Source organism: Cervus elaphus, chromosome 25, assembly GCF_910594005.1.
Source record: "Cervus elaphus chromosome 25, mCerEla1.1, whole genome shotgun sequence".
Taxonomy (NCBI): Eukaryota; Metazoa; Chordata; class Mammalia; order Artiodactyla; family Cervidae; genus Cervus; species Cervus elaphus.
The window spans coordinates 20,245,380-20,389,558 of NC_057839.1; the positions used below are offsets into that span (position 1 = coordinate 20,245,380).

The 144,179-nt window shown below is 40.9% G+C and overlaps 1 long non-coding RNA gene across 1 annotated transcript; it reads left to right on the forward strand.

Annotated features, from left to right (window-relative positions):
* The first annotated feature begins 10,220 nt into the window (after positions 1-10,220).
* On the forward strand, positions 10,221-107,448 carry LOC122683923. The gene is made up of 3 exons (XR_006337872.1): positions 10,221-10,327; positions 47,926-47,991; positions 107,264-107,448. It is a non-coding gene; the product is annotated as an uncharacterized LOC122683923 (long non-coding RNA).
* The last annotated feature ends 36,731 nt before the right edge of the window (positions 107,449-144,179 follow it).

The window sequence follows — 144,179 nt, forward strand, 5'->3', positions numbered from 1 at the left end:
TAATATAGATTATATTCATTTGAAGCATTACCATTCAAGTACAGTTTAATGGTAAGTTAAAGTGAAAGTGAAGTGTCCAACTCTTTGCAACCCCATGGACTGTAGCCTGCCAGGCTCCTCCATCCATGGGATTTTCCAAGCAAGAATACTGGAGGGGGTTGCCATTTCCTTCTCCAGCATGTGTCTTTTTGAATTATGGTTTCCTCAGTGTATATGATCAGTAGTGGGATTACTGGGTCATATTGTAGAGTTGTTCCTAGTTTTTAAAGGAATCTCCATTCTATTTTCCCTAATGGCTATATCAATTTATATCCCCACCAACATTGCAAGGGGTTCCCTTTTCTCCACACCCTCTCCAGGATTTATTGTTTATAGATTTTTTGATGACTGCCATTCTGGCCAGTATGAGGCAATAGCTCATTGTGCTTTTGATTTGCATTTCTCTAATAATGAGCAATGTTGAGCATCTTTTCATGTGTTTATTAGCTATCTGTATGTGTTCTTTGGAGAAATGTCTGTTTAGGTCATCTGCTCACTTTTTGATTGGGTTGTTTGTTTTTCTGGTATTGAGTTGCGTGAGTTGCTTGTATATTATGGAAATTAATTCTTTGTCAGTTGGTTCAGTTGCTTCCCCCCCAAATTACACACACACACATATATTTGTTTCAGAGATTATCTTCTTATACCTTTAAAAAATACCCTTCACACCCACTAGGCTGGCTACTATCGATAAAACAGAAAATAAGAAGTGTTGGCAGTGATATAGAGAAGTTGTACTCATGTAACGGGATTGTAAAATGGTGCAGCTGCTATGGAAAACAGTATGATGTTTCCTCCAAAATTTAAAAATTGGACTGCCATATGATTTAGCAATCCCACTTCTGGGTATATATCCAAAAGAATTGAAAGCAGTGTCTTGAAGAGTATTTGCATATCCACGTTCATAGCGGCACAACACATAACAGCCAATAGGTGGAAGCAACGCAGATGTCCGACAGATGAATGGGTGAATACAGTGAGGTATGTATCATTCACGACAGATACGATGCAGCCTCAAAAAGGAATGAAGTTGTGTCTCATGCTGTACCATGAATGGACCGTGAGGACATTATGCCAAGTAAAATGAACCAGCCACAAAAGAACAAGTATTATAGGATTCTACTTACATGAGGTGTCTAAAGTTCACAGATGTAGAAAATAGACCGGTGTTTCCTAGAGTCTGGGTGTAAAGGGGAATTGTTCAATGGGTACAGAATTTCAGTTTTGCAAAGATGAAAAGGTTCTAAAGCTATGTTTCACAAAAATGTAAGTATACTTACCACTTTGAACTGTATTCTTAAAAATGGTTAAGATGGTCACTTTTATGATATCTGTTTTTACAATAAAAAAAAAGCCCTTAGCTCCCTGTTTCTAATTTAAGCTTCTCTCTCTGGGTTCTTTTTAGTATAAACTCAAATAAATGGTATTCTTTTGTTTCCACCTACTGTATATATAATAGTTAGTGAGTATATGCTTCCCAGGTGGCACTAGTGGTAAAGAATCCACCTGCCAGTGCAGGAGATGCAAGAGATGCAGGTTCAATCCCTGGGTTGGGAAGATCCCCTGGAGGGGGCATGGCCACTCACTTCAGTATTCTTGCCTGAAGGATCGAATGGACAGAGGAGCCTGGTGGGCTACAGTCCATAGTCACAAAGAGTCAGACATAACTGAAGGGACTTAGTACTCATGCATGTGCATTAGTAGGGCTTCCCTGGTGGCTGAGTGGTAAAGAATCTGCCTACCAATGCAGGAGACACAGGAGACATGGCTTCCATCCCTGGATCGAGAAGATCCCCTGGAGAAGGAAAGCAACCCACTCCAGTATTCTTGCCTGCAAAAGCCCATGAACAGAAGAGCCTGGAAGGCTACAGTCCATGTGGTCACAAAGAGTCAGCCAGGACCGAGCGACTGAGCACACATTCATGCATGTGCATTAGCAGTTCTAAGAACATCTCCAGATGATTCTAAATATTATGTAACTAGAGCTGATAATCACTGGGCAACTCTCCCATCACTCCTTTCTTTTTCAATCTTACATCATCATTCTAACCCAGCTTTCATTATTCCTCACATGTTGTAAACTCCCTTCTCTGGCTTTTCTTGGATTGTCTGTTCAATCCTCTCTAAATACTATATCCCGGGCAATCTTGCAAAATTTCCACTTTGTGTCATGTTTGCTACTCAAAGTTACCAAGGAGTCTTTTCCATTGCCTCAAGGTTGGAAGAGGTGAATTGATTTGAGTTCCAGCAGGGACACTTATCAGTTATGTGACCTTTGTTAAATAATTAAAAAATAATTTATTTATTTTAATTGGAGGATAATTGCTTCACAATATTGTGATGGTTTTGTGAAATAATTTAAGGGGCCAATGCAGCTGCTGGATCATAAGAGATTTCAATTAACATCCTTCCATTCTTCCTTTGCTAAGCTCCAGTATCCCATTGTTCCTTCTATCCACCCACTCCCCCCACCCACTCTCCTAACCTCCCTTGCTAATTCTCACAGCCATCTTGAGGTTTTAAAACCAGACTCACCTCTGAAAACCAAATTCAAGTACCCTCTCTTGCCTAAAACACCTCAGTCAGAAATAACTGTGCACCCCTCTCAGCATCCTCGGCACTTTCTCTAACATGTGGAACCTTTTAGTGACTTGTGTTCTGTCTTTTTACAAAAGTGTAAATAAAGTTAATTAAAAGGAAACAGGAATCCAAGGGCAGGTGAAGGAGGGAGCAAAGTGAGCACTCCCTATCAGAGGATTGAGGAATTACATCATTTGCTTCGAAATATGTAGCCTTGCTTGAACACTTATGGTCCAGTGTCACCCACGCTCCCTGTGTCTTTTGGCAAGTTACACATTGTACAAAACTCTTCTATTGTAAGCTCTTTGTGGGTAAAGTCTGTGTCTTAAAGATCTCTGTCCTTGATCCAACATTATAGGAAAGCAATAGGACCTAGGCGTCTAATGATAGCTGACACTGAATGCTTATTATCCACTTGACCTTGTTCTAAGTGTCATGGTCTGGGCACGGGTTGAGAAAGAATTTTCAGACATGAGACAGAATGAGGGGGAAATAAAGTTTATTAGAGTGGGAGACGCTGTTTGAACAGTGAGCCAGCTCAAGGGAGAACAGACATTGAACAGGGGTCCTTAGTCCATTTTTATACCCAGGGTACAAGGAGTGGGATAGGGGTCTTGCGGGTCCTTTGCTGATTGGCTGAGGCGTGTATACTGAGTGGTGGGGGCAGGGGGAGAGTAAGGCAGATATCTTCTCTCTATGGGGTAGGAGGGGAGACAGGTTATACTGCTCAGGAGGACCTGAAATCCATTAATAGTTACAATATGGGAGAGAGAAGGATGATAACGGTTTGGTTTTTCTGTTCCTGCATTCCAAGACCCTCCTTGGTTTTATCTGCTCTTTCATCTTTGGGTCACCACATTACTCCCTCTCTTTATTTTTAGGGCCAATTCTTTGGCCCCTTTTGATCCCCTGCTCATGTCTAACTATCTACCTATTTTCCTTCTCAGGTATTTGGGAACCCAATCTCAGAGGAAAAGGGGCGATGATCACTCTGGCTTCTTCAGGCTGTACGGGGGCGTCGTGGGCTCTGGGTTCCCTTTGCCTGCTGTCAGGGTGCATTTACAGTGGGAGATGAGTGTCCATGGAATAAGGCGACTTGTTTCAGCATTGTCTAGGTGTTTGTTGGTCAGGGAATACTCTTGTCATACTACCACTTGGAGATTTGTTGTATTTTAGAAGAAACAACGGAGAAGGCAATGGCACCCCACTCCAGTACTCTTGCCTGGAAAATCCCAGGGATGGGAGAGCCTGGTGGGCTGCAGTCCATGGGGTCACACAGAGTTGGACACGACTGAAGTGACTTAGCAGCAGCAGAAGAAGAAGAAGAAACAAATTTAACAAGAAAGTTAAAGGTACGTGGCCCGAAGATTAATAGAAGTACAAAAAGCTGCTCAGGGGCTAGCCAGGAGAACCAGGACCAGACATTGGTTCGTGACAATAGTGTTTCTCTAGGTACGAGAAGAGGTGGGAAGTTGGGCTCATAAAATCTTTACCTGAAAGCATCTGACTATCTGAGGGCTGGTTCTTGTGGGTTTTCCCCAGAGCACAGAGTGCCTTATTTCTGATCTCCATCCTGAACTCCTTTCAGGGGATGTTGAAGGTCAGCAGCTTGCAGTGGTCATGAAGAAATCCTTGTAGAGGCAGCTGGCAAGTGCCAACTTCCAGTCAGCAGGGTCACTTCATAACCACATATGTGACCATGCGTCAGGGGCATTTCATGGCCATTGTGTCCCATGATGCTGGGAAGGCTCATTCCCAGGTTTAACAAAGACTCCACTGACAGGCCCCTCAGTGTGCTGTTACTGGACCAGGCCTTGTGAGTAGCAAAAGTCTCTGGACCATACCTGTCTTACTAGCCTCTTGGTCCAGGAAAATATTCCTTCTTGTTGCTTCTTTCCATATCTAGAGTTACATTATTACAACCATTGATCTCATATGGAACTGCATAATCAGCATTTTATCCCAGGCTCAGTCACATATTTGGTAATGCAAGAAGCTATCTTCTGAAGCAAGTGACATAGAAAATAATACAGCTAGCAGTTATTAGTAAGGTCACAAGTAAGGATTATAAGTTAAGAACTTTCATTAGGTAGAGTCCAGTATACCCCAGGCCATCTGACTTCGTTTGTTAAATAACTATAGCCTGGTGTTAATCTCCTGGTTGTACATCATGGAGCATCTGATCTCTATCTAAAGACTGGTTACTGAGATAAGCTTTAGAAACAAACTTAGAGTGTCCTTTTTAATAACTTAATTAAATCTTTTAGCAATATAACATAACAACAAGGAAATATCTCAGAAGTGAGTCTTAGTAGACATTAGACCTTAATTGACAAATCCTAGAATCTTAGTTTAACAATTAACAAAACTTAATATTCAGTGAAACATGATTTTTTCATTATGAGGGCATTAACCCTGTAGCCAGGGAAGGCTTTAACCCATCAAATAAAAATGAGGCTTGTCAGGGAGCCAGGAAAAGCTATGCGAACATCTTGGATTTCCCATAGCCCTGACTCTTTGATTTACAGCTATGGTTCACCCATTTTTAACTCCCCGATTTAGGAATAGACTGTTGCCATGTTTTAAGGACATCAGGATAGCAAAAGTCTAACCATGAGGGCTTATTTTTTGTAGAAGCAAAATGAACTTTGTCTACGTGTACCATAATCTTAAATAATGCTTCTTTACCAAAGTAACAAAAGATTTTAAAAACAAATATAAATCACTTAAAGACAAAGAAATTCATAATCTGTTGTCAAAAGCTTCACTCTAAGAAAGCTTTGTTCTCTTAACATAGTGAGTAGACTAAATTCCAATCTCTTACCAGTTTAGAAGATAACAAACAAAATTTGTTTATCACTTAATCTTAGAAAAGTCTTTTCCATAAATCTTGAAGTAGCAGTATTCTTGCAGAGGCATCAGAGTGAAACCATAGGAGGCATGTTTAAAATCTGATTAAGCTGCAACTGACAAAGTAACCTGGTCATTGCTGTGACTTGTAACACTTTAACATGGTAACTAGAATTATAACTGACAACATTTTATCAGGGCATATCAGATCTATATGAATTCCACATAATTTTAGGATATCTATATTAGTAACATTAACCATACAGTATAACCTGAGAAGATTTTATCACCCCTTCCACAGTACTTCCCATGTAATTTAATGTCCAATGAACCCAGGTAGTTTAATAGCTCTTTGGGATGTCTCAGGGGCCCCCTGAAGCATCCCAAAGTTAGCTAGAAGTCAAGTTATTTAGGAAGTTTTGTTGATAAATATCAAAAGGGTTTATAAAAGTCAGATAGAATCATACAGATCACTGTGAAACTATATATTCACTTAGCCGGAGTAACAAAGAAAATTTCAAAGGTAAACATAGAACTGATTACTTCAGAGGTAAAGAAACTCAAAATCCATTATCAAAGGCAGTTCAACATCTCAAGAAGTCTTGTATTTATGCACAGAACTCTTTCCTTGGGGTGCACTTTCCATCAAACCCTCTTATCACTTTCTGTACCCATTACTTTGTTCTCCCATCCTGAAACAGCCACCTGTAAGTCAGACCTACTTCCTTTTCCCTTCATAAAATATAATTTCATTCCTCATACCTTCTTTACTGAAAACACACATTGTACTTTTCTTAAGTAACCAAGAACTGACCTTTATATTAGGATTCTATACATTGGTGAACATAAATACCAGTGAAAATTTCTAAAAAAAATTCTAGAGAACATCTCAAGATGTCATCAAATATTATTCATTGGTAGTCCAAAATCTCTTTAGTTTCTGTGTAAGAGGAAGTTAGTGTTAAGTAGCGAATGGTTCAGAATCTTATTTTATTTGGAAATGACCTAACTATTCAATAAACTTCCGTCACTTATTTAAGCACTACCCTAGAAATTCAGGTTACCAAAATCTAGAGAATGTTTAGACAGACATTTCTAAAGTATAATTATTCTTAATAGAGTCTATCCAAAAGCTCACATCTCATTTACATTTTTTTTTGAAGTTTCTTCACTTGAGATACTTTCCTTGCTGACAAACTTGTAACAGATATAATAATATCTAACTTATAATAAACCGAGGCACAATGGAAATATTATGCTTAATGTTAATGACTCTTAGACATGTCTATATTAGATTAGGAAACAAACATTAATACTAGATATTTAATATTGACCATTTCGCAGTTCACGTGAATTTGATATTCATTTAGGTTAATTTCTCTTGTATTTAGAATTGTCTGATTTGTAAGAGCTTACTTTTTTAAGCCAATTAAATTAGAACTCATTTACAACTTCAGCAATATTAAAAAAAAAAACCCAAAAGACACACACTGAGACGTACATAAATCCAAACAGCCTTTTTGTTTTGACGTTCTAATTTGCCCAAAGCTGAGGTCTCAGGCAAAGTGGGCTGTGTATTTCAGGGACATGGAAAGGGTTAACTTCAAGCTTTCCCTTAGGCAGTCTTTTTAACAAGCTAGTTGTTTTTAATTGCTTATGCAAAAAGAACTGGTTTTGAAGCCTAGAGAGTTTTTAATCCTTCAGGCTTTTGAATATAGGAGAAAGACCGAGACCAAAGGGAACCTCAGAATCCTTTCCTAGCGATTCTGTGGATATGAAAGATTAAGTAGGGGTCGTCCAGGAAATCTGATGGAGAGAGACAGAGGGTGACAGGAGCTAGGGAGGCAACAGAGAGACACATGCAGCTTGAGCCCCTTGAGTCGGATTCTGACTGAGGGCCACGAAGAACTGAACATAAGGAAATTTTGAGCCCTATCCCTGCCTTTGGCAAGAGCTAGTGTGCCATTCAGAGGTCATTTTTCGGAGCCCCCAGTTTGTATCGTGGCCAGGCCTTTTGCAGGGTCAAAATGTTTCCGTTTCTGAGAATGTAGCCAAGGCGTGAGTCTGAGAGAGGCTCCTGAGATGTACCAGAACCGATCCTTAACCTATATGCCATAGAATGGGGGTGCTGAGAGTCACCGACTGGCCAAAAGGCGTCTCTTTTTGTCTGAGTCACGTCGTCTCCATGCAACTAAAGGCACAAAGATGGCCAACTGTCCCAACAGTTGCGTCCAACAGTGAGAGGTGACCTCTGGGAACCGTTTGGCTCACCACCCTAAGTGCTGTACTTTAAATCCTCACAGTACTCATATAAAGTAAAATCCATTATTAACTTCATCTTTTTCTAATCTTAGGCTTTGAAACTGAGGTTCAGAGAAATGAAGAAGCTTGTCCAAATTTGGGCAGCCAGTCTCTGGCCAAGGCTGAGCAGGGGTATGAGACTGAACGGTCTGTCTTCAGAATTCCCACTACCCTGCCTGCTACTGCCTATCACTGATGGACCAACAAAATATGGTCATTTAATTACATGCCTGCAAATTATAATTGTTTATATTTTGCTCCCAGATGTAGACCATATTGATATTTTCTGTTTCACTGAATTCCTAAGCAAATGAAAGTCAATAATTCCCTTAGTGTTGATCAGGTAGACTGGAGTGCCTTTTGGGGTCAGGACCTATGCATTTTAAAGCTGACCCTGCCACATACTTGATACGTGGCCTTGAGCAAGTCACTTAACTTTTCTTGTTTCTCATCTCCAACTTTTATCAGTGGGCATTTACATAGGATTTTGTTTCCATAGTAATACAAAATAATACTGACCTATTTCTCAGGAGTGAGTGTCATGGGGATTAACTAATTTACAGCTGTGAAGAGCTTTCAACATATGAACTGCTAGACAACAGCTAGATCGTAAAGAGAATTTAAAACACCATGAGCTTGTGGAGCGTGCCCATTTGATGCCCATCATTATATGTTTAACTATTAGCATTACTACTCATAATAAACTTTTATGAGGTACTTTAGGTGGTTGAAGTGTTTTTATGAGAGCTAATTAGTTGTTCCAACCAGTTCTAAGTGGTAGGTCAGTATTTTTATCATCCCTGTTTTGGAAATTACATTAAATTAGTGCATGCATCATTAAAAGAATCTTAAACTTCCAGATATTTAAAGGCATTCTGTGATCGGAGACAATTCTCACACAGCCATCACTCCCAACACAAAGCTCCAGTGTAGGACAATGGGCGTGGATTCTGCACGTGGTGCCAATATGTAATGTTGGCAAGTCTTCCTAATTTTAATTGTTTTGATGCTTGCATATTAAATGGGTGGTGATTCTTGTGCTGGGTTCTTTTGTGTATCACTCAGGGTGCATTTCAGAAAGTTGAACTCATTCTAGATAGTTTAAACAAATTTACTACAAGAAATTGGTTACATGTGTTTTAGATGAGTTATAAGAAGAAATAGAATTAGGTGCTGGGAGAACAATTAAAAAGAAGAGGTCATATCCAGAAACTAGTAACTTCAGGAATCAGTCCCATTTCCAAGGGCTGGGGGAAACAAAAGGGAGGAGGTCAGGTTTGTGGAGTCCTGGAGCATCAGTTGCTGCTGGGCTAGAATCAGAGAGAGAAGCCCCACTGTAGGAGCCAGACTTACAAAGGGAGATAGCCACCTCCAAAGATGCTGCCAGAGCACTAAAGAACAGCTTCTCCTCTGCGCCTACCTTCTGACCTTGCACCAGTGTTTCCTATCAGTAGCAATTAATAGGGGGAGGGGAGGGAGGCGCAGGAGGGCAGGGATATATATGTAATTATGACTGATTCACGTTGCTCTACAGCAGAAACCAACACAAAATTGTGAAGCAATTTTTCACCAATTAAAAAATAAAAGCTAAAAAAATAGGAAGTCTTGGGCAAGGGAGCCTGGGAAAAATAGTTGTAGATTTGTAACTTTAGCTTCACAGATTTAGATGGAGAAGGATGGATGCAGGGTTGAGAGAGAGGAGGTAACTAGCCTGTCTCATTAAATTCACTAAATTTTTTCTGGTGATCAAGGAGAATCAGAAGCTTACCTCAAGACCTTTATACCAGCAAGTTGTAGACCTGACTATTCAAGCTCAGGCTTGCCAACTCAAAGTGTAATGTATACTCCCAGGGCCACACCCCATCTCTCTTTTGGTGTGCTCACCTTCCCAATGGGGCTCAGTGTCAGGTGGTAAGAATGTTCATCTCTACCTGTCTTTAAGGGCAGAATGAGGATTAAATTAGATTACATACTTAAAAGCACTTGTTAGTCACCAATACAACCCACAAATGAAAGCCAGTATTGTTATTTGTAAATATTTTTTGCAGAAATATCTATAAACAGAAGTCCAAGATTAAAGTGAGATTTTATTACCAACCTTTTCAAGTCGAGCCTCAATAAAGTCCTCTTGCTACCCCACCCGCCCAACCCCACCCCCTGTTGTTTGAGCCAATAGAGCAAGGCCAGGTCTGGTTCAGAAACAGAAGGTTTTTTCCTTTGTGCAGAGGATGGAGAGGTGGGAGTTGCCACTCTGGAGCAAATGCTCTTCCCACAGGCCTGCGGTGAGGTGGGGCACAGCTGCTGTATGAGGATATCTTCAGTGTGTGGGAGAGGCGGCAGGGCTCGCCCCAGAGCTGGCGCAGCTGTGGCTACTCAGGCTCCAGATTGCAGGGCGGGAGAAGCGTCTGCACACGGCCCGCTGCCGCTTCCGCCATCTTGGATCTGGGCGTCCTGGTGGCTCACCAAGCTGAGGAGTTCTGAGGTGCTGGGTGTGAGGCCTCTGCATGTGACCCCGCTATGAGCAAGTGGAAGTAGTTGAAGCGCAAAGGATAAAGAGGTTAGACTTTACTACCAGATTCTACTTTTATTTTCTTTGAATTGCTAATGGGCTTTGCTCTTGACTGTTTCTCTTCACTTTAAAACATTAAGTTGGATCACCTTGTATCTGAACTGTGGCTGATAATTGAGTGTGTGTAGGGACTGTCTTTCAGTTGGTAGTTGCTTTTTTTGTTGGGTTCAAGTGGAGCTGAGGAATTACTTTTATTGGAGGTTTGAAATTTGCTTGTGGCTTTTAATTTATCCTGACAGGATTTAAAAAATGTTACCAGGTTTCAGTCATACAATAGTTATTTTCAAATGAGTATTGCTATTTTATTATTAATAATACCATTGCATAGAAAAGTTACTGATATATAACACATGTTCATTAAATAGTTGCTTAGAAACAATTAACAGATATCTAGACTTCTGATTTTCACCCTGTGAGTGGGCATGGTGGTGTATCTAAAGAAATATTCTTGACTGGGTAAACTGAGGCCAGTCATTTACCTCTCTGAACACAGTGTGAATTTGAGGATAATTGTGATAATGTCTGTTAAAGTGTTTGGTAAAATTTAAAGTGCTCTCCCAATATTAAGGATTACAGCCGAGTAATTTTACTGCCTCCTGGACTGTATAAAAATATGGCTTTGCAAACATTGAGAAATCCTTATGAGGAAACAAGACTGCTGCATCCTCTCATCTGTCATTCCCCAATGTCATGAACTGTACTTAGTGTTTATGCCCACCCTTCCCCATCGGAGACAATGAAATCACTCTTATGGCTGTTGTTTTCCCAAGTAACAGCCTTATCATTTGTATTGCTCTGAGGAAGGCTGTGTTGGAATCATTCATCCCAAACCCCTGTTTTTCATCAATCACTTTTTGGCTGCAGAACCCCATGGAGGAGACAATATCCAAATTGCTTTCAATCCAGTAACTCACCCCAGACAACAATAAAAAACAATGACAGCAAATTTAAACCCAAGCACTTGATGTTAAGTGACCCATGCACTGGAAGGTGAGCAGCCATTTGCTGGGATCCTTGTACCACCTTAGATCTGTTTCAGATGCTAGGCAATGGACTATGGTTGTCATATTTGAGAGTTTTTTTCTTTTCTTGGAAGTGATCCAACTACTTTCTCTGTGTAGTCTTGAGTCTGTGATCCTCTTTTTGTTTGAGCTGGGTTGGCAGGGACTCAAACTTTGTTATCTCTTTCTTCTCCTGTGACCTGAGTGTTGAGGCCACTCAGGGTCTGAGACATATTTTAAAATGAGGTCTAGGGCTAGTCTGCCTCCTTTTGGTCAGAGCCCAGATTAGTCTGGGTAGGAGAGTCCATTCTCCTGCCCAGACTCATATCCTGGTCAGCAGCTGATCTTGATACATTTTCTTCTGACTAGTGGTCCTAATATGGACTGGAAGAGGGTCCCACAGAACCACAAGATACCTGATTTTTTGGGCATCCCCTTTCATGTCAATGAGCAGTGCACAGGAATGCTGTATTATGCAACAGTGATTGAGTGTGCGTTTGTATTGATTAGAGGAAGGCGAAAAACAAGAATGGCCCCATTAAATTCCACCCTCAATAGTTGATGGATTGAGAGAGAGCTGTGGGAGAGATGGATTTGACTTCAACTTCTCAATACCAAAGTTACTTCAGAAACGATTTGTGGGTAAATAATACAAGTCTCCAAAATTAGTGTGCTTACTAAAAGGCAACTACACCCAAAGGAAGCATTTCTGTTTGAATTTAATTGATTTAAAATTAGCGTTCTCTTTCTCTTGATGGCTCCATTCTTGTTTACTGGGAAAACATTTGTAGCAAAACACATACTGTGTGTGTACCTGAGAATTGACATTCTCACTGGCAAATACTCTCCACCATGGAGCCTGGATACATATTTGCCTCAGAGACCTGAACCACTCTGAAGGAACTGTTCAAGTCTCCCAAGGAAACACTATCTTTGCTTGACAAGAATGATGCTGATGTTTAAAATCACCTTTCAGATCATTCCTAAGGATGTTCCTTGCCCTCTCAAGCTACTGAACTTGTGGACAATGGCAGAAAATATTCTGTTAGGAAAATGTTACTGTTAAGCTGTATTGTTGGTTCTCCCCCTTCTTTTCCAGATTGTTGGGGGGATGGAAACTAAGGGAAGACAGGATAATTGGTTGTCTAGTAAGGACTGTTTACTAGAAACAAATTTTTGTTTTCATAAACCCTCTGTTGCTTCTTCATATGAAAGAAGGAGAATATTCTTTAGGGAATTCATAGCATGCAAAGAATTCTAAGAAATGGGTGATGGATGTACATGAACATTTTAGATAAAGGTTGTAATTTACGTTTAGTTCTTTTTCTTCTAACAGTTTAAATACAAACGTGTGTATGTGTGTGTTTCCTTTTTACAAATGTGATGCTTGTTAATTGTGGAAAATAAGAGTACATAGAAGAAAATAAATGTCAGTCTTAATCTTACTACCCAGAGGTAATTTTTTAATGTTTCCTATACCTATAACCTGCAGTGTAATATGTTAATAAAAAAGGATATGAATTCTTATTCATAAGTTTATATTCTTTTATCATTTACATATCCTTATATCCTTTACATAATTTTAATTCACTTTCATTCTATTATATTAAATGTATTTCCACATTCCATGCTTTACATTATTATATTAATAGCTTTGTAAAATTTTATCATGTGATATGTTGTTCACTAGAGGAAGAAGTGGCAACCCCTCCAGTGTTCTTGCCTGGAGGATTCCCTGGATAGAGGAACCTGGTGGGCTACAGTCCATAGGGTCACAAAGAGTCAGACACAACTAACCATGCATGCATGTTGTTGTTGTTCAGTTGCTAAGTTGTGTCCAACTCTTTGTGACCCCATGGACTGTAGTCCGCCAGGCTCCTCTGTCCATGGGTTTCTCCAGGCAAGAATATTGGAGTGGATTGCCGTTTCCTCTTACAGGAGATCTTTCTGACCCAAGAACGAGCCTGAGTCTCCTGTATTGGCAGATGGAATCTTTACCACTGAACAACCAGGGAAGCCTCATCATATGCTATACCATTCACCTATTGTTAAATATTTAGAGTACTTTCCAATTTTTCTAAACTCTAATGTTTTGGTAAATATCCTGGAAGCTGAGCTTTGGTGTTTCTTTAAGATAAATGGCTAGAAATGGAATGTCTGAATTGATATGCAGAATTTTTAGACTTTTGATATGTATTGTTAAATTTCCATCCACAAGTGTTGGGCCAGTTTTATCACCAGAAGTCTAGGAGAGTGACTATTTCTTCAAATCTTTGCCAACATTAGGCATTTAAAAATATCTTTTCAATCCTATGGGAAATATATAGACCACTCAAAACTGATGCAACAGTAAGAGGAACACTAACAGAAATATAATTGATGTCTGTTATGGACTGAATTGTGGCCACTGCCTGCCTCAGTTTCATACTTTGAAGCTCTAAACCATGTGACCATGTTTGGAGATAGACTTTTAAGAAGGTAATTAAGGTTAAATGAGGTCATAAGGGTGGGGCCCTAGTCAGATAGGATGAGTGTTCTTTTATTCTGGGTAAGAGACACCAGCGAGTGCGCTATATACACAGAGAAAGGTCATGTGAGGACATAGTGAGAAGGTGGCCCTCTGTAAGCCAGGAAGAGAGGCCTCACCAGACACTAATTTTATGATGTTGTAGGAAAGAAAGTGGGGTGTGAGAGGGTGGACATATCCCAGGTCACATCTGAGCCCCTGAGATGGTCACCAAGTGTGGGTTCTTGGCTTTAACCAGAAAAGAATTCAAGAGCGAGCCACAGTAGAGTGAAAGAGGTTTATTCAGGGAGGAAACATACTCCATAGACAGAGTTTGGGCCGTCTCAGAAGGCAAGAGAGGAAGGAAAGGTCCCAGGGTTATGGGGCTGTCAGTTTTTATTCAGTTCAGTTCAGTTCAGTTGCTCAGTCGTGTCTGACTCTTTGTGACCCCATGAATCCAGCATGCCAGGCCTCCCTGTCCATCACCAACTCCCGGAATTTACTCAAACTCACGCCCATCGAGTCGGTGATGCCATCCAGCCATCTCATCCTCTGTTGTCCCCTTCTCCTCCTGCCCCCAATCCCTCCCAGCATCAGGGTCTTTTTGAAAGAGTCAACTCTTTGCATGAGGTGGCCAAAGTACTGGAGTTTCAGCTTCAGCATCAGTCCTTCCAATGAACACCCAGGACTGATCTCCTTTAGGATGGACTGGTTGAATCTCCTTGCAGTCCAAGGGACTCTCAAGAGTCTTCTCCAACACCACAGTTCAAAAGCATCAATTTTTCGGCGCTCAGCTTTCTTCACAGTCCAACTCTCACATCCATACACGACCACTGGAAAAACCATAGCCTTGACCAGACGGACCTTTGTTGGCAAAGTAATGTCTCTGCTTTTTAATATGCTATCTAGGTTGGTCATAACTTTCCTTCCAAGGAGTAAGCGTCTTTTAATTTCATGGCTGCAGTCACCATCCACAATGATTTGGAGCCCCCAAAAACAAAGTCTGACACTGTTTCCACTGTCTCCCCATCTATTTCCCATGAGATGCTGGGACCAGATGCCATGATCTTAGTTTTCTGAATGTTAAGCTTTAAGCCAACTTTTTCACTCTCCTCTTTCACTTTCATCAAGAGGCTTTTCAGTTCCTCTTCACTATCTGCCATAAGGGTGGTGTCATCTGCATATCTGAGGTTATTGATATTTCTCCCAACAATCTTGATTCCAGCTTGTGCTTCTTCCAGCCCAGCGTTTCTTATGATGTACTCTGCATAGAAGTTAAATAAGCAGGGTGACAATATACAGCCTTGGCGTACTCCTTTTCCTATTTGGAACCAGTCTGTTGTTCCATGTCCAGTTCTAACTGTTGCTTCCTGACCTGCATATAAGTTTCTCAAGAGGCAGGTCAGGTGGTCTGGTATTCCCATCTCTTTCAGAATTTTCCACAGTTTATTGTGATCCACACAGTCAAAGGCTTTGGTGTAGTCAATAAAGCAGAAATAGATGTTTTTCTGGAACTCTCTTGCTTTTTCGATGATCCAGCAGATGTTGGCAATTTGATCTCTGGTTCCTCTGCCTTTTCTAAATCCAGCTTGAACATTTGGAAGTTCACGGTTCACGTATTGCTGAAGCCTGGCTTGGAGAATTTTGAGCATTACTTTACTAGTGTGTGAGATGAGTACAATTGTGTTGTAGTTTGAGCATTCTTTGGGATTGCCTTTCTTAGGGATTGGAATGAAAACGGACCTTTTCCAGTCCTGTGGCCACTGCTGAGTTTTCCAAATTTGCTGGCATATTGAGTGCAGCACTTTCACAGCATCATCTTTCAGGATTTGAAATAGCTCAACTGGAATTCTATCACCTCCACTAGCTTTGTTCGTAGTGATGCTTCCTAAGGCCCACTTGACTTCACATTCCAGGATGTCTGGCTCTAGGTGAGTGATCACACCAATGTGATTATCTGGGTCGTGAAGATCTTTTTTGTACAGTTCTTCTGTGTTTTCTTGCCACCTCTTCTTAATATCTTCTGCTTCTGTTAGGTCCATACCATTTTTGTCCTTTATCAAACCCATCTTTGCCTGAAATGTTCCCTTGATATCTCTAAGTTTCTTGAAGAGATCTCTAGTCTTTCCCATTCTGTTGTTTTCTTCTATTTCTTTGCATTGATCAGTGAGGAAGGCTTTCTTATCTCTCCTTGCTATTCTTTGGAACTTTGCATTCAAATGGGTATATCTTTCCTTTTCTCCTTTGCTTTTCACTTCTCTTCTTTTCACAGCTATTTGTAAGGCCTCCTCAGACAACCATTTTGCCTTTTTGCATTTCTTTTCCATGGGGATGGTCTTGATCCCTGTCTCCTGTACAATGTCACGAACCTCCATCCATAGTTCATCAGGTTTTCTGTCTATCAGATCTAGTCCCTTAAATCTATTTCTCACTTCCACTGTATAGTCATAAGGGATTTGATTTAGGTCATACCTGAATGGTCTAGTGGTTTTCCCTACTTTCTTCAGTTTAAGTCTGAATTTGGCAATAAGGAGTTCATGATCTGAGCCACAGTCAGCTGCTGGTCTTGTTTTTGCTGACTGTATAGAGCTTCTCTGTCTTTGGCTGCAAAGAATATAATCAATCTGATTTCGGTGTTGACCATCTGGTGATGTCCATGTGTAGAGTCTTCTCTTCTGTTGTTGGAAGAGGGTGTTTACTATGACCAGTGCTTCTCTTGGCAAAACTCTATTAGCCTTTGCCTTGCTTCATTCCATACTCCAAGGCCAAATTTGCCTGTTACTCTAGGTGTTTCTTTTTTTTTTTTTTAAATAAAAAGTTTTATTGGAGAAAAATAGAACCACCACGTACACAGGGAGAAGAGCACAAAAATTCAACTGATACAGAACTGAAAGTCACAACTACTCGATGTTGTTTGTGATTACTTTTCAATTTCTTAAATGGCTTCCCTCAGTTTTTTAAATAGCCTTGCCAATTTTCAGCTGAAATAGAATCAAGTTTTCAAAAAATTAAGAGCCTCAGCAAAGGGACAGCTTTTAAGATAACAAAGGTGACACCAAGAGTCTCCTAATAGGACCAATTCTACCGAAAAATCCCTGAAGCACATAACTACTCAGTCTGGTAGAACAGTAGCTCAGAGACCATCAGGGATTAGTTAGAACACTGACTCAGACGGTCCAGTATGCAGAGAGGGCAAACAAAAAAGCTGCATTTCCCTGTCAGATGAGTTCACGTAAGAAAACCAAGGAGGTGCTAAGAAAATATAGGCAATGGCTGCTCAAAATAATTAAGAAGGCATTCTAAATACCACATATTATTAGACAACAGTGTGTAAAGTGATGCAATTAGAAAACAGGCAACTTAAAAAAAATATGGTCACAGGTCTTGGAGAACTCAAGAAAACAATCAATAGCAAACACAAGAGCTGAAAGTCTCAGCTGAGGGTTGAAAGTGAAAGTGAAAGTGAAGTCGCTCAGTCATATCCGACTCTTTGTGACCCCGTGGACTGTAGCCCACCAGGCTCCTCCGTCCATGGGATTCTCCAGGCAAAAATACTGGAGTGGGTTGCCATTTCCTTCTCCAGGACTCCAGGTGTTTCTTGACTTCCTACTTTTGCATTCCAGTCCCCTATAATGAAAAGGACATCTTTTTTGGGTGTTAGTTCTAAAAGGGGTGGGTAATTTCATAGGCTAATGAGTGGGAGGAGTAGTCCCGTACTTTGGGGAAGGGGTGGGGATTTCCAGGAATTGGGCCACCATCCACCTCTTGACCTTTTGTGGTCATCCTTGGAACCATCATGGTACCTGGGGAATATCATTTAGCCTGCTGATGTGTTACAGTGTGCGTATTTTGAGGCTTAAGGTCAAGTGGAAGGTGAGCCCATCACCTTGCATCTAGTTGGGTCTAATCAGTTTATGTGTGTCCTTGGGCTATGTCATTCTTGTAAAGGTTGTGCCTTGCCCCCTTCCTATCTCATTGAGCACCTTGATCTTTGACTTCCAGTCTCCAGAACTGTGAAAGAATAAGTTTTTGTTTTTTAAACCACCCGGCCTGAAAATCTTGTTGTGGCAGCCTGAGTTATACACTACCCTTGTAGATTCTTGGCAAAGCTCAGGCATTTGGCATGGCCAGAGGCCACTAAAAGATGTTTAAAAAGCACAGAAACAACACAGTGGAAACACTGACTTGAGAACATTGAGATAATGTAAATGGAAGTGGAACTCTGAGCTAGTGATACTACTGTTAATGTGGTTACAGAAAGGAGTGCCTCCTGCCCCAATCTGAAAACCATGCAGGTACCTCGTTTTGCAGGCATATCTTAGAGATATTGTGGGTTTGGACCACAGCAACCTAGGGAATATTGCAATAAAGTGAGTCACACAGCTTTTTTGATTTCCCAGTGCATGTAAAAATTATGTTTACACTATACCATAGTCTATTGTCTATGCAATAGCATTACCTAAAAAAAATGTACATACCTTAATTAAAAATACTTTTATTGCTAAAAAAAATGTTGAATCAGTAGTAACATTAAACATTATTGATCATGGATCACAATAACAAATATAAAAAAATGAAAAAATTTGAATTACTGCAAAATCACCAAAATGTGACACAAAGACACAAAGTAAGCAAATACTATTGGAAAAATAGCACTGACCGACTTGTTCAACACAAGCTTGCTACAAACCTTCAATTTGTAAAAAGCTTAGTATCTGCAAAGCAAAGTAAAGCAAAATTCAATAAAACAAGGTATACCCATATTTATTTATTTTTTAAATAGAATTGAAAGGTCTCCTGCCTGTAGAGCAGCAGAGTTGAGAGCTTTTCCTTTTATTTTTTCCTGTTATTCTGGCTATCCTTGCCTAAGAAAAATCTGTATATAACCTAATATAATATCCATGTTTTACTGATATATATGTCAAACATATATAAACTAGTTGGTGTTTTAGACACATATTTCATAGAAGAACTGATTGTAACCCACTCCGTGACCTTGTTTTCCTCAACTGTAATTTAAGAAGATTGGGAAATATCAGTGAGTTTTAAATTTGTGCTTTGAATAATACCTAAATGCGTGATTCTCCCTGGGACAGTATCAGTTGGACTGTGGGGCTGGAGTTGGTTGGGGTATAAATGTAGCTGAGATCTGGTACCCTGTTCTTCCTTGCTTTAAAAGAACAGCTCTGCTGTTTATTTGTTACGTATGATTTTATTTGGAGAAAAGGTCTGTTATGGACAGGCGTCCCTGGTGGCTCAGATGGTAAAGAATGCAATGCTGGAGACCGAGGTTTGCTCCCTGGGTTGGGAAGATCCTCTGGAGAAGGGAATGGCTACCCACTCCAGTATTCTTGCCTAGAGAATTTCATGCACAGGGAAGCCTGGTGGGCTACAGTCCATAGGGTCGCAAAAAGTCAGACACAACTGAACGACTAACACTTTTTTCAATTCTATGTTATGGACTGAAATTTGTTTCTCCCTAAAATTCATATGTCGAAATCCTCACTTTCAAAGTGATGGTTTTTGGAGGTGGGGCCTTTGGGAGGCACATAGGTAATGAAGATAAAGCACTCGTGAATGAGATTATTTGTGCCTTTAAAAAGGGGACCCCAGAGAGCTCTCCTGCTCTTTTCTACCATGTGAGGATACAATGAAAAGATTGGCATCTGCAACCCAGAACTTGACCATGTTGATGCCCTGATCTTGGACTTCCAGTCTCTAGAACTGTGAGAAATCAATGTCTGTTGTTTATGAGTCACTCAGTCTGTGGTACTTTGTTATAACAGCTTGCAATAATTAAGTTCTTTTATCTTAAAGGACTTAAAAATCTTAGAACAGGCTGATATTAAGTTTCCTTCCAATTGTGATTCTGTGATCTCTAAAATTTATTACTTGTGTAAGACTTTACATAGTTTATAACACTCTTAAACATACATATTCTTATCTAGTCTATTCACTATTTATTCACTCCTTGAAGTAGTGTGGAGGTATACCATCACTCTGATATCATATACTTGGTAACATTAAGTGACTTCTCAAGGTCTTACAACTAGATAGAACTAGAATTTAAACTCAGATCTTCTGACTCTGAACTTCATCATTTCCCCACTACTCCTGTGAGAAGGAGCTATGAGTTACGTTCTTAGAAGCTATAAGGAAAATAAGGAATAGAATAATCCTAATATTTAAAAGTCCAATTAAAAAGTATAGTACGATACATGTGTTTTTATTTTTCAAAAGATGGTTCTTTAAGATTGTTTTTCCACGTATTCATCATGGTTTGTAATCTTAGTAAGAGTTATGTCTTTTTGGACGTAGGGTCTACAGTGGTCATGACTGTGAATCTAGTGAGTTTGGATAGAAGGCCATCATTCTGAGAACTGCAGATGTGGACCTGGGCAGACGTGAACTGGGAGTTTGGTACTGATGTATGTGCACTGATAGAGGTAAAGCAGATAGTTAGTGGGAACTGCTGTGTAGCACAGGGAGCTTAGCTTGGTGCTCTGTGGTGACCTAGATGGATGGGATGGGGGGCAGTGGGAGGGAGGGGATATGTGTATACTTACAGCTCATTCACTTTGTTGTGCAGCAGAAACTAACAACATTGTAAAGCAACTCTATCTCCAATAAAAATGAAAAAATAAAGAATTCTATTAATCAGCATACTCTAATTACAAATAAGGATTCCAAGGGAAAAGTTTTCCTGAGTTTTGAATTTGCAAACTTACATTTAGGAACTGGCAAACATGATCTCTTCCCCAAATGCTTAAGACCTCTCTTTGTCAGTCTTTCTATCTTCTTCATATCCAATAACAAATTATGCTTTCCTCCCTTCAGTTCCATCAACTTTTATTTCATGAAGTATAAATTTTGCATAGTGTCAAAGGATCTACTTTATTATACTCACTTAAGCAGACTGTTTTCCAATTTCCACCTACACCCACATGAATTGTCTAGAAGAGCCTTCATTGTCCTTCACCAGAGTCCTTCAATTTGGATATCAGTCTGTTTACTGCTCAAAAATAGCTATCTTTGAACTAAATCCTCAGGTTGTACTGCTTGCTAGCTGACAGTGACTCTTATGTGCTGCTTACCTATTTTTGGAATAAGATCCTTGTACTTCAGGGCCCCTCATAACACTTTGCTGCAGGAGAGACTGCTATTCTTTCATTTACTTTCTGTTGAGCCATATGAAGGCCCATTGAACACAGAGAAGTCCCTGTCTCTGACTGTGCCCCTTTCTGTCCTCATCTCTGCCTTTCTGTCTCTTTTGCTCTCTCTCTCACCTCTTCAACACTTGCATTCCCAATCCTGGCTGCAGGGAGCTTGAAGAAGAAACCAGAATTCAGCTCTGATTTGTCATTTCTCTGGAACACTTGGTAGGCAGCATGGTATGTGTCCCAGAGATGGATGTACATTTTCCCTCTCCTGAATTTGGAATAATCAAAGGAGGCATTCCTCCATTCAGCTGAGAGAGCAAAAGCCTGGAGCCAAATATATCTTCTGATTTTATGGATGCACAAACCCGCAAAAGCTTAATGGAAAGGAACTTGGAAGGAGAGGAAGATGGTCAAATTGCTTTAGGTTCCCTGCTTGATTACTTTTAGGTACTAGGTACATGTGTCAATTTGTGTGAGTGATTTAATGGTTTCCCTTTATGACACTGTTAATCATTATAATTATAGTAACTTACATCTGTGTAGTGCTTTACGGTTTTCAAAGCATTTTTATATCCATTATCTAATCAGGTCTCACAACAAACTGGGGAAGATAACATTTGTCAAAGGAATGGTGTTTTTGCTGGGAAAGTCATTGTCCTTGAGCATGCATCTTCAAGAAGGGATGCAGGAAGAATGTTGGGGGAGATAGGAAATACTGAGCCCGGGAAAGTCAGCTTAATCCAGAGGGGCTGGGCAGATTATCACCCTGAGCCTGGGAGTAACAAGCCTTAAATCAATTTGATAAAGCATCACTTTAGTCCCCTTGAATCACTTTGCTGAACAAAAGGTTACATCCTACACACCAACCTTGGATTTGCACATTTCTGACTCAGTGAGTATCAGTGGGAGCTTCATTGTCTTACCCACTGACATCAATCTTCACCTAGTTCTTGTTATTAAGTACATGATTTCCTTAGCAACTGCTGCAGCTCTAGAAGACTTTAACTCTCCAAAAACTTACAGCTTTGTTCCTCCAGATAAGGCTAATGGTGACTGGAACAACTCCCATGTTTTTCTTTCTTGTAGGCAGCTGTAATGTAGTTCCAAGACTCTACGTAACCTATAGTTATAAGCAATGGAACACCAAAACTCTCCTAATTCCTCTCTCTCCTATGTGAACATCTCCTGCTTATCCAACTCTGTAACACAGACAGGTAACTACTAGCAGTTCTTATAGATGAGAAAACTGTGTTAGGAAGTTCCATCATTAGTTCACATATAATTTGGTGGAGCCAGGAGTGGTACTAAGATCATGTAGCTCCCAAGTCAGTTTTTCTTCCACTGTATAGTAGAATAATATACTATTACTATACAGTATAGTAGAATACTATACAGTGCCCCTTCCTCCCTTTATCCTTTTCAAAAGCTTTCAGAAACAGGCAAAAATGCCAAATTTTTTTTCTCAAAAAAATTGCTTATTAGCCATTTTATAAAACCACTTCCGCTTGAAGGCCCTAAAGAGTCAAAGTGAAAACATGTTTATCATTAGATTTTCTTTCCAGTCCATCATCCTCTTCTCTAGGAACTGTCTTCCCAGCGTGAATCCTAATAGCCATGATTATAGTGCATGACCTTTCCCTTTTTTCATGGCTGCTTAGGAAACAGGTGAACCTAAGCAGGATAGAGCAAATTGTCTTTCCTTGAAATTTAGAATTGGAACGAATGATGCTAGTTATTCATTTTATAGGTCATCTGAATTGAGAAGAGTTAAACTCTGAGACTGTGGCCCCCAGCTGTATATACAGGAAGCAGAAGTTAGAAAAGAAAGAAATAGGGAGTGAGAAGCCCCATGACCCTGGAGAAATAGAGGTAGGCAGGCAGCAGAGACTCTTTTCTTAACTGCTTTTTAGTTCCTGGCTCCAGGCATACAAGCAGCCAGCCCCCATTGTAATTCCTGACTTTGGAGAGTATGAGGCACCGCAGGAGTCTTTTAATTCTTGTTTTTGCCTGAGTTATGTTGAAGAGGATTTGTAATACTTGTCATCCAAAGAGCTTTAACTTGGGTGTTCTGAAAACTACTTTCTGGAATTTTTCACTCAAGGAATTTTTGTCACTGGTCAGGTACAGAAGATATTCTGACCCCTGCCATTGCCGTGGCTTGCATACCCCAAGCGGCACCCATCCCCAAGTGTGCATGTGCCCGTGTATACACATCCCGTGGCCTCTGCCGAGTGGCCAGGAGCCGGCATTCCTCAGCTCTGCTGGCCTCACCTTTTTCTTCATCCTGAAGCTCCTGGTGAAGAGGGCAGCCTCCAGCTGATACTTCATTTCTCCTCTCTGACCCCCTCCCATCATTCCCCTTTGCCGCTGCATGCCCATATCCTCCTTCGTTTCAGACGCCCTGTCACTCATTGTTTGCTAATGACTAGTTGGCAGGCAAAGAGAAGAGAAGTGGCAGCCAGCCTGGCCTTCAGACTGGAAAGAAGCATGTTTTTCTAGAGAATGAAAACATTATTTGGTAAGAGGCACGTTCCAGCATTGAATATTTCTCTTTCAAAGTCCTGCTGGGCGCCTTCTGTCTCCTACAGTCTGTGCTTTCCTTGTCACTTCCTCCCATCTTCTTCCCACATGGAGACTGGCAGGGCCCCTTCTTTGGGGTTGGGGCTCCTCAAAGGCCAGTGTGGGCTCTGGCAGAGACTCTAATATGATTTTGGGGAAGCAAACTATTAGAGTAATTATAATCATAGAAAAATAATAGACTGCTATTTGGAAACCTTTGAAGCCTTTTCAGATTTTTCTAGAGAAAACCAGTAATTAGCAAGAAATACCAACTTCTCTCTGATATCTATTCAAAGAGAAGTCTCCTGAACTTATAAAGTGAACTTATCCTTGTCTTGAATTCAGTATTTGTTCCAGAGAAGGATGGGTCTCTTGACACCAATTTCTCTCATTAATTTCAAATCTCCCCTGGGGAATGGTCCACCTATCTTCCTCCCTCCAGAGCTCCTAAAAGCTGGGCATCTGGGACCAGCCCTCTGAGCTGGACCTTACCTTGTCCTTAGAGGGAATCATGTTGCAAACTTCAACAACAGTGCTGATTATTTATTATTCACCATATACCAAGTAGTCTTTGAAAACCCAGTAAAATGCTATTCAGGTTGTTTTCACAGTCGTCTTGCTTCTCAGCCAGAAGAGGGCATTGTGTCCCTGATTTTTTTTTTTCCCTTTGAAACTAAGTGGAAAGCCTTAGTAGAGCAAATGATTTTTAGAGCCACACTGTTCTTTACACGTAAATAACAACACAACAACAAAAGGTTCATCTGTTGAAGACAAATTGTCAAAAGAAATATTAGTAATTGTAGACCGGGAAGATAGCATGGAATGCTGCTCTGGGTACTGGGTTCACAGTGGCTTCCAGTGAACATATTTCTTAGGCTGCTAGCTCAGGTTAGAAATGAAGTGACAAAAAATGCAGCAAGGGCTTCTTGCTAGTGAGGAGCAGTGGGTAATATATTTGTTTGTATTATGGGATTGCAGTTCTACTAGAAGGAACACTTGACATTTTGATGAGTGCCTCCAGGGAGAAAAGGTACTAACTTCAGAACTTAGTTTTAATTATACTAAGGAGATTACATTATTCAAAAGCATCCCACTGGTAAGGTGCAACATTTCCTGAAACAGTTTAGTGGAAAATGCCACATTAATCAGTTCAATATTTCACTCAGAAGGCTTAATGATGGGAGAAGTTTAAAGTACCGTAGCAATGATAATGCAAAAGGGAAGGGAATAAAAGAATGTTCACTTAGAGGATAAGATTGAAATAGTTGCTAGTCCCTTTTGTGTCTTTCCCTATTAAAGTCTGGCTGGCTGTGCTGGAAACCCAGTGGGAATTAACATGTGGGACCCTGGAAACAGGAGGACCCTGAAAGGCAACGATGTGAAAGAGGAAGGATGTTGTGTTCAAGCCATGTCTTCTGCTCAGGAAGTTCACTGCTGCTCCTCCATTAACAGTCCAGGTTGGTGATGAGTAGCTGCTTTCTCCCCACCCAGAAGGACAGAGCATCTTTGTAAATCAATGGTATTTGATGTTAAAGGGAGACGGGCAGAATGAGATTCTGGAGTGTTTTGTCTTCTATTCCTATTCTTTACCCAAATCATATTCTAATTAACTTTGGGCATGTTTGCTAAGTTTCTTCAGTCATGTCCAACTCTGTGCGACCCTGTGGACTGTAGTCCTCCAGGCTCCTCTGTCCATGGAGATTCTCCAGACATGAGTACTGGAGAGGGTTGCCATGCCCTCCTCCAGGGAATCTTCCCAACCCAGGGATCGAACCCATATCTTGTATATCTCCTGCATTGGTTTCTCCACCCTACAAAAGTCGAATGAGAATCTAGCCTGAGAGTCAGAAAGGTATTTATCAGGTAGGCTCTCACCTGAAAGGGGACCAGCACTCACCATTGGGATGCTGAAAGTCTGGGCAACTGTAAAAATTGGAAATTCAATCCAGATCTTGATGTTTGTAAACATACAAACGAGCCTTATGGTTAGTCAAATTAGAGGAACAGCTAAAAAAAAAATCCAGATTCATTTTTCTCCTGGGGTATTAGTCCAGCAAACAAGTATGGGGCCTTCGCTGAAACCAGTGTGGGCATGGGTTAAGGAGCAAAAACAATCACTATTTGTGTGCTTTTGTTAAAATTTTTTTGGTCCAATTCTTAGTTTAATTTCTGTTTCTCTCTCACCACAAAGAAGCTGAAGTGTCTTAGAGTAAAAACTAGAAATCAATACTGGGTAGCTTAGCTGAATTGTCCAGAATGTACACCAGATGAATGTCACTGCCTGTTTTCTTCTTTCTATTTCTTAGTAAATGTTATAACAGGTTTTTACTGTGTGCACTTGTGGGATCCCTCCTGCTTTGTAGATCAGTCACCTTTGTTTTTACCTTCAAAGTTCTCTGCTTCTGTTGTGATACTTTTCTTCTTCCTGCAAACCACTTTGTTTCTTTCCCAGAAGCAGGTGTCTATGCAACTTTACTGTGTATAGTTCCTTCCACATATATCCTCCACTGAGACGGTTTAACTTTGGTGCTCTTTGAAATACTAACTAGCTTTTTCTAATTCAGGAATTCCTAGGCATTTTATGACAGTATTATTCTGTTCTTGTTTTGCTTCCAAGACTTTGTCAAGGTGATGTATATTTATTGAAAAAAATTGTAGTGAATCTAGAATTTTGTTTCAAGATGTGCACAATCGCCCTGGAGATTTTGAAAACCTTTCAGGAAAACAAGAAGTGTGATTTTACCATTAGAATTATTATTTTGATGTCATGGTAGCAAGGCTGTTACAGAACACATATCCATGAAGGAGCTATAGGCAGGAATATTTTGTCTTCTAGTGAAGAGGTCGCTATCACTATCTTGATGGTGTTGGAAAATTATACTGGATGTTTCTATTTCTGTGTTGCTCTGTTTAATATTACACAAAGTCCTTTGGTTTTGGGTGAATTCTTCAAATTAGGTTGAATGCAGAGTCTTTGACCAGCTTGTTTTGAGTTCCTCAGTTATTCCATCTTGGAATCCCTGAAGCTTGGTCTTGACCAGGATCAGGGATGTTGAAATCCATGAGGTTACCATCTATTTTCTTGTCCTGATCATGATTTTCTAGTTTTAGGATCCCAGATGTTGCTCCATTCTTCAAAATGTGGTTGACTGCATCTGTGGATATTTACCAAATGAATTTTCTAAGCCTTATAACCACACCCTAATCTTTTTTAAAAAAAAGTTTATTTACAGAATTTTCTTGTATTTAGTCAAACGTCAGCATGGATCAGCCATAGGTGTACATATGTCCCCTCCCTCTTGAACCTCTCTCCCGTCTCCCTCCCCATCCCCCACCTCTAGGTTGATACAGAGCCCCTGCTTGAGTTCCCTGAGACACATAGCAAATTCCCACTGGCTATATGTTTTACATATGGTAATGTAAGTTTCTCTAAGCTAGGCTTCAACAGTACTGAACCATGAACTTCCAGATGTTCAAGCTGGATTTAGAAAAGGCAGAGGAACCAGAGATTAAATTGCCCACATCCGTTGAATCATCGAAAAAGCAAGAGAGTTCGAGAAAAACATCTGCTTCTGCTTTATTGACTATACCAAAGCCTTTGACTGTGTGGATCACAATAAACTGTGGGAAATTCTTAAAGAGATGGGAATACCAGACCACCTAACCTGCTTCCTGAGAGATCTGTATGCAGGTCAAGAAGCAACAGTTAGAACTGGACATGGAACAACAGACTGGTTCCAAATTGGGAAAGGAGTATGTCCAGGCTGTATATTGTCACCCTGCTTATTTAACTTATATTCAGAGTACATGCTGAGAAATGCTGGGCTGGATGAAGCACAAGCTGGAATCAAGATTGCTGGAAGAAATATCAATAACCTCAGATATGCATATGATACCACCCTTATGGCGAAAGCAAAGAAGAACTAAAGAGCCTCCTGATGAAAGTGAAAGAGGAGAGTGAAAAAGTTGGCTTAAAACTCAACGTTCAGAAACTAAGATCATGGCATCTGGTCCCATCACATGACAAATAGATGGGGAAGCAATGGAAACAGTGACAGACTTTATTTCTTTGGGCTCCAAAATCACTGCAGCCATAAAATTAAAAGACGATTGCTCCTTGGAAGAAAAGTTATGACCAACCCAGACAGCATATTAAAAGCAGAGACATTACTTTACCAACAAAGGTCTGCCTATTCAAAGCTATGATTTTTCCAGTAGTCATGTATGGATGTGAGAGTTGGACTATGAAGAAAACTGAGTGCCAAAGAATTGATGCTTTTGAACTGTGGTGTTGGAGAAGACTCTTGAGAGTCCCTTGGACTGCAAGGAGGTCAAACCAGTCCATCCTAAAGGAAATCAGTCCTGAATATTCATTGGAAGGACTGATGCTGAAGCTGAAACTCCAATACTTTGGCCACCTGATGCGAAGAACTGACTTATTGGAAAAGACCTTGATGATGGGAAAGATTGAAGGCAGGAGGAGAAGGGGGTGACAGAGGATGAGATGGTTGGATGGCATCACTGACTTGATGGGCGTGAGTTCGAGTAAACTCCGGGAGTTGGTGATGGACAGGGAAGCCTGGCGTGCTGCAGTCCATGGGGTTACAAAGAGTCAGACCCAACGGAGCAACTAAACTGAACTGAATGTAAGGTTCTGAACCACACCCTAATCTTGACAAAAGGTTGGAAAAGCGTGGAATGCTGTTTTTATAACAAAATTGGAAAATACAATTCTAAATATCTAACCACCTAGGAATTGTTGGATTTTCTGTATCAGGATATAAACTGACTTGAAATGTGGAGCGCTAATGAACTATTAGGAAAAGAAGCAATTACACTGCACCCTCTGGCATGAAATCTCCCTTGTCAGTTTAAAATAGCTGACTTTTCATTTAACACAAAGATTCTAGTGGAAGAAAAAGATAGATGTCACCTCACTCATACTGTGTGCAGAAGAGGGCTTGGGTTTTAATTCTGTACCTGTCCCTTCCAAGTCCCTGTCCCACAATCAATTTTTATGACTTTATGAATTGTTGCTGGCTCTTGACAAAAGCTGGAGCTGGCTGCTGGCCTGACCTCCTCCTGTGCTGATAATCTCTTATTATATCGTCTTTTCTTAGGAATCAATTGCACTACCACCCTAATAATAAACATTTACCAAGTCTTGTTATCTGCCTCTCCCTTGGGTAGTACCAATCTATCCCTAAAAATTGAAGCTCAGAGAGAACCTGACCTTGCAAAGAATTTTTCCATGGCTTCTGTCTTCAAAAACTTCTATTTGCTCACACTGTATTGTGTTAACCCTGCCTGGCTCTGTTGCCCTTCTTATTTCTCTTCAACATTCCAATTTATCCTATTGTTTGATTTCTCTAGAATCATACTTCTGCCTGTCACAGATACTCTGCTCTGGGTATAGTCACAACAACTGTATATGTGTGTGTATATGTATGTATGTACATATGTTATTGGATGAAGCACAAGCTGGAATCAAGATTTCCGGGAGAAATATCAATTACCTCATATATGCAGGTGACACCACCCTTATGGCAGAAAACAAAGAGGAACTAAAGAGCCTCTTGAAGGTGAAAGAGGGAAGTGAAAAAGCTGGCTTAAAACTCAGCATTCAAAAAACTGAGATCATGGCATCTGGTCCCATCACTTCATGCCAAATAGATGGGGAAACAATGGAAACAATGACAGACTTTATTTTCTTGGGCTCCAAAATCATTGCAGATGGTGACTGCAGCCACAAAATTAAAAGATACTTGCTCCTTGGAAAAACTATAACAAACCTTGACAGTGTATTAAAAAGCAGAGACATTACTTTGCCAACAAAGGTCCATCTAGTCACAGCTATATTTTTTCCAGTGGTCATGTATGGATGTGAGAATTGGACTGTGAAGAAAGCTGAGTGCCGAAGAATTGATGCTTTTGAACTATGGTGTTGGAGAAGACTCTTGAGAGTCCCTTGGACTGCAAGAAGATCAAACATCAATCCTAAAGAAAATCAATCATGAATATACATTAGAAGGACTGATGCTGAAGCTCCGACACTTTGGCCAGCTGATTCGAAGAACCGGCTCATTAAAAAAGACTCTGGGAAAGATTGAAGATAGGAGGAGAAGGAGATGACAGAGGTCTGGTTGGTTGGATGGCATCACCGACTCAATGGACTTGAATTTGAGCAAGCTCCGGGAAATGCCGAAGGACAGGGAAGCCTGGCGTGCTGCAGTCCATGGGGTTGCAAAGAGTCAGACACAACTAAGTGACTGAATAACAACATATGTTATTTATTTGGTTTATTACCAATAGATATTGGACTTCTGACTTCCCTGGTGGCTCAATGATAAAGAATATGCCTGCCAATGCAAGAGACATAGGTTCCATTCCTGGGTCAGGAAGATCACCTAGAGAAGGAAATGGCAACCCACTCCAGAATTCTTGCCTGGGAAATCCCATGGACGGAGGAGTCAGGAGGGCTACAGTCCTGGGGTTACAAAGAGTTGGACATGACTTAGTGACTAAACAACAACATTGGTTTACTACCTTAAATAAGTTCATATGTACAACACTACGTTTCTCCTTCTATGTACCTTCCCGCATACTCGCCACCAAAAATCTCCACCCATCCGCATACCGTTGCTCCCCTTACCCTTTTTTGGGATTTTGCCCTCTCCCCTCCTCTGTCTCCCTGGTGACCACTACTCTGTTCTCTTTAATTTATGTGATGCAAATAACTATTTATTGCATGATGATTAGTTAAAGAAAATGAAAAATAATTGAAGTTACATTTCTTTTTATAAATTCAATCCATTTAAAATTTAGAGAATTTGCTATTCTTTTATTATTTAACTTTTAAAAACCATTTCAGTGCCACTGAAAGATTGTTATTTTTTGCTAAACTTTCAGAAATTACCAAATTAGTGAGGACTGTAGCTATGTTCTCAGTCTCACCTTATTTCAGAATCACCTGGAAACGTTTGAAAATTCAGTTGCTTAAACTACACGTCTAAAGATGCTGATTCAAGGTGATCTGGGACTTAACCACTTAGAATGATGGTGAGATGGACTGCAGGAAATATCAGGCAGCGCAGAGGTTTGAGCATGTATCGTTGAGCAGAATACTTTAGAACTGGTTTATTTGTCTTCCTTTGATTTATCTCCTAAGTTTTAACTACAAACTGATTTGCTTCATGGTATATCTTCGTATTGTATTCTTCAAACCAGGATGTTTTAAGAAAATTATTTAAATAAGAAGAACATCATGTTAAAACAAAGAAATATTCGTCAGTGCTCTTCCTTTGAAGTGTAAAATTCTTATCAGTCACCTTTTTTTTGATAGCAATCAATGCAGGTGTTTGCATTATATTTAGGAAGTGGTTCTTCTCAATTTTGAGCACCTATTAAAATAAAAAAAACCCGCACATATTAGGAACCAGCAGTTGCATTTCTAGGACTCTTTATTGCAGAAATACTTGTATACTTGTTTGAAGGTTTTCTCAGGAACACTCAATATGATGGCAAAAAAAATCATACTGTACAACAACAACACAAACCAAAATGACTGTCATTGGGGCAAAGAGTAAATAAAATTTGAAGCTCCACACAATGGATGAATATGCAGTTGGTAAAAATGAGTTACGTGTTCTGTCTTGGAAAGGTGTATGTGATATTTTTTAAGTGAAAGAAACAAGGTGAAGAAAACTGCAGACAACAATCTAGTCCTCCCACTCCTTTTTTTTTTTTTTTGGTAAAAAGAGAGTACTGTATGGGTGTGTGCTTGCTTGCTAAGTCGCTTCAGCTGTGTCTGAGTCTTTGTGACCCCATGGACTGTAGCCTACAGGCTCCTCTGTGCATGGCCTTCTGCAGGCAAGAATACTGGAGTGCATGACATTCCCTTCTCCAGGGAATCTTCCTGACCCAGGGATCAAACGTGTGTCTCTTAGGTCTCCTGCATTTGCAGGCAGGTACTTTACCACTAGCGCCACCTGGGAAGTCTGAAATGTGATAAGGCAGTGGGAGTAAGGAAGAGCTTTTACCCTATTACTGTGTCATTTCACAGTCCTTCTTCAGCAGGCATGCATGACCTATGTAACTAAAAGCAGAAGGAAAAGAGAAGCAACCAAAAGTAGAAGCAGTCATCCTTGGGGCTCAGTCTGGAGGCCTCCGGCTGCCGTCCCCTTCCCAGAAGAGCAGAATTCACCACAGAGTGTATTGCTCTGGCAGAACTACATGCGGCTCCTCCCAGATACCTGGTCCCAGGAGAGACCCCTGCCGCAGCTCTAGACCAAGCCCGTCGGCCCCCACAGTTGACCACCGGGCGGCCTGAGCAGCGGCTCCACTCTGGGGGCCAGTGAGGGTTGCGGCCCCGAGCGGGGTCCGAATGAAGTACAGGGCGGGGATCGGGGGCCGGCTGGGCTGAGCTGGGCCTTCAGAGGTGAGGGGTGGGGATTTCAGAAGTTAAGCTGCAGATCACATGGCAGGGTGGGCAGGCCCTCCTGTTGCTCTTGGTGATGTAGGCACCTTACACAAGTTCCCCCAGAGGACTCATAGCAGAGATGACTCTGTTTCAGGTCTTTTATTTAATTCTCGTTATATTCCACTGTCCAGTTTCTCAATGTAACGGCCAGTTTTCACGAGCCAGGCACTGGAAGCACTTTGCATGTATTATTTTAATTAATTCTCACAATACCTTATGAGATGGGCAATATTATTATCCTCACTTTATAGATCAGGAAACGGGGGCATAGAAAGATTAAGTTCTTTGGTCAAATTCATATGAATAGTAGGTGGCCAAGCCAGGATTTGAACTCAGGTGCTCATCACTCTGATCCCTCCTCCTGTGTATGTCAAACCCTTTATACCTTTAACCCCTCTCTTCTTTAAAGTTCTAAGAAAGAATTGAACCACCACCATGATAAATGCATGGCTCCTTCCTTTAGGAAAAAAATGTCTTAGAATTTAAGGTTAAGATAATGGTTTTAAAAATAAGATTTTGATGTAAGCAACCTAAAAATTAAAGCCATTTTCTTAAATTATAATTTTTCATTGTCCTTTGCTTTGATAATATTTTCCTGGTATTCCACTGAAAATTGCCTCTGAAAATTTGTGTGTATAATTTAGCACATATAAGGAAAGCAGAATAGCAGAGTGGTAAAAACATGAACTTGTTTAGACTCCTTGAGTTTAAATCTTTGCTTCACCATTTATTAGCTGTGTAACAGTAGGCAAGTTACTTACCCTCTCTGTACCTCAGTTTCCTTATCTGTAAATTTCTTCTCTTACAAAACAGTAGCACCTGTGTCATAGGGCCGTTATGACATTTGAATGAGTGATAATGTTAAGCACTTAGAACAGTGTCTGGCACATGGCAAATGCTATAAATGTATTTGTTACATAATTAAAAATAAAGTACAATACAACCAAACTGTGTGGAATCTAACCCACGGTTTTTTTTTTTTAAGGGGGAGAAAAGAATAAAGAAGCCCATATTTCTTGAACTTCTCTGGTAGCTGGCAACAGCTAGTATTGTACCAAATACAGCTTTAAAAATTTCCAGCTAAGTTAAAATCTCCTTCTGATTCAAGCAGATCGTGATTCTCAAGAAACGGATTCTGGGTCCACCGAGAAGTGCACTTAATAACAAACGGGAAACAGGCCCCTAAGACAGCGTGCTCTCAGCCAGGTGCTTGGGCTTCTGGGGCTTGGGGCCCTGGGACTTTGGGTTACGCTGCTCGCTCAGAGTTGTTAATGTGGCTGTCAGCCTTGAGACTTCCCTGGTTTACATCACACATGTCCCGGTTTTTCTATTTTAAGCTTCTACTCATTTCCTCTAAATATCCTTCTTTAGGACCTTACCCTGTGTTTCTTTTGTGTTTCATATGCTCAGAGTTGGCATTACAGTGTTAGTGTCTTTAAGGCAATAAAGTCTGTATTTCACTGTAACAAATAGGAGCAAATCTTAAGATTTCTAGCCGGGATTCTTTGCAGCCTTTCCCCTATTGATGTCAGCAATTTCATTTTGCTCTAATTGTCCCCAGTGGTCCAAACAGGCAGGAATTCAGCGCTCACCAATGGTTGCTCAGCTGCTAAAACCTTTTCCTGCCTAGAAAATGAATCATGGGGGCAAAGATTAACCCCCTTTTAACACTGGACAGAGTTGGGGGAGGTGGCAATGTCTGCATTTTGGTTTTATCTATTGATTATTGCTACCATCACCGCCTTTGCTGTTAGTAAGAGGAAAGAAAGAGCAATGGCTCCATGAGAACAGTGAAGCCACATGCAAAGTTTACAAAGCCCTTTGGAGTCTCTCAGGTGAATAGGATCATACAATGTAAAATAACCTTAGTAATAATAATACTTTTATGGTCATAAACAGAAACAAGTAAAATCAAGCTTCTGGTTCTTGGAGCTCTTCACTGACTTCCCTAAACAGTAGACTGTGATGCCTTTTCTCTCCTTTCTCTTTATTGCTCATCTTGTATTCTCTAACACGCACCTCTGCAATTGCCATAAGCAAATCATTTAACCCATAGGAGGAATAATTCTGGGCAAGTGATGTCAGTGCAGAGCTGTGGCTGTAAAGACCAGCCATGCACAGACACCCGAAGAAAAGGACTTACAAATATCAAGTGATATATCAATAGCAAATACTGCCACTAATTGATACTAACCATATACATGCAGAACCCCAAAAATGTAGGAGCTGTCTTTCAGAGCTCTAATGAACCAAGCCAGGAGAAATGGAGAGCTGATGTTCTGAGCTTTGTCTCTGCAGCAGGACCACACTCCTAATGCATTTAATCACACTCCTAATATGATTTAATCCACTGTAGGGCTTCCCAGGTGGTTCTAGTGGTAAAGAACCCACCTGTCTATGCAGGAGACTTAAGAGATGAGGGTTTGATTCCTGGGTCGGGAAGATGCCCTGGAGGAAGGCATGGCAGTCTCTCCGGTATTCTTGCCTGGAAAATTTCATGGACAGAGGAGCTTGGTGGGCTACAGTTCATAGAGTCACAAAGAGTCGGACATGACTGAAGTGACTTAACACACACACATACACACACACACGGGATACTGTGACAAGCTCCAGTGAGGATGTTGACAACTGATTTCTGGTCCTAGGTTTAGTTTGGTGCTAGAAACAGGTTTTATCTTCACTGGATAATATTATTGAGTATATTAATTATAGTGAAAGATACAGAGAAAGTAGGTCTCTGACATAGCTGCTGCAGAGCAGTAAATACAGTTTGTTCTCCCTCACCTTCAAGTTCATTGAAGGCTTCCTTTGTGCTATGCCCCCTAACATTTCAGCAGAGCAAGGCATCAAGCTTGGGGTGTGAGGAAGACAGTGCATGTGGTTTAGTTCAGAGCACACTGGATCGGAATTCTGGCCTCACTATTTATTGGCTGTGTATGTGAAAGTTAAATGACTTCCTTGTGCCTCATTCCCTCTGTAAGATACCGACCTCATAATTATATATGAGAATTCAGTGAACAATGTATGTAAGAATCTAAAACAGTACCTGGCCACACAGAAGCATTCACTAGAGATTACTTACTACTTATACGTGTCATAGATAATCTGAGAGATGTTTTAAAATGCCCTACATGGATGCAACCTATTTTACCAGCCTAGAGGTATGGTGTAAAACCATATCTCTTTTTTGGATTCTAGTTAAATTGCTTGAGCCATCTCACTCAACTGAATGTCCAGCTTTTTTGGTTCTACCCTCCTGGGATAAACCTTAGGAGCCTTGGTGTCCTAAGGACCTATCTTGCTGCTAGAGCCAGAGCTGAGACATGCTCCTCTAAGAGTGAAAACATGTAATGATCACTGGGAACTTATTTCTCTTTGGGTTAATGCATTGCCAAGCTGCAGATCCTGGTAAGACAACAAAAGCAGGGAAATCAAAAAATCTCTTGAGTCATCATTTCTGGGACGACACTATGGCCCTGTCTGAGGAAAGTGACTGAAGCCTCAAGTACCATGCAGTCCCACCCCCATGTTGGTTTTTCAGGGTTTGAGGAAAGATCATCCTTCACCCCTTATTAATGACTAGTCAGAGGAATTTCACGCCAAAGTTGAGCAGGTATTTCAATTTGACAGACATTTTTTTATTCACTCACACAGCTGCTTCCCAGAGCACAATACAGATTCAGAACTGTTATTCCTTTTACTCCCTGACTTCATAGGGGGCAGGCCCCCTGACTCAGTCCCTTTCTACTCCCCATGCTGACTTTATTTCAGCAGACTCCTTGTCTTTGTCACTGATCCTTGATCTGGGACACCGCTGATAGATTTCAATCATTTTTGAAAAGTTGTGGGTCTCATCCCTTTACTTCAGGAAAACCTACATTTTCATCTGAATTTGCCAATTTCTCTCCAGCTCTGAATGCCAACAGCTTGTTTTTTTAATCAGGAAAAAGTATATTCTGCCTTACCAGACATGATCAGTTCAGTCACTCAGTCGTGTCTGACTCTTTGCGACCCCATGAAACGCAGCACACCAGGCCTCCCTGTCCATCACCAACTCCCGGAGTCCACCCAAACCCACGTCCATCAAGTTGGTGATGTCATCCAGCCGTCTCATCCCCTGTCATCCCCTTCTCCTCCTGCCCTCAATCTTTCCCAGCATCAGGGTCTTTTCAAATAAGTCAGCTCTTCGCATGAGGTGGCCAAAGTATTGGAGTTTCAGCTTCAACATCAGTCCTTCCAATGAACGCCCAGGACTGATCTCCTTCAGGATGGACTGGTTGGATCTCCTTGCAGTCCAAGGGACTCTCAAGAGTCTTCTCCAACACCACAGTTCAAAAGCATCAATTCTTTGGCACTCAGCTTTCTTTATAGTCCAACTCTCACATCCATACATGACCACTGGAAAAACCATAGCCTTGATTAGACAGACCTTTGTTGGCAAAGTAATGTCTCTGCTTTTTAATATGCTGTCTAGGTTGGTCATAACTTTCCTTCCAAGGAGTAAGCGTCTTTTAATTTCATGGCTGCAGTCACCATCTGCAGTGATTTTGGAGCCCAGAAAAATAAAGTCAGCCACTGTTTCCACTGTTTCCCCATCTGTTTACCATGAAGTGATGGGACCGGATGCCATGAACTTAGTTTCCTGAATGTTGACCAGACATGATGATGCAGTACTATTTTAAAGTTTTTGCTTTGCTTGATAATCATTTTATTGATTATCCCAGTGTTCTGAGAGCTGTCAACAGTGTCAAGTAGAATGACTGAATAGCACATATCATTTCCTTGTGACCTTTATTTGATTGTGCATTTGAACAACTCTACTTTCTCAAGAGAAAGTGAAGAGGAAAAATATTTTTCAGGAAGAGGAAACATATTAATCTGCTGCAAATATTTATTGAGCACCACTGCAGTATTTTTGAGTCTATTTTAATATAATTGGAATATTTTGAATATTTCTCAATATAGGAAAGTTCATATAGAGAAAAATATACATTTTCCAGTCTACCTTGGACAGTTTGTTTTTTTACAAAAGCTCAAAGCCATGTAAATTGTTTCCTATAATTTCAGTTAACTATTGCTGTATAATATCACCCCAAATTTTATTGTTTTAAAACATTTGTTTTTTACCATCTGTCACGACTCTGTGGGTTGACTGGGCTCAGTTGGGAAGTTCTTCTGCTCTACCTGGTGTTAGCGGGGGCTGCTGTCATCTGGGGGCTCAACTGGGGTGTAGTGTCCAAGATGCTTACTCTCATGACTAGTAGTTGGTACTGGTAGTTGACTGGAAGCTCTGCTAGGGAAGTCTACCAGATTTCTTGGTTCTCCTCTATATGATTTCTTTGTGAGTCTTGGACTCCTCACAGCATGGTACCTGGGTTCCAAGAGGGAGAGTCTCAAGAGAACAAGTCCTATTTTGCAAGCATTTATTAAGCCTTTGCTTGTATTTTGCTTGACAAAGTCCCATTGGCCAGTCATTCACATGGCCAAGCCCAGAATGTGGCTCGGGACCACAGAAGGGGATGAATACTAGAGGATCAAATTAAGTTTCACCAAGATGACAGTTGACCACAGCCAGAAATGCTTCTGAATTCTAAGAGAGCAAAATGGCTGTCCTAGAATTCTGGAGCTGATAGGTACCTTAGAGATTTTACAGTTCAGCTTCTTGTTTGGATGAAGAGACAAAAACCTGGAGAAAATGATTTACTATTTCAAAGTGACAACCCAAACCTGGACAATTCATTGTAAAAATGACTTTGATTCAGGCTCTGTGCAGCTCCTACCTACCCACGTGGGCTGGTCCAGCCCCTGACTTTACAAAGCTCTTACCCCCTAGACAGGGGTAAGTCTGCAAGTTAGATCTCCTAACATCCAATGCAACATTTAACCACAGTACTTCACTGCTTTCCCATTGTTAATTAAGTGTGTAATGACTATATTAAAGTTAGTTTCAGGTTCTAATTTATGACACAGTAGTTATGTTTTAATGTACACTTTATGGTACATTGGAGTCCCTGAATAATCAATGTGTACTCCCTCTAATCCTGCCTGGTTTATATACTTGGAGAAAATTTTATTATTTTAAACAATTATAAGGATTTATAGTTCTTGAATCTTTGCTTTTGTGAAATATTTTTGTTCCTGTCTACTATTTACAGGAAGCCAAGTTCTTTGTCAGGAATACAGCCTCTAATTATAACATTGTTCCTGTGGGAAAATGTAATTTGCTTTTCAATGATCCACTTTATGACATGGTCTCTAGGAATGTGCTGTCTGCAATAAAAAGCAAGTAGAGACTGCAGACTCCTGTAACTTCTTGCCAACTGCCTGGCATGGTAAGACCAGTGTTTATAAAGTAGCTCTAATTTTTTTGTTGGCGTGTGAAATTCAAGCTAGGAAATAATGACACATTTCACTGGGATGGAGCGTGTGTGGGGAGGGATGGGCTAGGAAGCAGACAAGCAAATGAGCAAGTCCCTTGGTTTGGTTTTCTCCACTGTCATCCCATCAGTAACCAAGTCCTATCTGTTGTCCATAATGTCTCTCACTTTGGTCCTCTCTTCCCAGAAATAGAATGGCAGTTACAACAAAGGGCGGCGAGTGGAGCGAGAGGGGCTCACAGTGCTGTGGGATGACAAGGCAGGCTCTGGGTGCTCCCGAAGGACTGCCTGTTGGAAAGGGAACACCTTCTCTCAGGGCCCAGTCCTGCCTCCCCTGAGAGGAGTTTCCTCATTGCTTTGCTCAGGGAAAATGTACAGTGATTTCCATTTAAAACATGCTTGTGGAGGACAGGTATTCACCGAAGTAGAATATTTTAAATGAAAAGCGTCCTTCCTGATCATGGGCAACAGTCCTAGCATCAGACCCCATTAGCTCCTCACAGGCCTTCTAATCTTCTCGACTCTGGCTTCCCTAGGCTTTTGTTCCAGCTTCCTTTCTGGGATCCTTTACCACTTGGTCCAAAATATAGTCTAGATCATGCTTCATGATTAAAAACAAATCAGTTTAGTTTAATTCAGTTCAATTCAGTTGCTCAGTTGTGTCCAACTCTTTGCGACCCCATGAATTGCAGCACGCCAGGCCTCCCTGTCCATCACCAACTCCCGGAGTTTACTCAAACTCAAGTTCATTGAGTTGGTGATGCCATCCAGCCATCTCATCCTCTGTCGTCCCCTTCTCCTCCTGCCCCCAATCCCTCCCAGCATTAGGGTCTTTTCCAATGAGTCAACTCTTTGCATCAGGTGGCCAAAGTATTGGAGTTTCAGCTTCAACATCAGTCCTTCCAATGAACACCCAGGACTCCACTAAAATGTGAGCAATCACAGAAGAAATTATAATATAGACTCCTCTACCCCGATCTTTGAATACTAGATCTGAATCCTTCCGGAGTCAGAGGTCAAGGCCATCCAGGATCCCCACTGGCTCTCCCACTTCAGTTCCTGGTCTGCAGCCTTTCTAAAGGGGCCTGATTACCTCGCTTCACTAAGACAGATGTTAGCTCTCTTCCCTAGCTGAAGTTTGGGCACATGAGCCCTCAAAAGACAGGTTTGAAGAAGGCCCATATTCCTCCTCATACCTGCTCTCCACTAGCCCCTCTCCTCCATGGTCATAATCTGTTGGGATAACTACCCAGTGGAAAACAATCTTTTGTACAGTGGAGCTGGATCTTTCCTGAGGTTTAGGTTCTAAAGTCAGTGTGTAAGGAAAAATCTGTGTAAGGACTTAACTTTGGAAACCGTTTGGAGGAGAGCCACATTGCAGATGGACACACCTTTCTCAGGAATCCTAGTAGAGCCTGGCTGGCCCTTCGAGTTTGAAATAGGTCAGCATTTCCTCAGCAGAACACCAGATGAGGTAGCTATTCTGTGTTAAGATTTCTTTTAACTTCAGAATTCCATTTACTGCGGTGAGATATTCATCTGCTTAAGGCACAGGGTCTGAAAACCATGGAGAGCATAGCAGAATCTAAGTTCCTTCCCACTCCTGTGGCAGTAATGTCCATAATTTTTAACTAGTTTCTCACTCTCTTCCTTTGTCCTTTTTTCCTTCCTTCCCTTTCTTGGTGTCTATAGGTATAATTCTGTGGATTCTATGCAAGCCTGATGGGATGGCCTCAACATTATTATGCAAAACAGTTTAACATCTGTGTGAAGATCTTTATAATACCAGATAGAGTATATTTAGATTTATCTTTGTAGGACCAAAAAAGCCTGTTAAAGTGCCTGTTTTTCTCTCTAAAATTCAAAAGTAATATGCTTCCAAAGGTAAATGCAAACTATAGTCTGTATGTAGAGAAACAAGGTGTGCCGGAAGCTTTGAAATATGGCCAGCTTCTGGCTGTGGTCACGTAAGCAAAGATGAGCTATCATCTCACTGAGAATATCTGGTTTCAGTGCTCCTGCTTCCTAGTGTCTCCACTTGGAAACCCTGACCCTTCTCTTCATACTAGCGCAAAGGCACCTCATACAGACCAGGCTCGGGACCTTCATGCAGGCCATTTGCCCTGTCCAGAGTGCTCCTGCTGTCTCGTCCCTCATCCCTTTCACTTTGCCTCCACTGAGCCTTCCCAACCTTTAATCCCTAGGTCAGAACTCCTGAGCCACTCTTGACCATAATCTTTAATGCTCTTTCACCCTCTCAATAATTGCACCTTAAGATGTCTTGATGTTCACCTAACATTAAGTGTATCCTATGTATGTGCCAGGTACTGTTCTGAGAATTTTTGATGTATTAACACATTTATTCCCCACAAGTAGATCATAAGGTAGGTATTACGCTTTCCATTTTACAGATGAGGAAACTGAGATAGAGAGAGGTTATATAAGCTGCCCGAGGTCACATGGTAAGTTAATGATAGAGCCAGGATTCAGACCCAGAAGTTATGATGCCAAAGCCCGTTCTTTCCATCACTGTTATACTGTCTCCCGTTGGTGTGTGTGTGTGTGCTCCGTGGTGTCGGACTCCTTGTGACCCCATGGACTGTAGCCCACCAGGCTCCTCTGTCCATGGGATTTTTCAGGCAAGAATACTGGAGATGGTTGCCATTTTCTACTCCAGAGGATCTTCTCAACCCACAGATCAAACCCACATCTCTTGTGTCTCCTGTCTTGGCAGGCAGATTCTTTACTACTGCACCACCTGGGAAGCTCCATTGGTACTTATGTACAAACTCTGTTTCTTATTGTCTTTTTATGCAGTGTTTCTTTTCTCTCACTTTGTTTGGCTTCCTTCAGAGCAGACCATCATGGTATATACATATGTTTTCATAGCACTAGGGATTGTGCCTTACATCAACGAATTACAGAATAATAATAATGTTAGAGAAGTTCAATAAATATTTATTGGATGATAAAAGGACAAAAGCCAAAATATAGATTCTTATAAATTACATGAGTCTCTGGATGTGGTTTGGGCTTACTAAAAGATCTCTGCTGTTTCTCACCAACATAGTCTTAACAGTTTACAAAGCGTTTGAATATGATTTGACTCTCGGGGTACTCCTGTGAATGTGAGTGGAGCAGATATCATGCCTCTTCTACAGCTGGGAAAACTGAGACAGACACAGGGAAGTTGGTTTGCCTCCGTCACTTTTAGGGGTGAGCTGACCCAGAACCCAAGGCTCCGGATTTCTAGTCCTGTAGCATTCCAACTCAGATTTTTCCCAGGGCTGGTTCAATCTAATGCAGACCATGGTTTGGCCCTGGGTTTGGCCCTTAATGAAACCAGGATGTTCTGTTGTAAATGGATATAAATGGTAGCATTGAAAGAGTTGGAGTGTGGCGAGATAGGGAAGGACACACTGCATTCACACACCAGCCTCTAAGAGGACAGTACCCTCAGGATGATCATGGAAACAGGTTTAAATTAATGTCATGCTATACAATACCTTCATTCACGTTGAAAATCAAGTGGTGGGAAACATGTGAATATCAGGAAAATATAGAAAATAATCATAGAGAAAAAGTGGAGTCAGTCATGGGGAGGTTTCCATAATGCAAATCAGAGAAATTTTTATTTTGGGGGGAGAAGGTAAAAAGAGGAAATTCTGTACTAACAAGTAAAAATTCAAATCAAAGCCAGAATTTGAGCTGGCAGGCCTTGTTTGGAAACTCCTTTTGTTTATAATGTAGGTTTTCCCCCTTTATGAAGCAGATGCTTATACAAGCATTACCAGTGTTGTCAATAATACTGTAACATTTGCCTTCCATCCCTTTGTTGCTCAGGGAACATGTTGGGTTTCGGCACATTTAGCTTTGCCATTTACTCCACAAATCACAGCTGTGTAGTGCTACAACTAAGTCGATTTTACTGAGGATAAAAATTGAAAAATATTCTCCTAACAACCTTTCTAGTAATCATAGGCCTGAAATACTTTGGAGAGTCTTTTTTTTTTTTTCTCAAACAACTTGGTTTCAGTACAGTGATGCTTCAATAAGAATCTTCCTGCAAATTTAATTCAAAAGGGAAGGCTTTGTTGTTATTAAACACAATGGCAGTTTGTACATCTCCACATCATTATGTTGCTTCTCATTATGGTAATTCATTTGCTTCTGCTTTGTATGGATATCAAATAAAAATCACTCTCGCTCCTGGCAAGTGATTGCCATTATGGCGACACTCGGGGAGCCCAGCTAAGCGGTGCTTGGTGTCATAGCAAACACAATTAGCAAAATGGCATCCACAGCGGCTTTATGGAGTTGCCCTGTGGTGAGGCTCTGCGTTTTCTATTTAGCAGGGCTGTAGGTTACTGGGCTTTGCCGTGTGCCTCCTCTGTTTTCATCTTTGTACCATTTTCTGTTCAAATGGAACAACATGAGGCCTTTGTATGCATTTTACTTTCTCTCTTTTTTTTCTGATGGGCTCTTCCTCAGCACTTGCCGGGCACAGAGAGCTCTGAGTTATCCTGCCTTGCTGTGAGCCCTTGTTTCTCTAAAGAATGGTCAATGACAGCATCACCAAATGCCCACTCTGTTATCGTTGTATATTTATTCATTTTGTTATTGTTGCTCTCTGTAGCCACTAGTTAGCCATTTGAGAGGTAATGAGTTTTTTTGTATGAAGTTAAACTTTAAAGGTCATTATTAATTCCCTCTGTATTTAAAGAGAAACATCTTTCACTCTTGTGAAGCAGACAGATTTGGGTGGGGTTTCAACCCTGGCTTAAGAACCTCAGTCAGTGAGTAGCTCAATGAGGTTGGCAGCCCCTGCTCCCTCTTGGAGATAAAAGACAAACATGATTCCTGGCTGAGCCTTGATGAAGAAGAGTGTCTGAATTCAGATGGAGTGTGTGGAGCCCCAGGTTGGGCCTGTGTTAGCGATTGACCCCTCCTCAGCCTTTAATATTTGTTTTAATTTTTCTTGGAAGATTTTCCTGATGCCTCCAGGCAGGAATGATGCTCTGCCATTTAAGCTTCTTGTGCTATCTTTCTCCTCAACAACCAAGTCCTTTTTTTCCCTTCTCCTTATACTTCTTATTCCTCTTCCTCCCCACTCCCCTTACTTCCCCCTCCTGCTTTTCTGCTTCCTGATCAGAGAATCTGTAGCCTGTGCCCTGGGGATAATTCTATTTGGCTCTAAGAGGTGATTTATGGTTTGTTGAAGTTAATCAGAGACTCATATTTCTCCTCCAAGTGATTAGTTTATGCCAATGGATGTACAATTTTGGTCAATGAAATCGGTCCTGAATATTCATTGGAAGGACTGATGCTGAAGCTGAAACCCAATACATTGGCTACCTGATGCTAAGAACTGACTCATTGGAAAAGACCCTGATGCTGGGAAAGATTGAAGGCAGGAGGAGAAGGGGACGATAGAGGATGAGATGGTTGTATGGCAACACTGATGCAATGGACATGTATTTGAGTAGGCCCTGGGAGTTGATGATGGACAGGGAAGCCTGGCGTGCTGGAAGACATGGGGTCACAAAGAGTCAGACACGACTGAGCAACTGAACTGACTAACTGCTAGGAGACTTCTGTAACAGTTTTCCTTTCTTATTAAAGGAAATACATGTAAGAGAAACTTCTTTGTCTGCTTGCGTGTGAGGACGTGATACCTGGAACTGTGGCAGCAATCTTGTGATTTGAATCAATTATGAGGATAAGAGTCAACATGCCAAAAAAGACCAAGTAAAAAACCAGAAATAATTTGGATTTTTGATGAGTTTTTGAGTCATCGAATTAGTCTACCATGAACTTCTTTCGGATGAAAAGATACATTTCTTGTCATTTAAGACATTTTAGTCCCATTTTCTCCTTCTCATTAGTCAGTGTCTAATTTATCAGGATTCCTAAGATAAGAATATGTATACAGAGGAAGCTCATCTTTTTATACAGAACTCAAATAGTTAAAGTCATTGCCCTTTTGGGGGGCTGTATTTTCCTTTTATGAAATGAGAAACATGACAAATAGACAAGCTACCATGAAATTGATTTTGTTTCCAAACTTTCTAGGTTATATCATAGGATATAATAATGCTTATTCAGTCCCATTTCCTAAGTTTTTATCACTACAAAGTCAGCTTTTAGGTTAGTGATGCATCTTTTTTAAATTGAAAGAATGTTTAGAAGGATGGTTCCCAGGCTGATCCTTAAAGGCCTGTCCACGCGTAACCTGCCGACAGTAAAGAAAGTGTGATGGTGGTGGCTTTACCAAGCAGTGCCCAGTGTCACTGCTGTCCGCTGGGTCTGGAGGCCACGTGGGGGCGCTTTCCCATTCTGCTTTCACCTCTGGGGATGTTCTTTAAAATTAATTTTTTTTGTTATTTAAAAATTTCTTATTATGCATTTTGATCTACCCCTGGGGATTAACTTTCCCTTGGCACAGCGGCCTGGGCTAACCCCTTGCTTTCTGTCTCATTCCTGTGTGGAGATGAGACCAGGTTTTGGGTGGGAGCACAAATAGGGTGAAATGAAGGTGAGCCCTGACACTCCTGCCCCTGTGTTCCCCATGGCCAAGTTCCAGCTGCCTCCCTCCTGCCCTCCCTCCCCCAACTCCCCCTCCCCCAATCTTCCCTCCCCTACTCACTCCTTCCCTCACTCCCGCGCTCCCACACTCCCACGATTCTTCTTGCTTCACCCTGTCAGGTCCACTCTGTATTAAAGAAAGATAAGGGGTTGAAGTTGAGAGCTGTGGTTGGTTGATTGGAAGAGCTAAAGAGTTTGTTTAATAAGAAGAGGCGAGAAGAAGATACTTTTTTCCCTTTTCAATGCAATTCAGTTTAGTCACTCAGTCGTGTCCGACTCTTTGCGGCCCCATTAATCGCAGCATGCCAGGCCTCCCTGTCCATCACCAACTCCCGGAGTTTACTCAAACTCAAGTTCATTGAGTTGGTGATGCCATCCAGCCATCTCATCCTCTGTCATCCCCTTCTCCTCCTGCCCCCAATCCCTCCCAGCATTAGGGTCTTTTCCAATGAGTCAACTCTTCACGTGAGGTGGCCAAAGTATTGGAGTTTCAGTTTCAGCATCAGTCCTTCCAATGAACACCCAGGACTGATCTCCTTTAGGATGGACTGGTTGGATCTCCCTGCAGTCCAAGGGACTCTTAAGAGTCTTCTCCAACACCACAGTTCAAAAGCATCAATTTTTTGGCAAGAGAAATGCAATTCTTGATAGCCCCACATGTAGTTCTTCCCACCATTCTGAGTTTGCAGGTCCTCCTGTATCAGAGGCAGGGAGCTCTCTAAGCTGTGAAGATGAAAGTGTCTAGTGAAGGATTCTGAATGCTAGAGAGCAGTCCTCATCAGAGGCCTTGTGGTGCTGAGAGGGTGGAAGTGCCAATTCAGAGCTAAGGCTTTTCTGGTTATTTTGAAACATTATTAGTAAATTGTAAAAATGTGTACAGATTCTTATAAAACAGTCTCCTGAAACAAAAAACTAAGAGGAATTTAAATTTTCATGTACCTGTAGATTGTACTTGTCATACCCATCTTTTTCTCTCTGCACCCACTGCATCTTCAAACTCCACTTATTTTGGCTGCTACCTTATTCGTTCAGGCCATCACCAACTCTCCCCTGAATTACTGTCACTACTATTTTTTTCCTAAGTATTTTTCTCATATATCTTTCATAGAGATCTAAGACAAGTACTGGACCGTGTCAATCCTTGCTTAAAATCCTTCAAGCTCTCATGGTTGCTCTTAAGATAGGTTCCAAACTCCTTAGCTTGAAATAATTCTTAAGATCATGAAGTCAGGAAACATGTCTATCTTCTCATCATATGTCTTTGAACCCAGCACACTGTGAAATAATTAGGACTTTGTAAATTTTTATTTTAACATATCCAAGGTAACTTTAATTCTCTAGGGTGGCTCCTTTATCGGAAGTCACTGAAGCATCCCAGCCATTGATATCTGGATAACCTAGTTTCTATGACCACTGTGGCAGAAGAAAAGGGAGATAGAGGGTTGTACAAGGATTTTTTTCACTGTCTCAGTGAAAAAGATTATACTTGTAGCCCATCGGCCAGATTAGATATGTTGTTCCAGCCTTACTGCAAAGGACTCTGGGAAACACTGTCTTCTTGTATCCTCACAAAGAGGAAAAGGAAATGAAACTTGGGGACTATGTAGCATTGTACCTGCCACAGTTAATTAAGAATGAACAACACAGACTTTTTGGAAATGTGCTATCTGTATTGTGATAGCGCTGTCTGAGCCATGGTGATAGTGCTGTCTGAGCCATGGAGGTTTAATTTCAACCTATAAGTTGGTATGAATGATTTCCCTGAAAGTCTCTGAGGTTTCCACCCTGACATGCTTGTGGAAAAGGAGTGGGCCTTGAATTTTATGGAGGAAAGGACCATCTTTGCTATGTGGGCCAGAGGATTAGGAGCCCACGACTCTTGGAGAAAGTGGTCTAGAGATTTCCATTAAAGCTGGTGGGAAGAGGTGTTCAAGATGAACTGACCCCACCGTTACACTGGAGACACCTGAGAGCAAGGCAGGGACTCTGAAATTGGCCTTGGAGTTTGTGAGCTCCAGGAGTGGCAACAGCAATATAGGCTGTGCTTAGCACTCACGACTAGACACGCCAAACTTTCACTGTACCTTTGGCCAACCTACTGACTGGTCTTGGTTGTGCCTTTAAAGCTAGCAAGAAGGGAAAAGTGTCTGTGCTTGGATAAAGTCTGCACAGAGTGAGCAGCCTGGGTGAGCACATTCTGTGATGACAGAATGAGACACGAGAGCTTGGGTATCACAGAGCTCGGCGGGCAGAGTGGGAAAAGGGACAAGTAAGCACTAGGACTAATTTGTGAAACACGAACGAACGGTGCAAAGAGTGCCAGAAATTACTTAGGGCGTGAAAAACCTATAGAAAGTTTTGTCTTCCTCTCATGGTGGGCATTTAAGAGTCTAGCATCACTATGGTTAGGACATGAAAAGAAATGTGACCTTATTTTGTAACTTACTTGGTGACAAATTTAAGTTACAAATACAGAGAATATTGGAAGAGTACTTCACAGCCTGCACTGACATACATTAGCCCTGACTTTGGTAATAGAAATTACACTAACAAAAAAGATAAAAAAGCAGTTTGCACAAAAAGTTAACTAGTAGTATTCATCAGTGGTAATGATAAATAGCAACCACAACAATGACAGCAGACTTACCATAACAAAACAAACACTGCAAACTTATTTGTTCTTGATATTTCCTGGGTGCCCACTTCTCTTATTCTAATCTTTGTTTTGCTTTTAAAATTATCCAACTCATTTTAGTGTCAACTTTAGTTGCTGCAGTCATCAACTTGGAAAGCCTGTAGCCTTGGACAAAAGTGTCATTCGCTGTGTTTGATATATTCAGCTCTGCATCAGTAATCTATTTGCAAAATTGTCCAATTTGAAAGTGACACATTTGATTCACTTGACTTTCCTTTTTCTAGCACAGAAAATTTGAAGAAATTCAAGAGGTGCTGGGCACTAGTCACCAAGGAGAAAGGACAACAAAGGTATGTGTAAAGTACTCAAGAGAAAATAGTTATGTGTCATCAGTAGTTGAACAGAATGAAGAGTCCTAAGAAGTTGAACTTGCCCAAACAGAAAGCAATGACATTTGGAGGGGAATGAAAACTTCTAAAGTTTTTAATATTTACTTGTTGATTTAGATCTAATATTTTAACATAATTTATTCCAATTATTTAAGTACTATGCATTGATGGTAGAAAAATACAGAAAAATCAACAATAAAAGAAAAATAATTATCCATAATTCTCTTACCAAAGAGAACTACTATTCTTTTTTTTTTTTTGGTATAATTCCTTCCATTCTTTTTGCAGTGTGTATATAGATTCTTCTTTTTATTATTATCTTTACAAAAAAGAGATAATTTTTACAGAAGTGGAAATCCTAATGTTAAGCATAACAGCAGTTTGAAATCCCATTGTAAATTCATGACCTAATTTTTGGTGGACTCTCACTGAATCTGTTTGAGATACCACCAGACATAAAGGATACCCAGTCCTGGCCTCAAAGAGCTTATTATAATTTGAGGAAGGAGTCAAGGCAGACAAACATTTAAATTAAATCAAGGAGTACTTACTGACTAGACTGCAATAGTACAATATTTTTTCCTTTTTATATAAGTTAATTACAGTAAGAAGAACACTTAATAATACTTAATGTTCAGAAACTTTTAAAAATGATCCATGAAAGAGACTCAAACCAATGTAAACTTAAGATTAGAATATGTTACTGGAAGGCTTACAACACATGCAATGATAAATAGCATAAATGTCACATTCTCCCTCTGTCTAGCTGTCTGACCTTCGGTAAGTTACTTAATACCTTTGAGCTACAGTTTCCTCATCTGCACCATAGGAGAAATGATTCCCACTGTTTGGGGTTATTATGAAGATTATATGAGATATATGTAGCAACATTTTTGGCATTAAAAAATGTGCTTTAAGCAATGGTAGGGACTACTATTATAGATTGAATGAGGTGACTTCCTCTTATCATGCTAATGCATGACTTAAAGATTAGAACTGGCTGGAAAGTATAGCAATTTGAATGTGCTGCAAACTGACAGAGCAGTGTTTTAAAATCCTTGGTTGGGCCCATATAAACATAAGAATGGTATAAGCTGTTAATGAGTAAACATCAGGCTCTTGAACATAAGCACCCTGAATTTGTAAACTGCTGGTCGAGGAAACAACTAGCCTCACAGCATTTTAAAAACTTTTAGCAAGAGAAATCCAAAATCACTGCAGATGGTGACTTGAGCCATAAAATTAAAAGACATTTGCTCCTTGGAAGGAAAGCTATGACAAACCTAGACAGCACATTAAAAAGCAGAGACATTACTTTACCGACAAAGGTCTATCTAGTCAGAGCTATGGTTTCTCCAGTAGTCATGTATGGATGTGAGAGTTGGACCATAAGGAAGGCTGAGCACCGAAGAATTGATGCTTTTGAATTGTGGTGTTGGAGAAGACTCCTGAGAGTCCCTTGGACTGCAAGGAGATCAGTCCTGGGTGTTCATTGGAAGGACTGATGCTGAAGCTGAAACTCCAATACTTTGGCCACCTGATGTGAAGAGCTGACTCATTGGAAAAGACCCTGATGCTGAGAAAGATTGAAGGCAGGAGGTGAAGGAGACGACAGAGGATGAGATGGTTGGATGGCATCACCAACTTGATGGACATGAGTTTGAGTAAACTCTGGGAGTTGGTGATGGACAGGGAGGCCTGGCGTGCTGCAGTCCATGGAGTTGTAAAGAGTCGGACACGACTGAGGGACTGAACAACAACAGCAAGAGAAGGGCCTGTTTCTCACCTTCAGTATTGTAGTACAAAGATATTTGAGGTTATACTCTGAAGAGAATGTAAAGCATTTGTTTCTGCTGCAGATTAAGGGAAACTAACACAGTGGTAAAGAAGCCGCCTACTAATGCAAGAGAGAGCTGTGGTTCTCTCAGTGCAGGAGACGCAGCTTCTATCCCTTGGTCGGTAAGGCCCCCTGGGGTAGGAAACGGCCATTCACTCTAGTATTCTTGCCTGGAAAATTCCATGGACAGAGAGCCTGTTGGGCTGCAGTCCATGAGGTCACAAAGAGTTGGACACAGCTGAGTGACTGAGCACAAAGGATATACCTGTTAGAGATTAGCTCAACTGATTTGGAAACTTAGAAGCTCAACCAGTGTTATTGCCCAGATTAAAGACAGTCCACAGATGCAGAGGTGGACTGCAGAATTTTGAATATTTTTTTTTTGACTCGGTGCCTTTGCATATGCTCTTCTATTTGTCTGGACACAATCTATATTATTATCACTTACTGCTCAAAAAACTGGCTAACTCCCGATTACTCTTCAGGTGGGCTACTCTGCTCCTTCAAAGCTGGGTTTAAAGGCCTCTTCTATGTGTCTTCACAGCATTTTATTCTTCAGTTAATGTTACCCTTTTCACATTTATGGAGGCTAGAGAGTGGGAATGTAGCTGGATAGTACAAACTGTTTCTACATTTACACTATGTTTAGTATAAAGTGCTTTTAACTAAAGGAAGGATTCTCCTCTCCCCAAAGCCCCAGGAGCCCCTAGCTTCTAGTCAAGTATAACTTCTGCAGCTCAGAAGTAGGTAAGATCAAAATGTTCCAAGGCAGTTTCATCAAGGCTTATTCCCATTCACTCAAAAGTCATCTGTTGAGTCCGCAGCACTATATGTTCCAGATGGTCTGTAAAATTAAGTGAATCATGCATGTCGTATAGGAGAACCTAGAAAGTGTATTTGAAAATGTGTTTTATGGACTTTTCTCAGAAACTCTTTGGCCAGACCGAGTCTGAAGACTTGGATTTCTCTTACTCTGCTGCTGATTAAATGATACTTACCGTCTACTGCAACAGGAATAGAAAGTGGGTTTCCACGGTGCTCTAGAGTAAAATTATCCCTTTGTATATCTGCCTTCCCTGTGGGTCTGTGGCTTCTATCAAGGCAAGGGCCACACCTTGCTCTCCAGTACCCTCTGAGTCTACAGCGCATACAGGCACATAGTAGGTGCCCACAAATATTTGTCGAATGAAGGGGTGAAAGATTCATCAGTAAGGGCCTGGGTGGTCCTTGAAATCTGAGCTCTATTTATTAGAAACCAAGAGTTGGCTTCCTCTTTAAGATTAGAAAAGGCGTAGACTTTAGGACATTATCATTGCTCAATTGCTTGTCCAGGGAGGGGAGAACACCTGCATACATTGCCAAGAAGCCCAGAAACTCCTTTTAATGCTCCAGAGGGAAAAAAACCCCAAAACTCTTCTCTCCATGTCAAAACTACACGTTGGGTTTAAGAGTTTCTGAAATTATATGTAAAGAGTCCTTTTTTTCCCCCTAGAATAAAATTTCTTATTTTTAATAGATTCTCAAAATTGTTTATCACCCTCCAAAAGGGTAAGAATCATTGCTCTAAACCCTTTCTTGAAATGCGTTCAGGGGATCTTTTGATGTTGTCACCAGGTAAAAAGCACTGAATGTGCCACTATTGGAATATTTTCTTTTTCCTCACGGATTGTTGCAGGGAGGGAGACCCCTTCCAGGGCCTAAGAGTGGGCTCTTGTCTAACACTTGGAAATGAAGTGTCCGAGGAGACACATGTGCTGACAAAGCAAGAGATTTTATTGGGAAGGGGTGCCCAGGCAGAGAGCAGCAGGTTAAGGGAACCCAGGAGAACTGCTCTGCCATGTGACTTGCAGTCTTGGGGGTTTATGGTATTGGGGTTAGCTTCCGAGTTTTCTTTGGCCAATCATCCTGACTTAGGGCCCTTCCTGGTAGAATGTACATTGCCCAACCAATATGGATTCCAGTGAGAAGGATTCTGGGAGGTTGGTAGGACACATGGACTGGTATCTCCGCTCTCCTTTGACCTTTCCTGAATTCTTCCTGTTGGTGGTAGCTTGTTAGTTTCACAATCCTTACTGAATGATGTGCTCTAAAATGCTATATAAAAGATAACTCCAGCTGCTATATGTAGAATGAATTATAAAGAGCTAAGAAAGGAAACTCATTAGGAGGCTGCTGTAGAATTTCAAGCTATAGACAGTCGTGGCTTGGATCAAGGTGGAGGTTTAGAGATGTGCAGAAGTGGTGGATTGTAGGTATGCATGCAAGGCACTCGGGCCATGCCTGATGCAGAGTGAGCACTTCATAAACTCCAGCTATTACTATTATCATCATTACAGTTATTGGCGTGGTGAAATGAAATTGGATGGATTATAATGGGTCAGCAGAATGGTGGTTTTAAGAAGATTACTTGGGGAGTTCCCTGCTGGCCTAGTGGTTGGGAGTCTGGGCTTTCACTGTCATGGCCTGGTTTCAATCCCTGGTTGGGGAACTGAGATTCTGTTCTGTAAGCTGTGAGGCATGGCTGAAAAAAAAAAAGAAAAAAGAGGAAAAAAAGGATATTACTGAACTTAGAGAAAATTAAGATGAACCAAATATTATTTGTATGTGGAGATGTAATTAATGTTACTTTTCAGACACTGTCTTGGATGCAGTGTTTTCAATACTTTTTTCTTTGTGTTTTGAGAAGAAATCCATCATTTACTTCTTTCAGAACACACCATTGAGTCATTTGCAGTGAAAGAATCTTGATTATCTTCAAATGACAGATGTGAAATAGTGAATTTGAAGTTGTGTGGAAGATGTAATATATTGCTTTGCTCTGAAATTTATTATGAGCAAGGAGTTGGAAAAAAATAGGGAGTTAATATTCAGGAAGAAAGCAAAACTAAAAAAGATGACACAGACAGATTAATATATTTATGGATACGTGCCATCCAGTTTGATGCCAGAAAAGCCAAATGAAGAAGTAATGTTCTGAAAACAACTCACAATTACCAAAATCACTAAGCTCTGAGTCAGAGAAGTATGAAGACTTGCAACATTCATACGTATATAGTTGTTTTGGAATTATTTAAAGTTGAGAGAGAGAGACAGGGAGATGGGGGGTGAGGGGTAGAGGGGGAAGGGAGACATAGGGTGGGGTGGGGTGGGGTGGAGGGTGAAGACAGAGAAAGGGACGGGGGTGGGGAGGAAGAGAGAGAGATGGGAAAAGAGAGAGAGAGGTGGGGAGAGATGTTCTTTTTCTTTTCCCCTTTTTCAGAAATGTGTTTTTGGCTCTACACTTTAACAAATGCAATATCTTTTCAGTCTACCCTTATCAAGCAAGCTCATATTTACAAGCCAAATTTTACTGAGACACAGAAGTCTTAAATGAAAGACAGACATCACTGCAATCCTTTAAGGTCACGCTGATCTCTTCAAATGTTAGAATTCACTAGGGTAAGGTTGACTTTTCAGCTAAGTGACCCCATCACTTTAGGGTAATCCCTGTAATGAGTATAAATGTAGTAACACATCCTAAGAAAACACTAGGTTCTAAATGATAATATTCTATGAGGCCAGAGTCTGCTTTCTAAATGTGGACATCGGTATTCTCCAACCAGAGTGATTTCTAGATATACTGAAGTAGTTGAGAGTACCCAGGGTGGAACAACAGTTTTGGTTCCTGTCAAAATTCTTTCTTCCTTTTTTTTTGGTGGGGGGGGGGGGGCGTGGAGTAGGGGTGGAGATTAAAATGGGAATAAGTGTCTATCACTTAAGGAGACAGTTGGATCATTAGAAATACACTTTTTAAATCAGCAGAACAAAATCATCTAAATAGAAGCAAAAAACTGTGTTCCCAAAAGTATGTTCTGTGGATCAGTAACTCTTCAAGGCATTGCTTGAAAGAAATCTCAGACATATTGACTGCGGTATTCCACTCTCAGATCTGCTTGGCCCCACAACAAGCCCATTCTGCCACTATGTGGCATGCATGACCTCTTCAAGGTCATGGTCAGCCACAGTCTCATTAAAATGATATAAAAAATTAGTAAAGCATATACAGTACCTGGAGCTGCAACTGGTTCTGAGATTGTAATCGACACTTGTCATATTTTTCTCCTCCACCACCATCCGTTCTAGATCTCCCCTATCCCTGGCTATCACTTCTGCTGCTTTAGATTGCTTTCCTGATAGAATAATCCAGACCTTTATCTCTGAGAATCTGTCCCCCTGGTTACCACACCCTTGTTAGGCTGTGATCACTACATTTCCCATTCACCATTACCATCAAGAGGAAGGCACCAAGAGATACCTCAGTGAATCTTCTGAGTTCCTGGCATATTCCTCTCTGCCTCCATTATGTAAGAGCAAGCTCAGCACCTCATGATCATTAAGAAAGATTTTTCCCATCAGTTTAATACCTCCTTCCTTTGCTTGCTGGTCCATAGACATGAAGAGCCCAGAGTGACCAGATGGCAGTTGTGGCTGCTGACTCAGTGAAACCTTTTTCATATTCCCTGGTGGAAGGATAGCCCTACTGGGAACGAGGACCTCTAATCCAGCAAAACCTAAGTTGTAGGAATGGGAAGCACAGCTACAAAGTGAGTTACCAGAAGTGGTGGTGAACGGGGCCAATTTTACCTTCATCCCTACATCCCTAGACCAATATATTTTAGCTATTAGGGTGCAGGATTGTATATCAGCTCACTGCATCTGAGGGAGCTCCCCGACCTGGAGGGTTTCATTTCTGAACTGCTGTTTTAGCTGACTCTTTAATAAGCCATTCCAATATTCTATCAGAGCTGCTGCTTCTGGATGAATATACTCATGGTAGGACAAATGGACTCTGAGGTCAGGTACCCTTCCTATTGACACACATCCTTTGCTGCAGATTGTGCCCTTTCCTCAAAAGCAATGCTATGTGGGCTTCCATGGAGGTAAATCAGATTCTAAATGTCCTCAGATGGTGAGTAGGGAAAGCAGACACATAGAAAGCAGGCTTCATTTTTGCTCTCTCCAGAAAGAAACGTCTCAAGATGTGGAGAGTGGCACTAACAGCTATAATTCTACCTAAGGTGGGAGACTACATTTCATTTAAGCTTTGTGCTTAATTGATTAACTTGGTTATTGTTTCATCACTTTTGAATGCACACATTTTAAGCTTCTAAATTTTATGGGAAATCATTTACATCATATAATGTGTTTCTATCCCTAACATTGAAGCTCCAATGATGATCAAATCCACTAATGAAATTTTTATGTAAAAGCAGAATGCTGCTTTTACATAAAGTCATCCTAGGACATTGAAGATTTGATAAGCATACAAGAAAGAATTTGTTTTGTTGTCTGCTGGAACTAATTAAATGCATGGACGGACAAACAAGTCCAATCAGTATGCTCTTCTAATTCATCCAAGAAGTCCCAAGAGAATGAGATCTGTTTTTATTGATGTCTTAATTGCTGTAAGTCATCCTGGCTCTCTGAGATCTAGGTAAATAATAACCGTAATACACACTTTCTTGGCACATGTTGTACTTAGACTGGTGACCCTCTATTCATTTTTTTTTATTCAGGAAGGAATTCATATTCCTATATCTAAAAATATTGAAAAACTTAGTATTAAGAGGACCCATTCTATGCCAGCTGTATTGCCTCCCAGAGATCCCCATATGGGCAGGCACGTGTACCTTCCTTTCACATGGGAAGGTAAATGGGGGCTGACATAAAGGTGTACAAGGCCAGCTAGATAGTTCCTTCATGCATTTATTTTCGAGGAACTGGTGGGTGGAAAGTGTCTAAGTCTGGAAGCTCTACTCTTCAATGTGATCGAACTGAGGCCTTTAGAGTAGAAGGTGAGGCTAACTGACAGACATGCTGGAATGGCATTTCTGCTGGCTGCTCTGCTTCAGACTAATAAATTAACCTCTTTGTGCCCTAGTTTCCTCATCTGTAAAATGCTGATGGTAATAGGAACCTTTTTCATGAAGTGGTCAAAAGGACTGAATAAATTAGTACACATGAAGTCAGTCTGAAAGGTAATCAACCCTGAATATTCATTAGAAGGACTGATGCTGAAGCTGAAGCTCCAGTACTTTGGCCACCTGATGCGAAGAGCTGACTCATTTGAAAAGACCCTGATGCTGGGAAAGATTGAGGGCAGGAGGAGAAGGGGGTGAGGATGAAATGGTTGGATAGCATCACCAACTCAATGGATATGAGTTTGAACAAACTCTGGGAGGTAGTGAAGGACAGGTAAGCCTGGCATGTGAGAGTCGGACACAACTGAGAGACTGGACAGTGACGACGACACGTGAAGTAGTTAGAAAACTACCTGGTTCATCATAATCATTCAGTGCTAGGCTGCCAGCGTTATCACCGTCATCATATTTATCTCATGTATACCCTCCTGGGTAAAAAAGCAAATTGAACACCAATAAGCATGACTCCCATTTGTACTCCAAGAAGCTGAAGGGGTTCAGATGGCCTAAACTGATGAAGATTTCCAATAACTGACTTTTATAATTATTCACTAATTTTGCTGTATGTCTTTCTTGATACTATTTCTTTTTTTTTTTTTTTTGATACTATTTCTTTTTTAAGATATTTATTTGGCTGCACCAAGTCTTAGTTTCAGCGTGGGGAATCCTCTATCTGCATTGTGGCATTTGGGATTTTTCTTTTTTTAGTTGAATCATGTGGGATCTAGTTCCCTGACCAGGGATTGAACCCAGGCCCCTGCTTTGGGAGCACAGCCACTGGGCTATCAGGGAAGTACCTCTTGATACTATTTCTGAGAGAAGGTATTATGGGTCAAATTGTGTCCTCAGAGAGATATGTCCAAGTCCTAACAACTTGTACCTCAGGATGTGATCTTATTTGGGAACAGGGTGACATCACTGCAGATGTAATCAATTAAGATGATGTGCTAGATAGAGTAGGGTGGACCCTTAGTCCAGAGTGACCATGTCCTTGTAAGTAGAGGGAATTTTGGAATAAGTATGCACAAAAGGAGGATAATATGAAAATGACCATGTGATGATGGAGGCAGAGAATGGAATGATGATCTCCAATCAAAGGAATGCCAGGGTTTGCTGGCAAATAGTAGAAGCGAGAAGGGGCATGGGATGGTTTTCTTCTACACATTTTAGAGAGAGCATGACCCTCCTTATATCCTGATTTTGGACTTAGAGCCTCCAGAACTGTGAAACAATAAATTTCTGTTTTAAGTCACCTGTTCGTTTGTTATGATAACCCTAGGAAATAATACAAAAGAGGATGAAAAAAATTACCATTGAGGAGCTGACAGCACTTAGACTTAACCAATCAGGTCATTGGAAGCTTAGGGTGACATTCAAATGCTGAAGTTGTTACTTGGTTTCCTCTGATAGTTTTGACAAAAGTACTGCCAATCTGATATTTTTTTCTTATTCTAATCTGTTGCCAAGATCTGCTTTTTAGGGCAAGTAGCCTATAAACTTACATTCTTTCCTATCAGCCACTTGAACAAACTTCCTCAAATTTTGTGCCACGTTCATTTGTTCATTCACTAGAATAGAGTGCTCAAGTAACAGGCAACCTTGTTTAGACTGACCTGAGTCATAACCACTTCTGTGCCCGTGGGTCTTTACAAAAGATGTGTCTAGTCTTTTGTGATTTCCCCACCATAATTCTTCCCTCTCTTCCTTTACCCAGCTTCAATATGATTTGATTATTTTCAGTGCAAAAGCAGACTCTCTTTGTGTGGCAGGCATTCAGCTAGATCCCCAGGTATGTTTATACAACTTAATTTCTGTTGTTTAGTTGCTAAGTTGCATCCAACTCTTTTGTGACCTTATGGAGCCCGTCAGGCTTCCCTATCCATGGGATTTTCCAGGCAAGGATACTGGAGTAGATTGTCATTTCCTTCTCCAAGGGATCTTCCTGACCCAGGGATTGAACCTGCATGTCCTATGTTGGCAGGCAGATTTTTTTTTTTTTTTTTTTTTTTTTAACCACTGAGCCATCATGGAAGCCCAACACAATTTTACCTAGTTCTAAAAACAGGTTTTGGGCACATACTATTTGCTAGGGCCACAGTTATCTTTCCACAGTGATCATCTCAGATCAGGGTGGCCAAGATTTGTTGTCAAATATTTTCTTCACGTGGAAAATCCTCCCACAATTGCAAGTCCTATTTTCACTTTGAACAAATGACCATATAGTTAAATTCAAGATTTCATAGATGCTTAATCTGAAAGTAATAGAGGTGAAGTTTATGAAAGTATCTTTAACTTATCAGCATTAGCTAATTCTCTTATGTTTACTACCCTCAAGTTCTATAAGATGATAAGGTTTTTGTCCAAATCAGCATGCGCATTTTTCTTGTGGTAGTTTTCATGACTATTCCCCAAGACACATTGTTTGAAACATTTGGGGCAAAGCATCACATTCTCTTCTCTGTAAGAATAAGTGATCACTTGTCCTCCTGATTCTACTGTACTATTTTGTAATGCATATTAAATACAAAAGTAGCTCTAAAGGTACACAGTATGGGGAGAGGAACATGGAAACTTACATTACTATATGTACAATAGATAGCCAATGGGAATCTGCTGTATGGCTCAGGGAACTCAAACCAGGGCTCTGTGACAATCTAGAGAGGTGGGGTGGGAGGGGGATGGGAGGAAGTTTCAAGAGGGAGGGGATATGTGTATACCTATGGGCTGATGGGTATTGATGTTTGGCCGAAACCAACACAATTCTGTAAAGCAATTATTCTTCAGTGAAAAAATAAATACATGTTAAAAATAAAAAATAAAAAGCGTATTTACATCTGTAACTACAAAAAAAAGATACATTGTATGCTTTTTCAGAAGTCTCAAGCTAGGGCATGGACAAGGGCATGTGCCTATGCATCAAGAAAGATCCAGCTTTGTATATTTTTAAAGAGCTGTTGGAGTAGCTTTAGTTCCTTCTGCTCCTCGATTAAATCTTGATTAAAACCAGCATTGCAGTTGAAGGATGGGAAGCAGTCTTCTTCTTCCTTTCCCTTCTGTAGGTAACGTCACTTGATTGCTTGAGACAGTTAAAGGTGCTTTGGTAGTAAAAGGACAGCAAGTTAATAAGCAGGCATTTCCATAGTAACAGCAAAGCACTCTGGGAGACAGAACCACTTGGGGGTGGAGCTGCCCACGCCAGGATTTTAGCTCCCATGACAACAGCAGAGTGTGGGGTGGGGATGAACACACTACAAAACTTAGCAAAGGTCCATTTAGTGAAGACAATGTATAATCAGGGTTGTCAATCTATTTTAAAATTCAAAGTTAAATAAATCAAATTTGAGACCACAAGCTGATGCAAAACATTTAAAATACACCGTACATCCACTGAAAATTTCTGAAGCATAAGCACAAATAGTTTAAGAACTATCCAATTGTGACAACTTGTTAGTTTAAAAAAATCCAATTACCAAGATTTTTGTCCCAGAGTAGTTGCAGAAAATTACACAATTAGAGCAATTTTTCTCAGCTGCTCCACTATAGAAAATGAAAGTAATTATACAAAAATAGTGTAAGATAGTTTTCACAACTGCAAGTTAGATTTTTGCTTTCTTTAGAAGAAATTCTGTTTCTCTGTAGATAACCATCTCAACCAAAAGAGAGATTCAGAAGTGAAAAAGAGAAAGCAGTAGCTAAAAGAAGCAGACCAGGGCAAAAGGTGAGTGAAATGCTGAAAGACTTGGGAGTAGCTGGAAAGAATTCTGAAAGACCTAAGAACCGAGCATTCCAATCAAAACAAGTTTAACACAAATTGTATTCCTCCCTGTTTCATTAACATCAAAGTTTTTGGAGTTCTTTGTCCTCCACAAAATTATAATGTATCAGGTGGCTTACCATCCATGTAGGAATAGGTTAGGTATTATTTTTTAACTAGGCTTCTTGAGTCAAATTTACACGGCCAGTGAAACAGAATACTGGAAATTATCTGATGAATTGGGAATAAGTTAGTTACTCATCAAGTCCATTAAGGTAAATCTGTATGTTTGTATCTGTTCTTCACTAAGAATACTTATTATCTTGAAGTATTTACTGAGAGTTTTACTCGGTGTTCACTATGAACTTGGAAAATAGGTATTAGTGAATCAACCAGTTTTCTGCCCTGGGTTGTCTATGATCTAACTGTGCCTTGTGCCTGGTAGGATCTGGTTGCCAGAATATCATTTAAGTAGATGAAGGATCTGGCCCCAGTGTCTCAGAAGCGTGATGCTTATTTGGTAAGCATCCAACACTCATTGTTCTTGCCTGGAGAATCCCAGGGATGGGGGAGCCTGGTGGGCTGCTGTCCAAGGGGTCGCACAGAGTTGGACATGACTGAAGCGATTTTGCAGCAGCAGCAGCAACACCCATAATCATTTGGAAAAGAAGGTTTACTGTCAAGATGATCTAATAAGATTGCTTACCAGGTATCAGCACCCATAATCTGGGAGTTGTCCTCCCCCCTACAAAGACTGTGCTGTGACCCTGATTCTCTGTCTGTAGTTGACTGATCTAAGAATGGGCACCTAAGTAGAAGTTGACTAGTCACAGTCATTACCCAGGATTTGGGGATCTGGTACTTGGAGCTGAGTCTGTCTCTCACCAGTGACTAAAGCTCTAAGATGTAAAATTCTGGAGCTGTTAGTGACCATGCTTTTTGTTATATGGATAAAACCTTAAGAGGAAAGAATAAAGGCACCAGAGAAAGGCAGACACAAGAGGTAGAGACCTCATTTAGATGGTGTTCCACAGTCCCTCAAGTCCAGTTGTTTCTGAAGTCCAGCACACTCTGTGTTTCCTATGAACCTGGTGGTATCTGCCCAACAAGTCTTCCCCTCCCCCCCCAACCTTTTGACTCAGCCTATCTAAAGCTGGATTTTTACCTCTTCCAACTCAGAGTCCTGCCTAATTTACAATCTGTCCTCAAGTTGTCTACAAAACCTGATAAAAAGAAAGTGACACAACCACTTAGATAGAAAACGTATTGTGGGAAATAAAATAGGGGCACACAAAAAGTAATTGTAGTTATACTTTACTTGCAATTTAGTGGTTTGTGAGGAAGTCAGAGGGGCTCAGAAGCCACTACAGGTAGGGAATCATCAGATGAAACAAGACCAGCTGGGAGTAAAAATGCAATAAAAATCAGAAGGTGGCATCTTTTCTGATTACCTGTAGAGGATAACAGGAATCTGAGTTGAAATCCTTATTTAGGCTTTCTGGTTTATGTTGCTTATTATAGGATGTGGTAGGAAGGTTCTTTAAAATTTAAAGTAACACACACTCAGGAGACTAGTCCAAAATCCAGATAATGGGAATTCTTAAAATAGAGAAAAGAGAAAATGAAGGAAGCTAATGACTCAAGACAGTTTTCTGGACTGAAGGAGTTTCCAGCTTGAACAGGGTACTGAGAGCCCAGCACAATAATTGGGCATAGATCTTCACCAAGACATATTACTAGGAAATTCAGAAAACTGGGGACAAAGAGAACCTTAAATATCCCCAGAGAAGAGGAGATATTTCTTCCAGAATCTCAAAAACAAACCTGTTGGAGCAATGTCTTCATAATTATTTCCAATCTAGAATTCTATATTCAGTCCAACTACCAATTAAATAGAAGTGTAGAACAAATATATCTTAGAAATATAAGGTCTCAAAAATATATTTCCTACACATAGTAAGAAAACCATTGATGAAAGTGTGCCACTAAAAGGGGACAGTAAACCACGAGAAAAGAGAAAAGGGAAAAAGAAGGCAAAGGAATCTGCAGGAGAATGGGAGAATCACAGGATGACAGCCCTGCACTGGGTTTAGAGGGTCACTAAGTCTACATCAAAGCAGGTTCAGAAACTGGTTACTCTGATTCAGTGCCCATAGCTACCCTTCCCTCTCAAGTGAAAGAGTAGGCATAGAGACAATCAGTTGAATTCTATTAGTTAGCTATTGCTGTGAACAATAACCACAAATGTAGTGCTTTGAAACAACTACATTTATCATCGTATAGTTCTTATAAGTCAGGAGTCCAGCTACAGTTCTGCTGGTTACTTTGCTCAGAGTCTCACAACGTTGTAACCATGGTATTGGCTAGTGTTGAATTCTTGTCTAGAACTCGGGATCTTTAATGGTTGTTGGCATCTCATATGTTTGCTGGCAGTTTTTGGTTCCTTATGATTGTAGAGCTGAGGTTTGGTTTTCTTGCTTATTGTCCTTTTGGGCCACTCTGTGCTCCCAGAAGCCAGCTGCAGTTTCTTACCATGTGGTCCCCTCACTACATGGCAGTTTACTTCTTCAAGGCCTGCAGAAGAATCTCTCAGAAGGAGATGGAGTCTTTTATAATATAATCTACTCAAGGGAGTGGCTATCCCATCACCTTTGCCATATTCTACTGGTTAGAAGACACAGGTTCTGCCTACAAGTGATTATGTAACAATAACTCATTGAGTGTTGGGGGGAATGACTTTAGGGTGAATTTACCACAGAAGCTATTAATGTAGCTGATAATACATACAGTGATGATGGAACATGACTGAAATTAAGTGTGTGCATGCTGTTGCTTCAGTGTTGTCCAACTCTTTGCAACCCTATGCACTGTAGCCTGCCAGGCTCTTCCGTCCATGGGATTCTCCAGGCAAGAATACTGGAGTGAGTAGCCATCTCCTTCTCTAGGGGATCTTCCTGACTCAGGATTGAATCCCTGTATCTCTTGGACAGGAGGCCTCTTTACCACTAGTGCCACCTGAGAAGCCCATGAGATTAAGAGATTAAGTGATAAGGCAATAAAAAGTATTTGCTAACAAGAATGGTTACATTGATGTCTGATGTTCTTCTAATCAACATATTGACAAAAAACCAGATGGCTGCAATGCAGGGAAAAAAACTTCCCAAATATGAGGAATTATAAATCCATATTTCCTCTCACTGAACACTATGTGAGAATCACTATGTCGTTCAGTATACAGTAAATTATCCTTTTATACTGCTGTATAGTATTCTGTTGCATAGCTATACCAACTTATCTATCCATTCTACTGTCAATAGATGCTTACTTTGTTTCTAGTTTTTGGTGCTTACAAATGCTGCTGCTAGGAATGCCTGTGTATGTTTTGGTTCTCCTAGGAATTTTTTAATCTAATAATAAAATTTATAGTAAATGTAACAGTGAAATATCAAAAGCTTCTCTGAGATCAGGAATGAGAAAAGGATGTAGAGTATCACTTGTTTTAGAAATTTTGCTAGAGGTTCTAGTCAATACAAGTGCCTGGGAAAAAAAGGTTTAGAGGTAAACTGATGAGAGGAAAAAATAAAATTATCATTATTTCAGACTATGTAATTTGTATACATAAAAGTACATATTAATTTACAATTAAAATAAGTATATTTACTAAGGTCAATATGTAAAAGTTACCTATATATAATATAAATACTTATGCTGGCAACAATTAATTTTAGTTAAAAATTATGGGCTTCCCTGCTATGTGGGAGACCTGGGTTTGATCCATGGGGTGGGAGGATCCTCCCTGGAGAAGGAAATGGCTACCCACTCCAGCATTCTTGCCTGGAGAATTTCATGAACAGAGGAGCCTGGCAAGCTATAGTCCGTGGGGTTGCAAAGAGTTGAACACAACTGAGCGACTAACAGTGCTACTTAACTACTATAAGAAAATTACTAAATGCTAGAAATGGGTCAAATTAAGGATGTAAGATTCCTACACACAAAAAATTACTAAATATACTGAGATCAAATAAGATCTTTATAAATTCATACATATACCATCTTTGTGGATTTGAATACTCAGTATTATTAAGATATCAGTTCTCTATATATTGACCTACAGATGCAGTACAAGCCTTGTCAAAATCCTGTGATGTCTGGTTTGAAGAACTTGACAAGCTGATTCTAAAGTTTATATGAAAATCCAAAGAGTCAAGAATAGCAAAGACATAATTGACAAAACACACAGTTGAAGGATACACACTACCGGATTTCAAGACATATTATAAAGCAGTAATTAAATGTAATAATGGCATGAGGATGGATACATACACTGATAAAAGAGAGTATGAACTTAGACCACATACATACAATCACTTGATTTAAAACAAAGATGCCATTGAAATTCAGGGAATGAAAAGAATGTCTTAGCAATAAAGTGTTTTGAGAAACTGGATGTTCATAAGAGGAACACATGAAAATTGACCTTTATCTCATACAGTGTGAAGAAATTTGAGGGGTTCACAGATTTTAAAACAAAATCTCTAACAACCAAGCTTTTATAAGAAAACATAGGATAGCATAGTCTTAAGGGTAGGCAAAGATTTCTTAGGATAAAATGCGTTAATCAAGGGAAAAATAGGTAAATTGGGTTTCATTAAAAGTAGGAACTTATGTTCATCAAAAGGCATACTGAAAACATGAAAAAGCAAGCCAAAGAATATAAGATAATTACAATACATATATCCAAAAAAGGGTTTGTTTCTAGAATATAAAAAGAGCTCCTACAAAAAATGAAGAAAAAACAGGCAATCCAGTAGGAAAATGAGAAAAGACTTGAATAGGCTCATCATAGAAGAGATACTTTAACGGCTACAAAGAAGATCTTAATGACCCAGATAATCATGATGGTGTGATCACTCACCTAGAGCCAGACATCCTGGAGTGCAAAGTCAAGTGGGCCTTAGGAAGCACCACTATGAACAAAGCTAGTGGAGGGGATAGAATTTCAACTGAACTATTTTCAAATCCTAAAAGATGATGCTGTGAAAGTGCTGCATACTGAATGCCAGCAAATTTGGAAAACTCAGCAGTGGCCACAGGACTGGAAAAGGTCAGTTTTCATTCCAATCCCCAAAAAAAAGCAATGCCAAAGAGTGTTCAAACTACTGCACCATTGCACTCAACTCACATGCTAGCAAAGTAATGCTCAAAATTGTCTAAGCGAGGTTTCAACAGTACATGAGCTGAGAACTTCCAGATGTTCAAGCTGGGTTTAGAAATGGCAGAGGAACCAACGGTCAAGTTGTCAACATCCGTTGGCTCATAGAGAAAGCAAGGGGATTCCAGAAGAACGTCTGCTTCATTGACTACACTAAAGCTTTTAACTGTGCGGATCACAACAAATTGTGGAAAATTCTTAAAGAGAGATGGGAATACCAGACCACCTTACCTGTTTCCTGAGAAACCTATATGCAAGTCAAGAAGCAACAGTTAGAACCAAACATGGGACAGTGGACTGGCTCCAAATTGGAAAAGGAGTATGTCAAGACTGTATATTGTCACCTTGCTTATTTAACTTAAATGCAGAGAATATCATGGGAAGTGCTGAGCTGGATGAAGGACAAGCTGGAATCAAGACTTCCGGGAGAAATATCAATAACCTCAGATATGCAGATGATGCCACCCTTAAGGCAGAAAGTGAGGGGAACTAAAGAGCCTCTTGATGAAAGTGAAAGAGAAGAGTGAAAAGCTGGCTTAAAATTCAACATTCAAAAAACTAAGATCATGGCATCTGGTCCCATCACTCCATGGCAAGTAGATGGATAAACAATGGAAACAGTGACAGACTTTATTTTCTTGGACTCCAAAATCGCTGCAGATGGTGACTGCAGCCATGAAATTAAAAGATGCTTGCTCCTTGGAAGAAAAGCTGACAAACCTAGACAGTGTTTGCAGAGACATCACTTTGCCCACAAAGGTCCATCTAGTCAAAGCTATGGTTTTTGCAGTAGTCATGTGTGGATGTGAGAGTTGAATCACAAAGGCTGAATGCCGAAGAATGATGCTTTTGAACTGTGGTGTTGGAGAAAACTCTTTGAGAGTCCCTTGGACTGCAAGGAGATCAAACCAGTCAATCCTAAAAGAAATCAACCCTGAATATTCATTGGAAGAACTGATGCTGAAGCTCCAGTACTTTGGCCACCTGATGTGAAGAACTGACTCAGTAGAAAAGACCCTGATGCTGGGAAAGATTGAAGGCACGAGGAGAAGGGAACGACAGAGGATAGGATGGTTGGATGACATCATCAACTCAATGGACATGAGTTTGAGCAAGCTCTGGGATTTGGTGATGGACAGGGAAGGCTGGCTGTGCTGCAGTCCATGGGGTTGCAAAGAGTTGGACACACCTGAGCGACTGAACTGGATGAGATATGAAAATGTCCTTAATATCACAGATTAAAAAGGTGTTTAACATAATGACAAAAAGCATGAAACCATTACACATTCATCAGAAGTACTAAAATAAAGGAAAGCAAACTAATAAGCAGACAAAAGAACCACTGACAAAGTATTATTGAGATATGGAGCAACTGGAACTTTTATATGCTGCTAATTGACACGTAAACTGGTACACACACTTGGAAACCTATTGAGCAGCATTCAACAACATTGCATGTATGTATACCCAATGACCCAGAAATTTCATGCATAGAAATAACAAAATACTTACATATGCATACTGAAGTATCTTGAATTGAATTAAGTTGATTGAGGGTTTGTTTTTACCCATTAAAATCGATAATTCATAGATATAGTCCACAGAACTGTCTGTTGAAGGTTGTACCACTGGAATGGTTCCCAGGAATACAGGAAGAAGTATAGGAAGTCCTGTCCTTTCCAGTACTTCTGGAACTCCCAGGGGTCTATCCCCAGTGAGGAGCTCTGGCTGTTTCATGACACAGGTTATGAGAGCTGCACTCCATAACTTTAGGTGCTACAGTTCCACAGAGTCGTCTCCTGGGCTAGATACACCTCTGCCCCATCACTTGGATGTTGCTGTTGCTGCCAGCTGGACGCCACTGGAGGTGGAAATCTCCCTGCCTGTGGAAATGGATTTCACTTGCTATATCTCCAGGCTGGTGGTTCTGATTGCTTTAACTGCAAATTGGGAAGAAAAATGCTCCCTAAAATGTGCTATGCTCAGCTGTAGGAAATCTCACATCAAGACTTCTTGAATTCCCCAAGTTATAGGGATTACTATGATACTTCTTTGAACTTATTGCCCCTTCTAATAATGTGCATTTAAGCCTCTAGGGGCTATGTCTAGGTGAGCTCTTGTATCTGCCATGTATTTTCTCGAAAATGCCACTCATGGTTGGCAATCAGGAGTTACTCCTTCCCCCGGTTGTAAATTCAAACGGTTGGTAATCAAGAGTTGTTACTCCTTCCCCCATGGTAAATTCTCTCAGGAGGGTTCCTTTCTCCTGGTCTTCACTAGAAGATCCCAAGCACATTTATATGTGTCTGATCTGCAATGGTAGGCTGAGTCAAGTCTTTTTTCAATGGAGTCTCTTTAGCAACTCTTTGAATCAGGAGATGTGTATTGGTATGCCTATAACATTGAAAAATTTATATCATTCACAGATTAAAAGTAGATAATTGTGCTACAGAGCACATCATGTTTTCTATAAAATGTAACCTCTGCTTAATTGACTTCTGGCCACAAAACATACACCATTAGCAAAACCAGGTGCTGGAAAGAAAGAATCCACCTTTATTTACTCCAAGTGGATGTGTATTGATAGTGGTGGATAAATTTACTTCATTTGATGTCCGTTGCTTGCCAAAGATTATGATAAGTAAAACTGTATACCTTAGATTGGGACTTGAACCAGTTTGTACCTCAGGTTGGGACTTGAACCCACAATCTGTGGGCTAGGAGGGGACCTGAATCCCCGACCTCCTATCTAAAATTGCACACCTGGTCTCAGAACTTAATGAAGCTCAGGTTCTTTATGTCTCAGCATGAAGGAATTCAGCAAGAGGCAAAGTGATAGGTAAGAAGTAGGTGTATTGATGCAGGATGCTTGTGAAGGATATAGGTGGGCAGAAAGAGGGCTCTTCTCCAAGAACTAAGTTGGGAAGCAGATTTATTTAGAGATACATATTCCATAGACAGGATGTGGTCTCAAAAGGTCAGAGCAGACCCCAGGGAATGGGGTTGTCTTGGAAAGTGAGAGCACCCTGAAATATGGGTTTTTTTATGGTCTGGGTAATTCCATAGGCTAGCAAGAGGGAGGATTAGTCCAGCTATTTGGGGGATGGGGCAGGGATTTCCAGGAATTGGACCACTGCCCACTTTTTGGCCTTCATGGTCGTTCTTAGAACTGTCCTGGTGCTTGAGGGCGTGTCATCTAGCTAATGTATTACATTGAACATATAATGAGGCTCAAGTTCTAATGGAAGTCAGATTTTCTGCCATCTTAGGTGTAATTGGTCCTAACCAGTTTCTGTTGTATCCACAATGGATTGTCATTCTTTAAAGGTTGCGCTCTGCTCCCTTCCCCGTCTCATGAGAAATAAATAAGTAGGAGAGGTAGATCAGGAACCAAGATATTACCACTATCACTGTTAGAAATCAGAGGGGAGAGTGACTTTGTTACCAACCAGTTTCATCTTGCTCATGCCCAGCAAGTCAAAATGCTGAGATGCTGAGATTCACAGCCAAGAGAGGGTTTACTCCCCAAATGCTGAGGTTTGCAGCAAAGAGAAGGTTTACTCAGAAGACACTGAGGTCTGTAGCAAAGAGCGGGTTACTCAAGTCAGCTAACTGAAGAGATGGAAAAAAAGAGCTTCAGATTCACTTCCTCAAAAGCAATAGGCTGGGGGTATTTATGGAGTGAGGAGGAACTTGGGGGTACTAAGAGTCTTCCCTGGTGGCTCAGATGGTAAAAAGTCTGCTTGCGATGCAGGAAACCAGGATTCGATCTCTGGGTTGGGAAGATCTCCTGGAGAAGGAAATGGCAACCCACTCCAATATTCTTGCCTGGGAAATCCCATGGACAGAGGAGCCTGACAGACCATAGCCCATGGGTTTGCAAAGAGTCGAACATGATGTCTGAGGGACTTTAACACACATGGGAAAACAAAGCAGCAGGGTGGTTTGACGTGTGGGGAGGGTGGGAATAGCTGATTGGGAAAAGATGTGGTAATTGGGCAATTAGTATTCAGTTACAAGTGTAATTAAGCTTACGTGCTCTGTCACTTTAATTGTGTCCGACTCTTTGAAATCCCATGGACCATAGCCCACCAGTCTCCTCTGTCCATGGAATTCTTCAGGCAAGAATAATGGAGTGGGTTGCCATGCCCTGCTTCAGGGGATCTTCCTGACCCAAGGATCAAACCCATGTCTCCTGCGTTTCCTGCATTGCAGGTGGATTCTTCACCTGCTGAGCCACCTGGGAAACCCAACTAAGCTTATAAGTCTTTGCAAATTCAAACTTGAGGTGTTTAGCACTAAGGGTGGAATTTTTGACCCTCTGAGGTCAAAAGTTCACCTAGCATAGCAGTCACCAATCTTTTTGATACCAGGGACTGATTTCATGGAAGACGATTTTTCCATAGACCAGGTGGGGGTGGGAATGGTTTTGGGTTGATTCAAGTGTGTTATATTTATTGTTCACCTTATTTCTGTTGTTATTAATCAGCTCCCCTTCACAGCATCAGGCACTAGATCCTGGAGGTTGGGGACCCCTGACCTCGCAGACACTTGTGCATACCCAGTTGGAGGATTTTTGGTCCTATCCAGTCTTAACCAGCTCAGCTTGAACTGGACACAGCTAACTCCAAGTTCCTGGAAAACAACTCTGGCAAATGCAGCTTGGAGGACATGCAGGTCTTTTGTAGCAATGATTGAAACAACCATGATTAGTGAAGGCAGATGGGTTGGATTTGACTGATTACCCACGACTCCAACTTTGTGTCTATTAGACAAGGCTGATAGGAAGACTTCCCCACCCAGTTGCTAGAGCACTGGGTTGGCGCAGACCAAGAGGAAGAATGGCATTGCTGAATGAAGCATGCCTGGCTTTCCTTCCAAATGGGTCAGCCCCAAAAGCACTGACCCCTGCCCCCACGACTAAGTTGTGTGAGTAAAGGGCCATAGACAGCCTAGTGTGTGTTTAGGGAAAACCCCTCCTCCTGGATCCTGGGAGGGGCAATGGCCTTTTCTTTTAACACTCAGCTGAGGGTTTGAGCCTGACAGGGTGGTTATTAGCCTGTCCTGCTTCCATGCTTATGTTTGTTTTTCTACCTCATTGGCAGCTTCTTAGATTCAGTTCCCTCTTCAGGGCCTGAACACTTCCTTCTCTTGCTTCCTTCATAATCATGAAGTGCTCAGTTGTTTTAAATGTGTTTTGATGCTGGCAGACACCATTTTTCCTCCCAGATATTTTCTCCCTCAGTGACTCTGAGGAGGAAACTTCCCATTTGGAACCAAGCTCCACAGTGGAGGATATAGTGAAGTGGATTAGCAAGGACCTGCAGGGGACCTAAGTAACTACACTCCACTTCAAAGGCCATTTGCCCACTAAGCCCTCCTTTTGCTCGTGGCCTTGGCATCTAAAGATTATGCTCCCCTAGAATATTCTGAAGTGGCTACTGAAGAATCTTGTGAAGTCAAGACACAAAGAGCCATTCTGCACTCGAAATGCCTACATTTATACTACTGAGAGTCTCGCACTTGTATATAATATCTCCGGCTCGCTCTCCTGCTGATTTCAATCTGGCGGGACCGCCACATGTCTTTGTGCTCTGTACCGCACATGTGCATATGGTGCGTGCTAAATATAAATGCTGTTTGGCAGGATCTTTTTTTTCCTCTTCCTTTGTTTCTGAAAATGTAGTGAAGAAAATGTGTAATGTGTGCCCTCTCCAAAATGAGACTCTCAGGAAGTGGAATTATCTTGACAACAAGCCATGACATTTTATGTATCGTTTCAGTGTGTGGCCGTCATGGCAGCAGTGACTGTCCACTGCTTTGCCCCATCATATTGGGCTGCTGAGTCAAACTGACTCTCTTTGATAGAAGTCAGGTGGCTTCCTGCATTGCTGAACCCTTTGTCCGAGTTTCCAGGGGCCGGTTTTCAGATCCCTCTACTCGCGTACTAGTCAGATTAGGTCAGTTTAGGCTGCGGTAAGAAACAACACAATATATCTTTATTTCCTATTCATGCCAGCTGTCCAGGGTCAGTTGGCAGAGAGCCTCTGCTCTTGATAGTCACCTAGGCTCAGGCTGATGGAGATTTTGCCTCAAAATGTGTCCCCACTGCACCTGCAGTCATGGTAGGAATGTGGCAAGTCACATTCTGGCTCTGAGAACAACTTCTGAAGGTGTCTGGTCTGCTCTTGCTTTATTGAACAGAGTAAGTTCCAGGCTAAGCCTGACTTCAGAGCAGAGCAATGAAGTGTACCCCACAGGCACCGAAAGGCAGACAGCTAGAAGTGTTCTGTTACTGGCAGTGATGACTAACACATCTCCTGCCAGAAATATGGAAGGGATAGTTAGGGAGTTTGGGGTCGACATGTACACACTGTTATATTTAAAATGGATCACCAACAAGGATCTTCTGTACAGCACAGGGAACTCTGCTCAATGTTATGTGGCAGTCTGGATGGAGGAGAGTTTGGGGGAGAATGGATACATGTACATGCATGGCTGAGTCCTTTTGCTGTCCGCCTGAGGCTGTGATAACATTGTTAATTGGCTATACTCTAGTATACAATAAAAAGTTTTTTTTAAATAAAAGAATGGACAATTACAGTTGTTGAGGTACCCAGGAACTTTCTAGATGCACCAGTGGTGCTGTTGAGGGAAGACAGCAGAGCATCATAGGGTTGAAGATCTCCTATAAAGGCATCTCATGGAATAGCACTGTCCTGAAACAGTGCTTAGGCTTCCCAGGTGGCGCAGTGGTAAAGCCTCTGCCTGCCTGGGTTTGATCCCTTGGTTGGGAAGATCCCCTGGAGCAGGAAATGGCAACCCACTCCAGTATTCTGGCCTTGAAAATCCCATGGACAGAGGAGTCTGGCAGATTATAGTCCATGGGGTTGCAGAAGAAAGTTGGCAATGACTTAGGGACTAAACAACAGCAACAAAACAGTGCTTAGATACTTGAAGATGTGTCATGGCTTAAAGAAATTTACATTAGGCTTACATAGTAAGGTGAAAGAACCAGAAGCACAGAGAGGCACATTGCACTTTGTTTCTGGAGCCTGGCTGAGGTCACACACACACACCATGTCACGTCCAGAGTGGAACAAATGTGAAAACTGGAAAAATACTGTTGGAGGCTTTCGGGCGCTGACCTGCTTCCTGCTCCCTCTGCCAGGCATGCAGGCATCCCCGTGGGCTCTGCTCCTGCCAGTCAAGCCTGCTCGGACTTCTTTCACTGGTGGCAGGGACCTCCACAAAGCTGTGATTGCACAGAATGTGGTTTGTTAGATCTTAAGGACTGTGGAAAGTCCCAGAGCCACTTAACAGGTGAAGAACCATGACTGTGTCTGTGCCAACTAGAGGGCCTGACATCTCTGGACTGATTGCAGTGAGCATAGGAAAAACCCAGAGGAGGATTTTGGATTCAGGGGGCAGTCGAGAGGGCTGTGCCTAGTGACACTGATCATAGCTGGCAGAGGGATGCTTGAGGGGAGCAGCCAGCTGGTTGCTTCTCGTCACCCGCCCCAGACAGATCACTTCATGTATCCGCAGAGGAGAGCCGAAGAGAAGAGCATGGCCTCTCTGGAGAAACCGGGGAGACGGAGTGAGACAGATTTGACTGTCCAAGACTGCTTGGCGCCTCGTGAATCTCAGCAATTTTTAGCAGGACTCTGCTAATGAACGTGGAACCGAGGGACTGGCAGTTCCATTTCCTCTAGTCTTAACATTTTTTATTTTATTTTAATGAGGAAAATGAGATTCTTCTCAGTTTCCTATCACTGAACCCAGTTTGGGAGGGCATGACATTTAACAACAGTGCTTTGAAAAATATTAAGCATTGTACAAATACAAGGGATTGTTGCTGTTATTATTCTGATGAAGCGTACATGTAGCTTCGAATCAACGTTAATATTGAGGGGATATTTAAGGGATTAGGAGGGACTGTAACTACTGGGTAGTGAGTCAGAGTGGCCTTCATGAAAAGGGCCGACTAATCTGGCCATATTAAATTCATTTTTAGAAGCTAAATACCCAAACTCTGAATCAATAAATGGCAAACGCAGACAAAGACCATATAACTTGATCATCACACACATACAGCACTCTCATAAATTATAAAATATGTCAGGTGATTAATTCTAATTAGAGGCTGTAACTTCATTATCTTCTATGTGAAAGGAGGAAATGGCTTTGGGCAGAAGTGGTCCTAGATTTCTTAACATGTAAGTGTAACCAAACTGAAGCGGGATGGTGGAACTGCTGTTATATGGTGGACTTATGGATGAATCCAGATAATTCAGGACAAAAAGATGTGGGTGTCCTTAAATCAGCCCCCAAAGGCTTGAGAAACTGCAAATAAGCCTTACTGATTTGTATGAGTTTGGAGTTAGTATGAACTAGCAAAAATTTGAATTACAAGTTGGTTTGAAAGACATCCACTTGTGTTGTTTTTCAAGTATAAGGAAGTAAAAAATTGGGACTTCCCTGATGGTCCAGTTGTTAAGACTCAGTGCTTCCACTGTAGGGGTCATGGATTCCATCCCTTGTCAGGAACTAAGATATTGCATACCTGTGGTACAGCAAAATAAGTGGAAAACTAATGAATAGTAAATTGGGGCCAAATACATGTCAATCCAAGCCTACTCAGTTATCCTAATTGTTATTTGCATGCAAATAACACTACTCTAAAGCAGTTCATTCTTATGAAAGGTATACTGTTTACCTTTCATTCTTAAAAAATATTAGTTCATTTAGAAAGCACTTTCTGTTGTTCAGAAGAAAATTTCAGCCATACTGAGGAGGATATGCCCCCAATTTTTGATGTGCTGAAACCTCTGTCCCCTCTGTCCCCAGAGTCCTGCTTGTCTCATTGCTCCATGTGCACCAGGCAGAGGCTGCACAGCTTCTGGAGGAGTTCAACTCCACCCACTATTCTGAATAATAAAACTCTACATTGATTTGCTGAACAAATACCTCGTAATTATCAAAATCTTCTATATACTATACATTGTTTCCTCACCTGCTGTGTCCATCAGCAGTTGCAGTCGTAGGCAAGAAGTTTGAGTAGGTAAATCTCTCATCGATAATCCTTATCCTTAGAGTTTTAGCTGCCCTGCTTGACCCTTCATGCCCCTCTGCATTGTCTCTACTTTCTCTCAAGCAAGTACATAGCAAGAGTTTGAGCCCGCAAAGGGCAAAGCTAGCGGGCATTTACTCATCTTTGTAATCATATGGTCCTGTAGGTAGAGTGTCTGGGACACAGTAATACCTCAGTTTATGATTACTACAAGAGTGAATCAATGCATCTGTTACCAAGTAGAGCTGATAAACAAATTCACATTTAATGGTAAATACTGATACTAGATTCATGTGTTGAGCATTGTAATAAGAAGTAATCCTTAAATTCATAGAAATCTGCTTTGGATTTTAGGCACTGGAACAGGTAGGTGAATATCTTTACCCTGGGAGGGTGATTGTCAACTCTGCTCACCTGGGTATAAACTTTCTCTAAAAATAGCAGCAGCAGGAATTACTGCTGCTAGTTGTTAATGTTATCTAGCAAAGGCCTGTGGGCCTGTGCATAGAAAGCCAAACTCTGATGTGTTTGCAGCAAAGTAAGGGTTTATTTGCAGGGTGCTAAGCAAGGAGAATGGGCAGCTCAAGCTCAAAAGACCTGAACTCCCATGATGGATTTTAGGAAAGGGTTTTTAAAGACTGTGTTAGGGGAAATAGTTGAAAGGTGCTTGATCAGCTCATGGATCTTCTTCAGTTGGCTGGTGATGAAGTAACTGAGTGATGTTATCAGAATTTAAACCTTCTGGTTCCACCCAGCCTGAGGTCTGCATGCTTGTGCTGGCTCCATTTGTAGTTAACATCCTCCAATTGGGTTGGGGCGGGGGTCTTAGTTTCTACAGAACAGCTCAAAGACATGCATTGTATTATTGCCTATATCCATTCAGGAGGAACTAAGAGCCCTGAGACTCTATCGTCCTGATCATTTTCTGCTTGAGTCTTCTCTTTGGAACTCAGGGAAGGCCTAGGAGACTAAAGCCTTTTTTACCCCTACAAACAAGAAATGGGGGACATGGAGAGGTTTTTCTACACAGGAAGTCCCCACAAGGTCCTGCTTGATTTCAATCCCTCCTTTTCTTTGATAGCTCCTCAATCCTTAGGGGAACAGCAGTGGGATGAGAAAGGGATAGAAAAGTTTTAGATAGATGAATCATAAACTCGGCAGGGGAGCTGAGTTTCATTAAGACCGGTTGTTGTTCACTCAGTCGTGTCTGACTCTTTGAGACCCCATGGACTACAGCACGCCACACTTCCCTGTCCTTCAACATCTCCCAGAGCTTGCTCAAAATCATGTTCTTTGAGTTGGTGATGCCTTCCAACCATCTCATCCTCTGTTGTCCCCTTCTCCTCCTGCCTTCAATCTTTCCCAGCTTAATCAGTCAGCTCTTCACATCAGGTGGCCAAAGTTGGAGCTTGTGCTTCAGCATAAGTCCTTCTAATGAATATTCAGGGTTGATTTCCTTTAGGATTGACTGGTTTGATCTTCTTGCAGTCCAAGGGATTCTCAAGAATCTTCTCCAAAACCACAGCTCAAAAGCATCAATTCTTCAGTGTTCAGCCTTCTTTATGGTCCAGCCCTCTCATCCATTATGACTACTGCAAAAGCCATTGCTTTGACTATATGGACCTTTGTCGGCAAAGTGAAGTCTCTGATTTTTAATGCACTATCTAGGTTTGTCATAGCTTTTCTTCCAAGGAGCAAGTGTTTTAATTTCATGGTGACTGCAGTCACCATCTGCAGTGATTTTGGAGCCCAAGAAAATAAAGTTTGTCACTGTTTCCATTGTTTCTCCATCTATTTGTCATCAAGTGATGGGACCAGATGCTATCATCTTAGTTTTCTGAATGTTGAGTTTTAAGCCAGCTTTTTCATTCTCCTCTTTCACTTTCATCAAGAGGCTCTTTAGTTCCTCTTTGCTTTCTGCCATAAGGGTTGGTGCCATCTGATAATCTGAGGTTACTGATATTTCTCCCTGCAATCTTGATCCCAGCTTGTCCTTCATTTAGTTCAGCATTTTGTGTGATGTGCTCTGCATATAAGTTAAATAAGCAAGGTGACAATACACAGCCTTGATGTACTCCTTTCCTAATTTGGAACCAGTCCATTGTTCCATGTCCAGTTCTAACTGTTGCTTCTTGACTTGCATACAGATTTCTCAGGAGGTAGGTAAGGTGGTCTGGTACTCCCATTTCTTTAAGAATTTTCCAGTTTGTTGTGATCCACACAGTCAAAGGCTTTAGTGTAGTCATGAAGCAGAAGTAGATGTTTTTCTGGAATACTCTTGCTTTTTCTGTGATCCAGCAGATGTTGGCAATTTGATCTCTGGTTCCTCTGCCTTTTCTAAATCCATCTCGAACATCTGAAAATTCACAGTTCACGTACTGTTGAAGCCTTACTTAGAGAATTTTGAGCATTGCTTTGTAGCATGTGTAATAAGTACAATTGTGCAGTAGTTTGAATATTCTTTGGCACTGCCGTTCTTTGGGATTTTAATGAAAACTGACCTTTTCTAGTACTGAGGCCACTGTTGAGTTTTCCAAATTTGCTGGCATGCTGAGTGCAACACTTTCACCGCATTATCTCTTAAGATTTGAAATGGCTCACTGGAATTCTGTCGCCTCCACTAGCTTTGTTCATAGTGATGCTTCCTAAGGCCCGCTTGACTTCACACCCCAAGATGTCTGGCTCTAGGTAAGTGACCACACCATCATGGTTATCTGGGTCATTAAGATTTTTTTGTATAGTTTTTCTGTGTATTCTTGCCACCTCTTCTAAATATCTTCTGCTTCTGTTAGGTCCATACTGTTTCTGTCCTTTATTGTGCCCATTTTGCATGAAATGTTCCCTTGGTATCTTTAATTTTCTTGAAGATATATCTAGTCTTTCCCATTCTGTTGTTTTCCTCTATTTCTTTGCATTGTTCACTGAGGAAGGCTTTCTTATCTCTCCTTGCTATTCTTTGGAACTCTGCATTCAAATGGGTATATCTTCCCTTTTCTCCTTTGCCTTTAGCTTCTCTTCTTTTCTCAGCTATTTGTAAGGCCTCCTCAGACAACCATTTTGCCTTTTTGCATTTCTTTTTCTTGGGGGTGGTTTTGATCACTGCCTCCTGTACAATGTCAGGAACCTCCATCCATAGTTCTTCAGCCACTCTGTTTATCAGATCTAATCCCTTGAATCCATTTGTGACTTCCACTGTATAATTGTAAGGGATTTGATTTAGGTCATGCCTGAATGGTTCAGTGGTTTTCCCTACTTTCTTAAATTTAAGTCTGAATTGTGATGTAAGGAGTTCATGATATGAACCACAGTCACTCAAGGTCTCATTTTTGCTGACTGTAAAGAGCTTCTCCATCTTTGGCTGCAAAGAATATCATCAGTCTGATTTCGGTATTGACCATCTGGTGATGTCCATGTATAGAGTCATGTCTTGTCTTGTTGGAAGAGGGTGTTTTCTGTGACCAGTGCATTCTCTTGGCAAAACTCTGTTAGCCTTTGCCCTGCTTCATTTTGTACTCCAAGGCCAAGTCTGCCTGTTAATACAGGTATTTCTTGATTCCCTACTTTTGCATTCCAGTCCACTAAGATGAAATGAATATCTTTTTTGTGTGTTAGTTGTAGAAGGTCTTGTAGGTCTTCATAGAACCATTCAACTTCAGCTTCTTTGGCATTAGTGGTTGGGGCATAGACTTGGATTACTGTGATAGTGAATGGTTTGCCTTGGAAACAAACAGAGATCATTCTGTCATTTTTGAGATTGCACCTAAGTAGTGCATTTCAAACTTGTTGACTATGAGGGCTACTCCATTTCTTAAAGGGATTTTTGTCCACAGTAGTAGATATAATTGTCATCTGAATTAAATTCACCCATTCCAGTCCATTTTAGTTCACTGATTCCTAAAATGTTGATCTTCAATTTTGCCATCTCCTGTTTGACCACTTCCAATTTACCTTGATTCATGGACCTAACATTTCAGGTTCCTATGCAAGATTTTTCTTTACAGCATCAGACTTTACTTTCATCACCAGACATACCCACAACTGGAAGTTGTTTCCACTTTGGCTCAGCCTCTTCATTCCTTCTTGAACTATTTCTCCACTAATCTCCAGTAACATGTTGGGCACTACCGACCTGGAAAATTCATCTTTCAATGTCATATCTTTTTGTCTTTTCATACTGTTTATTGGGTCCTCAAGGCAAAAATGCTGAAGTGGTTTGCTATTTTTTTTTCTCCAGTGGCCCACATTTTATCAGAACATTCCACTATGACCTGTCCATCTTGGGTAGCACTATATGGCATGGCTCATAGTTTCATCGAGTTAGATAAGGCTGTGATCCATGTGATCAGTTTGATTCCTATCCTGTGATTGTGGTTTTCATTCTGTCTGCCCTCTGATGGAAGAGGATAAGAGACTTGTGGAAGCTTCCTGATGGGAGGGACTGGCTGTGGGGCAAACTGGGTCTTGCCATGCTCAGTAAATCTTTAATCCAATTTTCTGTGATATGCGTGGCTGTGTTTCCTCCCTGTAGTTTGGCCTCAGGCCAAACTGTGGTAGGGGTAATGGTGGTAACAGCAACTTCCTTCAAAAGGACTTACGCCAGCATGCTGCGACTCCCAGGCCTGTTGTAGTCAGTTTCACCTACTATGTGCCAAATGGTAATATACCAAAACTTATTTTATGTGATCATTACAGTAGCTGCTTGTAGTGGTTATTATCTTACTCTTCTAAATGGGGATGCTGAGGAAAGGCAGGTACTTGCCCAAGGCTACACCATGAGTAAGCAGGGTTTAAAAAGTCAAGTTCTGACTGATTCTACATCAGTGTTCTTCCCACGTCACAACTCTGTCTGTTCTTTCTATACTTGGAACTTAATAAAGGTTTGTTCAAATGAGCACATCTTTAGTCTGTTTCATCTGAGATCCCAAATGGAATCCCGAATATTCTAATTCCATGATAGTTATTATCATCAACAGCTGCTGTCTATTGAATACCTGTTACAAGCAAGGCACTAGCCTCTTCTAAATCAGGCAGGCGTTCATATTGACATCACTGCTGTCCTGGAAATCTGGAGTCCATATAATTTCCCTCTTACCTGTGAATGCTAGTAAGTGTGTAATACTTTCTGTATGAATAAATTAAAAAATCAGAAACCAGTTCTTCCTTTTGCAGACCATATTTAGTTGTGGTTATTGTAGCCATTCACTGTGGTTCTTGCTATCAAAGAATTTTAAGTTCACTTGGAGACGCAGAAATTACATTTGTGGGTAAATAGACACAAAATAAATGTATTTATAACATATCCACATTAAGGTTGCAAACAATAAATACCATCAGAATTCAGCAGAGGGAGTGCTTAGTGGGCTAGAGTGATGGGAGAGGGTTTTCATGGTGGGAACACCACTGAGCTGGGTCTGCAAGGTGGGAAAGCTGGGAAAAATGTGGAAAATAGGGGAGAGTGATGATAAGGATGCAGGAATAGCAAAAGACAATGAGCAGCTCCTTGTTCCAGTATCTGTATTTATCAGAGAGTTTCTACATAATTTTGGCTGCAGACTGGACCACAAAGGGCTTGTATATGGTGATCCTTGGTGCCTCAAATTCCGTTGGTGCTAAACATGTAAATTGTTGTCTCTTTGATTTATAAAAAGGAAACGGTTGTTTCTCAGTTAGTGGAACCCACAGTTGCCAGAGAGTGAAGAAGTAAATGGTACAGCTAGCTGGATCAGAGGTCTGGATAGAATTTTCACTAATAAAAAATTAGCAAGAATACATCAACATAAAGAGAATTAAAGGTCATTCTTTAAGTTGAAACTGTTATGAGAATATACTTTATGATCAGTTTTCTAGCTATCCAAGTATCTGAAATATTCACCATAATGTTGCTATTTTCTTTTTAAAAGAATTGCCTCTCTTCTTTTTGCTGTGTCTGTGGGGACCTGGCTTGAAATGAATAGTGGCTCTCCGAGGTTTTATTGTGTTTTAAATGAAGTGCCTTCTATTGGGCAGGATAATGCAGGGTACCAGGTGTTAGGCTATTGATAATAGAGAAGTTTTCCTGAGAGTTCCAGGACCTATTTTTTGAGTCTAGCATTTCTGAATGTTTGTTCTATAGAGCATTAATCTCATCACATATGTTGCAGCAAATGGGTTCCATGCTTAACTAAGTTTGGGAAATGTCACTTGTAAATTTGTAGTGTACAGTAGCATATGCATAGACGCTGGGAAGCCCTGTTGCAGAGAAACCTCTTAAACTTTGCTTAACTCAATGTTTCTTAATGTTCTCTGACCACAAACAGTCCCTATTTCCTCCTACACTTTTTCCCCCACGGGAGATACCTACTGCACTCAGGATTTAGGACTTTGGAAGATGGGGAACCACACTGGCTATTTTAAAGGAAAAATATAAGAAGTTGGCAAGATGTGTTGCAGCGCTGGAAAAAGAACCATGACAGAAAACGCTGATATATCTCAGAGATAATAAGTGAGAGAAAGAAAGAGGTTGGAATTGTCAGAACCTAGAAATTTGATGGCTCAGACAGTAAAGAATCCTCCTTCAGTGCAGGAGACCTGAATTTGATCCCTGGGTCAGGAAGATCCTCTGGAGAAGGGAATGGCAACCCACTCCAGTATTCTTGCCTGGAGAATCCCACGGACGTAGGAGTCTGGTGGGCTACAATCCATGGGGTGGCAAAAGAGTCAGACAGGACTGAGTAACTAACACTTTCACTTTTAGAAATTTGAGAAGGAGCTTCGTAGAGCAGGGGCTGTACCTCTGAGAAAGAGGCATCACCCAACTGCTGCGTTAGTTCAGGACCTGGAAGGCAGAGCTCCCCATGTTCAGGACCCCAGATAAGGGGCCTTGAGGAACCTGGTGTTCTACTGCTGCTGTTGCTGCTGATCAGGGTGTGAGGAGGCTGGTTCTGAAACCGTGAAAAGAAGCTGAACAAGGAAAACTTGCTAGAACCAATTTCTTATGCCTGGGGTGAGGGGTCATAGATGGAGCAAACCAACAGGAATACCAGCAGACAAACAGAAATGAATAACTCCCTTCCCCCTCCTCCTGCCTTACAGTCTCTCCATTGGCAGAGTCCTGCATTGGTAGGCTCTAACATGGAGCCAGCTGACAAAGAAGAAACATGGCTTGCAAAGTCCCCACCCCAGTGTAGAAAACTGAGTGTGGAATTCAAATGATACTAACAGTAATGTACATAATAATACATATTATGTAGAATAATATGATGGCTTAATAATTGTCACTTACTTAGTAAAAACCTTGTCTTTAGCTACTCGGTGCCTCCATATATCCTTCTATACATATCTGAACTCTTGAAGTTTTGCCCAGTAAGATGCAAGTATTCTTCCTATGAATAAAGATTCCCATTTAAGAAATAGAGGAAAACAATGAAATGAGGAAGACTAGTGATCTCTTCAAGAAAATTGGAGGGATCAAGGGAATAGTTCATGCAAGGATGCACGTGATAAAAGACAGAAGTAGTAGGACCTAACAGAAGCAGAAAAGAGATGGCAAGAATACACAGAAGAACTATACAAAAAAAGGTATTAATGATCTGGATAACCATGATTGTGTGGTCACTCACATAGAGCCAGACATCCAGGAGTGTGAAGTCAAATGGGCCTTAGGAAGCATTACTACGAACAAAGCTAGTGGAGGTGACGGAATTCCAGCTGAGCTATTTCAAATCCTAAAAGACGATGCTATTAAAGTGCTGCATTCAATCAGTCAGCAAATTTGGAAAACTCAGCAGTGACCACAGACTGGAAAAGGTCATTTTTCATTCCTGTCCAAGAAGAGCAGTCCTGAAGAATGTTCAAACCACTGTACAATTGCACTTACTTCACATGCTAGCAAGATAATACTCAAAACCCTTCAAGCTAGGCTTTAATAGTGTGAACCGAGAAGCTTCAAATGTTCAATCTGGGTTTAGAAAAAGCAGAGGAGCCAGATATCAAATTGTCAACATTTGCTGGGTCATAGAGAAAGCAAGGAAATTCCAAAAAAAAACCCTACATCTGCTTCATTGACTATGTGAAAGCCTTTACTATGTGATCACAACAAACTATGGAAAATTCTTAAAGAGATGGAAATATTAGACCTCCTTATCTGCCTCCTGAAAAACCTGTATGTTTCTCAGGTCAAGAAGCAACAGTTAAAACCAAACATGGAACAAATGACTGGTTCAAAATTGGGATAGGAGTACGACAAGGCTGTATATTGTCACCTTGTTTTATTTAACTTATATGCAGAGTACATCATGTGAAATGCCAGGCTGGATGAATCACAAGCTGTAATCAAGATTGCCAGGAGAAATATCAACAACCTCAGATATGCATATGATACCACTCTAATGGCAGAAAGTAAAGAGGAACTAAAGAGCCTCTTAAGGGTGAAAGAGGAGTGTGAAAAAGCTGTCTTAAAACTCGGCATTCAGAAAACTAAGATCATGGCATCTGGTCCCATCACTTCATGGCAAATAGAAGGAGAAAAGGTGAAAGCAGTGACAGATTTTCTTTTCTTGAGTTTCCACATTACTTCAGATGATGACTGCAACTATGAAATTAAAAGATACTTGCTCCTTAGCTATGACAAATTTAGACAGCATATTAAAAAGCAGAGACATCACTTTGCTGACAAAGGTCCATCGAGTCAAAGCTATGGTTTTTCCAGCAGTTGTTTACAGATGTGAGAGTTGGACTATAAAGAAAGCTAAGTGCTAAAAAATTCATGCTTTTTAATTTTGGTGTTGGAGAAGACTCTTGAGAGTCTGTTGAACTGCAAGGAGATCAAACCAGTCAATCCTAAAGGATATCAGTCCTGAATATTCAGTGGAAGGACCGATGCTGAAGCTCTAATACTTTGACCACCTGATGCGAAGAGCCAGCTTATTGGAAAATATCCTGATGCTGGGAAAGATAGAAAGCAAAAAGAGAAGGAGGTGACAGAGGATGAGGTGGTTAGATAGCATCACCGATTCAATGGACATGAATTTGAGGAAACTCCAGGAGATGGTGAAGGACAGGGAAGCCTGGTGTGTGCTGCAGTCCATAGGGCTACAAAGAGTTGGACACAACTTAGTGACTGAACAACAACAACAAATTCTTCCCAATAAGATATTCCCATTCTCCCAAAAAGGGATGCTCAGAGTCATGCCAGTCATTGTCTCCCATTCTGTAAAATGTTAAGTTTTCCTCAGATTCAGTCATGGACCCATCTAAATATTTTTGTAACTAAAGACTAAATTATAAAATTATTCACTGCCAATAATATTTATATAAAATAATTAAAAACTAGAAAGGGAGCAATACATTTGCTTAGAAACATTAAAAATTTTCTGTAAAATTTGTTAGGAAATAATTATATTTTTAACTACAACTGTTTAATTTTTTTCAAGGTTAACTTAGCTATCAAGCTTCTAGATCTTTCTTGAGCCCAGTTATTTGCAGAGTAGAGGAAAGCGGAGAGCTGCCAATTCCCCAGTGGATTTAAGCTGTGTATGTAGCCCATGTACAAAATTTATTTAGGCAACACTTTTTTTACCTCATCCTAATAACAGTTATTTCAGGTAGAAATTTCCTGTTAATGACTACGTGCATTTAAAGTCTAGTGTTTGTCAGAAAACCTTACAGTTGTAAGCTTTGTCCTTAATGATTGACCCTGAATTCCAAACCAGAGATTTCCGTTAGTGGCACCATTGATACTATTGATACGTAGAACCCTGGCAACAGACTTTGCAAAATGGCGGCTGTTGCGCTAACTTCAGCGTCATAATATTGTTCCTAACATAGGCAGCAGTTTTTAAAAATGTGAAGCATGACCTTTGCAAGCATCCCTAGATTCCCACAGCGTTCTAATTTTATTTGAGGGACTAAAAGACATGTCAGCTTGTTTATTACCTAATGCACCAGTGACCACGGAAGTAAGGAGGAAAGATATAATGAGATCATAGAGCTTGGTCTCAGCCCTTCGGCTGGGAGGACGGTGCTGCCTTTTAAAATTGATCTCAACCATTGTAGACTGTACAGCACCCCTTTCTTAATACACCCAGGATAAACAGCACACAGCTCTCTGTGCCGGCTGTTTCAAGGATCACAAATTCCAGTCTTTGGGACCTACACGGCCTCTTTCGGAGATAGATGTAAAGTTTTAGGTACAGTCAGGTAATCTCATCGATTAAATGAATTTTCTGTCAGGGGCTCTAGGTTTTAAATCAACAATGGCTTTAAGGTCTTCTGGATAAGAGTGTGGTACCAACAAGAACAGCAACAACAACCAAAATAAACCCCACTAGTGTGGTGGAACCTCTAAAACAAGCACTTTATCTGAAAGGTTCTCTGATACTGTGAAAGTGCAAGTCACTCAGTCATGTCTGACTCTTTGCCACCTCATGGATATACAGCCCATGGAATTCTCCAGGCCAGAATACTGGAGTGGGTAGCCATTCCCTTCTCCAGGGGATCTTCCCAACCCAGTGTTTGAATCCAGGTCTCCCTCATCACAGGCAGGTTCTTTACCAGCTGAGCCACCAGGGAAACCCAAGAATACTGGAGTAGGCAGCCTATCCCTTCTCAGCAGATCTTCCTGACTCAGGAATGGAAACGGGGTCTCCTGCACTGCAGATGGATTCTTTACCAGCCGAGCTGCCAGAGAAGCCCATAATCTGTCTGATATTGCAGACCCATGTAATACCGGAAGTGAATGGGTTTTTAGGAATGGAGGCAAAAAGACAGGTTCTTGAACACACATAGAAGTTGTATCTGACTTTCTGCTTTGCCCATCAGTTGGTTAAGAGTTTTTGGAGCTGGATTTTTAATTCCTTTCCTCTGGATTGTGAAGTCCTAATCTGAGTTTAGAGGCCTCATGTTCTGGGGAATTTTCTAGCTCTTTTCTTCCAGTGTAACCTTGGGTTACCTGATCTTCCCTGGCTTAGATCAATACTCATGGAGGACCCAACTTGAGGGACCACTGCTTGGAGTAGCTCATTGTCAACTTGGGTAGTGTATCCACAGCCTGAAGTAACCTGTTTCCTAACTCATGCTTGAATCTCACAGAGTTGAGGGGGATGCTAGATTAGTAAAAAGCTATTGTCATATATGTCTTAGCCTCTAGCCCCAGGATTCTAGGACTTCTTAGGTGGCGCAGTGGTAAAGAATCCACCTGCCAATACAAAAGATGCAGGAGATGTAGGTCAGGAAGTTCCTCTGGAGTAGGAAATGGCAACCCACTCCAGTATTCTTGTCAGGATAATGCCATGGACAGAGGAGCCTGGTTGGCTATAGTCCATGGGGTTGCAAAGAGTCAGACAGGACTGAGTGTGCCCACGCATGCATGTGTGCGCACACACACACACACACACACACACAGAGGATTCTAATTCTATTACTTTAGACTGTGGTGCAGGGATTGTGTGTCTAAGATCCAGCAACCCTTGTATAAAGCATGGAATAGAATTAAACCTGACTTAGGGATGGAGTGCCTGCCACATAGTAGGGGCTTGCTTAGTAAGTATTGCTACTGCAGAACACAGATTAGCCATGGTAAATAGATAACAATATAGAATAATTAGAAAAATCTGTGACCCACAAGACTGTTACCATAGTTCATAGCTGGTGACCAGGGGGTTGTTTGAACTTCTAGAGGTGGACAGAAATTCTATGCCACAGGTCCCTTTCAGCTTTCCTACCATAGATTGATTGTTCATCATGGGTTCTTGTCATCATTGAGCCACTTTTTCAGCCACCATAGCAAAGTGTTTTTGGTCCTCTCATATTTTTTTATGTTCCTGGAGATCTCAGGCTGGCAGAACAAATTGGAGATAGAAAGAGTAAGTTGATTTTTTTGAAACTGTGATCTCTCATTTTGAGAACTATTTCAGGCTTCATTCTTCACTCATAAGTCCCTTTGGAGGTACTCAGCACTTTGGCCTTGTTCATAAAAGAAACTTATTGAAAGAAATGACATACCTGTCTGTTCTCATTCAGCTCACGAGTCCCTGTTTTTCTCTGCTTTTTCACCTTTTTCCATGGCTGTTGAATTAGCAATGTTTTGGGTATCCACTGCATGCCTGGCCCTGTGCTGACCATTGGAAATACAGTGATGAACTGGACAAAGCCCCTACCTAGTTAGGGGAAAGAGACAATAAATGGCCATACATAGTGATGAGGGATATAAAGTAAATCAGCTGGGTGAGGTGACAGAATGATTGTTGGGGATGCACATGACTTCTGATACAGTGACAGGAAAGATTTCTAAGAAGGTGAAACCTGAGGTGAGATCTGGAGTTTGAGAATAAACCAGCCATGTGAAGATCAGCAGGTGAAAACTTCTGCCAGAGGGAAACAGATGCAAAGTCTCCTCTCACCCCACAGGCTCCATGACACATATAAGAAGCTCTACTGTAAGCCCATGTGAGCAGGATGGATGGGAGAAGGCTGGGAAATATCCTTCGGTCACCTGTGAATGCCCGCAGATGTAATCGGTGCTTCTGACTGATAGATGTGCTTTAAGTGCTCTATATACAGGCTGGGGACTGGGTGATTGTCTTGAAATTTCCCCCCATAGTCAAATTTTTCAAGAACTAAAAATAACAAATTGGCAGTCTACCCACATGTATTCTTTTGTAGCATCCAAGGACACTACCATAGCATGATGGATCATATTATGAGCTGTCTTAGTTATGTGATGAGTTGTGTTATAAAAGTGAAGCAAAGTTTCATCTTGGTGAAATGCTTAGCAGAGGGAACAGTATTTCCAGTCTGACTGTCTGGGTCCTCCTCCCCACCCCCATTTTTCAGTTCTGTTCTTTTCCTTCTTGCATAGGTAAGTGCAAACAACACATCTTAGAAAGAGCATGAGCCCCTGTTTGCTTATTGCTGCTATGCAAGGGGGAGAGTTGGAGCGGAAGGGGTTCTGACAGCCATTTCTTTATCTCAGCACATAGGCTAATAAGAGGAACGGATATCTATGAGATGTTAATGTGGCCAGTGAAAAGAGATCCTGCAATAGCCAACTTTCCCTTGGCCCCCATCTCCACTCCGTGAGGTCTCGAAGACATAGATACAAAGGCCAGGTAAATGCATGATCTTTATTGCTCTTAAGCTATTCAGGCAAAAATGTTATGGTTCTCTGGAAATTGACTCAACCACATGGTAGCCTCTTACTTGCTTCTCATTACACGTTCTTTCTTTCTTTTTTTATGGGGTATAGTTGTTTTACAGTATTTTGCTAGTTTATTTAAAAAGTCAAAAATGGAACTACCATATGACCCAACAATCCCACTCCTGGGAATATACCCTGTATTGGTCACTCGGTCGTGTCTGACTCTGTGACTGCATGAACTGTAGCCCACAAACCTCCTCTGTTGATGGAATTCTCCAGGCAAGAATACTGGAGTGGGTAGCCATGCCCTTCTCCAGGGGATCTTCCTGACCCAGGGATCGAACCCAGGTCTCCTGCATTGCAAGCAGATTCTTTACCATCTGAACCACCAGGGGTCATTGCAGCACTATTTGCAGTTCCCAGGACATGGAAACAACCTAAATGTCTCTTGACATTTGGATATGGATCAAGAAGATATGGTATATACACAATGGGATATTACTCAGCCATTGAAAGGAATGAAATTGGGTCATTTGTAGAGATGTGGATGGATCATTGCTCTTTACTTCTATTCAGCTGTGACAAGGCCATCCTTCTAGTCCATTTACTAAGGCTGGAGGCAGGCTTTTTCAGTTTAGGACATGTCAGGTAGGCTGTGTGGTCTTCTTGGTACTTTCTTCCTCAGGCCCAAATCCAAGCCTGTGTAGTTTTTACTTTGTGGTGAGAAAGGTGCAAGAAGTAGGGAAAGAGAAAATATATCTACCTAAGGGCCAGTGTTGTTGTTGTTGTTGTTCATGGCTGTCATGTCTGACTCTTTGTGACCCCATGGACTGCGGCACGCCAGACTTCCTTGTCCTTCTCTATCTCCTGGAGTTTGCTCAGACTCATGTTCATTGAGTTAATGATGCTATCCAACCATCTCATCCTCTGTTGCCCCCTTCTCTTCCTGCCCTCAATCTATCCCAGCATCAGGGTCTTTTTTAATGAGTTGGCTCTTTGAATCAGGTGGCCAAAGTATTGGAGTTTCAGCTTCAGCATCAATCCTTCCAATGAATATTCAGGACTGATTTCCTTTAGGATGGACTGGTTTGACCTCCTTGCAGTCCAAGGGACTCTCAAGAGTCTTCTCCAGAACCACAGTTCAAAAGCATCAGTTCTTTGGTGCTAAGCCTTCTTTATGGTCCATCTCTAACATCCATACATGACTACTGGAAAAACCATAGCTTTGACTATATGGACCTGTTTTTTTGGCAAAGTGATGGTTTTGCTTTTCAATACACTGTCTAGTGTCATAGCTTTCCTTCCAAGGAGCAAGTATCTTTTAATTTCATGGCTGTAGTTAATGTCCACAGTGATTTTGGAGCCCAAGAAAATAAAAGCAACCACTGACCAGTGAAGAGCTAGTCAAATTTGCTGAGCCCATGCATCTCAAGTGTTCGACTCCCAGGAGGTGGAACTTCACTACTCCAGCAGAGGGGGAGTCACCCCAATGCCAACTCAGTGTGAGCTTCAGTGCCCTTCAGTTGCTTGAGATTTTTCTAAATAAATATTCACTTTCATGTCCAATTTCAAATTTGGAATTCTTTATTCTTTTTCCTAAAGAGTACTCCTCAAATTGTGTGAGACATGTGTCTCACAAAGCTGAGGCCCGCTCCTGGATACCAGTGGGACTGCTGCAGGGAGGCCCTGAAGACCAGTCATTTGAAAACATACAGGAACCTAGAGGAAGATTGGACTGTGGTGTATAAAATTAAAATATCTGCAATTCCAAGGCCTGGGTTCTGGCAGTCCTGCTGTAGGATCCTTTAAAAAGCACAACATAAGGAAGGATGAATAGTTGCAAAAGCAGAATGGAGAACTTCTGTATACTGTCCACTCAGATTTCCCAGTTAACATTCTGCAGTATTTGCCTTATCATTTGTCTCTGTCCTTCTCTCTCCCTCTCACATACACATGCACACATACATACACATGAACACATGCACACACACACTGTTTCTTTTTTCAGTCATCCATTCAAGTGTGGGTAGCAGGCACATGACCCATTACCCCCAAACACTTCAGTATATATTTATTAAACAAAAGATATCCACTAATAGGGCCACAGTGTACCCATCGAAATCAGGCAATTGCCACTGATTTCTTGCTAATGTATCACTCAGAGATTTCATTAAAATTTTACCCATTTGCACAATAACATTCTTTCAGGTTGAGAATCCAAACAAGAGTCACATATTGCATTTAGTCATCATTTCTTTTTGGCTTATTTGAACTTGTCAGAGTTTTTTCAGTCCTTCTTTGCCCTTCCAGGTCTTTGAGCTTTTGGAGTCTAAGCCAGTTACTTCGAGAATATCCCTAAATTTGAGTTTGTCTGATTGTTCCTCAAAATTAGATTAATGATTTTTTCTCCAGCAGCACCACAAAAGTGAGAGTATGCACGTAATGTTGATTTGTTCTGTTCCTGGGGATGTTAACTTTTTTCACTTGGTTAAGATATTATGTGCCAGATCTTTCTGCTGTAAAATTAATTAGTAAGTGTTTGGTGGGGTGCTACTTTGAGATTATGTAGCTATCTTATTCCTCATCAAGCCAAGCCCTTTTGGTTTGGCTCTTATATCCTTTTAGCATCAATTCTTTGAGAACTCCCCTATGTTCTGGCACAAGATGATCTAAGCTTACTTGTATTTTCCTTGCTCTGGCCCTGATATCAGTTATTTCTTTGTGGATGTCTTGTTCTTTTTAGTATAAAATGGTGTTTACAAACCAAGATCTAGGAGCTAGGTGTGCTCATTGCAGTGAGGGTATTGAACAGAGAGGTAGATAATAGGTATATATTATATATATATATATATGCTATATATATAATAACATATATATACACATATATATGAGTTTACACATACACACATCTCTAGTAATTTCTATATTTTTCCTATCCATATATGTTAAAACCATTAGTTTATAGAAATACCTCTTGTTACAACATGACATGAAATGTTTTATTCTGGCTTTCCGCTTTCCCATACTTGAAGATAGTAAGAATCTTGCCTCCCATTATCCTTAGTCCTTTGTTTTTCTCAGCTTCTTGCATGTAGTTTTCTCAGTCCCTTGTATGTAATCTATCTCCAGGTCATGTGTGCTAACTCCTTAGGCCTGTGCCACTGCATCACTCTAGCTGAGACTTACCCTCCCCACCACATACAACCTACTGAGAGTTCCCCTATTCCATCCCCAGTAGGACTTAAACCAAGAGCTGTCCTTCTCCTGGCCCTGGTTGGCAATTTTGAGAGCTCTCTACTGGCCCAGCATGTGACTGACCCCAGCATCCATTGTCTGATTGTTTCCACTCAGCCCTGGTTGCATGTAAGCCAGGAGTTCCCTTTAGCTCCAGTGAACCATCCACCAAGAATTGAGAAGTCTCCCACTTCTTTATCCCATTTTCCATAGTCTCGGTGGCTTAGTGGTTAAGAGTTAACTCCCTAGCCTCCGAAGTGTACCAATGCATGCTGCTTGGGTACAGGACAGAGGTTTAATAATTGAAACTGATCAGTAAATTATTGATCAGGGAAGGGAGACTGATTATGGTTGAAGGTAATTATGACAGAGAAATGAAACTGGTTTATGCTTATATTCTGTGCTAGTCATTTGCCTGTTTGCTCTCAGATCTATTCCCCTGCTCTCTGGTATAGGCAACTACATATCCCAGGCTACCTTGCCAGTTGGCTTCCAACTAGTTTTGTCCACTGGGAGGCTTTACAGGAGGTTGGAGAGCAGGTAGAAGAAGCCAGGGTAACTTCATCTTTCCCTCTGCCTTGGGCAGTGTCTCCACCAGTGGCTATTTCTCCTCTATGACGCCAGTTTCTGTTAGACTTGCCATGGTTCTGCTTTCATCCGGTTGACCTACACTCCTGAGTTCCAATACCACCACCTTCTCCATTTGTTCTACTTGCCCCAAGAGTAGCAGTAGCCTCCTACTATTTCTAATTTCTTGATTACTACCTTTCTGGTTCTCAGTTCTTCCATATTCTGGGTAACCAATTCCCTGAATTAGAGTCCTTTTGCTTTAAACATCTAGAGTGATTTATATTTTCATAACTTAACCTTTAAAGTTGCCCAACAAGTTGATTCTCCTTAATATATTTGTAACAGAAGACTGGAACTACTGTAGGCAACTTTTTCCCATTTGGAGAGTTTGTCTGAGATTGTTGTGTTGTGTTTGTTGCTTAATTGTGTCTGACTCTTTGTGACCCCATGGACTGTAGCCCACCAGGCTCTTCTGTCCAAGGGATTTTCCAGGCACGAATACTGTAGTGGGTTGCCATTCCCTTCTCCAAGAGAGATTCCTGACCCAGGGATCGAACCTGGGTCTCCTACATTGCAGGCAGGTTCTTTACCGTCAGAGCCACCAGGGAAGCTATCTGAGATGGAAACCCACACAAAGAAGATGAAGCTGGAAGACATGAAGATCTTGGTGACTTTGAACAAGTTTTTGATCAACCATTACCTGGAGCTAGTAACCCCTGAACTTTCCAGTTACTTGAACCAATCAAACCATTTTTTTGTTTTAGTCACAGTTGTTACATTTCTGTTTAGGTATATTGACTGTCAGATTAATTACAAATTATAGGTCATTTCCTCTTTGATTCATACAGGTGACTCAGGTTCAATTTGAAAGACCGTATCCAGATGGAACATATTTCATTGTGTGATTTACTTATTTGCATTCCTAAAAGAGCAGATTTTCTTACAGCCTCACTTGTATATTGGTCTTTCTGTCTTTTTAATGTGTGATTCCCCTTTTCCTCTCTGAGCTGCCACATTCTGACAGGGTCTCATATATCCACTATATCAGTGGAAGGGACAAAATAAAAAATTTATATCATCCACATGACAGACCTGAAAAACTAGCCTCTCATTTAAATATTGCAAAAAATTGAGTTATATGCTACATAAGTGACAGGAGAATGGGGCTCTTAATCTATGTGAAAGGAAATTGGATTCAAGTTGTTTTATCTCTTGCAGATGTTCAACATTATTTTTGTCAGCTAGTAGTTAAGTTGAAGAGAGACATCTTTCTCAGAATAGAAACATGAAATAATAATGTCCTCCAGCATCATCTCATCATGTTAAGCCATGAGATGGATGATATCCCGATGTGAAAAGATGCAAATGATACTGAGTTTTGAAGTATTTGTTGGAGCAGAGGAGAGGCTGAAGTTTTGTTTTACAATATACTGCTTCTGCATGAAAAAGATAAGGAATTCCAGAGAAAATTTGTTAATAAAAAAAAGGCAGGGGTGTGGTAGGGGAGGGAATGTTTCCTAAATTTCCACAGTTTCCTAAGAGATTTGTTTTGGACAGGAATCCTGTAAAGATTTGGGTTTAAAACATTCCTGCAGAAAGTTGGCACTAGCATGGGTAAGGACTCAGTGTCCTTGGGGGCCAAGTCCAGAGTGTGTTGCTTAGATTTGTTCTGCTTTTATTCATGACGCAGGGACACGAGGCTTCCCAGGATGACTTGGTCTTGGGTGTGCCATGGCCTCTCACCTTTCCCCTCTTCAGCAAGTGCTCTGGTTTCTCTCTCCTGACATAGGTCTGTTTATCACCCTCTGCGGTTCTCAGTCCTTATACCTGAGTCATGACATGCCTTCTATCTACAAGCTCAGCCCTATCCTGAGTTAATCCAGACATGTCGGAAAGCTATCTTAGCAGCCCAGACCACTGAGGTCTGTGATGAGATGTGCTGCTTTGAGACACCCAGCTGGTGTGCTGGAGGGACGTTAGGGAGTGTCCCAGAATGGTGGCTTCCTGTAAAGAGTGAGTTTTCCTATCTGGTGTCTGAGTGTTCCTGACACTGTGATGCCTAAACTAGGACTGGAATCCTAGTCAACTAGGCTGGGCCATGAGGCCTCAGGGGAAAGTGACAGATTCTCCCTCTACCAGTCCCCATAGCTGTTCTCAGAGGACCAGACATGTTTCTGGGTTGATTTCTTCAGGCCCCAGGCTGCCTCGTTCAGCCTCCCCATGTTGCCCTGCTTCTCTCCAGCTTCTGTGTAGCTGATACGTCAGCATTTCACACATCTGTTTAATGGCTGTCCTGACACGTGCCTCAGGATTTTGGATCCTCCCTGGACTATACCTAAGCAATAGAACATAATTAAACCATGAAAGAATTACTTGATATTTTCGCCCTAACTCCTAGTATTTACTAACACATTTTTAAATGTTATTGTAGCTGGATTTGAGTTGCATATTATAAATGGCATTTTGAATAATAATAGCACAACAATTTAACTTATGTACAGATTCTGTGCTAAGAACTTCACATTCATTATTTAATTCAAATGTGCAGCAAGATATTTATTTCATCGTATTTCAGAGGAGGAAAAGAGTTCCTAAGAGGCTAATTTCTGTCATATCATATAGAAATGGAATTACAAACCATGTCTGCTTGATGTTAAAGTTAATGCTTTTAACCATGAAAATATCCTGACTCACACACTGGGCATGTGATTTATACCTTTTTAATAATAATTCATAGTTTGAAGGTGATCTCACTGAAGGTTAAAATAAATATGTTGCGTTTCTATTTTGTTTATAGGAAGAAATAGGGCAGGAAGTGGAAATGGGTACAAATGAAATTACTTATTTAAATTTTATCATACATTAGCATTTATAAATACCTAAAAAATGCAACAAGAACAGCTCATGTATTATCTACTGCATGTGTGCTCAGGAACACACCCCCATCTGCATATAGCATAGGTTTATTCTTACACATGCTATTTTTTAGGGATTAGTATATGCTGGGTGCTTTATAGAAATTACCCACTGTCTTAGACTCAAGTTTCCCAGAAGGTAGAGTCAAGCATAAGGCTAAGAATAAAGCACTGATCATTTATTTTGAGGCATAAACCCAGAACAGCAAAACTGATGAAAAAGGAAAGTGAGGCAAGAGTAGCTGTGAAGCAGTGCAGTTACTGCACTGACTAGGGCTTCGTAAGAAGTATAGAGGACCAGGCCAGCCACTCAGCAAGCGTGTCTGCATAACAGTGTGGGGCTTTTTTGGAAAGACCCTGTAAAGAAATCTCATCTCGAAGCAGTTTATTGAAGAACAGAAAGTGGGGCAGTTTACTTTCTGGTATCTCTCCTATCTCTGTTTTTCCACTGGTGAAAATTTGTCCAGTTCAGAGTTAATTTTGTCATACTTCAGTAGTTGCCAGAGGGCAGCATCCCAGATCCTGGGGGGTGTTGTGTTTCATTCAAATATTGAAATGGCAAGAAGACTGAGCAACTCTGGGCACATGAGTGGTCGGTCCAGCAGTGTATAGGTAGCCGAGGAGGAAGCTCTGCCAGGCCAAGAAAATGGGTGGTCCTCCATGGAAACAAAAGGCAGACCTGTCTAATGAGGAACATAACCTTTATGGTTGATGTATCTGCTTATAATTCACAGCAACCCTGAGAGGTATTATTATATTTCTTACTTTAAAGCAGAGGAAGCAAGCTAATTTGCCCTGGATCGCAAAACAGTGAGCAGTCAAGCCAGAATTGGAATTCAGATCAGTTTACTTTCAAATTTTATGCTCTGTCCAGTATGTTACTTATATTTTGCTGCATGAATTAATTTGATTAAAATATGATAACAATAATACAAAGTCCTTGTGAAAAATACTGAAAATGAACAAAATAATCATTCATAATCTATAGACTCAAAAATAATCCTTTAAAAATCTTTTTAGCTTTTTCAACTGTTTTTATCTTTTCAGTTCAGTTCAGTCGCTCAGTTGTGTCTGACTCTTTGCGACCCCGTAGACTGCAGCACACCAGGCTTCCCTGTCCATCAGCAATTCCCAGAGCATGCTCAAACTCATGTCCATCAAATTGCTGATGCCATCCAACCATCTCATCCTCTGTCATCCCTTTCTCCTCCTGCCTTCATTATTTCCCAGCATCAGGGTCTTTTCTTTCTTTGCATCAGGTGGCCAAAGTATTGGAGTTTCAGCTTCCCCATCAGTCCTTCCAATGAATATTCAGGACTGATTTCCTTTAGGATTGACTGATTGGATCTCCTTGCAGTCCAAGGGACTCTCAAGAGTCTTCTCCAACACCACAGGTCAAAAGCATAAATTCTTTGGAGCTCAGCTTTCTTTATGGTTCAACTCTCACATCCATACATGACTACTGGAAAAACCATAGCTTTGACTAGACGGACCTTTGTTGGTAAAATAATGTCTCTGCTTTTTAATATGCTGTCCAGGTTGGTCATAGCTTTTCTTCCAAGGAGCAAGCGTCTTTTATTTCATGGCTTCAGTCACCATCTGCAGTGACTTTGGAGCCCAGAAAAATAGTCTGTCACTGTTTCCATTGTTTCCCCATCTATTTGCCATGTAGTGATGGGACCGGATGCCATGATCTTAGTTTTCTGAATGTTGAGTTTTAAGCCAACTTTTTCACTTTCAACAAGAGACTCTTTAGTTCTTCACTTTCTGCATTAAGGGTGGTGTCATCTGCGTATCTGAGGTTATTGATATTTTCCCCAGAAGTCTTGATTCCGGATTGTGCTTCATCCAGCCCAACATTTCTCATGATGTACTCTGCATATAGGTTAAATAAGGGTGAAATATATATAGCCTTGACATACTCCTTTCTCAATTTGGAACCAGTCTGTTGTTACATGTACAGTTCTAACTGTTGCTTCTTGACCTGGTTACAGATTTCTTAGGAGGCGGGTAAGGTGGTGTGGTATTCCCATCTCTTTAAGAACTTTTCAGTTTGTTGTGATCCACACAGTCCAAGGCTTTGGCATAGTCAATAAAGCAGAAGTAGATGTTTTTCTGAAACTCTCTTGTTTTCTTGATGATCCAACAGATGTTGACAATTTGATCTCTGGTTCTTCTGCCTTTTCTAAATCCAGCTTGAACATCTGGAAGTTCTTGATTCAAGTACTGTTGAAGCCTAGCTTGGAGAATTTTGAGCATTACTTTACTAGCATGTGAGATGAGTGCAACTGTGCAGTAGTTTGAACATTCAAACATTCAAAAGTTTTTATCGTTTAGTTTTTCTGTATTTTTACTCAGTTGAGATGATACAAATAGTTTAGGCTCTGGTCATTGATCAATATACCAATATATCAATATATCCTTTGTCAATAGTAACTATTATGATTCCATAAAAGTACCCGGTTATAGCATTATGTGCTTTGGAAGAAGTAGGTCTATGATCCATTGTCTGCCTTTACTGGGGAAAAGGAGTATTTTCCTAACTAAGAAGGATAGTAAGTCAACTAGTCTAATCTTGTAAGTGCTAACTTAAAGACAAATTTGCCAATGACAAACCTCCCAACAAACTAAACGATTTTGTGGACAGATGACTCCTTATCCATGGAATGCTTTTAGTAGAATGAACTTTGTGTTTAAGATTTCTTTGGTAAACAAATCTGGAATCTTCAGATTTATGGGACATGGATTCTGGAAAATGTCATGTAAACTATGTAGGTATCTGAGTAGAAAATGGAAATGTTTCAGATGTTTCCTGAACTAAGGAGCTCCCTCTGGGTAGTAAGGTGGCTGCATACCTTTGCAGAGACCTCATCTATGATTTTGGACCAGAGTGCTCCTAACACAGAAGGAATACAGGGAATTGTGTGAGGGGTTGTGAACCTCTCCCCATTGGACCTGTGCCTCTTCATTACTTACACGTTTGAAATTATTAGTAAAGCTTGGTAATGGCTAAGATTGTCTTACGTGTGAGCCATATTTAACAGCAGATTTTTTGTTGTGTCTTGTGCTATCTCAATTCATAACTATGTCCTCACTAATGACATTTTAACCATATAATTGTTTTTCAGTTGTTAAGTTGTGTCTGATTCTTTGATGCCCCATGGACTACAGCATGCCAGGCTTCCCTGTCCTTCACCATCTCCCAGAGTTTGCTCAAACTCATGTCCATTGTGTCTGTGATGCCATCCAACCATCTCATCCTCTGCCACCCCCTTCTCTTCCTGCCTTAAATCTTTCCCAGAATCAAGGCCTTTTTCAGTGAGTCAGCTCTTCACATCAGATGGCCCAAGTATTGGAGCTTCGGCATCAGCCCTTCCAATGAATTTTCAGGGTTGATTTCCTTTAGAATTGACTGGTTTGATCTCCTTGCTGTCCAAGGGACTCTCAAGAGTCTTTTCCAACACCACAATTCAAAAGCATCAATTCTTTGGCATTCAGCCCTCTTTAGGGTCCAACTCCCCACATATATACATGACCACTGGAAGACCACAGCTTTGACTATATGGATCTTTGTGAGCAAAGTGATGTCTCTGTTTTTTTGTTTTTTTTTTTTAAACACTGTCTAGGTTTGTTATGACTTTCCTTCCAAGGAGCTAGAGTCTTTTAATTTCATGGCTGCAGTCACCATCCACAGTGGTTTTGGAGTCCAAGAAAAGAAACTTCTACTTTTTTCTCTTTCTATTTGCTGTGAAATGATATGACCAGATGCCATGATCTTAGTTTTTTGAATGTTGAGCTTTCAGCCAGCTTTTTCACTCTTCCTCTTTCACCCTCATCCAGAGGCTCTTTAGTTCCTCTTCACTTTCTTCCATTAGAATGGTATCATCTGCTTATCTGAGATTGTTGATATTTCTCCTGGTAATCTTGATTCCAGCTTGTGATTCATCCAGCCCAGCATTTCCCATGATGTACTCTGCATATAAGTTAAATAAGCAGGGTAACAGTATATAGCCTTAACGTATTCCTTTCCCAATTTGGAACCAGTTCATCATTCCATGTAAGGTTCTAACTGTTGCTTCTTGACCCACATACAGGTTTCTTAGGAGGCAGGTAAGGTGGTCTGATAGTCCTATTTCTTTAAGAATTTTCCACAGTTTGTTGTGATCCACAGAGTCAAAGGCTTTTGCATAGTCAGTGAAGCAGATGTATGTGTTTTTCTGGAATTCCCTCATTTTCTCAATGATCCAACAGATGTTGGCAATTTGATCTCTGGTTTCTCTGCTTTTTCTAAATCCAGCCTGTATATCTGGAAGTTCTCAGTTTTGCTGAAGGCAAGGTTAAAGGATTTTAAGCATAACCTTACTAGCATGTGAAATGAGAGCAATTTTACTGTAGTTTGAAAATTCTTTGGCATTGCCTTTCTTTGGGATTGAAATGGAAACTGACATTTTCCTGTCCTGTGGCCACTGCTGAATTTTCCAAATTTTCTGACATATTGAATGCAGCCCTTTAACAGCATCATCTTTTAGGATTTGAAATAGGACAGCTGGAATTCCGTCACCTCCATTAGTTTTGTTTGTAGTGATGCTTCCTAAGGCCCACTTGACTTCACACTTCAGGATGTCTGGTTTTAGCTGAGTGACCACAGCATTGTGGATATCCGGGTCATTAAGACCTTTTTGTATAGTTCTTCTGTGTTTCTATTTATTTAATTTACTTATTGTTGGCTGTGCTATTTTGGCTATTCATTTATTTATTTTTACTTATTTATTTATATCCTGGTCGTTAAGGCCTTTTTGATTAGTTTCGCTGTGTTTCTTTTTTTTTTTTTTTTTTTAGTGTTTTTTAATTTTTTTTTTTTTTAATTTTTTTATTAGTTGGAGGCTAATTACTTCACAACATTTCAGTGGGTTTTGTCATACATTGTGTTTCTTTTTATTTTATTTATTTGTATTACTTGTTGCTTTGTGTGCACTTTCTCTAGTTGCAGTGAGCAGGGTCTGCTCCTCATTGCGGTACGCAGGCTCCTCACCGTGGTGGCTTCTCTTGTTGCAGAGCGTGGGCTCTAGGTGTGTGAGCTTCAGTAGTTGTAGCACGTGGGCTCAGTAGTTGTGGCCCATGGGCTCTAGAGCTCGGGCTTAATAGTTGCAGTGCACAGGCCCAGTTGCCCTGTGGCATGTGGGATCCTCCTGTACCAGGAATCAAACCCATGTCCCTTGCATTGTCAGATCACTGGACCACCAGGGAAGTCCCTAGTGTTTTGTAACTTTAAATAATACTGAAATACACAACTCTGATCAAATCATTATATATGTTTTTTATGGACTTCCCTGGTAGCTCAGCTGGTAAAGAATCTGCCTGCAGTGCAGGAGACCCTGGTTTGATTCCTGGGTCAGGAAGATCCTCTGGAGAAGGGACAGGCTACCCACTCCAGTATTCTTATGCTTCCCTGGTGGCTCAGCTGGTAAAGAATCTGCCCACAATGCGGCAGACCTGGGTTTTACCCCTGGGTCGGGAAGACCCCATGGAGAAGGGAATGGCTACCCACTCCAGTATTCTGGCCTGTAGAATTCCATGGACTGGGAGCTTCAGTAGCTGTAGCACATGGGCTCAGTAGTTGTAGCCGGTGGGCTCTAGAGCTGGAGCTTAATAGTTGCAGTGCACAGACCCAGTTGCTCTGTGTCATGTGGGATCCTCCTGTACCAGGGATCAAACCCACATCCCTTACATTGGCAGGTAGATTCCTAATCACTGGACCACCAGAGAAGTCCTTAATGTTTTGTCACTTTTGGTAATTTTAAATACTACTGAAATACACAACTCTGATCAAATAATTATATATGTTTTGTATAGTTTCTTTTGAACGACTCCAAGAGAAGGAGTTTGTGATAATCTATTGCTTTGCTTCTTGTTCTTGCTATTTCAAGGAGAAAGAGGAGGGTCAAGAGGAAAAGAGGAAAAAAAGGAGAAAGAAGTAAGGAAAAGAGGAAAAAAGGGAGAAAGTAGTAAAGATAGAAGGAATTATCATTAGACTCTCCTATAAGCCTGGGATCTGTCTTCACTCTTGAATAATCATTCCTGCTGAAATCCTTCCACTCCTAGTTTTTGCTTCCAAATCCCATTCCTGCTCCATACCCTGAAATCCTGCAGGGCCCAACTAAGCTCTGCTTGATTCTTCTTATAATGATTACCCCTGACACAGCTACTGGGGGTCTTTCCAGGTGGCTCAGTGGTAAGGAGTCCACCTGCCAATGCAGGAGATGCAGGTTCAATCCCTGGGTCGGGAAGATCCCCTGGAAAAGGAAATGACAACCAGCTCCAGTATTCTTGCCTGGAAAATCTCATGGACAGAGGAGCCTGGTGGGCTACAGTCCACGGGGTTGCAAAGAGTTGGACACAACTTAGCTACTAAACAACAGGAGTAACTGGAGAAACCTCAAGCAGCTTGGTGTTTGAGCAGGGGAGATACATTTCTGGCATTCCAAGTTGGAGCTAGTGGTTTTATGGCACATCTAGGGCTTCTCTGCTGGCTCAGATGGTAAAGAATCCGCTTGCAATACATGAGACCTGGGTTTGATCCCTGAGTTGGGAAGATACCCTGTAGAAGGGCATGGCAACCCACCCAAATATTCTTGCCTGGAGAATCCCATGGACAGAGGAGCCTTCTGGGCTACAGTCCATGGGCTCTCAAAGAGTTGGACGTGATTGAGCGACTAAGCACATAGTACAGGGTTCTTAATCCAGAGAGAATTTGGTGGGGGAGAGGTTCAGTGAGTTTGGAGGGGAAAGTTATACCTTTAATTCACAAAAAGCTCTGCTTCTCTAAAAGATAGCTGACTGAAGCAAGTTGCAGTGGTGTGAGCTTTCCCATATTAAGAATTGTGTAGGGGCTTCTCTGCTAATTTGCTTTTCCTATCATTTAGTTCCTTGCTTCCTTTGTTTTCCCCATTTTCCTCTGGGGAGGAGTAGCGTCTGATGTAGTAGAATACGAGGCTGGGGATCAGTTAGTCCAGGTACCGACCTGTGCTCTGGGTGTTGGTAAATTGAAGTGTTGCACTCAGTGGTCTTCATACCTTCCACTTTGCCTTCTAGAAATGTTTGAATGTTAGATGAAGAAGTGCCATTAAATAAATGAAATTTCATTTCTAGAAAAAAATTCTAATACGTCCTCCCACCCCTTCAATTTTGATGCATTGATGAATAGAAAACTGCCCATGGAAGGCTTTGCATATAATCCTTCCTCTTTCATGCCCCTGACCTTTCTAGAGTGTACTTCAAGGAAGTACAAGCTGGTCTTGGAAAAATCCTACCTAGCCAGTTTCTTACAAATGAGGGGAAGTCAGAGGTATGGGTGCAGAGGGAGACCTGGGGAATGTTTTGAACTGAGATGGCTAATATTAAGCAACAAGAAACCCCTCATGTAGCCTGCAGGGGGTTCTGTGTGGTTGCCCTTTAAGCTGGGCACCGGGCTCCTGCTCTCCTCCCAGCTTAGACATGCTGGCTGAGCAGTACTGTGGGCAGACAGAAAGTGATAGCCCTTCCTAAAAATTTCTCAGTGTAATTCTTTGATTTCACACTTTCTTATTCTTAACAAAGAGGACTTAAAACATTAGGTGAAGATAGTTTAATATATTACTGAGATATGTTAGGGATGGGGAGGGACCATTAAAACTTGTAGGCCAAAGTCATTGTTTTCACTGGCTTCATTCTCCTGTGTTATTGTCCTTGACTTTAGGGTGTATGTGTGTGTAGGGTGTGTGTGTGTGTGTGAGTGTGTGTGTGTGTGCGCGCACGCGTTTGTGTGTGTTGCTCAGTCGTGTCCAGCTCTTTGCAACCCCATGGTCTTACTCACTCACAAAGAGAGTTCTCAGTAGTCTCTTTAAAACCCTTGATGAGTGCTCTAGCCTCCAAGTTGAGGAAATATCCCAAGAGTGAGGTAAAGAGCACTGCCCACAGGAGTTCCAGCTGCCCTAAATCTAAGGGGAGAAGTGTCCCAAGACACGGGAAATAAAGATTGACTGTAAGAATGTGACTTGGACCACATGTTTTCAGCAAAATGACACGTGATATTTTAAAATCTCAAGACCAGTGAACCATTCAAAGAGTCAAGGTTAATCAGAATAGAGCCCTATGGATAGATTCTGTTAAAATAATAACAATAAATTGGGAATGTAGAAACAATTTTAAAAAAAATGATGTAAAATATATACCACAGAGAAATTGTCTTTAGAACAATAGAAAGAATACACAGAAATTGTTCCTAGGGTCTCAAAGAGGTAAACCCTAACAAAAGTTACAGTCAGAGAAAAAAGTCTCAAAGAAGCAATAGAAAAGTTCACAGAAAAATTAAAAGGCAGTAGGAAAAGATGGGAAATGAACTAAAGAAATAGAAAAGGAAAAATAACACAGAGAGAATAAATGTTACTGAAAACATATGTATAGTGGCAGGTTTGACAACATCACCTAAAATGAAATGGTAATGAACAAAAGACATAAAAGAGATTTTAGACAAGGTTCTGGATATAAAAGTAAAATAAAGGTGATCCTATGTATACTAATTGACACTTTGAGAGAGAGAACAGAACAGATGGAACAGAAATGATTTCAATAATATAAAAGTTTCCTTCAGTAAAAGCCTGAATCAGCACATTGAAGCACGATCCAGTAAAGATTGGCACAATACAACCAATACCCAGCCATATCCTTAAAATGTTACTGAATACAAGATAAAGGAAGATTTATATGGGCGTGAAGAAAAGAAATTAAGTCACAAAGAAGGGAAAAGTCTGGCTGACTTCAGACTTCTTCATAGCAAGATTCAATGCCAAAAGATGCTGAGGGAATGCCAACAAAATGTTACTCAATAATTAACCATGCAAGTTCAAGTCTAAAGGCAACAGATAATCTCAATAATGCAAGTAGTTAGGCAATACAGTAGATAGGAGTCCTTGGGAAAAATAAGCTTAGTGGATCAGGAGATGAGTCACAATAAATGTAGCCATTTTATTGAATAAGTTGAATTAAATATTCAAATATAAAATCTTTACATTCTCCCCCGTCTTTAGACTGTCCTAGTCAAATATTCCTTTCTTGTTCTTTAAGCAATCTATTGGTCTGATCCCATCACTTTTCTGGTATTTTCAATTATTCAAAATCCAGCAAATCTTCTATCTCATATACAATTTAACTCTTATTTTCTTTCCAAGGTTGGGCACCTATGGCAGATGATGGGTACCAAAATATGTCTGTTTGGCGTATGAATTATTTTGAGTTAACTGCCAACCGAGAACCAGCAGATGTAGGAAAAAGCTCTTTACCTCCCTCCCCTAAAAATAGAGCACAAATTTTCCCTTTTGTAGAGGAAATTTACATTTGTAGAAAGTCTCTGTACCAGGAAGAGATGTACTCCCAGAAACAACATTTACCACCTGAGAGGTATGGTATCTTAACTGCATAACAACACAGCCCTTATTTCTTACTCCTATAACCACTCTCCTCCACCCCAGAGGCTTAACCCCCCTTTCCTTTGTGTAGTCTAGGATGGTATATGTCATAATCATTTAGCCATTTCCTTGAGCCACATTATACTTTTTGAACTCCTGCACATAGTACATAATTAAAACTGTTTTTTCCTCTTCTTATTCTGTCTTTTATCAGTTTTATTCAGGGTTTCAGCCATTGAACCTAAGAGAGAGGAGGGAAAATAACTTTTCCTCCCCTACACAGAGACTCTTCTTCCTTCTCTCATCTCCTCTCCTTACCCTCTCTTTTGTCTGAGTCCTCTTCTCCTCTCGTGTGTTGTGGTGAGAAGGAGAGATGGGAGAGAATGGGTGAACATCACTTAGCGCCTTTGGGTGCTCTTTAGGTTTTTATTGCCTCTGATTCTATGTGAGAGGTCCAGATGCTGTTGCTTTCCAAAGGTGAATCAGGAGGGAACGGGGGCAGGGCACCACCTTCAAAAGAATGACGTGCCATTGTCATGGATGGGCTGGCATCTCCTCCCTCCTTTGGAAAGTATGAAAGTGAAAGTGTTAGTCACTCAGTTGTGTCCGACTCTTTTGTGACCCCATGGACTGTGGCCCACCAGGCTCCTCTGTCCATGGGATTTCCCTGGCAAGAATGCTGGAGTGGGTTGCCATTCCCCTTTCCAGGGGATCTGCCTGACCCAGGGATCGAATCTGAGTCTCCTTCATTGCAGGGAGATTCTCCACTGTCTGAGGCACCAGGGAAGCCCAGGCCTCTCCCAAATTCTCCAGGTTAGTTGGTTAGTTTTCAGTGGAAGTGGCAGTGGCAGCACTGTGTTCCTTCTCGGGACCTTCTGGTGTGAGACAGTTCATGATGGTGGTTATTATGGTGCCTGGCAGAGCTGGGTGGTTTTGTGCAATGGTTCCCTAACCAAATGTAACTGTTTTAAATCTTGAAAACATAGAAATAATGGTTAACCAGTGTTGGGAGATAGAAGGAGGAAATGTGGAAGGGATTAAAAGTGTCAAATTTTGTCATCTTTCATGTGAAGGGATAAATAGATATTGTTCAACATTGTATGGTATGGTTAAAAATTATGATTTTCCTCTATAATTCTATATATTTTTTAAACCTTGGAGTAGTAGTTCTCACCTAGAAGCGATTTTGACCCACCTTTTTGGGGGCATTTGGCTCTGTCTGGAGACAGTTTTGGTTGTCTCACTGCAGGGAGGAGGGGGTTTCTACTGGTCTTGTGAGTACAGGCGAGGGATGCATCTAAAAATCCTACGAAGGGATTAACAGCCCCCCAAAGTGATATGAAAATTACTTGAAACCGAAAACATCTGAGCAGCTGCAAGAAGAAATATTCCCTAAACTTAAGCAGAGCCTCCTGAAAATACTGCTGTCAGTCCTTCTCTGAGGGAGTTTCCTCCTGAGGGGAGGTGACAGGGGAAGACTGACTCTTAGCACCAGCTGCCCATTAGCATCAAAAAGCCCAGTAGGATTGTTTTGGGGTGAAATGTCCTATAGATATCAATTAGGTCTAGCTGGTCCATTGTGTCATTTAAGGTTTGTGTTTCCTTGTTAATTTTCTGTTTAGTTGATCTATCCATAGTTGTGAGTGGGGTATTAAAGTCTCCCACTATTATTGTGTTACTATTAATTTCCTCTTTCATACTCGTTAGCGTTTGCCGTACATATTGCGGTGCTCCTATGTTGGGTGCATATATATTTATAATTGTTATATCTTCTTCTTGGATTGATCCTTTGATCATTATATAGTGTCCTTCTTTGTCTCTTTTCACATCCTTTATTTGAAAGTCTGTTTTATCTGATATGAGTATTGCGACTCCTGCTTTCTTTTGGTCTCCGTTTGCATGAAATATTTTTTTCCAGCCCTTCACTTTTAGTCTGTATGTGTCTCTTGCTTTGAGGTGAGTCTCTTGTAGACAGCATATATAGGGGTCTTGTTTTTGTATCCATTCAGCCAATCTTTGTCTTTTGGTTGGGGCATTCAACCCATTTACATTTAGGGTAATTATTGATAGGTGTGGTCCCGTTGCCATTTACTTTGTTGTTTTGGGTTCACGTTTATACAACCTTTCTGCATTTCCTGTCTAGAGAAGATCCTTTAGCATTTGTTGAAGAGCTGGTTTGGTGGTGCTGAATTCTCTCAGCTTTTGCTTATCTGTAAAGCTTTTGAATTCTCCTTCATATCTGAATGAGATCCTTGCTGGATACAGTAATCTAGGTTGTAGGTTATTCTCTTTCATTACTTTCAGTACATCCTGCCATTCCCTTCTGGCCTGGAGGGTTTCTATTGATAGATCAGCTGTTATCCTTATGGGGATCCCTTTGTGTGTTATTTGTTGTTTCTCCCTTGTTGCTTTTAATATTTGTTCTTTGTGTTTGATCTTTGTTAATTTGATTAATATGTGTCTTGGGGTGTTTCGCCTTGGGTTTATCCTGTTTGGGACTCTCTGGGCTTCTTGGACTTGGGTGGCTATTTCCTTCCCCATTTTAGGGAAGTTTTCAGCTATTATCTCCTCGAGTATTTTCTCATGGCCTTTCTTTTTGTCTTCTTCTTCTGGAACTCCTATGATTCGAATGTTGGGGCGTTTCACATTGTCCCAGAGGTCCCTGAGGTTGTCCTCATTTCTTTTGATCCTTTTTTCTTTTTTCCTCTCTGCTTCATTTATTTCCACCATTTTATCTTCTATCTGTTTATAATAGCCAGGACATGGAATCAACCTAGATGCCCATCAGCAGATGAGTGGATAAGGAAGCTGTGGTACATATACACCATGGAATATTACTCAGCCGTTAAAAAGAATTCATTTGAATCAGTCCTAATGAGATGGATGAAACTGGAGCCCCTTATACAGAGTGAAGTAAGCCAGAAAGATAAAGAACATTACAGCATACTAACACATATATATGGAATTTAGAAAGATGGTAACGATAACCCTATATGCAAAACGGAAAAAGAGACACAGAAATACAGAACAGACTTTTGAACTCTGTGGGAGAATGTGAGGGTGGGATATTTCAAAAGAACAGCATGTATACTATTTATGGTGAAACAGATCACCAGCCCAGGTGGGATACATGAGACAAGTGCTCGGGCCTGGTGCACTGGGAAGACCCAGAGGAATCGGGTGGAGAGGGAGGTGGGAGGGGGGATCGGGATGGGGAATACGTGTAAATCTATGGCTGATTCATATCAATGTATGACAAAAAAATAAATAAATAAATAAAAATTAAAAAATAAAAATAAAAAAAAATAAATTTTTCAAAATGAACATATTATGGATCAGAATATATGTTGCACATGACCTAAATAAAAATGACTTCAAAGAAATAAAAAAAATAAAAAAAAAAAAAAAGCCCAGTAGGCTCTTTCGTACTTTCCCATTAATGCCCAACCTCCTCTTTTTAAAGTTAGTACATAAACCTTTATCTCTGGCTCTTCAGTGCGTTCATTCCTGAGTGCTCCCAAGTGCATGTATGAATAAACCCCTACTTTTTTCTAGTTAATATGTCTGTTGTCAGTTTATTTGCAGGACCCCTAACATGTGATGGATAGGGAGGCCTGGCATGCTGCAATTCATGGGGTTGCAAAGAGTCAGACATGACTGAGTGACTGAACTGAACTGAACTGAACATTTGGACCTAAGTGGATAAAATTTTCAATACCTACCATCCTCAACCCCCCATAGCAAACAGACATATTTTAAATATGAAAATCATTTTAGAGGGGAGAAGAGTTTTTCTGAACTTCAGTAATTTATTCCAAATAACTGCAGAATTTTTTTTTTTGTAAAAGTGAAATAAAACCCAGCACAAAAATATATAGCCCTTATACCATGATCTTGATTTTGTAGAATTATGCCAATTTTTTCTAACTATACATGTATATACAGAGATGTTGCGAAAGGTGTTAGAAGGAAAAATGATGGATATTTACAGGTAGTAGAATTTGGAGTGATTGTTTCTTTCTCTTTGCCATCCCCCACTCCTTGATCACTTAAAGCTTATTTTTCAATACTGATGAATATAATGTTTAGAAATGCAGTGGATTTTTTATTCTTTCTTACAGGAAAAGCAACGTCAACTATAAAAAAACCTTTTCAGTGGATCCCTTTGTGGATCAGGAGAAAAATCCAGCTTATTTCCTCTATTCCTTGTTCACACTGAAACAGAATGACATAGATATCAGTTACCAGGCCAACACTGCCTGCGTCTGCACGGTTGAAGAAGATCTTGGGGGCTGCTTGAAATGAGTTCTCTGTGCTGAACAGGTCAGGTAAGTCTTACTTTAACCTCATTACTCTTGCTCTCCTCCATCTTCAAGAGCAAAATCATGTATGTGTTCATTAATAAAACTTCTCTTCCGCGTCTCCTGCTCTTCAGGTGAGGCTCTGCCTGTGCCCAGGGCGCTGCCTCGCGTCCTCTTCATTCCGCCGGCTCTGATCTGTCCTTTGCACATGCGGTGGAGACACACACCGTGGTGTGGAGGGGCTGGCGAGGCCTCTTGCACCGTTGCTGCCCTCTTTCATGAAGGAACAAAGTTCTTTCATCTCTTACTTGCACATAAGTTGCAAAAATTATTTTATTTCTTAAAAATCTCCTTGAATAAGTTCCGCCAAGTACCTGAAACAATAGCCCCTTTTCACTTTGAAAAGCGCGAAAAAATAAATCTCCTTTCTTTATGGGTATCAAAGCCAAGCATATGTGCTCTATTTGGAGAATGCCAACGCCTCAAGCTGCAGCATTTCTTTCACCAGCTCTCAGCAAGTGGCCATTTAGGCTTAATTGCTCCTCACAGCATAGTCCAATTAAGAACGGGCATCAGCAGGGTGAGGGCTATTTGTTAATCCATAAAAGGTAGGAGAGACAGTGCTTGTTTTGCCTGCGGTTTTTATTCACATGTTTGGGTGAAAATCTAAACAGCTGGAACTCTCTGCAAGTGATATGTGTGTATTTAATCTGTTGGCTATGGGCAAGACAAGTGTATGAATGAATATTACACAAAAGCCAAACTTTTTCTCCCATACAAAGGAGAACTTTGTCAAGATATTGTTGAACCTACCGAAGCATGATACTAAAATTGCAGTGGGAAGCGGGGAGGGCAGAGCCAGGTCAAAGGGGAAAACCTCTGAGGGGTTTCTCTGCAACCTGAAGATGGCTTTAGTTCCCCAGAAGAGCAAGTTCCCTGTTAAAGCGCACAGTTCTATCAGCACAAACTGTGGGCTTTTATTGTTGTTTAGATTTTTTTTTGAGTTTTTATTTTTTGAGAAGTTGACTTCTGTACATAGTTTTGATGTGGTACAAGGAGAACTGCCATTCTACATTGTGGGAGGGGGACAGGATAAACTAACAAGAAATTGGAAGTATGGGAGTGACAGAGTGCCTCTTGTGATACGATGAAAATAGGCAAACATAGCTATGAAGTATTCTCAGCTAGCTCAAAGGTTTCCACATTTCCTTCTGTAGGAAGCAGAATCTGATGAGCACCAGACAGTCTGGGGGCCACTTACTGGTTTCTTACAAGTCTAGAGGCTTCGATTTTCAGAGAAGGGGAAAGTAGAAAACACAGCTGAGTGACCTGCTGGGTTAGGCTGCTCATGAAACCCTGGGATCAGGTGACAAGATATGTTGTCTAGAAAAATCAGGCTTCAGTAGCAGGGGGATTTGGGAAGATAGGAAGAAGGATATTAAATACTCTTGCCTTCTCAGAGCAGAGTGAGATTAGATATCAAATATCTTCTGTGATTTTTTGTTTGTTTGTTTGCCTGTGCTGAGTGGCTTGCAGGATCTTAGTTCCCCAATTAGGGATTGAACTTGGGCCCCAACAGTGAAAGCCCTGAGTCTTAACCACTGGGCCATCAGAGAATTTCCTCCTCCATGATTTATATATTGGTTGGGCTTTGAAGACAGGCAGAGCCATCTGTCCATTTTCTTGTTTCTTCTTCCCAAGTTTCTAACTTTCTAACCCCTGGACATCTGGGGATTCTGCTCCAGCTAAAGCGTCTCTGGCCTCCTTGACCTTCCCTCCACCAACACAGAGAGGGAAGGAAGACCTGAGCAATTGTTCATGAACCTGGTCTGCTCAGTCAACCTGACATAGCTAGGGCTGGAGACGGTTTTGTTCTTCAGCTAAATGAAAGCCTATTTTTTCCCCCTTTGGCTTTGTGTGTGTGTATTTTAATCACATTGCCAATTGTTAATGTCCTCTGATGAGTGAAACTTTCACTGATTTTCGGGCTGTGCGTACGAGTGTACGTGCTCAGTGGTGTCCGACTCTTTGCGACCCCATGGACTGTAGCCTGCCAGGCTCCTCTGTCGATGGGATTTTTCAGGCAAGAATAGACTGGAGTGGGTTGCCATTTCCTACTCGAGGGGATCTTCCCGACCTAGGGATCAAACCTGAGTCTTCTGCTTTAGCAGGCAGATTCTTTACCGCTGTGCCACCTGGGGAGCCTGTTAGGGCAGTACTTACTGTCAAATTAATGATTCTCCTCTGGAAAATGCCCACACCCACCTGCCTCTCAGTCTGAATCCTGGTGGGATGCTGGCTGCAGGTAATGATATTTACCCGGCTCATTGAAATGTCACACTTAGGACTGAACCCTGTAAATTATTATTGTGCTCATGTTATATTGTAAAGATAAAGGTCAGATCAGAGCTCAGATTTATTCACACCCATGATGCATTTCTGAGTGTTAGGAGAAAAATAAACTGTTGGGTCTTTCCGTTAAAAGTACATACAAGTGAAAGTGAGCTTTTTTTTTCCCCCAAAGGAAAAGATATAACCACAGAACCAGGAGGTTTTTGGAATAAATACAAGAGAAGGAGAATTTGGCACATCTAAGCTCTATAAATACTACCTCCAATTTTCTGCACATTTTCTGACAGTCCTTTAAAAATAACTGGACAAGGTCGGGGACAAGTTCAGGAAGACGAAGGGAACTGCTGAGAACTGATCCTCACTAGTGCCTGAGTAGGTTGCCTCCTCTCTTGCAGGACTGAGATGGCCCTCTGGTTTTTTAGGGACAGTTGTTTGGTGGCCAGAAAGCCCATCATTAGAGCTGGGCAACTTTGTGCCCAGTGAGTCACAAATCACATGGCTGGCTGTTTCCCTTGAACCGTACAGTTCCAAGAGCAGAATTGCTAACCCGAGAGCCCTAACCCCGGGGAGGCTGGCAGTAAGGAGGGAATGGAGACGCATGGGGGGAGGTCTTCAGTGTGGGCTGAGAGTCAGCACTGAGCAGTGGGAAATGCCCCTTGCTGTGTCTTTGCCACATTAGCTCTTTCAATAAATTATGGTCTGAGTGTTAGCCATCAAGGCAACAGTTCTTGGCACTTAACAGAAAGCCCCAGAGCAGCTACATCAAATGGCTTTTCTTCCATAAAATTTGACTTCTGAGCTTTGAAAGCTACTGGGCTCCCTGATCCTCCCCTCTCCCCATTTTTCTTACTAACTTATGCTTTTAAGAGTTAGCTCTGGAAAAAAAAAAAAAAAAAGAGTTAGCTCTAATTGGAGAGTAATATCTGAAGGGGTTTAATCATCCAAACTCTTTAAACTAGAATGAGTGGATAATCTTTTACTTGCTCTCATTTCTGTGATTCCTCCTCCTCCTTTTTCTTACATTTCTCAGTTCAATATTAGTGCCTTTATTTTGATATTCTCCATCTTTGTATGTTCTCTTAAAGATTTTTATTCTCTATTAATTCATTCATAAAAAATACCACTGCAAACTCTAAGCGCTTACTATGTGGTTGGCACCATATTGGGTATAGCAAAGAAGGAGTAGTTTGTGTTTGATAATGTTTGAGGCCTTTGCTAATTTTTGTTGTTTTAGTATAAAGAATAAAAAATGTAATCATGTTTTAAAGACTTTAAAAATCACAATATCTAGGGAAAGATAAATACATGTTAAGGTCTACTCTATACTGTTATACCCAGTATAAAATGTTACCTTTTTCACTTTCATATTTAATTTTAGTGTTTCTTGATCATCCTTCCCAACATTTATTTATCACTCCTTTCCCCCAAAAAGAGAGAAAAGTATCTGTCTGGATTCATGTCAATGTGTGGCAAAACCAATACAATATTGTAAAGGAATTAGCCTCCAAAAAATAAATAAATAATAAAAAAATAATAAATAAAATGGATAACTGAGAAAAAAAAGACCCCATCATTACTTTTTCTTTGATCCTACTTAAAAAAAACCCCAAAACATTAGTTTGAAAACAATAATTGCTTCTGCTAACAAATTTCTGTTTTTTTTCTTTTTTGCCTGAAAAAAAAAGTTTTTTCTTTTTCCTCTTGTATTTTTTCCTCATTTGTTTTTTCAGTTTATTTATTTATTTTAATTAGAAGATAATTACTTCACATGAATCAGCCACACGTGCACATATCCTCCCATACTGAATCCCCCTCCTACCTCCCTCCCTACCCCATCCCTCTGGGTTGTCCCAGAGCATCAGCTTTGCCCTACTTCATGCATTGAACTTTCAGTGGCCGTTTGTTTTTCATATGGTAATATACATGTTTCAATGCTCTTCTCTCAAATCATTCCACCCTTACCTTCTCCCATATAGTCCAAAGTTTGTTCTTTATATATGTGTATCCTTTGCTGCCTTGCATATAAGGTCATCATTACCGTCTTTCTAAATTCCATATATATGCATTAATATACAGTATTTGTCTTTCTCTTTCTGACTTACTTCACTCTGTATAATAGGCTACAGGTTCATCCACCTCATTAGAACTGACTCAAATGCATTCCTTCTTATAGCTGAGTGATATTCCATTGTGTATGTGTACCACAACTTCCTTATCCATTCATCTGAAATGGACATCTAGGTTGCTTCCATGTCCTAACTATTGTAAATAGTGCTGCAATGAACACTGGGGCACATGTGTCTCTTTCAATTCTGGTTTCTTCGGGATGTGTGCCCAGCAGTGGGATTGCTGGGTTGTATGGCAGTTCCAGTCCAAGTTTTTTAAGGAATCTCCACACTGTTCTCCATTTCTCTTCATGGAACACAGTTAGCCTTTAAGGGAAACCGTTGTCACAGGAAGTGCAGACAGTTTGCCACCTGAAGAACGTAAAGGAAGAGAGCTAGGCTGACTTTCTTTTCTGTCCCAGCTTTGCTGTTCCTTCCTCACTTTTGTCTACTTTCCCCCAGAGGGAATGTTTTTGACCCATCAAAAAGGTATATACAGTTCTTTTTAAGGAACAGGAGCAGTGAGTTGCAGCCACAACAGTGTTATGATTTCTTTACCCTGGGTGCTTAGTTTCAAACTCGAGACTGAAAAAAACCACTAAATGTAAGTCATTTTCAAAACATCTTTCATTCATTTCCTTCAGTAGACATTTATTGTGTACTAACTTTTCCAGGCACTATTCTAGGCACTTTAGAGATATGACTGAACAAAACAAACCCAGATCTTTGCCCTTGTGAGTCTTAGATTTTAGTCGGGGGAGACAAACATTATATAATGAATCTAATAAATGGCTTGATTGTCCAGCTGAGGGGGAGGAAATCATTTGTTTTTCTTCTATCCATCCTAGGTTCATTGGATAGGGCTGTGTAAATGAGACTTCCGAAAGACAGATTGATGAGAAAAAACAAATAGAAGTTTTTTTTTTTTTTTTTTTTTAGCATGTGTATCACATACATGTGCGAATTCAATGATGAGTAACTCAAAGGAGTGTTTGGATCTGGGCTTATATAGCATCTTACAAAAGAATAATATGGTTTTGGAGAAGTGATGAGACAAAGAAAAGGACTTTTAGTTTTTTGAGCAGCAGATTGTGGGAACTGGTGCCGTCTCCTAGCGGATCCGTGTCTCTTGATTAACCACTGTCCTTCCAGGTAGAAGGGGAGAGGGGACACCTTTACAAATTTATGTCTTATTTTTAGGCAAATAGGGGGAGGTCAAAGAGCTTTTCTTACATTTGCTATTTGCTTCAGCTTAAAATAATCCATATGCCAAAGTAGTGTACTTGGTGTTCAGTATTCTGGTACCCTTCATATCTTATTAGAAGACGGTAAGTGCCATGAAAATGAAACGAAGAGCAAAATAGGGGGATCAGAGGTATAAGGGTATTGCAGTTTTTAAAAATGTGTTGCAAAGTTGGCCTCACTGAGATGACACTGGACAAAGACTCCCTTCTCTTCTAGATCCCACAAGTGCTAACAAAAATATTAGGAAGGCTGAACACAATCAGCTTTGCTACGGATTATCCTCACATAATGTTGGGAGGAACTACTCTTTTATATGCTGAGCTACTAAGAGAAGAGTGGAAACTGGACTGCAGTTTGTATCTGTTTCCTCCTGGTGTAGGGAAAGTATCAGTGCAGAGAACAGTTACACAGGTGAAGACAGATTAGAAATTTTAGAACATACTATGAGTGACGTGTTCTCTATCTCTTTATGTAACCTAGGTATAACTATTTTTCAGTTGAAGCCTCATTTCTGGGCCACTAGGTGGTATCCATATAAAACTGTAGTTTTAATTTAAAAATGCCTGTGTAAAAAAAGTATGTTGCAGAATTTCTGTAAGGAGTTTTTGCTCAATCCACTTGAGGTTTGTGAGTGTTTGGGTTGGTACATGTGTCCATTTGTGTGTATGTGAATAGAACTGGTCTTGTTAGTAAAAGCTGCTGACTCTGTGCAATGTATTACACAGCTTTTGTTTTATTTTTATAGATAATTTTTAATCATTGCCTTACTCAGTTATGTTAATAATTAGAGTTGGTAATTTTGCTAACTTTTAGAGCAGTGATTCTACAACATGTATCTTTTTGTGACATCTAGAGTAAGGTTCTTAAAATTGTTTGGTTGTTCATAGCATTTTTAATGGAGACTGACTATTTAATTCCCTTCTTTGAGGGAACTTGGAGTCTGATAAGTAATACGTCAGAAATGATTATGGAAAAGCAAACCATGAATGTGTCCCTAAGGAATAAATATATCTTTGGGAAATGAAAAGAATCTCCTGAATTTCTATCCTGTCACATACTAAATTGAGAGCCATTTAGATGAGATCACACCCTATGCAATACCCAAGTTGGATGTTTTAAAACAGATTGTTCCCCTGTTTTTCTGAATGTGTGGGCAAGAGTACCTACTGTTTTCTAATATCTTTTTGTGTGGTTTGGCCGGGGGTGGGGTGGGATCTCTGTAGAATTTGGAATCATCTGTTGGTAACTTTTTGAAAATAACAATATATCTTTCAAGGATCAGGCTGTGCTTTGTTCAGATTAAGACATCCTTAGGAGGGAAATAGGGAGTCACACTTCTGCTGATAGAAAGCCAAGTGTGGGGTGGTAGGTGAGGAAGGGTGAACTGGATTGGTGCTAGAAGGTTTGAACTCACTTCAAGCTTTCTGAGCATTAAATATGAAAGAGAAGTGGTCAGAAGCTGCAAAGAGAGGAACAGGAGTTGTGTGGGTCCAGTTCTTCCCCCAAACACACCTTTGGCTGTAAGGAACAAACATGGCCTTTCTCGTGTGTTTATCTGCAGAGTCTGGGTTAACAACCTCTTTGCCCGGCCTTGGACCCTGAACTCTGATATGGAATTCCAGCTCTCTCCCTATTCGCTACTCACTGTGGGGCTCTGGTCCAGACCCTTCACTTTGCATCTGAAAAGTGAAGATAATACTGTTGTCTCCCACAAGAAATGTGTGAAAATTCTCTGCTTTTCAGGGAAAAGAGATGAACTAATTCTCTAATTCTAGAAAATTAGGAATAATAAGGAAAAATAAGGAATCTTTATAGGATTAGCATAATTTACAAAGAAAAGTTAAAAAATAATATGTGTTGAATCACAAATACAATATTTCTATATTTTTGCTGCCTCAGTTTGAGGCATAGCTTTGTACTCTGAAGAAAACATTTGATTAAGATCATTAAAAGGCCAGAAACTTTAACATTTCTCTCTTTTTCTGATGTGTATGTTACCTTGAATGATAAAATTTTATAGAAAGTTCTGGATTCTATCATTATTTTTGGCTAGAATGAAAATTGATATAAAGTTTTCATTCTGCCTTTCTAAATTTAACAGTCTGTGTCATTCATAGCCAGGCATGTAATAAAGGACTTAGTGATGATGAAAATAGCAAATTTATTACTTATGTATTTTCTTACTCACAATATTATTTTCCTTGAATCCTTAATTTTAGATTTTTTTTTTTTTGGCTATGTGGCCTGTGGGATCTCAGTTCCTATGTGTGCATGCGTGCTCAGTCATGTCTGACTTTTTTGCAATCCCATGGACTGCAGTCCTCAGGCTCCTCTGTCCATAGAATTATCCAGGCAAGAATACTGGAGTGGGTTGCCATTTCCTTCTCCAGGGCATCTTGACCCAGGGATCCAACCTGTGTTTCTTGCTTGGCAGATGGATTCTTTGCCAGTGAGCCTACTATATATATATAGTATAGTATATATATATATATATTTAAAGCAGATGAGTATTTATTCATTTGGCTGCAGCATGCAGGATCCTAGTTCCCCAACTAGGGATCGAACCAGTGTCCCTTGCATTGGGAGTGTACAGTCTTAACCACTGGACTGCCAGGGAAGTCTTTACTTAATTTTAGAGAGATTTTTATGCTTATTAGCATTCTTATTCTACCAGAGAGAGTTTAGAGATAATAGAAGGAAAGGAAGCAAAGACTTTGCCATATTGTTACCTGTTAGAAAATGAAGGATGGAGATACATAAGGGAAGAGTGGAGATGGCATTGAATGAAGGGAGGCAGGTGGATTTTCTCTGAAGCAGGTTTCCTTTCAGATGACTGAGAATTGCTCACCCTTGGGGTCTCTGTGCCTCTGTGTTCTCCTGGTGAGCAGGTGAAGACTGAGTGAATCTGTCTCGACAGTTGTGTGGCAGTCGACTTCCAAGGTGGCACTGACTCCACCTCCTGGTATTCACACTCTGTATAATCTCCCCTGGAATGACTCGCTTTCAACCCATAATATAGTGCAAAAGTGATGAATGTCACTTTCATGATTAGGTTTCAAAGACTGACTTACAGACAGGCAGTCTCTCCTCTGCCCTTTCACTTACATGCTGTGATGGAGCAAGCTGCCCGTCTAAGGCTGGAGAGGCTTAACATGGCAAGGAACTACACGTGGTCTCTGGCCAACAACCAGAGAGGAACCAAGGGCCTCAGTCCAACAGCCTGTGAGGAACCATGTGAACTTGTAAGTCGAGTCTTGAGATTAACTCCATCCCAGCTGTGACCTTGATTGTAGCCTATGAGAAAACCTGAAGCAGAGGACCCAGCTAAGCCACATCTAGATTCCTCACCCACAGAAACTGTGATGTAGTAAATGTGTATTGTTTTAAGCTGCTAAGGTTTGAGGTGATTTATTATGCAGCAGTAGATCAATAATAGGTAACTATTATGCTCTGTTACTTGTACTTTGAAAGGATTCTGCTCACTTTGGCAAAAAAGGAAATGATCTGATAGACTCATACTACAGTGTTCGGGAACTCATGTGTAACCCTGTTGAAATCAGTGTCCTCAGAGAGGAGGTGATGCCAATACAATAGAGTACCTGGGTGATGGCAGAATTGTAGGATTTAGGGCAGTGGAGGGGAAAGTGTTTTTTATAGATTGGGGAAGATTCCTGGAAATAGGCTCTGCCTCTTGATGGGAGGTGCTTACAGAGATGGGATGGCTTATTGATGGCAGACATGGAGACTATATACCACTTGGTCCATCCTGTAGGGTCCCACGTATAGGAACCTTTTCAGGGGTATCAATGAAATCGCTGGAGCCCAAGTGTGTTCTGCAGGGGAATCTCTTGCAGAATCTCCTTCCCAAGCTGAGTCCTGGGGTTGCTGCTGTGTATTTTCTCAGTGCTTTTACAGTTTGGCAACTTCTGGGGCTCTGCAGCCCCAGTGGTTTCAGATGGAGATGTTGAGTATAGTGGAGGGGTTACTGTGAGGTCAATCCCAGACATTGGAGTGATTTTCTGAGGGTTTTTCTGCCTCCTGTCTTTGAGGAGGGTAATCACACAGTTCTCTCCCCTCCCACACTGAGGATAAGCCCAATTGTGACGGGCTGTCACCATCTGGAGACAGACTGGCTAAGAGTTGGAGGAAATGTGTGACACTGCGTAAGTCTCTCTTTATTTCTGTCCCCTCTCCTATCTACTCCGAGCCCCATGCCATACTTATGCAGAATCATACAGTGTGAGAGCTGGAATTCTGCCTAGTCTAGTTCTGTGGTTTCCAACTTTGCTTCACAAGACTGTTTGAGATGTTATTGTCCTCCTCCTGCAATGTAAGAGCAACAACAGGGAGGGTGAAGGAAGGGGACAAATGGGCATCTGGTGGCTCTCTTTATCCTCCTCCAGCTTTTATGTATTTCATGTGTTGGGCTTCCATGTAGACTTTGTCTCAATGAGAGTTCCACTGTGAAAACTAGTGGAAATCTCTGAGCACGAGGCCTTGCAAGGTTAAGTAACCTGCTCAGACAGCGCTGGATGGGGAAGCAGCATAGCCTGGGCATTGCCTGGGGCAGCAGTCTATAGAGAATGCTGAATACATCCCTGAGGCGTGCGGAGATGCAGTGAATTGCGTTTACCAGACCTCTGCATGGTGTGTGAAGGAATATGATGATGGACTTCATGGGTGTGGGTGTGACAACCTCAGGGGGCACTTGTGAAGCCAAATAAGGTCACAAAACTACTTGTAGGAGGATGGAACCAAGAAACTGCACATTTTTGTTTTGATAACTAGAATATATGCATTTCTTTTCTCCTCTTCCTACACCTGGTGCTCAGCCTTCACCCTAAAGTTTGGACAAGCATTTAAAGGGGCATCAGTTTTTGTGCTTGAATGCGGGTCTCCCATGGGTCTGTCTGGCTTGATGCCCATGGGAACGTGGCCAGCTAGTGACTGAGCCAGAGTGAAGAACTGAGCGTCCAGACCCCTACCCCAGCATCCTTCTCTCACTATGAAACCCCTTCTCCTTCATAAAGAAGCCAGCATGATGATGCTTATCAATATACAAAGGACATTCAAGGAGCTTGTTTCCCACTGCTTAGGTTTTTATTCAAATAAATCAAGAATATAGTTTCTCTCTCTTCCAGCTGTTATGAGGCTTGCTGATTTAGTGTGCATGACCCTTTGGATAAAGGCATAATGTAAAACAAAATTGTATTAATAAGATATTGCTAATATTAATCAATATGAAATGTAATAGTATTCAGGGGTGAGGAAGTCAGGAAAGAACGCTGTAAGATCCTCTGGAGTCTGCAAGACCAGACCCATCCCAATGCTTCTTGGTAAATACTCAGCCGGGAAACGGTCCCCCAAAGTGCAGTAAAACATGCAACTCTAATGTTTGTGTTAGGTGGAAATTATGGCTTGGAAAACTCCAGCAATCTCTTCAATCATGAAAACAGTGAGAGATGTTAAATTTCATGTAATTATCCAGTCAGAATGGAAGCGATATCACATTCTCTGCTTTATGTGAAAAAGAACTGATTAAAAAGGTCAGGGTCTTTATATTCCTAGTGTGTAGGCTATATTCTAATTGAACTTCATAATGTGTCTGACAGGTAGGAAATAGCTCATTTTTACCTTCGATATCCAGTCTTTGGTTCACATAACCTAATAATGTGAGAGTATTACTTTTGTATTTTATACATGTCTGTTATGAAGACCCTAGTTCCAAGGATACCAATCAACATTCTGTTTTTTATATTTTTCCATTTGGCTCTAAGAAGCTTGTACTTGTGGATATGCTCTCACTAAACTGAGAGAACACAGTCATATTGTTTTCCTTTCGCAAAGTGAGCTGCTGACTTCACAGGAGACTGGAGCAACTTCTCTGAATTCAGAGACACCGTGGGTAGAATTGGGAGTCAGGCCAGTCCTCCTGACTTGCTGGACTTTCCAGTCTTTCAAAAATGTGTGGAAATTTTCAACATTTAATTCTGATCCTATAGAGCCCCAGAACCACATACCTTGTCTGTATCTAATTTTTTTTTTTTAAATCTCTCGGGTATTATTCATTGGAGAAGGCCAGTGCTAGCCTGCATCATGGTGATAAACATGATTTTGGGGGGTGAGGAGCCAGTAAGCAAACTGGCATTGAAACTGGAACGAAAGCCAAACGATACCAAACAATCTGCCACACAGCTGTGCCAGCATTAGGTTCACCAAGATAGCCCCGAAAGCCTAAAGAAATAGCACTGCCTGTGAGAACATCCAGTTCCCACCCTATAAGCATGCACACTTAAGAAAAAGCAAAATATCCTATCTTATTCTGAAGAATTGTTAAGCATCTCAAGGAAAGGGGATTTAGCCATGTTCTCTGTCAGTCTTGCCCCTCTTTGGTTTCTGCCTCTCCTGTGGTCATTTGCTTTTTGTCTCCTTTACACGCAGTTTCTCCTCCACCGATCTTTTATGTGCTGCTAGTCCTTGGGGTTATATCCTAGACCCTTTCCTCATTGCCACTCATGCTCTTACCTGGGGTGATTTTGTCCAGGTCCTTGCTTCATTTATCATAAAGAGGTTGGCAGTACCAAAATCTGTGTCATCACGCTTTCCCTTCATATCTCCATATAACTGTCCTTGGGTCCCTAAGATTTTACATATCTCAAGCTGAGCACATTATATTCTTCATTCCTCACCCCCTTGCTTACCCTCCCCTGCTACTCTAGAACCCTCGCTTGTAAAGCGTTACCATCCACTTGGTTTAATCCGTCAGAAACTGAGGCCAACCATAACTCTTTCTACTTCATCACTTGCCATATCTAATCCATTGCAGAGTTCTTCCAACTTTCCCTCTTACACAGCTCTCCCATCTGCCCTCCTGATTCATTTTTACTGCAATTTATCTTGTAGTTTACTTGCTCCAGTTACCCCCATACACGATGCACATCCCCTACCTCTCAGCCAAAGGTAGCAAAATACCTGCTAGAAGGTGGTGAACACCCGGGAGATAAGAGTGTTGGTCTCGGTTCTGTCACTTACTGGCCCTGTGAACTTAGGCAGGGCACAAGACCTCCCAGGGACCCACCTGCCCCGCATTACTACATTGGGAATCAATAACACTTTGCTTTCTGAAATTTGGGCATTCAGCCAGGTGATCTATAAAAGACCCTCCCAGTTTTAAGATCTGCAATTCTGTGCAAGACCTCAGGTGTTCTGACACATGGAAATGACAACCAGACATACACTGATTAATTCTAACAGTACCACTAGAAATCCAGTGATAGTGGCATGTTGGCATTGATATTTTTTTATACTTTTTGGCCATTAAGCACCTTTTAAATATTCTCTGTTTTAGAGTTTCCCATCTTGTGATCCCTAAAGTTCAAAATAGGTTAAACTCAGTTTCTCTGCCTTGGTTAGAGATAGGACACACTCAGTTAACTCAGCCCTGAGAAGAAACACAAGTTTCCTGAGATTTAAGTAAATAAAAAGGTAATAAGAAGAAAACAGGCCATTCTGGCCAGGAGGGCAGAGAGACATCTATTAGAGGTGGCATTGGCAATAGCAAATGTTAGCAATGTTGCACCTCTGCTCAGCCATGCCTTCAGAGAGCCTGTGCTTATGTTTGCAACAGTGGATGGCAATACCTGTTAGAATAGTCTGATGGTTTAATATGGGCATTATTTATGGCTTCATAGCCTCTAACATGATTCTTTGACCTTCCTGGAGGTTGTACAGTCTACCTAATATTCTTTAATAAATTTCATCTTTGTTTAAACAAGCTACAGGGCCTCTGTTGTTTATACCCAGGAATGATATGCAGTACCTCTTTCTGTAAGTCTCAGTCAGAACATCATTTTCTTTGGAAAGTCCTTAGCCCCTGATTACATTAAATCCCCTCATTGTGTGTTCTTAAGGTAGATGGTACTTTTCTTCTTATAACATGCATTATATTTGTAGAGGTGTTTAAATCACTTGATTGCCTCCCCTGCTCCACTGTAAACTCTGTGAGGGTTGACGTATGTCTGCCTTGTTCCTGCTTTTTCTTTAACACATGCTGCTGCTGCTAAGTCACTTCAGTCGTGTCTGACTCTCTGCGACCCCAAAGACGGCAGTCTACCAGGCTCCCCCATCCCTGGGATTCTCCAGGCAAGAACATTGGAGTGGGTTGCCATTTCCTTCTAACACACAGCGTATTGTATAAACACATAGTAATCACTCAGTAGATGTTAACTTGAATCAAATTACTGACATCTAAGTGACTTATGCTGAAGTTGAGGAGCAGTTTCCTTCATCAGAGGTGAAAAATAGCTGGTCATCATCCTTAGTTTTTTGCTGAAGAATAATATTGAAATGTAACTTGGACCAGTGTTGAGGTTACTAGAACTTTAGGATGTTAGGCCTGATTCATTATTAAGCCTCCTTGAGTTCTTGAAGTTGCTTATTTCTTTGAACTTTCTACTTTTAAAGATAAAGATGGGACTTAAAAAAGGTAAATCTGATGTTATTAGTCACATACTTTTCACCCATCACCCTGTAAAGGCCCCATTAAAATAGCAATAAAAAGTGTATGAACTCACAAGGACAAAGAGAAAGAGAGCATGAACCCCCAGCATAGAAAGGAGGGTGCCAGCTATGGCAGGCCAGGGCAGGCAGTGCTCAGGGGTTTATGAGGGTTGAGGCCAGAGAGAGTCGTTCTCCCTCCCTATGTCATGGTGCAGCAGAAAGGTAGGGGTAACATGTAGGCAGTGGATGTGCTGGTTAATGTTTTACAACCAGTTCTCTGAAAGAGAAAGAAAGCAAGAAGGAAAAAAGGAAGAAGGGAGGAAAGAAAACAAGCCCTGATGTGTAGTATTTACTGATTTTTGTGGTGGAAGTACACCAACATAGCCAGTTTCAAGCTCCCTATGTGACATCATTGAATCTGGAATAGATTGAGAAGAAAGGTACATGATTGGTTCTTTGGGCTGACATGAGACAGCTCTGGCACATCATTGGGTACAACACCAAAAATAGTGAGACTGGCCCAATTTTAGTGTATAGAGAGGTCAGTCTACCCCCAAACCTTCCCCCCAATTCATACCTACACTCTAATTCATACAAACCTATCACCCCCAATTCATAATAATCAAACCTACCCCCCATTCATACAAAGAATGTGAGAGCTATGTGTCTGTGATCTCCCCATCACCACACACACACAAGACTTGGAAAACAAACTTGGCTCAGGAATGGAGCTTCAAATCTCTAATGCGTGCCAGAAAGGAATTATCTAGGAATATTTATAAAGATAGATTATTTATTTATGTGTGCTTATATAAAATGTTAAACTGTTTTAGAAGCCTATTGACTATTTAAAGCAAAATAGCTAAAATGTTTTGTGAAGGTTTAAAATAAAATATAAGAACAACAGTACCACAAATGGCACAAGGGGGAAAATAAACCTTGACTTTGTTAAGGTTCCTACACTATTGCTTCCTCATGAAGCAATATGTTACTGTTTAAAGGTAGTCTTAGATAACTTAAAGGTACATATTACAATTTCTAGATCAATCACTACAGAAATAAAGTCAGGGAGAGGTATATAAAAGAAGTCAATACTAAAATGTAATCAGTTCACCTAAAAGAAGGCAGCAAAGGAGAAATAGCAGAGCAAAGATCAAATGGGATAAATATAAAACAAATACCAAGATGAAAGACTTTAAATCAGCCAGTTCAATAATTAAATTAAATGTAAACACACCAGGTAAATTTTTAAAAATCTAGTGTCTCAGTTGCACTAGTTGCAGTGAGTGCTCGATAGCTACACATGACTTGTGGCTGCTACACCAGGCAGTAGAGATACAGACATCTCTCTCATCACAGAAAATCCTGCTGGGCAGCACTGTAGTGGACAATATTTATTCAGTACACAAGTGAAACTGTCTATGCTGATAATTGATTTCTTCTAAATTGGTGGATGTCTCTTAGAGAGAATGAGAGACAGGAGAGATGATGATGGATGAGGGAACTAAAACTCATCTACTGTAAGAATAAACTAATAGATACCATATAGCATATGGTATATAGCATATAGCATAGATAAAAGTACTATCCACATTTTATTTTAGGAATATGGAGGTAACTAGCATGGGGAGAGATTAAAGGAATTTTTCCATGGGGAATAGAATAGGAGGCAAACTGACATAGGATAGAAAATTAGGGTAGAAAATTGATTATCTTAAGCCTTTTGGAGGTATTTGATTTTTTAAAATATTAATTGGATAAAATATTTGTAAAAAAAAATCCAGACAAAATCTATTATAGCTATCTTAGTATTTGATCATGACATTCAAGGAGCTAACAACTGATAATTTATGGAGCTTCTGTGTTATAATGAAACTTGTTTAATGTACTACAAAATATAAACAAATGTAAGAAAAATACATAAAAGGTGGTGTTAGTGGTAAAGAACCTACCTGCCAATGCAGGAGACCTAAAAGACATGGGTTTGATCCCTAGGTTGGGATAATTCCCTGGAGGAGGACATGGCAACCCACTCCAGTATTCTTGCCTTGAGAATCCCATGGACAGAGGAGCCTGGCGGACTACAGTCCATAGGGTCACAAAGAGTCAACTGAAGCAATTTAGCATGCATGGATAGATACATTATATAAATTATAAAGAATTAAGAAACATATTCTAAAGGTGCAAAGGAAGATTTATCCATTGGCAAGGCACATTGGGTCTCCACAATATGAGAGAAAAGAAAGCAGAAACAGATGCTGTCGGGTCCTGGATTCTAAGGTGGGAAACTGAGCAAATGACAGAATGCTGGCTTTATTCAGAGCCTGCCTCTTCCTGTTGTGGCCCCTAACGGTACTGCTCAGAACAGAAAGATTTGCCCCCTTGAGAGAATGAAGCCAGGGTCCAGGGAATCTGAACTTCAGGCACTGTGCAGCAAGAGAAATGTGTATTCCCTTTTGGCCATGGGATTTCTGAGAAAACTCTGGCTTAGAGGCAGACTAACTTAGCTGGGACTGCAGCTTTGCCACATCACAGCTGTGTAATCAGAGGTGAGTACATCTATAGTCATTCTTGGTCTCTTAGTTTAGGATGCATTTACAAATACTGGAATTTTGGGCAACACAATCAAAGAGATGGAAGACTCAAAACGAAATTGAATCATTTGGTAACAATTAAAATGTAGTCATTACTATATAGATGTTTCCTAAAGTCTATAAAGGTATCCAAAGTTTTATACTTTTAATTTGAAAGATTCCCCTCAGCAGAATGTCAGTCTTTGCGTGTATGTGCCCTGATGGTTATAATTAGACCTCCATCCATGGAATAAAGCTTTTACTTATTTCAGGACACAATCTTCCCTTTGGTGCTGACTTATCTTTTCGCTTTCCTTCCTACCTAGTCTAATGTGAGCAGAATTGTTCCCAGTTCTACATCTTGTAACACAACCTACTCAGCAAAATGCTCCATCAGGCAGTTAACTGTCTGAATTGTCTGCTCAGATGGCAAGTTGTAGCAGAAGGCAATTTCTTACCCAGTCAGTATTTGGCAGAGCACCAGGGTGATGTAAAATTCACAGGCATGACCTACCAGACTGGTTGGGAACCACTGGCTTACCGTCTCTGACAAAGGTCATTTCTGACCCTGGAATGAAGCATGTATAGAATAGTTCTTCACTGTGCTGTCCTACCTCACAGTTCTCTGTGGGGGTAATTGTGAAGATGCCTATTTTACCACAGAGGAAACTGCTTTTTAGCGAGGCTAAGCCATTGGTTCCATTTGATAGGAGCAGATTTTTTTTTTCCAACTCCTCTATCCTTCCTGCCTGCCCCCATGTATATACTCATGTGATATACCTCTATTGGTCATGTCTAAGGCAGTTTGATTTCATAGGAGAAAGAGCTGCCTTATCATTGCAGTTATCTGAAGCTATTTTTCCCAACAACTGAGTAATGAGAAACAATTATTATTGAGAAACAGTAAAATAAAAAATAAATGGGAGGTTGTGAGAAGTTAGACCAGTTGTCAGTAGTCATACTGAGTAAACAGTACAGATGTATGTGGTAAGTTACTGTGTTATCCTAAAAGTTTTTTTTCCTTGTAATTATCTTTATTGTGACATTTGAAAGCCTTTGCAAATTAGAAGTTGTATTCCCTTTCTTACTTAATGATGTCACCACCCACCCTGTCATCCAAGTCATGAATCTGGAAATCACTGAAGAATCTTTTTCCTTACTCCATAAATACTTCTGTTTCTTCATCACCCTCATTTGATCCACCACGCAGTCCTATTAACCTGAATTCCAACATATATCTCTTATCTATTACCATCCTACTCTAATCATGAGAGTAGCTTGGGTCAGACTGCTTGGCTTGAACTCAGTTCTGTCTCTTGGCATCTATGCATCCTTCTCCAGGAGTGTATTAGAGGAGTCCTGTTACCTAACCCATGTCAGCTCCTCCAAGATACATGTCCTCTCCCCTACACTACAAACAGCTTTTCTTGCTTCAGTTTTCAGGGTTTCTTTTTTTAGTAAGAATAAACACGGTCTTATTGTTTAGTTACCCTATTTACTTCTTCCTCTCTGTTGCCCATTTTCAAATCTTAGACTGTTCTTTTTTATGTTTTATTTAATAATTTCTATATTTACATTTCAACCTTCTCTTTAGAAGCAATTTATTTAATATTTATCTTCATATTTTAGATTACCCTTAGAAGCAATAAAATGTGAATGAAAATAGTGAAACAGCACTGCCAAAGCATTAAATATCACCCCAAGATAGTTTCCTTAGAAATTATTTGCATAAAGTAAGTAAATTTTGTATTTAGGTTGTTAATGCTGAATCATTCTTATTATTACTGTAAATTATTATTTTTAATCATTAAAAAATTTAATTAATTTACAGTGTTGTGTTAATTTCTTTTGTGCAGCAAAGTGACTCAGTTATACACATACATATGTTCTTTTTATATATTCTTTTCCACTATGGTTTATCCCAGGATATTGAATATAGTTCCCTGTGCTATACATTAGGGTCATGTTGTTTATCCATTCTATAAGTAATAGTTTGCGTCTACTAAGCCCAAACTCCCGGTCTATCCTTTCCCCACAGCCCTCCACGTTTGTAACCATAAGTCTGTTCTCTATGTCTGTAAGTCTGTTTTGTAGATAGGTTCATTTGTGTTGTATTTTAGATTCCACATATAAGTGCCATCATATGGTATTTGTCTTTCTATTTCTGACTTATTTCACTTAGTATAATAATCTCTAGTTGCATCTTTGTTGCTGCAAATGACATTATTTCATTCTTTTTAGTGGCTGAATAGTATACAATTGTATATATGTACCACATCTTTATCCACTCATCTGTTGACGGGCATTCAGAGTGTTTCCATTTCTTGGATATTGTAAATAGTTCTGCTCTGAGTATAGTGGTGCATGTATCTTCTTGACTTACAGTTTTCTCTGAATATATGCCTAGGAGTGGGATTACTGGATCATATGGTAATTTTATTTTTAGTTTTCTGAGGAACCTCTGTAATGTTCTCTAGAGTGGGTGTACCAATTTACATTCCCACCAACAATATAGGAGGGTTCCCTTTTCTTCACACTCTTCAGCATTTGTCATTTGTAGAATTTTTAATGATGGCCATTTGAGTGGGCATTCTTGTCTGTTCCAGATTTTAGTGGGAAGACTTTCAGTTTTTCACAGTTGAGTGTTATATTGACTGTGGGTTTGTCATAAATAGCTTCTACTGTGTTGAGATATGTTCCCTCTGTACCCTGCTTTGGTAAGAATTTTTATCATTGAATTTTACTGAATTCTTTTCCTGCATTTACTGAGAAAATCATGTATGTGGTGGATCACATTGATTGATTCGCGTATGTTGAACCATCCTTGTGAACCTGGGATGAATCCCACTTGGTTGTGGTTTACAATCTTTTCAATGTGTTGTTGGATTTGGTTTGCTAGTATTTTGTTGAGAATTGTTACATGTATATTCATCAAAGGTATTGGTCTGTTATTTTCTTTTTTGGTGGTATCTTTGTTTTTGGTATCAGAGTGATGGTAACTTCGTAGAATGGAAGTGTTTCCTCCTCTTCAGTCTTTTGGAAGAGTTTGAGAAGGTCTGGTATAAGTTCTTTGCATGCTTGGGAGAATTCACCCATGAAGCCATCTGGTTGTGGACTTTTGTTTGTAGGGAGTTTTTTTTTTTTTTTAATTACAGATTTCTGCTTCATGTTTAGTGAATAATCTGTTCAAGTTATCTATTTCTTCTTGATTTAAGTTTGGCGGGCTGTATGTTTAAAAAGTTGTCTATTTTAAGTTATTGAATTTGTTGACATATAATTGTTCATTGTATTTTCTTCTGGTTTCATGTTTCTGTAATGTTGATTGATATTTCTCCTTTTTCATTTCTTATTTTGTTTATTTGGATTCTCTCTCTTTTCTTCTTGGTGAGCCTGACCAGAAGTTTGTCAATTTTGTTTACCCTTTCAAAGAACCAGTTCTTGTTTTATTGATTTTTTTTTCTCTTTTAAAAAAATCTCTATTTTATTTATTTTCTTTATGATCTTTAATTTTTTTCAAATTCAGGATATTTTATTTCAAAGATAGTGTGCCCACTTACTACATTGAAAGTGATGATTTGTTGATAAGTTTTTAAAACTAATTCTCAAATAGAGATTTATGTTAAGGGTTTAAGTGTTAAGAAATCTACATTTTCTTACTCTCTTCCTCCATATTTTATGTTTTTGATATCCTCTTTTACATCTTCATGTTTATCCTTTTGCTGTTCCTTGTGTGTGTCGTCATGTTCACAATTTTTTTTTTCTTTTTGATCTGTATACTGGCTTATTGAAGAGATTTACTTTCCAATTGTGATTTTTCTCTTTCCTGTATCTTCTTGCTTCATTCTAATTAGAGAAGACCTTTCAATATTTCTTTTAGGAAAGTTTAGTATTGCTGTCTTCTTTTAGTTTTTGCTTTTCTAAGAAATTCTTTACTTCTCTTTCTATTCTAGATGATAATCTTGCTGGTTGGAGTAGGTTGCAGATTTTTCTCTTTCAAGACTTTGAATATATTTTGCCATTCTCGTCTAACCTGCAGCATTTCTGTAGAGAAATAAGCTGATAGCCTTATAGGGATTTCCTTGTAATCAACTCTTGCTGCCTTTAGAATCCTTTCTTTAATTTTTTCCCATTTTTATTATAATATATCTTGGTGTTAGTCTATTTGGATTTGTCTTGTTTGGGACCATTTGTGCTTCCTGTATCTGAATATCTATTTTCTTCTTTAGGTTAGTGGACTTTTCAGCCATAATTTCTTCAAATACATTTTCAATCCCCTTTGCTCTTTCTTCTCCTTCTGGAATCCCCATTATGTATAAATTGGCACACTTTATAGTATCCCAGAGGTCTTTATATTGCTTTCATTTTTTTATTTGGCTTTCTATCTGCTGTTCTGATTGGGTGATTTCCATTATTCTTTCTTTCAGATCACTTATTCATTCTTCTGCATTATTCATTCTGTTATTCACTGCTTTAGCTCAGCTTTTGTCTCAGTAAATGAATTTTCTAATTTTTCTTGGTTCTGCCTTGTAGTTTCTAATTCCTTTTTTACAGCAACCTGCATTTCTGTTGATGTTTTTTTGTTACTGTTTAGTCGCTAAGTCATGTCTGACTCTTTGTGACCCCATGGACTATCGCCCTCCAGGTTCCTGTGTCCATGGGATTTCTGAGGCAAGAATACTTGAGTGGGTTGTCATTTCTTTCTCCAGGGGATCTTCCCAACCCAGGAATCAAACCTGTGGCTCCTACATTGGCAGGCAGATTTTTTTACCACTGATCCACCTGGGAAGTCCATTTCTGTTGATAGCCCCTCTTAATTCCTTCATTTTCGTACCTCCTTTTTGAACTCAGTGTCTATTAGATTGAAGAGGTCTGTTTCATTGTTTTTTCCTTCATAGGAATTTTCTTCGTCTTTTAACTGGGAGTGGTCCCTTTGCTTCTTCATTTTACTTATGTTTCTCTTACTTTGTGAATTATCTACTGTGGTCTCGGGAGGCTATTTCTATGCAGGAACATCCCTGTGTAGTTTGTGTGGGTTTAATAGTTTTGTTGAGAGGGTTTTTAGTTTGGCTGCTTGCTACCTTTTTCGTCAGCGTGTGCAGCTCGTGCGTGTTCCTGGGGCCCATGCTGGATAGAGGCAGTGATGAGTGCCTGCTTCCAGTTTTTTCTGCAGCAGCGGTGGCCCACACCTGCCTCTGGAGCCCAGGATGGTAGTGGCGGCTTGCACCCTCTATCCTAGAGCTCATGTAAGCAGGGAAAGAAGCTCCTGTGGTGGTCCTGCCCCCATCTTGCATCCTTCTCCCCCACAACAGGGGCTCCTTGCCTCTCTTGGGGCCCAGGTTTGTTCCACATACACTCTCTGTTGCCACATCCGGCACCTTCAGGTGGCCTCTGTGCAGCCAACCCCAGTCCTCTCCCTGGGACTGACCTCCAGAAGCCCACAGGATGCAGATGAGCATCTCAGGCTGGGGAGCATAGGGTGGCAGTACTGACCGTCTGTGCAGGTCACTTTTGTTTTGCCTGTTGCAAAGATCCTATGCTCTCCTCTGTGGCTCTGAAGCTCCCCCTCCAGGCTAATCTCCTGCCAGTGAGGGGATTCCCAGCTTGTAGGAACCTTTCCTTCTTCACAGCTCCCCCCTTGGGGTGCAGGACCCATCCAGATTCTTTTCTCTCTCTCTCTGTTTTCTTTTTTCTTATATCCTATCCAGTTATATGGAGGTTTTCTTGCCCTTTAAAAAGTCTGAGGTCTTCTGCCAGTGTTCAGTAGATGTTCTGTGCAGATACTGCCACATGTAGATGTATTTTTGATACATTTGTAGGAGGAAGTGAGTACCACGTTCTACTCCACCATCTTGATTGCTCTCTGTTGTTGGTAATCAGCACCATAAATGGCCAAAGGACAACAGTTTAGAAAAGAAAATAGGAAAAAGAAAAAGTTGGCCTCATTCTTCTTACCCTTTTTCTTCTACCCATATCCTGTTATTAAACTTCCCTAGTGAATGCCAGGTTCTGTGTGATTGTTTTTCATACTTCCTTAGTTATTGGTAATTGAATAAAACTGAAATTCTTACCACTCAAAATATATCACCTAGTATATGACAGTACTAATGCACTTAATCTTATACTAGAGGGGAAGGGATTTCTTGGACCTCTATTTATATTTTTTAAATTGCGTTAGGAAATCACTAAGGGACAGAGAATATCCTTTGGTTTGTTGTGAAGACTTTAAAAAAAACTATTTGTAGTCTCGCCAATCTATTTTAAATAGAAAACTGCAAAAGTTGCATTGCCTTTCTACTTCAAGTCCATTTCTGCAGAACAGACAAAAAATATCACAGTAAATTAAGTATTGGCCACCTGAAAATGCTCCAGATTCTTGGTACTCCAGCTTTTCCCCTAATACCCTTATCAATTGTTGGAGAGCAGTTGCTCCTCAGAAGTGGATCTGTGCATTTTGCTGGAGTTCTTCTCTGTCCTCTTAGGTTAATCTGTATCATTTTCCATTTTCAGCCACTGACTGTATCTGTAGCTGCAGCAACATTTTTACACTAGGAAAGATGTATGCTGCCCATCTGTCATGTAAGGACATAATGTTGCTAAACCATCTACCCTGTCTGTTACTACCTTGGGAGTGATGAAAACACAAAGGGCTGGGTTCAGTTTCTCCTCGGAGAATCGCGTGTTATGCTGCCTAGAAAATGAACATTAGGTGAGCCCCCCTCGACAGGTTGCAGAAGCACCTCTGCCAGAGGAAGCGGATCCGGGCTTACAGTGCCTGCAGCCTCTATCTTGAAATTCTAAGCTCATGTGTTAGTGTTTCGTGCCTGACTCAGTGCACCTGGGAGACTTTCCCAGAACAGCAAGCAGCAAGGTGGAGGGAGGCCAGGAGGTCGGATCAAGGTATCAGCTTTGTCACTGATCCACTTGGGACAAATCTCTTTACTTTACCTATATTTGTTTACTTATCTCTAAAAAGGCAGATTTGGGCTTAATCACCACTTCTAATATTCTACTTATTACCATGCCATTGGGCTTCCGTGGTGGCACAGATGGTAAAGAATCTGCCTGCAATGCAGGAGACCCAGGCTTGATCCCTGGGTTGGTAAGATCCGCTGGAGAAGGGAATGGCTACCCACTCCAGTATTCTTGCCTGGAGAATTCCATGGACAGAGGAGCCTGGAGGGCTACAGGTCATGGGCTCTCAGAGTCAGACATGACTGAGCGACTAACACTTTACTTATGCTGCCCTGAATGCCAAAAGGAGACACTCTTGCCTTGTTGTAGGTTAGAATATGGCTGTTGAGTGGGCTTTCAACTGCATGGAAGGGTATGCTCTAATTTATCCATTGTGCTTTCTCTTCAGGACACCTACTTTTAGCCAGTAGAACAAATTTGCTGTGCCCAACTTATGACCAGGAAAACTTCTAAAAAGGGAGAATAGTGACCAAGATACTTTATTTGCTTATTTGATAGATTGGATGGCGTCAGCTGTTTTTGAGATCCACACCTTTTTTCATGCAGCCTTCCTGTGTCTCCTGCTGTGAGCAGAGAGCTTTTTCTGCTCCATGGACGCTGCGCTTGACCGCTGACCTGCCTTGGCCAATGGGATGCTGCAAGCTGTGCTGCGCAAGCAGAGGTCTGGACTTTTCTAGCATCATGTCACTTGATTTTGTGTGCTCCTGCCTTTCACCCTGAGAAAAACAAGTCTACAGTGGCTGCTGGTCCAAGGAGAATGAGAGGCTAATAGAACAGATCTAACCCCAGAAGTAGAACTGACCTGAAGACCCAGGAACGAGCAAAACAAACATTTGTTGCAAGCCACTGAGATTGTGAGGTTGTTACACAGCACAAACTGACCAGAATATGTTTTTCTAACAACTTAAAATGACACAGGTAAGGATTTGTTCCTTTGGCATTGTCTTCTTTAAAAATATACCTATGTGGAATAAGTTGAGGGGAAAAAAAGCTCTGTTTGTGTTTCCTGCCTTAGGGAGAATGGACTTATTGTGTCCATTCCTGGAGAGCATATTGTAGGGAGAAAGATGAGGGGAGGAGAGGAAATGGCCTAAAAGGGAGTTGGGTACCGACTGAAGGATGTGTTCATGGGGATGGAGTGGGTTTGGACAGAGAAGACTTCAAACCTCAGTGGTGAACCTGACCAGTTTTAAGGCTTGGTCTATGGCTTCTGTGGACCTGAGAAGCTGTGTATCAGGACTGGACATCCTTTAACTAGCAATGCTTCACAGTGCTGTGTCCCGAGCCCTCTTCTCTCTCTCTGCACGTACGCTCCCTCGGCAGTCTTAGCAAACCACATTTTATAGGCTCTGTCTCCTGGCACAACTTTCTCTGAAGTAACAAACCAGGATGTTTGGCAGTCTCTACATAGATAGGGGATGTGGTCCACTGGAGAAGGGAATGGCAAACCACTTCAGTATTCTTGCCTTGAGAAGCCCATGAACAGTATGAAAAGGCAAAATGACAGAATACTGAAAGAGGAACTCCCCAGGTCGGTAGGTGCCCAATATGCTACTGGAGATAGTGGAGAAATGACTTCAGAAAGAATGAAGGGATGTAGCCAAAGCAAAAACAATACCCAGTTGTGGATGTGACTGGGGATGGAAGCAAGGTCTGATGCTGTAAAGAGCAATATTGCATAGGAACCTGGAATGTTAGGTCCATGAATCAAGGCAAATTGGAAGTGGTCAAATGAGATGGCAGGAGTGAATGTGAACATTATAGGAATCAGCGAACTAAAATGGACTGGAATGGGTGAATTTAACTCAGATGACCATTATTTCTACTACTGTGGGCAGGAATCCCTTAGAAGAAATGGAGTAGCCATCATGGTCAACAAGAGTCCAAAATGCGGTACTTGGATGCAATCTCAAAAACAATAGAATGATCTCTGTTCGTTTCCAAGGCAAACCATTCAATATCATGGTAATCCAAGCCTATGCTCCAACCAGTAATGCTGAAGAAGCTGAACGGTTCTATTAAGATCTACAAGACCTTTTAGAACTAACACCCCAAAAAGATGTCCCTCTCATTATAGGGGACTGGAATGCAAAAGTAGGAAGTGAAGAAACACCTGGAGTAACAGGCAAATTTGGCCTTGGAGTACAGAATGAAGCAGGGCAAAGGCTAATAGAGTTTTGCCAAGAGAACACACTGGTCATGGCAAACACCCTCTTCCAACAGCACAAGAGAAGACTCTACACATGGACATCACCAGATGGTCAACACTGAAATCAGATTGATTATATTCTTTGCAGCCAAAGACAGAGAAGCTCTATACAGTCAGCAAAAACAATGCTGGGAGCTGACTGTGGCTCAGATCATGAACTCCTTATTGCCAAATTCAGACTTAAATTGAAGAAAGTAGGCACTCCACAAGACCATTCATGTATGACCTAAATCAAATCCCTTATGACTATACAGTGAAAGTGAGAAATACATTTAAGGGACTAGATTTGATAGACAGAGTGCCTGATGAACTATGGACAGAGGTTTGTGACATTGTACAGGAGACAGGGATCAAGACCATCGCCATGGAAAAGAAATGCAAAAAGGCAAAATGGCTGTCTGAGGGCCTTACAAATAGCTGCGAAAAGAAAAGAAGTGAAAAGCAAAGGAGAAAAGGAAAGGTATTCCCATTTGAATGCAGAGTTCCAAAGAATAGTCAGGAGAGATAAGAAAGCCTTCCTCAGCAATCAATGCAAAGAAATAGAGGAAAACAACAGAATGGGGAAGACTAGAGATCTCTTCAAGAAAATTAGAGATACCAAGGGAACATTTCATGCAAAGATGGATTTGATAAAGGACAGAAATGGTATGGAACTAACAGAAGCAGAAGATATTAAGAAGAGGTGGCAAGAATACACAGAAGAACTGTACAAAAAAGATCTTCATGACCCAGATAATCACGATGGTGTGATCACTCTCCTAGAGCCAGACATCCTGGAATGTGAAGTCAAGTGGGCCTTGGAAAGCATCACTACGAACTAAGCTAGTGGAGGTGATGGAATTCCAGTTGAGCTTTTTAAAATCCTAAAAGATGATGCTGTGAAAGTGCTGCACTCAATATGCCAGCAAATTTGGAAAACTCAGCAGTGGCCACAGGACTGGAAAAGGTCAGTTTTCATTCCAATCCCAAAGAAAGGCAATCCCAAAGAATGCTCAAACTACCGCACAACTGCACTCATCTCACACGCTAGTAAAGTAATGCTCAAAATTCTCCAAGCCAGGCTGCAACAATACGTGAACCATGACTTCCAGATGTTCAAGCTGGATTTAGAAAAGGCAGAGGAAACAGAGATCAAATTGCCAACATCTGCTGGATCATCGAAAAAGCAAGAGAGAGTTCCTGAAAAACATCTATTTCTGCTTTATTGACTATGCCAAAGCCTTTGACTGTGTGGATCACAATAAACTGTGGAAAATTCTGAAAGAGATGGGAATACCAGACCACCTGACCTGCCTCTTGAGAAATCTGTATGCAGATCAGGAAGCAACAGTTAGAACTGGACATGGAACAACAGACTGGTTCCAAATAGGAAAAGGAGTACGTCAAGGCTGTGTATTGTCACCCTGCTCATTAAACTTATATGCAGAGTACATCATGAGAAACGCTGGACTGGAAGAAGCACAAGCTGGAATCAAGATTGTTAGGAGAAATATCAATAACTTCAGATATGCAGATGATACCACCCTTATGGCAGAAAGTGAAGAAGAACTAAAGAGCCTCTTGATGAAAGTGAAAGAGGAGAGTGAAAAAGTTGGCTTAAAGCTCAGCATTCAGAAAACTAAGATCATGGCATCTGGTCCCATCAACTCATGGGAAATAGATGGGGAAACAGTGTCAGACTTTATTTTTTGGGGCTCCATAATCACTGCAGATGGTGATTGCAGCCATGAAATTAAAAGACGCTTACTCCTTGAAAGGAAAGTTATGACCAACCTAGATAGTATATTAAAAAGCAGAGACATTACTTTGCCAACAAAGGTCCGTCTGGTCAAGGCTATTGTTTTTCCAGTGGTCATGTATGGATGTGAGAATTGGACTGTGAAGAAAGCTGAGCACTGAAAAATTGATGCTTTTGAACTGTAGTGTTGGAGAAGACTCTTGAGAGTCCCTTGTACTGCAAGGAGATCCAACCAGTCCATCCTAAAGATAAGTCCTGGGTGTTCATTGGAAGGACTGATGTTGAAGCTGAAACTCCAGTACTTTGGCCACCTCATGTGAAGAGTTGACTCATTGGAAAAGACCCTGATGCTTGGAGAGATTGGGGGCAGGAGGAGAAGGGGACGACAGAGGATGAGATGGCTGGATCGCATCACTGACTCTATGGACATGAGTTTGAGTAAACTCCGGGAGTTTGTGATGGACAGGGAGGCCGGGCGTGCTGCAATTCATGGGGTTGCAGAGTCGGACACGACTGAGTGACTGAACTGAACTGAACTGACATAGATAGGCATAGACTCTTAAACCCAGCAGTCCACACTGAGCTTGTTAACTTCTCTGCCCATCCTGTGCTGCTGCTTCTCTATCCTCATCATAGTCCTTGGTATATAACACCCTGTGAACAGTATTGACAGGTTGTTACCACTGTCAACAATCAAGCATGCTTGACTTCTCCCTCCCTCACCTCTGACATGTCAAACCACCTTAAAGTTTACTATTCAGTGGCGCCCCATTACTGTAGAGGTAAAGTTAAATCCCACTTCTCCAGCTTCTTTCCAACAGAGCCCTGGCAAGCTTCTTCCAGTTCCACAGTCCAACCATGTCCTCTCTTGTGGGTTTTGTGTATATTCTTGGTTCTACCTAGAACGCCTCCCTAACTACCCTCTCCCTAAGCCAATTTTCCTAATAAATTTCCATTTCCTCCCCAGTCTCAGCCTTGATCACTGGTTCTCAACTGGTGATGATGTTGCCTTCCAAAGGACGTTTGGCTATGTCTGGAGACTTTTGGAATTGTCACAGCTGAGCAGACAGTACTGCAGATAGAACCTGGGTAGAAGCCAAGGATGCAACCAGGTATGCTACAATCCCACCCACATCAAAGACACATGCCACAAAGAATTGTGTGTTCAGTCATGTCCGATTCTTTTTGGCCCCATGGACTGTAGCCTGCCAACCTCCTCTGTCCATGGGACTTCCCAGGCAAGAATACTAGAGTGGGTTGCCATTTCCTTCTCCAGGGCATCTTCCCAACCCAGGGATCAAATCCATCTGCTGCACTGGCAGGTGGATTCTTTACCACTGTGCCACCTGGGAAAGCCCTATAACAAAGAATTATTTGTCCCCAAATGTCAATAAGTGCAGAGATTAAGTCTAGATCTCACTCTCTGTGTTTTACTTTCTCTGAGAAGCCTTTCCTGACCTTCCCAGAGTGAGTTAGGTGCCCTTCCTATGTGATCTCATGGTGCTCTCCTTAGACTTTTTGTAGTACTCCCCCTGTGGCACTGATATTTTTTGTTTACTTGTCTGTCTCTTCTTCTATAATGTGACCTTCCGGTAGTTAGGAATTATGTTTTGTTTCGTTTTCAATTCCTCTGTCCCAGCATGGTTCCTGGTAATAGTGGCATTCAATACATATTTGTTAAATGAGTTTAAAAAAATGAATTCACAAAAGTAATTCTAAGAGTAAAAGTCTTACATGACACATTTTCTCCCCAGAAAGCTTGTTGTTTGCATGTGGCACAGTCTTATCTTCAGAAATTCAGCCAAGGCAAGGAAACCAGCCTGAGTGATGAAAACTCAGAGTTAAGAACAACCACTCTAATCCGTGCCCTCTCCTGCACTACCAGGGAAAGACATTGCTTCAAAATTCTTTCGCACATGTGAGCTACTTAAAATTTCCAACCTGCCCGGGGAAGTGAGTATTTGAATATTTATTTTATTTTTCCAGTGGATTTTCTTGCCGGTAATATCCTGATCATGGAAATATCCATACCCACAGTGTGATGTGTGCTGTGGGATTATTACTATTATTGTTATTATCATTTATATTCCCATGATCTTTTTACATTGAATAATAGTTGAAGCAGTTTGTATCATGACTTTCTTTTTATAGGTGAAAATGCCACATAATGCAACTTAAGGCAACGTGAGCCAATATATTTCATTGCTCGGCACCATAATCTATTAAGCCTGAGATATTTTCAGGGAATTGCCTTAAATCCTTTGGTGGTTTAAAGTAGCTTCAGAGGGATTAGTGGCTTAGAGGTAATTGTTATTGCTAATATTTTATTTGAAATGTCCTGTTCAGCAAAGGTAATGTGACATTTTGCTCACTGGAAATGCTATATTTCTAGGGAAAGAGAAGAGTCAAAATGTCAGTGCCCGGGAGAGGGAGGGCAGGAGCCTGTGAGACAAAGGCCAAGGGCCAGAGCTGAAGTGACCAGCATGAGTTAGCTGAGCAGCGCTGACTTTCCTGTGAAACTTGGAAAGCTGGAGTTTTAATCTTACATGAATTGTGAGATTAATCTAGATAGTTAAATCAGCTATAAAGAGAAATCTGTTTTATTTATTATTATTGTTAAGTAAGTAAGGAGAATAAATGCATTAAGGCATGGCAACCCACTCCAGTATCCTTGCCTGGAGAATCCCATGGACAGAGGAGCCTGGCAGGCTACAGTCCTCAGAGTCACAAAGAGTCAGACACAACTGAAGTGATTGAGCATGCATGCACCTCTTTGCAAACTCACTTTCAGAGCTCCTCAGAGGTGTCTCTGTCTCTAGGCCAGTGGAGCTCAAATATAGACTGCTTGAGAAGTCACTTTGGGGTTATTGTTGTTCAGTCGCTAAGTTGTTCTGGCTCCTTGTGACCCCATGGATTGCAGCACATCAGGCCTCCCTGTCTCTTACTATCTCCTGGAGTTTGCCCAGGTTCATGTCCACACTCTGGTGTGCTTCTTAAAAATCAAAATTCCTTGGACTCTACTCCCACCAGCTGATTCTGTAGTTCTGAGATGCCCCCCAATCTGCATTTTAACCAGAGAACGCCAGCGGATTCTGATGCAGGGATTTGTAATACCTAGAGACACACTGGATTAACCCATCTCTTTCTTGCCCATGATACCATGAAATTTCTCAAAGTTCTATCTATGACCCAAGTATATTCTTTGATTTCTAGACCCCTATATAAAAATGGCATTCAAAATGTCTACATAACATTGACAATACTTAAAACTCAGCCTGTCTAAACCCAAATGATCTGCTCTTCTGATATTTCCTACTTAGTGAATGGCACCAGCAACCACCCAGTTCTACAGCAAAAAATAGATGTCACCTTCCTTGCTCTCTCTACATCCCACTCCATCATTGTCATCACACTGGCCCCGGCTTCTACCATCTCTTATTGTCTCTTGCCTGGACCACAGCAATAGCTCTTTCTATTCACTCTTCAATCTGATCTCCTCATTGAGATAGAGAGACCTTTGCAAGATATAATGTTTTAATGTTGCACCACTTCCTATGAAAACACTTCAATGACTTCCTATTGCCTCTTGGGTTAGGACGAAAATCCTTTCTTTGGCTTATAAGGCCCTTTTTGGTAGTCATCACCTGGCCATCGTTGCAGTCTTATCTCACACAACTCCCTTCCTGGCTCCCCATTCTATCCATACTGCTTTTCTTCTGCTCCTCAAAAGTGCTACTCTCACCCTTTGCCCTGAGCCAGATTTACCCTTTGGTCCTCTCCTCTATACTTTGCCTAGTGACTGCCCTTTATCTCTTGCAGATGACATCCCACATTTTACCTTTGTGATCTCCTAACCTAGCTCAGATTCCCTATGACATACTGTTGTACAACCATACGTTATTTGTAATGATACCTTTAGTTTGTGAGTGTGTGATTAATGCCTACTTTTCTTTAGACTGTAAAGGTCCATGAAAGTGGCAGTTAGGTATGTTTCTGCTCTCCCTTGTAGCCCATGTGTCCTTCACAGTGCTAGATGCATGAAGGCGCTCAATAAATGTTTATTGAATGAGTGTTGTTGAATGAATGACTGTGTATTGTGTGAGAAATACTGTTGAAAGAATAATTTCATTTGAACTTATTCAGACAGAAAAATCATGATAGGCTTTTTGAGGTAGAGACTGAGGGCTTTAGGCAAAGTAAAGTGGAGTAGTAAGGTCATTAGCTAGCTCATTAAGGGAAGTAAGACAATATAATAATGATATTTAAGCATAACTATTAAGTATACATAAACTTTGTACCATGCATATAATTTTAAGCATGAATTAACTTCCCAGTGACAGTAGGATGTGGTATTCTGTTTTCATTTTAAACTTTTTATTTTGTATTGGAGTATAGCTGATTAACAAAGTGTCATAGTTTCAGGTGGACAGCAAAGGGATTCGGCCATACCCATGTCTCCACGTTTCCCCTAACCTCACCCTGATCCAGGACGCCACATAACATTGAACAGAGTTCCATGTGAGTGATGGGTTATTTTTAAAATAATAGTATCTTGATTAGAAAATCCTTAGATTTCACTGAGCATCTAAGAGTATTTAAAATAATGAATGCCCTTTGATTTATCACATCAGTTCAGTCGCTCAGTCATGTCCGACTCTTTGAGACCCCATGGACTGCAGCATGCCAGGCCTCCCTGTCCATCACCAACTCCCAGAGTTTACCCAAACTTATGTCCATTGAGTCGGTGATGGCATCTAACCATCTCATCCTCTGTCGTCCCCTTCTTCTCCGGCCTTCAATCTTTCCTAGCATCGGGGTCTTTTCAAATGAGTTAGCTCTGCACATCAGGTGGCCAATGTATTGGAGTTTCAGCTTCAGCATCAGTCCTTCTGATCTCCTTTAGGATGGACTGGTTGGATCTCCTTGCAGTCCAAGGGACTCTCAAGAGTCTTCTCCAGTATCACAGTTCAAAAGCATCAATTCTTTGGCACTCAGCTTTCATTATAGTCCAGCTCTCACATGACTATTGGAAAAACCGTAGCCTTGATTAGACGGACCTTTGTTGGCAAAGTAATGTCTCTGCTGTTTAATATGCTGTCTAGGTTGGTTATAACTTTCTTACTAAGGAGCAAGTGTCTTTTAATTTCATGGCTGCACTCACCATCTGCAGTGATTTTGGAGACCAAAAAAATAAAGTCTGACACTGTTTCCACTGTTTCCCCATCTATTTGCCATGAAGTGATGGGACCAGATGCCATGATCTTAGTTTTCTGAATGTTGAGCTTTAAGCCAACTTTTTCACTCTCCTCTTTCACTTTCATCAAGAGGCTCTTTAGTTCTTCTTCACTTTCTGCCAAAAGGGTGGTGTCATCTGCATATCTGAGGTTATTGATATTTCTCCTAACAATCTTGATTCCAGCTTGTGCTTCTTCCAGTCCAGCGTTTCTCATGATGTACTCTGCATATAAGTTTAATGAGCAGGGTGACAATATACAGCCTTGACGTACTCCTTTTCCTATTTGGAACCAGTCTGTTGTTCCATGTCCAGTTCTAACTGTTGCTTCCTGATCTGCATACAGATTTCTCAAGAGGCAGGTCAGGTGGTCTGGTATTCCCATCTCTTTCAGAATTTTCCACAGTTTATTGTGATCCACACAGTCAAAGGCTTTGGCATAGTCAATAAAGCAGAAATAGATGTTTTTCTGGAACTCTCTTGCTTTTTTGATGATCCAGCAGATGTTGGCAATTTGATCTCTGTTTCCTCTGCCTTTTCTAAATCCAGCTTGAACATCTGGAAGTCATGGTTCACGTATTGTTGCAGCCTGGCTTGGAGAATTTTGAGCATTACTTTACTAGCGTGTGAGATGAGTGCAGTTGTGCGGTAGTTTGAGCATTCTTTGGGATTGCCTTTCTTTGGGATTGGAATGAAAACTGACCTTTTCCAGTCCTGTGGCCACTGCTGAGTTTTCCAAATTTGCTGGCATGTTGAGTGCAGCACTTTCACAGCATTATCTTTTAGGACTTGAAATAGCTCAACTGGAATTCCATCACCTCCACTAGCTTTGTTCATAGTGATGCTTCCTAAGGCCCACTTGACTTCACATTCCAGGATGTCTGGCTCTAGGTGAGTGAGTGATCATACCATCGTGATTATCTGGGTTGTGACGATTTTTTTGTATAGTTCTGTGTATTCTTGCCACCTCTTCTTAATATCTTCTGCTTCTGTTATGTCCATACCATTCCTGTCCTTTATTGAGGCTATCTTTGCATGAAATGTTCCCTTGGTATCTCTAATTTTCTTGAAGAGATCTCTAGTCTTTCCCATTCTGTTGTTTTCCTCTATTTCTTTCCATTGATCACTGAGGAAGGCTTTCTTGTCTCTCCTTGCTATTCTTTGAAACTCTCCTTTCAAGTGGGTATATCTTTCGTTTTCTCCTTTGTTTTTGACTTCTCTTCTTTTCACAGTGAGTTGTAAAGCCTCCTCAAACAGCCATTTTGCTTTTTTGCATTTCCATTTCTCAGGGATGGTCTTGATCACTGCCTCTTGTACAATTTCATGAACCTCCATCCATAGTTCATCAGGCACTCTGTCTGTCAGATCTAGTCCCTCTAGTCCCTTGAATCTATTTGTCACTTCCACTGTAAGGGATTTGATTTAGGTCATACATGAATGATCTGAGCCGTTACGTGTAGGGCCACCCAAGAGGGACCGGTCATGGTGGAGAGTTCTGACAGAATGTGGTCCACTGGAGAAGGGAATGGCAAACCACTTCAGTAGTCTTACCTTGAGAAGCCCAAGGACAGAATGAAAAGGCAAAATGATGGGACACTGAAAGATGAACTCCGCAGGTCGGTAGGTGCCCAATATGCTACTGGAGATCAGTGGAGAAATAACTCCAGAAAGAATGAAGAGACAGAGCCAAAGCAAAAACAACACCCAGTTGTGGATGTGACTGGGGATAGAAGCAAGATCCGATGTTGTAAAGAGCAATATTGCATAGGAATCTGGAATTTTAGGTCCAAGAATCAAGGCAAATTGGAAGTGGTCAAACAGGAGATGGCAAGAGTGGACGTTGACATTTTAGGAATCAGCGAACTAAAATGGACTGGAATGGGTGAGTTTAACTCAAATTTATTACATAGAGGCTTGATATTTTGTGTCATCTTGTTGGGCCATTTCCCTCAAAATAATGTTAATTCAATTTACAGTAAAGGTGCTAAGGGGCTTACTGGACCTCTCTGAGAATCCTTTATCCAAATTTTCATACTAACTCTGAAAAATAAGATCAGTTCCAGAAGTCTTGTAATTGTTGGAATCTTTTGGATAATAGCAGGGTGCATCTAATAAATGGATCAGCATTTTAGGTCAGCCAGACTGTCTGTCCCTGGGGTCTGTTATTTATTAATTACCACTCTCTCTTTATGGTGTTTCCTCAAGGAAGGGCAAAGTTTTTCAAACAGAAATCACAAAGTCGAGATGGAGGAGAAAGAAAAATACGGAAAGACCTTCACAATAAAGGCCACAAGGGGAAGTTCAGTTCAGTTCAGTTCAGCTGCTCAGTAGTGTGTCTGACTCTCTGCAACCAGATGTACTGTAGCACGCCAGGCCTCCCTGTCTGTCACCAACTCCCGGAGTCCACCCAAACCCATGTCCATCTAGTCAGTGGTTTAAAAACTGAAAAATTAGAAAACAGGAGTTCGTGGAAATAAAAAAAATAGTAATTCCAGATATAAAAACTCAATAGAAGGTTGAAAGATAAAATGAATAAGTTTCCCAGAAGTATTAAAAACATAAAGAAAAACTGGACATAAATTATAAGAGAATTAGAGGAACATTTCAGGATACCCAAACCCCAATAAAAGGAATTCTTGAAAGATCAAGTAAAATAAAGGGAAAATTATTTTTCAAACTTCTAAGAATTGTAGAACATAGTTTTCCAGATAAAAAGAACACATCTTGTGCCCAACATAAGACCCACAATAAAGCAGATTCTTGCAGAATTTTAAGAACACTGAGAATAAGATATAATAGATAAAAGCTTTTAAGAAAGAAAAACAATTTAATTACAAAGGGTCAAGAATCAGATTGGCACAGAACTCGCAGTAGTTACACTAAAAACAAGTGGAAAATGATTCCTTCAAAATTTTGAGGGAAAATGATTTCAAACCTGCATTTGTATACCCAGATGAACCATTGATTAAGGATGAAGGTAGGATAAAGACATTTTTTCCACTATGCAAGGCCTCCATTTTTCTCTTATGCATCATTTTTTTCTGGGAAATCACTGGAGGTAGTATAATACGAGATAGTAAAATGAAGTAGTAAATCAAGATAGAAGAGATGGAACTCAGGAAACAGAAGACCAGCATAAGATGAAGGCAAAGGAAAGATCATGGTTACCATGGAGAGAAATTCTACAAGAATTTTATGTACCAAGTGTAGAGGACGATAACTGGGGGCTAGAGCAGGTCAGGAGATGCTGGGAGAGATGCTTCTAAGAAGATGAAAGTGAGATACTACATGCTGTATCCGAATGTTCTGGGAGAGGTTGGACTCTTGGAGAGAGTTCAGGCAGGATTCCTGATTCACTTAAAGATAAAAGTTATACAAGAAAACAGATCAAAACCCAGTTTTACAGTTAAAATAACTTTAACATTAAAACACCCAACCAAAATTATGGCAAGGCTCTGTAGCTGTGACAGGAGAGTTGGGAGATGGGAAAGGCACATGGGTGAGCAGGGAGGACCAGGCGGCACAAGAGAGTGGGAAGTGAACAGATAATGTCTAAAGTGAAAGATCAAGAAGCTAGTTTGGTCATGAGGGTATGGGCTTCCCTGGGAGCTCAGCTGGTAAAGAATCCGCCTGCAATGCAGGAGACCCCCTTTCGACTTCTGGGTCAAGAAGATCCCGTGGAGAAGGGATAGGGTACCCACTCCAGCATTCTTGGGCTTCCCTGGTGGCTCAGATGGTAAAGAATCCACCTGCAATGTGGGGTACCTGACTTTGATCCCTGGGTCAGGAAGATCCCCTGGAGGAGGGCAT